We start from the raw sequence: 144,179 nt of genomic DNA, 5'->3' as shown, positions 1-144,179 counted from the left end.
CCTAGCTCCCCTTCAGAAGCAGGACAGCAGTCTTCAGCCTGAAGGAGACAAAGTCGCCTTCAATATATCAGTCTCTAACTATCGCCTTTCACCTTCCATGGCAAATGGGAAACCAGCTTGCTCTATGGAATTATTCCCTGTATTAAATATTGGAGCAGCGGTAACAGTTCCATGAATCAGAATTGGAGAATTCCCAAACAAATACACCATCCTGAACTCAGGGAAAAAGTACTGACCGTTGGTTTATAAATAGGGTGGATGCACTTTCCAATATTTTACCCCTGTGCTGTGACCTGTGAAAAAGGCTCACACCTACTGTCTCTCCAAATTTTACCAGCTGTCTCAGGAACAAGCTGACATCAAGGCCACCTCATTCACTATATTGCTTCAAACCGAAAGGGGGCACTCTTTTAAGGGGAGGCTGTGGCATATGGTGTTGTCAATGGACTTATAACCTAGGGCAAGACTCTGGGGACACCGATTCGAATCCCATCATTGCAAATATGAAATTTGAATTTTATAAAAATCTATAATTAAAAGTTGAAATGGTTCTCATGAAGCTATTGCTGTAAAACCCCTCCTAGTTCACAAATGCTCCTTAGCAAAATCAACCTGCTGTCTTTATCTGGCCTGGCATGCATGTGACTCCAGATTCACAGCAACGTGAGTGACACTTCAGTGCCCTCGGGTTTGGGAAATAAACGCATATCTCAGGAAGGGATAACAAAAAATTGTTTTTCTGATGAAATTCTGAATGAGATATTGTCCTAATGCAGCAAACTACATGACAATAACTTACAAGTTATTCTATGCTTCGTACCAACTTTAATAGATCCCTAATTCTGATTAACATCAGAATGATATATGTTGTCCTCTGTTTGAGTCTCTTACCCTGAGATGCGCTGATGTCCAGACTCTGAGTGTGTCCTTGATGAGTGACCTGGCAGGTATAGACCGCTTTGCTGAGCCATTCCCCAGCGGAGACTGTCAGCCGACTGCTGGCCGAGAAGTTCCCGTTCACTTCACAGGGGGGAGAGGTGACAATTCCTGAATGCGTGGGTTCCCCATTCTTCAGCCAACTCACTTCCATTGACCCTGGCTGGAAATCGATGATTCAACAGACGATGATTGCGAATTTCCTGTGTGAGATTTCTTTACTGGAACTCACGGTGAGGATAACAGTTGGAGGGATCACAGGCGGAGGGCCTTCAGGGAAAAAAAAACAGATCAGTCATTTCCTGCAGAAGATGTGGATCAATTAAACTTTTGTCAACAGAGGGTAGAGAGGGCGTGGAATGCCCTGCCTGCAGCAGTTGTGGACTTGCCAACTTTCAGGGCGTTCAAATGGTCAGTGGATAGGCATATGGATAACATTGGAATAGTTTACGTTAGAGGGTCATTAGATTGGTTCCACTGGTCGGCGCAACATCGAGGGCCGAAGGGCCTGTACTGCGCTGGAATGTTCTATGTTCTATGTTCTAACTCATTTGCAGTCAATAGACACTAACTGGACCAATCCAGAGGGCCGGATTATGCACATCTATTTAAATGAGTTATAACCAAGGCCCGACATGTTAACCACAGTATTTCTGTTTTACACAAGCTCCACAACACTTACCTTTTATTTCAATGCTCTTGACTGTGCTGATGTGTCGAACCTCACAATCAATTCTGGGACTTTCTCCCGCTGAGTCGCTGATGGTCAACTGGCTGCTCAGGGTGTAGCTTCCCTTCGTGTTTCTCACTGATGGATAAGTCTTAAACCCACTGGGGACCGTTTGCCCATTTTTCTTCCAGGTCACTTTGGCGACATCTGGAAGGTAATCCATCGCCAAACATCCGAAGATGATGGAGCCGTCGGAGTTTTGTTGCTGACAGGAGGAGACCATGCCGTAGAGAGTGGGCGCAGATGGAGTTGCTGGGAAAGAATAGCCAATTGAACAAGTTAGGCTCTTACTTGCATTTACTAATTCATCAAACATATTGTTACAAATAAGTTTCTATATTAGATATAGCTCTTGGTGTTAAAGGGATGAAGGGATATGGGTAGTAGGTGTGATCAGGATAGTGATGAGCTCTGACCAAAGTGAATGGCGGAGTAGGCTCCAAGGGCCGAATGGCCTACTCCAGCTTCTATTTTCTATGTTTCTATCTCAAACATTGATTAGAATTATGAGCTTATCCCTAATATTTCCCGAATAAATCTTTCATCCGCCTTTGAGATGATGTTACTTCTATCATTTGGGAATTGTCATCTCTGTAGAAACTCATATCCCTGTCTCCACTTCTATCAAATTAGGAAGAAAAAACACATTCTGTTAGTCTCACAATGACATGTCATTCATTGGATTAACAGAGAACAGCAAAGATTTTCTCCATTATTGCAGCAACTATTTATTTCTCAACAACAGCAGTGTGTGATAAACCGCTGTTTATTTCTCAAATAACAACACTTTGTGATGAAGAAGTTCTCCCTTCATTCAGACTATCCACTCACCTGATGAGGGAGCTCCAACAGCTTGTGATTCCAAATAAACCTGTTGGACTTTAACCTGGTGTTGTGAGAATCCTTACTGTGTCCACACCAACCTCACTCCGGCATCTCCACACTAGTTTTGGAAATTGCCTGTGTTCAAACTGATTGGTGCCCCTTCCTCTCTCCAACTCACTGCCTCTCACTCCACTAAACGGAGATTGGTGACTTTGCTTCAAAAATACCTCTGGAATGAATACTTACTGAATGATCAGGAAACTCTAAATGTGATTAGAAATTCAAATAAATCCAACATTGACTAATTGAAGGATCATACATTAATAGCAAGAATTTCCCATTCGGCCCCTGAAGTTTCCTCCATCATTCACTGAGATTACAGATGAGCTGATTGTGGTGCTAGCTCTATTCTGAACCTCCTCACTCCGCCCATCCATCACCCGCTCTCTGCCCATTTTCCCCAGCTCTTTGCCCTTTCCCCTGGCTCTCTGCCTTTCACGGTGGCTCTTTTCCCCTTTTATCCAGCTCTCTGTATTTCCAACTGGTTCTCTACACTTCCCTCCAGCTCTGTGCCCTCTCTCCCGGCTCTCTGCTCTTTCCCTCAACTCCCTACGCTGTCCCTAAGCTCTCTGCCCTCCGCCCCTGCTCCCTACCCTCTTTCTCCTTTCCCCCAGCTCTCTGGCCTTTCCCCCTGACTCTCCTGCCCTTTCCCCTTGGCTCTCTGCCCTTCCCCTCGGCTCCCTGCCCTTTCTCCTGCCTCCCTGCCCTTTTCCGTGCCTCCCTGCCCTTTTTCCTGGTTCTCTCCCCTTTCCCTGGTCTTTCTGCCCTTTCCCCCATCTCTCTGCCCTTTCTTTCAGCTCTCTCCCCTTTCACTGGTCTCTCTGCCCTTTCCCCCTGCTCCCTGTCCTTTCCCCTCTCTCTACCCTTTCCCCTGGCTTTCCGCCCTGTTCCCCGGCTGTGTGCCCTGTTCCCCGCCTCTCTGCCCTTCCCCCAGCTCTCTGCTGTTTCCCCGGCTCTCTGCCCTCCCCCCACCCCGGCTCTCTGCCCTTTCCCCCGCCTCCTGTTCTCCCCTGACTCTTTGTCATTGCCCCTGGCACCGAGCCCCCAGCGATTCCCTCCAGCTCTCTGCACTCCCAGGGCAGCTCCCACCCTTGAACACCAAACTGACGCTTGAGATCTTTCTTCTCTCTCGTTGCAGACCTTCCCCACACAGATTCAGTGAGTGTGAGTGAGAGAATGTGAGTGTGTGAGGGTGAGTGATTAAATGAGTCAGAGTGGATGAGTGATGTGTGAAGGAAGGTGGGTAAGTGAGGGTGAGTGAGTGAAGTTCTCTGAGTGAGGATGAGTGACTGAGGGTGAGTAAGTGTGGGTGAGGGTGAAAGAGCGTGAGTAAATGAGGGTGTGTGAGTGAAGGAGGCTGAATGTGAGTGAAGGTGGCTGGATGAGTGTAGGTAAGCGAGATTGAAAGAATAAGGGAAGGTGAGTGAGGATGTGTGAAGGTTAGTGGAGGTGGTGAGTGAAAGTGAGTGAGATTGAGTGAATGAGGGTGAGGGAGTGAATGTAACTGAGTAAGTGAGGGGTGAGAGTGAGTGAGTCAGGATCTGTTACTGAGGGTGGTGTGTGACAGTGTGTGAGGGAGAATGTGGATGGGTGGGAGAGTGAGGGTGAGTGAGTGAAGGTGTTTGATGAGGACGAGTGATTGAGGATCTGTGAGTTTGGGTGCGTGATGTTGAGTGATGATGAGGATGTGAGGGTGTGTGAGTGAATGTAAGTGCGTGAGTCTGAGTGAGTTTGAATGGATGAGGTGGGGCAAGTGAGAGAGACAGAGAGAGGGTCATTGAGCTTGAGTCTGTGGGGTGAGTCTGGTTGACTGAGTGTGGGTAGGTGACTGAGTGAGTGCGAGTGAGACTGGATGAGTGAGGGTGGGTAAGTGGGGTGAGTGAGTAAGGGTGAGAGAATGAGGGAGAGTGAGTGAGAAAGTGTTTCAGCAAGGGAAGGTTGGTAAGTGAGGGTGAGTGAGTGAAGTTCTTTGAGTGAGGATGAGAGATTGAGGGTGAGTGATTGAGGGTTAGTGAGTGAGAGTGTGTCAGTGAGGGAAGGTGGGTAAGTGAGGGTGAGTGAGTGAAGTTGTTTGAGTGAGGATGAGAGATTGAGGGTGAGTGAGTAAGTGTGGGTGAGGGTGAGAGAGTCAGTGAGCCACCTCCTCCTCTCCCTCTCCATCGATCTTTTCCCGATTCTCTCCATTGATCAGCTTTCAGTAACAGGGCTGTGTAAAGTCAGGAATCAGTGTAGATCACCGGGCAGCTGCTTTAATGTCGGGGCCTTTCTTTCAGAAACACGGATCAGTGAACAAATAGACAGACTGAGGGAGGTGGAAGGGAAGCTTCCAGCAAAACTAGGGTCACACAGGAATCAAACACCAGGTTTACACCAGTATTGGGGAGCCAGGCGGACTTAGTCTCAGCCAGATCCCTCCTTATTGATTGTGTCTTTGTGTCCGGTGTAACACATGGAAATCCCTACTTCTGACCTCATGTTGGATGGAATGTGTCATTGATGAAGCAATAGAAGATTGTTGGTCCCAGAACAGTCCCCTGCCGAACTCCTGCAGTGATTTCTCAACTTAGATGTTTGACCTCCAACAACCAAGACCATCTTGCTTTGTGCTAAATATGACTCCAAACAGAGAAGAATTTCCTGCTAAAACTTATTCACATGAGTTTTACTCGGGCTCCTCGATCCCACCCTCATTCAAATGTTAGTGGGGGAGGGGGAGGGGGTGGCCGAGGTGGCACAGTGATTAGCGCTGCTGCCTCACAGTTCAATTCCCGATATGGGTCATTGTGTATGGAGTTAGTAAGTTCACCCCGTGTCTGCTTGGGTTTCCTTCGGATGCTCCTCTTTCCTCCCACAGTCCAAAGAAGTTTGGGTTCAGGGGACTGGTCGTGCTAAATTGCCCCTTAGTTTCAGGAGGTCTAGTTAGAGTAAACACATGTAGTTATGGGGATAGGGCTTTGGTGGGATTCCTGTTGATGCAGACTCGATGGGCTGAATGGCCTCCTTCTGTACTGTAGGATCTCGTGATTCTACTCTATGATGTGAATAACAGTCTCTCTGACGTATGTGAGATGGAAAGTGTGTGACAGGGTGTTTGGGTGTGTGTGCGGGAGAGAGAGAGTGTGAATGTGTGTGTGAAGGTGCCTGTGTGTGATAGACTGTGTATGCACATGTGTGAGGCAGTGGGCTGCGTTTGCAAGAGGGGACAGTGTGCCTACTGGAAAGCAAAATAAACTGTTCATGAGAGTGTGGAAATGTGCATGGGATTGTGTGTGAGTGAGAAAGATGTGTGCAATGTGTGTGGGTGACAGAAGCAAAGTGTGTGTGTGTGTGTGTGTGAGAGAGAGAGAATGTTTGCGCGAGACTGTGCTTATGTGAGAGACTGTGTCTGTGTATAAGTTAGAGCGTGTGCATAGGTCTATGTTTGTGAGAGAGTGTGAGAGAGCTGGTGTGTGAGAGCAAGAATGTACAGGTGTGAGATAGTGTGTGCAAAAGGGATAGGAATATATGTGTGTGTGTGTGTGAGAGACAGAGACAGATGTGTGTGCAAGAGGAATTGTGAGAAAGTGTGTGTGAATAAATGTGAGACAACTTGAGCGTGTGTGACAGAGTTTGGGAGAGAGAGTGCGTGTGCGAGTGCGTGAGACTATGCTTATGTGTGTGTATGTGTCTGCGTGTAAGGGAAAATGTGTGTGGAGGTGTGTGCGTGTGAGTGTTTTTGTGTATGCGATGAGAGAGACTGATTGAGAGAGCGAGAGGATGTCTGTATTTGTATTTGAGACAGTCTGTAGACCGTGAGAGAAAGAATGTGTGTGAGAGATCGTATGAGAAAGTAAGTGTGCGTGTGTATGTGTGAGAGAATATAAGCGTCTGTATGTGTGTATTTATGTGTGTGAGAGTGTGTGATGTGTGTAAGTCTCTATCTGACTGATTCAGCCTGGAAAAGCACCCTCACTCCACACATACTCACCCACTCACACAGTCAGTGGGAGTGACAAGCGAGCACAACACGGACTGTGGGGCAAGTGTTGGAAAAATATTTAAATCTTCAACAAGTCAGTCACAATTCAATAATTTCCTCTTTCCTCAATGAGAGAAACTTGTAAAACCTCACGCAATTTGACACAATCCAGGGCAAAGCCACCCACAAGATTACCCACCACCTCATTCACCCTATTCACTCTCTCCATCACTAACAAGCAGTGCCAGCACTGTGTGTATTATATACAACATGCACTGCAGCAACTCACCAAGGCTCCATAGAATACACTGTCCAAACCCGCTGCCTTTACATCCTAACAGGACAAGGGCAGCATCCACATCTGAAACACTATAACCTGTAAGCTTCCCTCCAAAACACACACCATCCTGACCTGAAACAATATCTCAATTCATTCATAATCGCTGGGTCAAAATCCTGGAACTCCCTGCCTAACAGCAGGGCGGATGCCTGCAGCATATGGACTGCAGTTGTTCAAGGATGCTTTATATCAAGACTTCGTGAAGGAGCAATTAGATTAAAAATTCGAGCCGAGCAAATGTCTCTAAAATGCCTTCAGAAGATTAAAAATAATATGCAAGCGAATTTGACCCTTCAACTGTCACACTCAACAGTTCAGGGGCTGCTGTAGTAAGGAGCACAATATAGTAAATCTCACTTTGTATTTGTTCATCGAACATTCCCAAGGCCGGTACATCACTGCTTAAAATTCACCCAATTCTCCCTCTACAGTCTGATGTTTCTGCTTCTCTGATGAACACAATATGCTTTAGGGATTTAATTTCTGAGACGCCGAGTCAAACAGTCAGATTTCTCACAGATACAAGTGCATTGAAGAAATAAATCAAATTTCACTTCCTGCAGTACAGGAGAAGGAACCAGAAGATTTATAACCAGTCAGGGAGATTCCTGGTCCCAACACAGTGACCACACGCCCCGAAACAGAACAGACACAAACAGTTCAACAGTCGATTTCCCAGCAGAAAGATCTGTTCAATCTGTCAATTTCAAACTGTTGGATTCTCATTGATCAATAGTCAACTTACAACAGAAACATCAATAACCTATTTTAAATTAAACTGATATTCATTTCAGAACTCCTCTCGACTTTTAATTATTTCTCTCTGCCTGTCTCACTTCTCGAAAACTGTGTAAAAATGTAATTTCGCTGAAAATGATCAAAAATAACAGATTCAGGACAGTTCAATGTCCCTAACAGAGATAAAGTGACATAGTAACAGTTCAATGTCCCTAAAAGAGATACAGTGACACAGTAACAGTCCAATGCCCCTAACAGAGATACAGTGACACAGTAACAGTTCAATGCCCCTAACAGAGATGCAGTGACACAGTAACAGTTCAATGTCCCTAACAGAGATACAGAGAAACAGTAACAGTTGAATTTCCCCCAACAGAGATGCAGTGACATAGTAACAGTTCAATTCCCTAACAGAGATGCAGTGACACAGTAACAGTTCAATGTCCCTAACAGAGATACAGTGACATAGTAACAGTTCAATGTCCCTAAAAGAGATACAGTGACACAGTAACAGTTCAATGTCCCTAACAGAGATACAGTGACATAGTAACAGTTCAATGCCCCTAAAAGAGATACAGTGACACAGTAACAGTCCAATGCCCCTAACAGAGATGCAGTGACACAGTAACAGTTCAATGTCCCTAACAGAGATACAGAGAAACAGTAACAATTGAATTTCCCCCAACAGAGATGCAGTGACACAGTAACAGTTCAATGCCCCTAACAGAGATACAGTGACACAGTAACAGTTCAATGTCTTTAACAGAGATTCAGTGACACAGTAACAGTTCAATGTCCCTAAGAGATACAGTGACACAGTAACAGTCCAATGCCCCTAACAGAGATACAGTGACACAGTAACAGTTCAATGTCTCTAACAGAGATGCAGTGACACAGTAACAGTTCAATTTTCCCCTACAGAGATACAGTGACACAGTAACAGTTCAATATCCCTAAAAGAGATACAGTGATACAGTAACAGTTCAATTTCCCCCAACAGAGATACAGTGACACAGTAAGAATTAAACAAACCGGGAAACATTTACACTGAAAATCGTTACCTGATTCGATGTAATTTCTTAATTAAATGGAATCAACAAAATAAATCAAGGTAAAACACTTTATCGAGCCGAGCACAGCTGAGTAAAGAAATGTTTTGTTTTTGAATTCATTTTGATTCAATTAAATATTCTCTAAAACTGATGATATTTTTCACGCTAATGCAATATTCAAGGTCTTTTGTTTTGAATTAATCAGCGTCAATATTACATTTTAAGTTATTGTTAATTGTCAGTTAGTTCTCCTGCCAGCTGATTTGTACTCTGTAATAAAGTGAGTTTTCAATCATTCAAAACGTGCTTCTGCCCCCAGCATTGTTAAATAATTAGGTTACAATTAAATCTCAATGTTAAACTATAATTTCAAATTACTGAATGGAAACATTCAAACATCTGTCATTCATTTGCTGAGATCTAATCACATTGTAATATTTTACTTTTTCACTTTTACTACAAATGTCTTATTATAACCGACAACCGTGTTAAAAATGCAGATTTCTGAGTTTGTCCAGACTGTAACGGCTTGGTCGTTTGAAATCAATAATACTGCTTCCGAGATTTAATAATTTAGACCACCCATATAACAACTTCATTACTGAACACATTGTTTAATTCAAATCTTCTTTAATTAAACAGTGCAAACAGAGAGACGACAATTGATTCAAATCCTCTGTAACGCTAAAAACACGATGCAGAACATAAGTCTCAACCTTTTCTTCATTATAATATTTAGTAAGAATTAAACATAAGCTCCAGTTAGTATGAATTCTTCCATTCTGTCATTTATTCTTCCTATAATTCTATTCTGTGTTTAGCATTAATGGGAGACGTGATGTTATTAAGTGTTGAGCTAATATTATTTTTATAATATTTATAATATCATACTATTTTTATATAAAGTAATCTTTTTGAATTTCAAGCATTTAATTGTCAATCTGTAGCCAGTTTCTGTTGACACTTTACTATAATTCAAACAATCAGTTGAACAATTTTGTTTGAGTGTCAGCGAATTCCATCCGTCAGAAAACTGTGTTCACTCTGTCAAATTTTTATGAACTGTTTGATTCTAATTGATCAAAGGTCAAATTGCAACAGTCAAAAAAAATCAATAAACATGTTAAATTAACCTGATGTTCATTTTAAAACTCCCTTTGCCTTTTAACTATCTCTCCCTGACTGTCTCGAATCCCCAAAACTGGGCAATTGTTCTTCTGAAAATGAGAACTTCGAATATAACAGATCCAGGGCAGTGTAATGTCCCTATCAGAGATACAGTGAATTGTAATTCATGTTTTATTTTAATATGTAACCATTAGTTAACATGAATAAAATGCCCTAACAGATATTTATTTTATTTTCCGAAACTTTTCTGCTTTATCACTACAAGAATATTCAAACGCAATTTTATTTTCAGATAGCCAGAACTGCTCAGTATCACTGAGTTGAAACAATGTAAAAACAATTGAGGAACACCAAACAATTTCACAAATTTTGAGATGAGATAAGTAATTAATTATCTCTGTATCTAATTAAAAAAATACTTAGAACGAATAATCTGGTTCCAATTGCATAGAAAAAAAATTAATAATCGGATACAAATTTTCCAAAAAGGAAATTATTCTGCAAAACTCGTATTCTAGTAAATGCGAACTTAATCTGGGATATACCGATTAATGCATTGTATCTTGTTCAACTGAGCGCTGCTGTGAAAATAGCATGTTATCATTGAAATAGCTTCTGGAATTGTCACAAAATATTTCCAGTCTGGAAAATGTTCTGGTCATGTTAATTGTGTGAAAAACACAACAGAACTATTAAAGGGGATTATTGCTAAATTATTAATAGAAAATAATCTGTGGTGAATATGGAGTTAAATTTCCAATTAATGATTCGTTGATTTATATTAATTTTACTATTAAACTGTTCATGAGAAGTTTGTGATTGCAGCAAAGACTAAGTGTCCGAATGAGCGTTGTAAGTCATGACTTACTTGAATTTGTAAGTGTCAGTTAAAATTTATAAAAATGCTGTGATATCTTTTCGGTTTTTTTTTCCCGCAACCAGCTTGTTTTCTCCCTACAAGGATTTTCAAACTCAAAGATTGTTTGCATTCAACCAGAAAACATCTAAACTCTCAACGGCACCGTTGAAACACTACTTAAACAACACAGAAATAATGACACAAAGCCAAACCATTGCACAACCTTGAAACATACAGTGACTGCACCACAGGATCTCCTCAGGAGAAACACAACAAAACACATCAATGAGGGAATGAATCCGTTTCACAGAAAAAACAGCTCAATTATCCATTCAACAGAATCAAATGTAACATTGCAAAAAAAATCTCAATATCGAATCCAGCAAACCAGTTCTTAACCAATAATTAAACGAAACAGAAATCTGGAAGAATAGCAATAACATTGCGAGGAGGTGGAATTTGTCCAACAAATTAGTATTCAAACTTTATCATATCTTATTCATATTGGGTCATATTTCAAACATATCTAAACATTTGGATGGTAAAAGTTCCAGCCATCAAATGCCACCGAGATTAAATATCGCAGGTACCCCAAAATCTGAATGCAGTGACAAACTATGTTCTGAACGAGCGGCTTAAGCCGTTATCACTAAAGATTTTAAACATGCAAATACAATAAAGCCTGCTTTATTTCTCCCTGCAGTCATGCATCAAGCAGTTGCGACCCGCAGAATGTTCATGTTCAATCACAAAACGTGTAACAGCTCAGTGACACTGAGTTCAAACAATGCAGAAACACCAAATTAATTCACAAATTATACGTGTTTAGAGACACCCAGATACATAATCTCCTCACCAGAGAAAAGAAACGCATCACTGAGAGACTGAACCCCGCTTCATGCAGAAGCAGCACAATTCTACAAACACTTTCAACAGAATCAATTATAACATTTACAGAAATGTTTAATATAAATTCCAGCCAATTCGCCCAACACTAAACTAATTAATGTTTAGAATAAGCAGAAAGTATTGCACAGCAGCACCAGCATTGTGAGTGAGTGGAACATTGTCACTGGATAAATACAGACATTTTAGATTTTTTACTATTTTTGGTTTAAATTTCAAACACTTGTGCAGTAGATGGTTCAACCCGCAGCCAGTAGATGTCGCCGAGATTAAACGCTGCAGAAACGCTCAGTTGTTGAACAGACATTCGGATTTTAAAGTAACCCAACCACACAGTAACCTCAACAGATAAAGACGAAATCCCAACAATTTGGGATTGAATCCCTCAGCAGCACCTATTGTCCAGAAAGAGCGGAATTCTAAAACCCCTTTGCAGCAGAATCACAGGAAACATTGTAACAATTCTCAACCGACAATCCACCAAACTCACATTCATGTTACCAAATGGATTATTAGCACAGATAAAATTATAAAACAAAGACACATGTAAACCAGTTACTCAATAAGTGGATGGTTCTTACCTGTAGTCACCGTCACCATGGTCCCTTGTCCCCAGTAAACAAAGTAGTCACAGTGTCACATTTTGTAGGCTGTGTCATACAATAACCGTCCCTGCACAAAATAGAGACAAAATCACCATTATTTTAAATATTCACAAACCCAAGGAAAAGCAAAATCAATTAATGTTCATTAAATTATCATTGGATTCCTGGATATCATTTGACATTCATAAATGACCCTAATGTTTTATATTTCACAGAGTTACACGTGAACATGTTGTTGAAAACACACATCGATATTTGAGTAATTATCAAGATTTTCCATGTTTATTCTTGTCATGTGGTCAGTGCTGGACATAAATAATACTGTACTGTGATTACAGTTGGGATTTAAAAGTGACACTGATCCAATTTCAGTCAATCAGTGCTGAGGGGTTTTTGTATTGACAGTAACTGCTGTGCCATCCAGGTATCACAGTGAGACAAAGCATGACAAATACTGCGTCGGACTGTTAACTGTAAAGTACAGACAGTTAATTTCAGTGCTATTTCAAAAGCCTGTTACAAGTTCGTTAAAGGTGAGTCAGTGAGATATTTCAATTTTTACTGGTCATTGTATTGATAAAGGGGGTTAGAAACTTTTACACTCTCTGTGCACATTCAGCTTGTAAATCAATAACAATAAAGTTGAAGCATTTTACATCTTTAAAAAAATGCTGTTTCTAAGTATTATTTTGTTGAACCTTCATTTACTTTGGCATTCGGCAATGGCATTGGTCACAAATTTAAGCAGCGTCCTTTTCTGAGGTTTTTGTATGAGGATGGCGCTTTTCTCAGCACTGTGACCCGCTGCTGTATATCACAGTGACACACACCCATACAAAAACTGCACTCCCACTGTTCAGTCCTGCAGTTCAATATTCACTTTAAATGGACCATTAGTTTTGTTCGACTGTAAAATGTAGGCAACTGTTTATATAACACAATCTATCAGAAATATTAAAATGAGTAATATATCGTGCGTCGTACTTGCTGAAACTACAATGAATAGAAAGTCAGTGAAAAGCTCACCAGTTATATGGGTGAGTTTGGGAAGTTTTACTGTTAAATGCTTTCTGTGTTACTTTTTTTTAACACCATTATAGTTTATTTCTGACCACCCTCGATCATATTGCATTTAAAACAGATACTGACCTTCAGGTTATGATGGAAGTTGCGGAATCCCCTCTCAGGCTGTTCTTGTCCGGATGCAGCCCTGGATTCTCTCGCTGTGGTCTCTGGCACAGTAATAGATGGCCGTGTCTTCAATCTTTAGGCTCGTCATGTCCAGAGAGAAGATGTTGTTTGAAGTGTCTTTGGACGCAGTAAATCGACCCTGAATTGATGGTGCGTAGTAGCTGTTCCCTGAATAAGCAGAGGAGCTCGCCAGCCACTCCAGGCCCTGTCCGGGAACCTGCCGGATCCAACCCATGTCGTAGCTGCTAAGATCGAACCCGCTGGCTTTACAGGTCAGTTTCAGGGAGCCTCCGGGACGCCTGGTCTCTGCCTCTGGCTGGGTCAACACAACATCCGACTGGACACCTGTAAAAATAGATCAAAAACATCAGGGATTAATCTTAGTGAAATGATTGCTGAGTCTGGAACATTCCAGAGAGAGACTAACATTGAGACGGTAACAGTGAGAGACTTGAACAATGATAAAAAAAACACTCACCGGATAAGAAAGTCAGCAACAAACTGAGAGAAATGGCCGACCTCATCTTTCTGGTGATGTGGGGGAAATGGTTGTGTCAGGAACTCAGTGAACAAACCAGCTCCCGGACTGTTGGATTCCGGTCCCAGTGAGCGGTATTTAAATACCCGGCAGAAGGGGGCGGCTTTCCAGGCGCCGCCTATTGATTCCCTGCTGGAGGCGGCGCCTGGATCCACGTCCCACCTTCCACACCCCCAACAGAATGGACTCGGAGATTTACAATAGATTAATATTAAAATGGACATTTTATCTGTATCGGGATATTTGTTTGGCTGAAATGTTCATTGTATTGTCCCCATTATTTCTGATGGTGATATTACAGTTCATTATCTCTTTACTTTTAAAATAACTCATTCCATTGTAAATATGGTGATTTTATTACCACACCCCCAACAAGAAAAGAAATCTAAAAATGATGAAATAACATTTTGGAACATTAGACAATTTTGCAACAATTCCGGGTCTCTGCCACATTACAATAATAAAGCACAATTTATCAGAAGAAATGCCATCGATTTCTGTAATTAAATGTGTAGAATATACAAAGTGATTCTATTTACAGTGTGGATGGCTAACACTGTACAATTTGGGTTTGGAGATGAGAAGAAACTCTCACACAGTACAATGTTATTCCTTATATTTTCAGACTGTCTCAATCTCAAAGACAGACCTTTGAAAATAATGAGAATCCCAACCTCCTGATAATTAAATAGTGAGTTGATAGAGAAACATAAAATTAAATTGATTTTTGACAGAGAAGTTAATGAATCGGAACAGACACTGAGATCATTAAAGTTTTCCTTCAGCATCCAGGTCATTGCAACTCACTCTATTGGCCACCGGCTGTCTAACATACACTGTTCTTGGGAACACAGGATATCAGGACTTTGCGGCACATTGCACAATATCACAAGAATAAATGTTTTATCTTCCACTGAATCAGGTTATGAACTGATCATTTCTCCACTCATTGGCAGCTATGAGAGGAACTCTTCAATAACAGAAATCAGATTATTCTGTACAATAGAACACGGTGCTAATCAGGTACAAGAGACGCTGCTGTTGCAATGACATACAGAAATTTCAGAATTTTTCAGTAATCCCCGTTGTTCATGACAGTTTTATGATGTTTTAATATTATTTCATGTCATTGCACCGATTTTACTTCACTGGGGAACTGTTCCCATCAACATCTCTCTCTCTCATTTCATGAAGTGATTAATAAACAGACTTTAATTATTGGAATGAAACTTACTCGGAAACTATACATATGAAAAAAAAAATCATCCGGTCACTTTATTGTTTTTCGATACTATTTACTCAGGTAATGAACAGGACACTGAATGAAAATATTTGATTAGAATGATTACGATTTAAAATGTGTCTTTCTTGTGGGGATGAAACATTTGCTGTTTAAATGTTTGAATCCCATGTTGTCCATTCAGCTTCACGCTAATCTGTCCCACACAGTATTTGGCAGCAATCCAGGCTGGTGTCAAATGCTCAAAGTTATTGACAGGAAACATCTGGGGCTGTTTGTGCAGTAGATCAAAGATCAGTTTCAACAGCACTGACCGCCTGGCTACAAGCCAACTTAAAACCCTGCATGTTGTCAGTAAGGTCTATTTATAAACAAATCTACCCAGCAACAGTACTGGAGGCACTTGAATTTTTAGAAGTTATAAATCCAGATGATGTTTTCCCATCTCTAAAGAAAGGATTATTTTCCACCTTCTCTGGCACCCTATTAACAACAATGATGATTTTTCCAACACATCAGGATATTGTGATGGACGGACAGAAATAATCACAGGCTGACTGAAAAATGGCTCAGAGAGACGATACATGTTGTTATATTTGAGCAGGCACATTTATATTTTATTTCCTTTTATCTTTCCATGGGATGTTTGTTTGGAAAGACCAACGCTCTTTGCCTGTCCCAAATTCCCTTAAATTGACTGGTTTTCTAGAACACTTCTGAAGATATTAAAGAGTCAGCTATTTTGCTTTCAGTCTGCAGTTATATTCTTGTGCGACAATATAGCGATGGCAGATTTCCACCATTGGGGAATCAGAGCGGTTCCAACGATCGCAATTAGTATCCATTCCAGATTTATCACTAGAATTCAAAATCTACCTGCGGGAACGGCCCGACTTAAATCCCTGTCCTCACATCATTGCCCTGGGCCTCTGGATCACTGGATCAATTAAAATAATTGATGTCACCATCTACACAAACAATAAATGTATGACTGTGTTGACACAGGAATGAATGACATTTGAATGCCTGATGGATGAATGACTGTTGGATGCCTGAATATTTTGATTGAGGAATTAGTGAATGGATTGGTGGATTCATTGATAAATGGTACTGAATGATGCTGTTCTACATTTCCATATTTGTGTTTGACTACTTCATAAATTGAAACAACTCCTTTCTTCAATGTGTGTCCATCTAATAGCTTCAATCCTTCCAGAGTGTCTGGGTGAAATACATTCCGAGTTTCTCGGGAGTTAGCAAGCTGATCCTCTTGAAGAGTAGGGGGAGATTTTCCTGTAGTTCGGAACGGTTCATTTCTCTGCTGATGCTGAATCTTCACATCCAGGACAGAAAGAGAGAGCATGATATGGTTGAGGAGGAATGATTGTACTATATAAAATACTGGTTCTTTCATATACAACAAATCAATCAATATACCCTCACCCAAATTAGTGAAGGCAACAGGGTGAAACGTAAATAAGACAGCAACAGAAATATTTGTGAAACTCACTGGAAAACTACAAGTGTCACATTTTTTTCCCAAAACAGTGTAATAATGAATCGGAATTTAAAGATTCAGTAACTTCACATGAAGTACAGGTAGTTCCATTTATATCATCACTTTGAAAACCATCACACACTCCAGCTATGTACCAGGACTTTCTGTGTGATGAGGAGGTGATGACTTGTCAATGAAGCGCAGAGGCTGCTGGGTAGCTCTTCATTCTCCTCGGTCTGAATTCATTCCATTCCCCACTGAATTCTGGGACAGATTTCATTTATTCGTGTCTAAAAAGCCAGTATATTGTCAATAAAGTTTAATATCAATAAATTATACGATCCAAAGTACAGTTATATATTAAATAGAATGAAATGCCGAAAATAAACAGAAAATACTGGAGAATCTCAGTAACATCTGTGGAGACAGAATACAGCCTTTGTTTCACATCTGGATGACCCTCCGGCAGAGTATTCCTGCTGCTTTGGAGAGATCATCATTGTTTCCTACAACGTGTCAGGAAAGCTACATAAATTTCCTGTGAGATGGGAATAACAGAAATAATAGATACTATTTCGAGACACACATAAACTGCATCAATCCACAGAGTGATCCCAAATCTCATAACAAACTTCTTCATCCTAAACTAATCAACATCCCAATCACGAACTATATCCTAAAAAAAACCTAATCCCTATCCACCCACATCATTTCTCAATGTCATCACCCTCTTCAATTTCCTCCAAAAAAAAATCACACTGACTCGAAACGTTGGCTCTATTCTCTCTCCACACATGCTATCAGACCCGTTGAGATTTTCCAGCATTCATAATTTTTGTTTCAGTTTCCAGAATCTGCAGTGTTTTGCTTTTGTCAAACTGATGAACATAATTGGTGAACTAATTGTTTATCTGTATGAATTGATGATAACTGGGGAATTCGAACAACCCCGCCTGGAAATTCCTCTCTAAGGCACTCACAAACCTCTCTTGGACCACTCCTTTACTGATGCTGAGTCGGAGTCCAGGAGCACCCTCCCTAAGGGCACTGTCGGTGTACCTACACTGCAGGTTCTGCAGCAATTGAATAAGGCGGCTCACCACCAGCTTACCAAATGCAATCAGCAATGGGAAATAAATGGGGGCCTAGACAACGTCGCCTTCCTACCATAGAGTAATTTTAAATACGCTCCTCATCATGTATGAATGAGATCTGGTGAATGGAATTATTAAATTGCAAATGGATAGTAATTGGTGAAAATATTTACTACCTTTCTGAACTTATTTTTAACATTCTCCTTATTTGGTCCAGTATCATTAATTAATCAGCACTGTTTCAGCTCATGTCTAAGAAGTTCCAATATCAGTAAAACTGTGCGAGATACTGCCTCAGTTTTATTTTCCTTGACAATGTTATTTTTTAAAATGTTTCTTTCACGGGATATGGGTCTCATTGGAATTTGGCATTTGACCAACCCTACATGGCACTCGGCACTAACTCATTACTATAAACTGTTACATGTGTTGATGTTTTTTGCTATTTTACTCCGCAAGCGCGTCGGTTCACCTTGTTGTCTAACGAGGGGCATGCACACGGTGGGTCGTGCGTGGGCTGTTCTTGGATGTTTCGAGAGTGGCCTAGCACTTCGCGTCGTTTGTGTATGCTTAAAACTGGACCAGTAGATGGGCACCGCGACAGCTCAGTGACTATCACTGTTTGCTGTGCAGATACATGGATTTGGGCCAGTGTCTGTGGGAGTTTGCACATTCTGCCTGTGGTTGCGTGGGTTTCCTCCGGGTGCTCCGGTTTCCTCCACATCCCAAAGATGTGCTCTTAGTCTGATCGGTGTAACAAATTGTCCCTAAATTATTCGCCCCTTAATCTGGTTTCCAATGGGGGTACCATAAGCATATACATGGGTCAAGGGTGGAGGAGGAAAAACACGTAGTTAAGATTGCGGCGCGGGCTCGTTGGGCCGAAGGGGCAGTTTCCCGTGCTGTGTTGTTCTTTGTTCTTTATTTTCTTGAATCAGGCCCCTGTTTATATTAAAATACAGCCTGGTTCTGTTAATACTCTGCTCGACCAGAGCTCAGTTTACGTTGCACAGGACATTCTCTCTGGTTATGTAATATTTGATACTCACTCTGTATATATTTCACTGTGGCAAGTTTGTTCCTACACTTAACTATGCCTCTCTTTGAATTATGTTTGTTTTACTCTACGGTTTTGTGAGAAGAAGAGATAATATGTTCGGATAAAAAAGATTGCTATCAGGCAAGATCCAGAAACGGGCAGTATTGGATCACCAGTATTTTATTGCGCAGTAATTGTCTTTGTTTTTTTTGTTCTTCATTGACATTACATGCTACACAGGACTTGATATCCACTTTCAATGCAGCCAGCAGAACAAGATTTCAGATACCGCTCCTTCTTTTCCACTGTCCAAAACCTCAGAGTTTGCCCTTGCAGAAGGATGCAGAGAATTGGGTTCTCCCAACCACTTACATCATTACTGGCATTGACCAGTGCAGTAAAAACTGAGACCATGTCCGATGCAAAATAAACGTGGACACGGACAATTGCAGAAATAAGATTGCATCTACTTTGATACAAACAGAGAGAGATCTAAATTAATATAATCAGAATCAACGTCTAGTTTAATATAAACAGAAACATGGTGACATATAATATAAGTAGGGACAGCGTCTAATTTGCTGCAGACAGATGTTATATCCAATTTACTATGTGTAGAGGCAGACAACATAAAATTCTACATGCAAGATAAAAAGAGTTAGGATCTAGTGGAAAATAAACAAAGGCATGGCTCCTCATATAAGCTGACACAGGGTAAATTTACTGTAATATAAAGAGAACAGTTGAATCCCCATGAAATTTGTAGAGACAGCCGACTCTCCCATCGAAATTTTACAGGATCGGAGTAACACGGGGTTAGCTGCAGAATGCAAAGTCCCCTCTGTACTGGCAAATTAATAACTCCCAAAGCAGGAATAACACGAGTGAGATGCAGAGTGAATCTCCCTCTAAACTATTCAATTCAAACATTCTCAGAACAGTATACTGTCTATAAACAGAGGGAAACTCCGTCTACAAATCTGTTCAAACAAAATTAAGGCAGAAAGAGCATGGACACTCTTCTATGTAAAAACTCTCCTGCACTCTTCCTTCAGAGATCCAGGAGGCAGGTTTAAATTAGCGTTAGGTATAGGGGAAAGAGCCGTCTACACAGTTCCACAAAACACACCCAGGCCAGGTACAGCAGAGATTAGATACGGATTAAATCTTCCCTGACAAAGATATATCAAACATTCATAAACCAGGTGCAATGAGTTTAGACGCAGAGTAAATATTCCGCCACACTGTCAAGTCAAATACTCCAAGGACAGGGATAACACCGGCTAAATATAGGGAAAGATTCCACATTGAATCCTTATCACCAGGTGTAACCGAGGTTAGGTGCAGAAGAAAATGTTTCAAGCATTTCAAAACTATAGATTTCTGAAGAGATCTTTTAGAGTGAATCTCAGTCATTTATTCCAATTTATTGAATTATATTCTTTTAGAAACCTGTAACTGTGGCTGAGAGAACACATTGGGCAGACATTGACTTTGTGCTGTGGAGTGAAGACGATGAACCATCATGGAGAGACAAGACAGAGAACCAGACAGGAGAAAGATAGAGAAAGGGATGAAACACAGGAAATTTCCATGAACACATTTGCAGTGTCATTACATTTCGGGATCAGAGGCATTATTTCCTAATTTTAGTAAGGCGTTCGATAAGGTTCACCATGGTAGGCTTCTGCAGAAAATGCAGATGTATGGGATTGTGGGTAATCTAGGAAGTTGGATCAGGAATTGGCTATCAGATAGGAGACAGAGGGTGGTGGTGGATGGTAAATATTCATCATGGAGTGCAGTTACGAGTGGTGTGCCTCAGGGATCTGTTTTGGGGCCACTGTTGTTTGTAATTTTTATTAATGATCTGGATGAGGGTATAGTTGGGTGGATTAGTAAATTTGCTGATGACACCAAAGTTGGAGGTGTGGTAGATTGTGAGGAAGGGTGTCATAGTCTGCAGGGAGACTTAGATAGGTTGCAGAGCTGGGCCGAGAGGTGGCGGATGGAATTTAATGCGGAGAAGTGTGAGGTAATTCACTTTGGTAGGAGCAACAGATGTGTCGAGTATAGGGCTAACGGGAGGACTTTGAATAGTGTGGATGAACAGAGGGATCTAGGTGTGTGTGTACATAGATCCCTGAAAGTTGGGAATCAAGTAGATAAGGTTGTCAAGAAGGCGTACGGTGTCTTGGCGTTTATTGGTAGGGGGATTGAATTTAGGAGTCGCAGTGTAATGTTGCAACTGTACACTACTCTAGTGCGGCCGCACTTGGAGTACTGTGTGCAGTTCTGGTCCCCGCATTACAAGAAGGATGTGGAGGCGTTGGAGAGGGTGCAGAGGAGGTTTACTAGGATGTTGCCTGGTATGGTGGGGAGGTCCTATGAGGAGAGACTGAGGGATCTAGGGTTGTTTTCGTTGGGAAGAAGGCGGCTAAGAGGGGATCTTATTGAAACATATAAGATGATTAGGGGTTTAGATAGGGTGGATAGTGATAGCCTTTTTCCTCGGATGGAGAAAGCTAGCACGAGGGGGCATGACTTTAAATTAAGGGGGGGTAGCTACAGGACGGATGTCAGGGGTAGGTTCTTTACCCAGCGGGTGGTGAGGGATTGGAATGCCCTGCCTGCTGCAGTTGTAGATGCGTCTAGTTTGGGGGCGTTTAAGAGATCTCTGGATAGGTTTATGGACGAAAAGGGATTGGTATAGGCTAGTGGGTCATTGTTTTTGTAACTGGTCGGCGCAACATCGTGGGCCGAAGGGCCTGTTCTGCGCTGTAATGTTCTATGTTCTATGTTCTAATTCTGAGCTTAGATATCATCATGATGTTTTTCCTCACATAACTGATGAATAAATAATGTTGAAAAACAACCATTACTGGAATCCGTTGATTGATTTGCATGGTTGTCTCTATTTCTGTGCTGTGTTGGTGGGGAAATATTTGTTGTTTTTTTGTCAGTCAACAATCTAATTTGGAATTTCTATTTTTGTGTTCATTTACATAAATAGTCACTGTTTACAATGAAATGTTCATGGCAGCAAAACCACATAAACCATCACTTATTGATCCGTTTCAACTGAAAATAGCGGTTTATTTTAAGAATATTAACAGTTGGTTCAAAATGAATCGAAACTTTTTGAACATTCATAACACCAGTTGTATTTAATTAAAAGAAAATGACACATTCCATTTCAGAATTAGTTCTCAAAGTTCTGAAGTCACAATTAAGAAAACATCTGTGAACAGGCTGATATTCCACTGAATGTTAATTTGATTGAGGATTTAATTTGTTTAAACTAGACAAATTCAATTTAAAAAAATCTGATGTCTCAATATTCCTGTCACAAATAGTGATCACACTCACACGACAGGAGGATAAAAAAAAACAAATATGGTTATCACTAAGAGATACAATTAATTTTGCTGCCTCACAGGCGACAGGGAAACGGGTTCGATTTCAACCCTGGGTGAATGTGAGTGGTTTTCATATCCATGTGAGTTCTCTCCGAATGCGCCAGTTCCCTTCCACAGTCCAAGGATATGCAGATTAGGTGGATTGGCTGTGGTAAGTTGCCCCTTAGCTTCCAAAGATGTGCAACGTAGAATCACGGAATCCCTACAGTGCAGAAGGTGACCATTCTGTTCATCAAGTCTGCACCAGCTATCCAGCAGAGCATTCTTCACAAGGTGGATTGTCTATGTTAAATTTCCTGTTAGTGTTCAGCGATGTGCAAGTTCGGGGGATTAGCCTGTGAATATGTGTCGCTTTCGGGATAGGGTGAAGGCTGGGCCCAGGTAGGATGCTCTGCTGGAGAGCCGCTGCAGACATTTTGGACAGAATGGCCTCCATTTGAACTGTAGGGATTCTATGATTTGATGCCGCTATGATCAGGCAGAAGAATGAATATATCCGCAGTAATCTCAGCACTTCCAGAAAATTACAACTTTCATTTTGGTGGAACTTGCATTTATAGAACATTTTACCCGACCTCATGCCGTCCCAACGTTCTTACAACTCACTAATGTACCTTTGCTGAATTTATTCACTGCTATAATGTTGGAAATACAGCAGGTAATGTGTGTGTAACTTGCTCTAACAAACCAAGATATGGTAAATGACCATCACAATGCGATTTTATTTGAAAAATGAGGATTTGTGTCTCATATTGGGCATAACAGCCTTGCTCTTTGTAGTTGTATCAAGAGATTTTGCATCCTGGCATCGACCTTAAATGTGAATCTGCTTCTCTCTCTGCTGATGCCCATTGAGCTGCTGAGTAGCGTTTTTAAAGATTTCTGGGACCTGCAGCACTTTGCGCTGTTTTCATTGATCCTCTGGATGTGAGCATCACCGACAAAGCCAACATTAGTTATCCCTGCTGAAAAGGCGGATGTGATCCACCTTGGTGAAACTTGCCCTCGAGATGATTTTATTGTTTGAATCTCCATAAAAGCTTTGATACAACTGGGTGGCTTGCTCGGAAATTTCAGTGGTGGTGAAGGTTCATTTTCCTCACAGTGGAACTGGAGTCTATCTGGGTCAGACAAGGTAAAGATGGGAATCTTTGGTTCTTGTGTTATTTCCAAAGAACGGTGTTGTTTGAAGTATAAAAGTAAATTACTGTGCATTTCTGGAATTGAAACCAAAAGAAAAAAAATGCTGGGAAATCTCAGCAGGCCTGGTAATATCTGTAAGGGGAGAAAAGAGCTGACGTTTCCAGTCCAGATGACCTTTTGACAAAGCGTTGATGAAGGGTCATTGGACTCGAAAAGTCAGCTCTTCTCTCTCCTTACAGATGCTGCCAGACTTGCTGAGATTTTCCACCGTTTTCTCTTGACGTTTTTTTACGTGTCTTTGGGCGGAGTGAATTGATTCTGAATCCCTGGGGCGAAGGAATTGTAAGTTGATCCAAGACTGTTGTACGGAAGAAGACACTATAAACATTGTCCAGGGACCTGTGGGACCCAGGCCAAGCTTTTCTTGAAAGCTTGGGATGAAACTTGTGGCGTTCTTTTGTTCAAAAGTGATTGAAGAACATAATAAATGTATGTCACGTTGCACCTTAAATGGACACTAAAGGGCAACTGAGCATGGCCATTCCAACAACCCTGTACATCTTTGGACTGTAGAGGGAAAGCGGTAAACCTGGAGGAAACCCACGCACACACGGGGTGATTTTTCAAACACCATACAGTTACACAAGGCCGAAATGGAATCTGTGTCCGTAACAGTGTGAGGTTCCAGTGCTAACCACTGTGTAAATAGTTCTTACTAACTTTAAAAATGATATGAGTAACATATTCAGTATTTACTTGCACATTCTATGTCTCAGTCAATACCTAAATGTAATGATTTGCCCGGGGCGTCCTTGAATGTGATGTACAGCTAGCCATTCCGCTGCCAGTGCAATGCACCTTTCAAATGACTCACTGAACTTCTCTCCTATCTTTCTCTGCCTCAGACTGCACCTAAATCAGATAAATTTTATTCTCTCCCTCAGTCTCCATTAACTCACTTACACGGGTACCCAGGAAACGGATCTGGCTACTCATTGCAAAAAAAAAGTTTTTTTTTGGCTACGACATCTTTTGACTAAAAAGATGAAACACAAATGTCTCATTAGTGGAAAATTCAGTGTCGGAAACAAACCAGTTCATTCGCTTAAACCCCTCTCCTCGATTTCTCTCACACAACAAGTAACACACTTAAACGTCCTATTTTAAAACACCTCGGCGGGAAAGAAATGTTGCTTTAATTTTTCCTCCTTTCTCTCAGTGATAATCTTTAGTCCATTTTCCCTTCAATTCATCTATTTAAACCCCCCAATATGATCATTTTCTTGTTTCATTAAAATAGGAATGGAGGTCAATGTAAGGCTGAGACCGGCAGCAATCTGTGTGACTGTTCTTGATGCTTTCAGAGTGAGTTCACCCTCACAGGCCGGAAGACTGTTCACGGTGATAACATAAAACTGGCCCCGGCTGTTTCATTCTCAGGTAACACAACTTCCTGTTTCTCTGCTGCCGGTTCCAAACCGCAAATCTCATTTCTGAGCAGAAAATAAATCCAGAGACCACAATCTGGTGAGAACATCTGTCAGTGCGGCTTATATCTGCCCACAGAGTCAGGGCAGAGTCACACAGATCACATTGCGGTGACATTTACAAATGAGTCTGTTGCGATGTGTTCAGTGTTTCCATTCCCGGACATTATCGGAATGGTCAGTGGATCAGTCACTGAGCTCCCCTGGATTCCGTGAAGGAAGGGAATAATAGTTGTCATCTTTCCTTGTTTGATCATTTTCTGTCCATCTGTTCTTTATTTTTGTTCCTCAGCTTTTATCTGTCAGCACCCTGTTCTTTCTCCCAAATCTCCCGTTGTCTCTCTCCATTTCCTTGTCAATCAAATGAACATTTTAATTCGAGTTCAAAATCGTGAAGTTGTGAGTGGGGTAGTTAAAGAGAGAATATTTCTACTCGAAGGACCGTCGGTAACCAATGGGCAAAGATTTATTTTATTGAACAGGGCGATAGAAATTTAATTGTTCACCTTAACGCAACAGTTGTTATGAACTGGAATAAAGGGCTTGAAAGGCTGTTGGAGTGAGATTTCACGGTAACTTTGGAAAATAAATTAGATATATCCTTCATAGAGCTAAAATTTGAAGGATTTTCGAGAATAGGTCCATTTAATGGCCCTTAGATATCGTTGTCCAAACATCGTTTCTGCGTCCCCCCTGCCCTTCATTGGGGCTGCATAAAATGCAATATTTATACAGCTGTCGTCGTGTGCTAATCTTACCTTTTCACGACATTTGTGTGTGTGTGTGTGTGTGTGTGTGTGTGTGTGTGTGTGTGTGTGTGCAGGAGGGGTTGTGGTGGTGGCGGGGGGCGGGGGGAGGGGGGCGTGGGGGGCGGTGAGGTTGGCTATTCCGAAATTCAATTATTGAATTCAAGCCTTCACTTTGAACAAATTAGCATTGGATCGAATTTGTTTAGGAAAAGCACAACAATCCTTAACATTTTATTGCACTGTTCTTCTTCCCTCCGGAGAGCTTTTCATACTTCGTCTTTTCAGTCCTCACATGTCCTAATTCTACCTGTAAATGTGGAACTGTTTGTAATATTTAGAGAGAACACATGATTTTCTGTTCCTCTGATAGATTCATTATTGTTACTTCAGATAACAGAAATTTATGGATTCCGCCTTGACTGTCACCCCGTTGGGAATAACAGCTCTTAGTCAGGTGGAGTCAGTCACTCCTGCGGTTGTCGTAGGGTTTCCAATCCGTGTTTGCCACACAAATCCCTGCGTCACTCGTCATGACAAAGAAACCTGCGCTAAGGCCCGAGAATGATTGCTTCTTTATATCAGGTCTCAGTCTGACTCCAGGCTCAGTTGCCTCTGTTAGTGATACATTGGAGCCAGTCATTCAAATTATAATGCTCTATTTCTCTATGATTATTTTGGACACCGTGAAACAAGCAGTTGCGAATTAGAACCTGTATCTGATTTTACTTCATTGGACACCTGCCGGTTGTTATTGGACAAATTGTTGTTTTTCCTAGAATAATCACACGCACAAAAAATGTTTATTTAAATGTTGATTCATGCTTTGTCTCTGTTAATCTCGAGATCCCATACATTGCTTCACATGACTGTCTTGGCCAGTTTATGTCATCATTGCGCCGACATATCTGTCTTTATTAGATTCGATTCTGTCTCTGTTGTTACTGCATAATTGTTAATCATTTATAGGGTGTGGACAGCACTGACATATGTTGCCCCTCTCTAATCGCCCCTAACAAAGTGATGATGAGCTGCTGTCTTGAATCGCTGCAGTCAATGTTCACCACGCAATATCACTGTTTATATCACATAAGGTCTGTTCACCCTTATGATACACCTGATCCTGATTCATCGTATTACAGAGACTGTACAACCTATACACAGTAGAAGAAGTTTAGGGTGGTTACTATGGAATTGGTGAAGGTAACGGTTAAACAGGAATATTGCTCCTTCTCTGGAGAGTAGCAGATGTTTCAATCCTTTGCATCAATAGGAATAAGTAGTCTGAGAATTCCAGGTGTAATTATTTCCTGTCCGCTATATATCCAGGGTCATTTTCACCATCATTTTCACTGATCAGTACACAATCGAGTCGTATATCAGGAAGTTTAGTGAGACACTGAGAAGTTCAATTTCCGTAATCTTCTCCTCATTCGAGATGTGATTTATCCATTTTTCAACAGATCTCTAAAGACAGATAAGTCAACGCGGGGAGCAAAATAGTGAGGCTGCAATCATTGTGTACGCGAGAGCACACGACAGAATTGTTGTCAATAAATATTTACATATTAAATGTTCTTCAGTTGAAACACATGAACTGTTTGGTGTTTTCATGCATTCATAGAAGGCAGTGATGGGCTGCAGGTTATTACTGGGATAACTGAAGGGGAATTGCTAAAAGAGATCATTTCTCCAAAGGGGGTTATTAGAAAATACAATATATAAATTAAACAAGCACACAAAAGTTTATGGTATTTCTTAGACATAGAACTATAGAATTCCTACAGTTTAGGAAAAAAAGGCCATCTGGCCCACCCAGACTGCGTCTCACCCAGGACCTCCCCTCTGCCCTATCCCCGATAGCCCCACACATTTACCATGGCTAATCCACATACTCTAAGGGAAAATAACAGACAATTTTGCGTGGCCAATCCAACTAATGCTATCTGTTGCAATATAAACGAGGGATGGGTTTTCCGCAGTAATAGAGAGACGGAGCCGAATGCACCAGATATCGATACAGCACCTGTACTAATATGAATGCAGGCTGGGTCCAGTTCAGTCATTACTGAGAGGTGTATACAGTATATTACTGACCAGTGTGGTGTTTTCTGATATAATCAGAGACATGCCTTACTCAGTTTTGACAAAGACATGGTCTATTCTAATATATGCAGAGACAATGTGCGCTGCAATTTAAACTGAGACTGGTTCCAGCGTATCAGCGCTATCAGAAAATAGAGACATGATCTAGTGTGATATAAACAGAGATGTGACCCAGTGGAATAAAAAGTGAGGCAATGTAGAATAAAACAATAATTGAGAAAGGATAATGTGTAAAGTGAACAGAGGTTTGGTTTGACGCCTTAATAAAGGAGACAGCAGCCAGCGCAATAAAACTGTCACCCCGTGTAATTTTGTCTGATTCTGGACATTGTATCATATACACTGAGACAAAACCGATGCAGTAATTTCAAACCAAGCCTTCAGATTGATATAAGCTTTGACAGGGGGAATTGCAGCAATAAATAAATCTTGAAATGGAATAATAATTAGAGACAGGTTATTATTCGGTATAAACAGGAAGGTGGACGAGTGCAGCAGTGATTGAGATATTGTCAGTGTTTCTTTATACCTGGCAGGTTCCAGCAATGTAATAACTGAGACAGAGCCTCGTGTAATGGAAACAGTAACATGTCCTGGTGCATTATCAGGAGAGAGAGAGTCTAGTGAAGTAACAGCGGAGATATGGAGTTTCAAGACATTAGACGAGAATTAATTCCGCGCTGTCATAACTGTCAGAATGAACGGTGTAATGTCAAATGAGGCTTGGTGCAGTATAGTAACAACTGGGATTTTGTTGAATACAGAATCAACTGAGAATTAGTGTCATATAATCAGAAACATGATTTTGTGTCACATAAACTGTGTCACGTTTAGGATGGACAAAGACAGGGTCTATTATAGAAATAACTGAGATGATCATCTGTATCGTGTTGTGCCAAAAAGTACTGTTTCACTGCCATCTCCTGGACTAGCTTTGCTATTGCAGGTATTGTGAAATGCTGATTTCAGTTGCTGTTTCTTATTCTTTGATGGGCTGTATACCCAGCTGGTAAGGCCTGCATATATTGGCAAACGCTAATACACTGAATTTACTGGTTTTCTCGACCATCAAAGAAGGTACATTATCGCCAAACACGTGTCTCAATCTGTCTTGCACCATGAATGATTTATGCACATATTCAATCAAGTTCCTCGGCGTCTATATTCACTTTCACAGAGTTTTCATCATTTCCATTTGTCTCTTCACATTTTGCTTAACAAAACTAATCATGTAACTCTTCTCTGCAATAAGTTGACTATGCAAATTACTCGTCCATTCCACCAATTAGTTCTCTTTGCCTTCTGAAGTTCTGCATGATGGTTGGCAATGTTTCCAAGTTTTGGTTCCTTTACAGATTTTGAAAGCCTGGCCTCTATATCAAGCTCTCGGTCATTACTATGTCGTGAAGATCAAGGCTCATCTAACCGATTCCTGGCAACATGACTGCAAGCTTTGTTCCAGTCCGAAAAAACAGCTACGAATTGTTTCCTGGCACTCAGGCAATTTCCTATCCATGTTGCTCCTATCCATTTTATTCTCTGATCTCCAGAGTTACCCACAAGGCTGTGGTGCAGCACCGTATCACATGACTTTTGGAAGCCCGTTAAGAGAAATACCCTCACAAACCACCTCCGTCACACAGCATAAACCGCAAACAAGTTAATTAAACCCCATTTGACCTGAACAAATGCATTCTTGCTGAATTTGTCAAGAAACATATAAGTGGGATGATTTCTGCAGTGATGAAGAGAGTGAAGATATAAATGCTAAATGTGCTGACGGCACAAAGATAGATCGAAAATTTGGGCATTGGCGAGGGCATTGGGCATATCTCGAATATTGTGCACACTTCTTGTCTCCTTATCTTAAAAAAAGGTTAATGTGTTAAAAAAAGTAAAAATTCATACAACACCAGGTTTAAATCCAACCGATTTATTCGATAGTACACTGACTAGCTTTCGGGTTAGTCCTTTCGTCAGGTGAATGGAGAGTTCTGGCCTCAGACAGAGCATATAAAGCGCAGACGGTTTTCAAATTACTGATAAACTGTCTGTGCTTTTTTTAAGCTCTGTCTGAGGCCAGAACTCTCCATTCATCTGACGAAGGGACTAACCCGAAAGCGAGTGACTGTACAATCGAATAAATCGGTTGGACTTAAAACTGATGTTGTCAGACTTTTTACTGTGTTTACCCCAGTCCAACGCCAGCACATCCACATCTTAAAAAAACAAGTTCAGAGGAGTTTCACTAAACTATTGCCAGCTACGAGTGGGTTATCTTACGAGAAAAGGTTAGTGACGTCAGGTTTGTACCCACAGAGTTCAGAAGAGTAGAACATAGAACATAGAACATAGAACATTACAGCGCAGAACAGGCCCTTCGGCCCACGATGTTGCGCCGACCAGTTAAAAAAAAAACAACAACAACAATGACCCACTAACCTAAACCAATCCCTTTTCGTCCATAAACCTAGGCGCATTTACAACTGCAAATAAGAGGCAAATTGACTGAAACCTTCAAAACTCTAAGTGGTGCTAACAGTGTGGATGTTGAACGGAAGTTTTATCCCGTCTGGTGTGTGGCTGTATTGGATGTGTTTCTGAGTGCAGATATCTTGGGTCTTGTTTCTGTGCCTGCTTCCAATGCTATACTGTCCACGGGAGGGCGCTCTCTGATCACTTTTCCAACACCATACTCTCATTTTGCAGAAAGTGACTATTTGCCGATACAAAAATGAGCAGAGAAAATAAATCTTATCAAATCAAATTGAATTGTCACCGTTCTTTTGATTCAACCTTTAACTTCAACACATTTATTTAACACCACCATCTTCAATCTGTATGAATATCTCTGAAAGAGACAACATTGAAATGCAAGTATGACTGACCAACAAAAGAACGCGAGTCACTGGAGCTATAGCTCCTGTTTTCAATCAGAAAGCAATTTCAGGTTCTCTTCGTCCATTTTCTACACGCAATCAACAAATTGTCATTCCCTGACCCGAATCAAACCCAGGCCGCGATAGTGAGAGGGCTGATTCCAAACAGATGGGCCATTAGGGAAGATAGCGATGGAATATTTAGCCCGCCTTTCCACTTCAGAATTTACAAAAAAAAAGACAACGAATGTCTGTTGGACAAAAATCATATCCAGAAAGAATATGAATGACTCTTTCAGCCAATGAAACACTAATTGTTGTTACCTGGAACAAGAAATCGACAGTGAGGTGAAATAGTCCCACAGGTTTTTCATGTGTATCTTTCAATTTCCAAAACTAGACCAATCTCGTCATTGTTGATACTGTGAAACTTACGAGCTAACACACAACAGATATTCGCCACTTTAAATTATCTGCTTTCCACCTCAGCATTTTGCAGATTTAAAAGCACCGTTCTTTAAAAGTTTTAGCCTATCCTCATTCTACTGATTATTACCGACTTGCTGTGTATTTTATATGGTGATAAAACCTATATTTGTTATATAAACAGCAAATCGTAGACATTCTCTGCTGGTTTGACAGCTTTGTGCACGCACACAATTCTAAACACTTCCATGCTTTCGCTGTTTCTGATTTATAGCGATTATTGCGTTTGCAAACTTGGGATATATTTTCAAATCACCTGACTCATTTCAAATTGATTTTGTTGTATGTTAATGCATTGCATAATCTCACAGCCATAGGACTTTTCCAGACCGCCATGTCTTTAATGATAGTATTCAACTGCAGTTATAGAGAAATGGACAAAAATTGGGGCAAATGCTATTTTCTGAATCTTATGTTCGATCAATGAATATTCCACATGGCTAAGGTTTCCAGCCGAATTGAAATTCGATAAATTGCAATCACATGGCACAGCTTGATCGTGAGCAGAGTTTCTATAATTTGAGGGTTAACATATAGGATAGGCTCCTTGATTCGGAATGGGGTCGAACGTGATCGAAATTTACTGCTTGAAAGTTCCCAGATTCTAATTCGTTGTTGAGTATGAACCGAATATGGCTCCAACAAAGTATTAATTTGTTTGTCACCAATTATTAAGAAAAATGCGCTCAGTAAAATTGGCACTGTCCTATTGATGCATCTCTGCTTCCAGTGTCTCACTCACGGTGCAGTTGATGTAGGTTAGATGCAGTAGCCATGGCAAATGTGTGAGAGTAAGTGGGTTAGGATGGCCAAAAGTGTGTTCAGTGCAGACTAGAATCACCTCAGCCTTCACTGAAGGTGATATTCCCTATGATATTAAGACAGGTGTGGCTCAGATTGAGAAAACTGATCCACCTTGACCCAAAGACAAGACATTGCAGATACTGCAAATGCCATTTAACAGCTAAAAGTTTTGTAAAACTGAGGGACATGGACAGTGCGTCAGGTCGCTGGTCTTTTATCGGGAAGAGTCCAGGTATTTAGTTCTTTTCTAACCAGTGCAGAGTCAGGGAAAAGATAGAGGAAGAGGAATAAAGAACAAGTGGTTTCCTGATAGGAGGGAAGGCTGGAGTTATTATTTGACAAAGAGAATGATGCTAAGAGACAACAGGAAATCTCACAACACCTGGTTAAAGTCCAACAATCTATTTGGAGTCACTAACTTTCGGAGTGCGGCTGCTCCCTCAGATGTGTGCAAACTGACATCACAAACACACAGAAGCAATTGCAAGAAAGTAGTCGGAATGTGAGTCTTTCCTGGTAATTAAGTGTTTACAGATACAGATAATGCGGGTGTAGAGGGGGAGAATCACAGGTTAAAGAAGTATCAATTGTCTCAAGGCAGGATAGTTAGCAGGATTTTGCAAGTCCAGGCCAAATATTGGGGATGACATACAGTATAGCATCAACTCAAGATCCCTTTTGAGGCCGTCCTCATGCAGAACTTGGCTATCAGTTCCTGCTCGGAGATTATACATTGTCGTGTGTCTTGAAACCCACTTTGCAGAACGCTGACCCAAAGACCGGAGGCTGAGTGCTCTTGACTGCTGACGTTTTCTCCGACCGGAATTGCACCAACATCCTCAGAAGTCAAACACGGGACATGACCGGCAGATTATCCGTCGTTGTCCAGTACTTTCGTGGAGCAGAAAAAAAAAACTATGAGATCTTCTTTGGAGCCTTCGACATACCATTGATGCCTCCCCACTACTTGCCTTCAGACAACAGCGCAACCGCAAACAGACCATCGTTTGCAGCAAACTACCCAGCCTTAAAGAGAGCAGCGACCTCGTTTCCACACAACACTGCCATATCAACCTCTGCAGGATGTGCCGGATCATCGACATGGACAACACCATCCCCAGTGAGGACGCCACCCACCAGAATGCACGGTATATGCCCATGCGACTCGCCCAACCTTCTCTGTTTCACACACAGTAATAAGTGTCACAATACCAGGTTCAAGTCCAAAAGGTTGCTTTGGTAGTAAAAACCACATTTGTGCTACCAAATAAACCTGTTGAACTTTAACCTGATGTTATGCAACTTCTTACTGTGCTTACTCCATTGTAATGCCAACATTTCCACCTCAAACCTTATGCACTGCAGAAAAGGATGTCATGAGGTGTGGTACATTGGTGGAACCATGCAGATGCTATGACGGTGTTTGAATAGGCACCACATGACAATCACCAGGCGGGAGTGTTCCCTTCTTGTCGGGGAACAGGTCAGCAGTCAAGGGCATTCAGCCTCCGAACATTGGGTCAGCATTCTCCAAGGCAGCTTTCAAGACACACCACAGCACTAAATCACGGGACAGAAACCAACATAACACATGAGGACGGTTTCAACCCGGATCTTGGGTTCATGTCACACTACATGTAAACCCCAACGTTTGGCCTGAGCTTGCAAATTTCTACTACCTGTCATGGCTTGAGACAATTCATATTTCTCTAATCTGTGATTATCTCTCTCTCCACTCACATCATCTGTAACTGTAAAAATTTCATTACCTGTAAAGACTTGAATTGCAACCATTATATTCCAACTGTGTCTCTGTCTATATAGGCCTGTTAGTGAACTCTCCAGTCACTGGATGAAGCTCTGAAAATTCGTTCGAACAAATATACCTGTTGGACTTTAACCTGGTGTTGTGAGACTTCTTACTGTGCCCACCCTAGTCCAATGCCGGCATCTCCACATCCTGGCTATTACCAACAGCACAAACCGTCGGCTCAAAGAGGAAAGGATCTTCAAGGATATCATCCACATCGACACAGACAGCAAGTTCCTACAACGATGCAAGAAAGCAGACAAGTTCCCGGTAGGACAACTGATCACGAATCCACTCAACTCGACCTGCAACACAGATTAACCTGAGAGACTTTGCTGTTGCACCTCTCTCACACTGCTCAAGCACCTTGTGCACCAGCTCTACAGCGGACACCACAACCTGGAAACTAAGATAGAGTCCATATTCTGAACTTGCACTTGGGATGCAGCAGACCAGGAACGAGACATCACCAGGCAGATACAACAACGAGACTACACCACCTACATGAACAACAAGAACAGGAAATTTGAGAAACTAAGTATTCCCAACAGCACCACCAATAAAGCCTCCCCTGGTACCACAGCAGAAAACAGTACCGCTGCAGGGAAGTCCATTGTCAACTTGTCGGACAATGGACATTCAGCCAGACAAAATCGAAGATTTCAGTGAAGGGCTCAATTTCTGCTTCACCACCAAAATGGACTTCATTGATGTTGCGGCAGACATAGGTGGAATCATCAGGTGAGGTCTTCGACAAACCCCATGCTGCCAAGAGCTAACCCAATCGGACAACAAAATTAACTCAGCTGATGAAGGAGAAGCACTTCGAAAGTTCATGATTCCAAATAAAACTGTTGGACTTTAAACAGGTTTAGCAATCAGGTATCTGATTGGCGAATTCTGTTGTTTTGCAATCCCACATCTGATTGGCTGAGGAGGTCAGTTCGGGAATTAGTCTTTGATTGGCTGAGGTGGTCGTTTAGCCATCTAGCCCCTAATTGGCCGAGACAATCATTTAGCATCTACCCTCTGATTGGCTGAGGTTATCATTTAGAGATCCCCTCTCTGATTCTCTATGGCAGTTGTTCAAAATTTTGTCTTTGATTGTCTGAGATGTTCAGTTATTGACCCAGTCTGTTGTTGGCTGGGGAGGTCAGTTAATCATCCCAGGCTTATTGGTTGTCACCCCATTTTCTTTACTAATTTCTTCATTACATTATTAACTGATGTCACTGGAAATTTCACCGCAATTTTGATCTGCTCCCTGAATTTGGATTGAGTCACCACATAAATAAATGTGTTTGTGCAGCAATTTAAATCCCGCAGCATAAATCCGACTGTTCGAAATGTGTATTCGGGAATAGTGAGGTAAAATAGTCCTCTCACATCTGCATAGAAAAATTTTACAACGTAAACCGACCAGAGCAGAATGAAAGCTCCAGATATGCTGAACAGTAAAATCATTGACTTCCTTCTGCTCTCCATTTCGGGATCCCTGCGATTATCTCCCTTAGTCTGAGCCTTCAGTCCCTTCCGCACTCGACTAGTCACTAAAATGTGACTGACTGTTAGAGCATTAATCAACAGGATTAAACTGAACGGGAGCAGTGGGGTTAAAACCTGATTAAACCAGTTAAAACCAATCCACCCGGGATCAGTCCAAGCGCTTGACTTGGCATTACAGCCCCACTCGGCATTGTTGATTATCAATTGAGGTTCATATATAAAGTAGAAGGGAATGTTTTTCACAAAGAGCAGGACACTGGTTATTGCCAGAACCACAGCTGCAGTTTTCCCTGTGCAATATTTAGCTTTCAGTTTCTGGCAGCGAATGGCCACAAATCGATCAAAGGAGAAAGTGACAGTGAACCAGACAGAACAGTCTGCAGCTGCAGTCTCCAGGACAGCTTTAACCCGACATACAGATGTGAGGGACAAAAAATTCAGAGGGAAATAATAATTATTTATGTAGTTGAGAATGGGGTTTATGATGATGAACAGTAGATCCGCCGCTGCCATGGCCACCAGGTAGCGAGTGGTGCAGATGGAGAGGCCACACTTTCCCCGACTCAGGGTCACAATTCCCAGTAAATTAACTGCCAGAAAAAAAAAACAATAAGAGCCTAAAAATTAGTGAGTACATTTTCTGCATGTCTGAACCGAAAGAAAGGGGAAGATTTCAACATCAATCCTATGGGCAGGACTTCCTTATGTGGCGCTGTTGCTGGAGGAGTTCAGTTAGAGATTAGCATTACAGATTGGAAATTCGTCAGTGTAACACTGCAGGTTAAGCGGGGCTGGGGGTCAGAAGGCTGTGAATTACGCATCTCTAAATTTGATGGAACAAATCTGCTGATTCTGATCATATCAATATTGCTGAGAGCTTGGAATTCTCATGTGATCCGTTTTACAGGATTAACTGTGACTGGACCAGTTTCCTAATAAGACCCAAAATGCACAGAAACATGCCAGAGATTGGTAATGTAATCGGTACTGTCACTGGGCTGCGAATTCAGCCATCCAACCTGAAATAATCCACCATCCCTTCCTGCACTCAATTATAAAAGGCCACACCGGACTGAACATTTCTCTGCACTGGTCAGTTGATGGATTTTGATGTAACTTCAGGATTATTCATCCCCTTTCCAAATCTCTTCCTCATTCTGTCTTTTTATCCCAGCTTTTCTGTTTCTAGTTTCCAGATTCCTTGTTCTGTTTGTCTCTCTTTCCATTCCCTCTCCCTGTCTCTGCATTTCCCCCGCTTTTTCTCTAATCTGACCCTTGCCATCCTCTTCCTCTCCTTCTGTCGTTTTCTTCCCCAATCTCCAGATTTCTCTCCCATTCACTCTCTTTCCATTTCAAACACTCATTCTAACTTTCTCTCTTCAGTTATCAATCTTTCTTCAAATATTTCTCTCTCACTCTCCCCATATCTATTCTGGCTCTCTGCAACATCTCTCTTCCTTGCTGTTTAACATAGAATCATAAAAAAAAGCAGCAGGAGGAGGCCATGTGGGTCTTCGAGCCTGCACTGTCATTTATCACAGTCATGGTCGATCATCCAACTCAATAACCTAATGCTGCTTTCTCCTCATAACGTATGATCCCATTCACCCCGACTGTTATATCTAGTCGCCTTTTTAATACACTCCATACTTCTACATCAACTTCCTGCGGTAATGAATTTCACAACTTCACCATTTTTTGGTTCCTCATCTCTACCTTAAATGTTCTACCCAGTATCCTGAGACTGTTATCCCTGGTTCTGGACTCACTCTCCATCGGGAACATCTGTTCTCGCCCTGTTGGAATTTTATGAGTCTGTTTGAGATACCCCCTCATTCATCTGAACTCCAGCGAAGACAATCCTAATCTATCTAACTTCTCCTCACACATCAGTTCCACCATCCCTGGCATCAGCCTGGGGAGCCTGCACTCCCTTGAGAGCAAGGACATCCTTCCTCCGAGCAGGAGACAACAACTGCACTCAGTACTCTCGGAGTGGCCTCACCAATCTCCTGTATAATTGTAAGCCACATTCCTGCTCTTGTACTCAAAACTTCTTACCATGAAGGCCCACACACAATTTGCCTTCCGTGTTGTTTGAGGAACCTGCATTCTTACGTTCCGCAGCCTGTGCACATGGACATCCAGGATCCATTGCACACTCCTCTATCCCAATTTACAATCATTCAAGTAGTGATCTCCCTTATTGTTTTGCTCCCAAAGTAAATAACCTCACATTTATCCAAATTATACTGCATCTGTCATTGATTTAATCACTCCATCAACCTATCCAGGTCATGCTGATGGATCTCTGCATCCTTGTCACAGTTCTGTACCCCACCCAAGTTGGTACCAATTGCAAAATTTGAGACCTTACATTTTGTTCACTCGTCAAATCATTAATAGATGTTTTGAATAGCTAGAACCTCAGCACCGATCCCTGTAGCACGACACGACCTACTGCCTACCAATTTGCTTCATCATTGTCATCTAGTTGTCTAAACATCTCAATACACCTCCCCCAATCCCATATGCTTTAATTGTGCAAAATAATCTCAGATACGGGATTTTGGCAAACACTAACTGAAACTCCATATGTATCATTTTGACTGGCTCCCCCTTGTCAATTCTACTCGCGATATTTTTAAAGATGTTTCTCCCCATCTCTCTCTATCTGTCTCCAGCATTTCTCTCTCGCGCGTGTGTATTCTTCCCGTTCCTATTTATCTCCCCAAAATCTCTCCCTCCTCACTCTCTCTCTCTCTCTCTCTCTCCAGTACTATTTGTGTGACTTTTAAGCACAGCAGAATGCCATGGGCAGCAATGTGACTATTTCCGGACAGGGCAAACGGAGAGGCATTTCATTCCAACAGCCTTACAACTGCTGTAGTCACAATCTAGCCACTGAACTCCATGTGTCTTCCGAATTCGAACGCATACCCCCTCAGTGTTGGAAATACATAAACAACCATGCTGAAAGTGGGAACATACTGTGCCAATTCCTTTGGTACTCTTTTTTTTAAATACGACTTCCTGTGCCTATTTACGCATTAATCTGTTTATTTATTTATACATTGATTGATGTCTGTAAATCAGCAATCTCAGAGGGCCGTTGCTGATGCTTTTCTGCAGAGACTGGGAACTCTGAATAACCTCAACCTGGAGACTCCAGGTACTGTGTCTTTTCACAGACCCTCAGAACAATATGGTTTGCGATTATTGGCAAAGGTCGTCAGGAATATTGCATCTCTCCTTTAAACACAGTGCATGAGAGACGGGGAAAGTTGCAGAGATACGGACAGCAGGAAGTACGTAGAAGGAGGGTAGAATTACACTGGTGGGCGGGTTGGTGCGGAGATAAGGACATCTACCTTTACAATCGAGGTAACAGTGTCAGAAGGAGAAAAAAGAAGGATGTAGGTGAAATGGAGACAGGTGGAAGCCGAATATCAAAACAGAGATGGTGATGGAGGAAAAAGTTTTGAGAAAGAGAGACAAGATGTGAAGGTGTCCAGCGTATAGTGACTGGATGCAGCTCCAGCCACATCCTCTCAGATAGTCTGAACTTGTGGAGACAAATCCTGGGAGGGTGATTTTAAAAAGTGTTGGGAAGGAATCTGCTGCCCCATCCCAACCTGAAAGAGGGAGTTGGGTAGCTTCAGGATACTGAGAGCGGGGCAGGGGATGGGCAGGGTGGAGGAGAACTAACATTTTCATTCAGTTTTAGAAGATTTTGTTTGTGGATCTCTACCTTTATCCATTTCAAATTTCTGCCCGATTTGAAGAAATGGAGGAAGGTGAGGGGGGAAAGTGAGAATGAGGAGACCAAAGAGAGAGAGAGATAGAATGATGAAATTATACAGCGCAGAAGCCCTTTGGCCAATTGTCTCTGAGTCTGCATGCGATAAACAGTTGAAATCACATCTAACCTCATCTCCCACCCCTGGCCCATAACACTGAAGTGCCAAGTGCTCATCGAAATTATTTTTAAAGTATACGAAACAATTGGCTTCTACCAGATTCCCGCGCAGTGTATTCCAGACCGTCTCTACCTGCTGGGGTTAAAAACATTTTTTTCCCCCACAACGGCCACCCCCACCCTCCAAACATTCTTATCTTCACCTAGAAACCATGTACCTTGTGATTGACAATTCAACTAAAGGGAACAACTGTTCCTTCTCTACTCCACCCACCTCTCTCCTAATCGTGTACAACACGATCAGATTGCACCTCAGTTGTTCTGCTCCAAAGAAACCAAACCAATCCTATCCAACCACTTTTCATAACATTGATGTTCCATACCAGACAGCATCCTGGTGAATCTCATCTGCTCCCCTCCAAAACAAAAAGCGACCAGACTTCCACATGACTCTCTAGTTGTGGCCCCACGAATGTTCTATAAAACAACAACATGACTTCCCCTCTTTGGTAATCTATGTCTCGAATGTCATCTATGTGTCACCGCTCTACTCACATGTCCTTCTGCTGTCAGAGATCTGTGGGCAACCACGTCAATGTCCCTTTGTTCCACAGAGCTTTCTCGTGTCTTACCGTACATTGAGTATTTCCTTTCAAATTACTCCTTCCTAACTGTATCATCTCACACCTTTCAGGATAAATATCATCTGCCACTTGTCTGCACATTCGAATATTCCGTCTATATCTTTTTTTTTTGCAGCCATTACACGCTCGTTAATATATTATGCATTCCATTAGGCACCTTCCATTGTTCGTGTTATCAGCAAAATTACTTATCATTGCCCCGACACATCATCAATGTGTCATTTGCATTAATTAGGAATAATTGGGGCCCAAGACAGATCCCTGTGGTACGCCACTGGGCAGTGCCTTCCAGTTACTAAAGCAACTTTTTTCCATCATCCTGTGCTTCGACAACTTAGCCAGTTTTGAATCAATTTTGTCAATTTACCCTGTATCCTATGTGAATTAGCCTTCTTTGCAAGTCCCCCATTGGAACCTTGCCAATGCTTTGCTGAAATCCATATAAACCTGTTAGTTTCTTCTGTCACCTTGCTGAACATACAAACTGCCCTCCAATGCAACACTGATCACACATGAATAAATAATTATTTAATAGATTGTAAACACATGGACATATAATGTCATAACTCGATGGATACTTAGATCAGGTAGTCCACCCTGCTGAAAGAATCACAGCCAGTACAATTCGACACTGACAAATAGACCCTGTAATATTTATTCACTATTGTCAGATATTCCACTCTGGTTAGTGATCCACGTGTAAAGTTTGAATTTATTCTTACTCCTTTAAAATTCAGAGAGATCAACTTCACTGAGATCCAATCTCTCAATGTGCAAAATAAAATTAAATACAATAATTTCATTGGTCAGTGAGCCTGTGAGATTTATCTGTTCATGACAATAATTAAACTCAGAGATAATGCAAGAAAGTTTATTTAAATTAATTTCATCGTTCACCTAGTGTTTGTATATTAGATCAGCAGGGGTATTTTCAGTCAGCGTTTAAAATCAGAAAGCTATTCAAACACGCATTGAAACGACTTGACTAGTTATAGACACTTACCAGGAACGCCAATAATGGCAATGATTGGGTAGATTATTTTCGCAGCTTTCTCAACTGGATACAACATTCTCTGTGTGAAGTTATGAGTCTCTTCGTGCTGCTCACAGTCTGTCTTAAACTGTGAGGTTATATATTCCCAGAGCCTTTAATTTCTACACTGTAGAATCACCTGAGGGACACTGAGGGAGAACAATGTTTTGAAGTTTTTTTTTAACACATGAACAAACAGATTGCAACATTGAGTTCAGTGACGGAAAATATTTATTTTTAAATTGACTGGCCTCTTTCGAAACACTGGATTCTGTTGATCACATTTATCACTCAATAATAAGTGGAAAGATACTGTCCACTCAGACGACATCAATCCCATCTCTCGATCTCAGTTTGTTACAATGATATCTGGACTGAGACCATTCAGTTACTAAGTTCCAACAGTTACCGCGTCTCTCTCTGTGTTGTTTAACTGTGGATATTTATTTCAGTGACTTTATTGGGTTATGGGTTACTATAAGTTCCAAAATTCTGCTAATCAATAATCTGGAAGTACTAACGTGCAATGAGAATTATTTTACCCCTATATCAAAAGCAGCTGCGCAAACTGCGAAAAAATTTAGAACAATGGGATATCAGAAAAAAGTCAGAAACTGCAACACATACAAACACTTCACCTCATAGTAAAAAAAAGTAACAAGTAATGCATAGGGTCCAGCTTATACTTGCCCCACATCTGATTCACATCCTTACACTGGGAGAGAATCGGGAAAGGATAATGAATGGATAGGAGTGAGAGAAGACTATGGGAAATGAAACTGAAAAAGAAATAAAAACAGAGAGAAATATAATGAGAAAGGGAGTGTGGAAGAGGTTATGGGGGAGCAGGTAGTGTGAGTGGAATGGTGTTTATGTAAGTAACTTAAACGTGAGGGAATTCAGCTCCATTTTAAAGGAATCGGTGCAGTGCTCACGTTAAATACCTGAGTATTGTGTCCTGTACTGGGATGCACAAATAGACATGACGTGAAGACGTTGGCGAGAGAAGTGGAGGAGAGAGTCTGGCAGGAAATGACACCTGGGAAGAGAGAGAGGGAGAGACATTGAGAGAGAATTCAAGCAAATTTACCTCACACCACATGGGAAAGCTTAACGAATGTTTCTGCCCGGTTTCAAACCGGGGACCTTTCACGTGTGTTGTGATAGTGTTAGCCACGACTGAGTAGAAACATCTGATAGCATCTTGCAGCAAATCTGCCTGTCTGCAATATTCAACTGCGCTGTGTTGCTGCAGGTTCCGATGGTTAGACTGAGAGCCCATGTCACTGAATTCAGGAAGATAACCGTTACTTTCAAGCTGATTTCTCGACTTATCCCGAACATCAAAATTTAGAAGTATTCGTCTCGCAAATATCTAATGGAGCAATGCTTTCTGCCCGGTCATTATTTCATTATTCTCATCTTCATTCGAATAATCTCAATCAATTGTACTCAGTGATAAAAGCAAATTACTGCGGATGAGAAAAGAGAAAATGCTGCAAAATCTCCCAAAGTCTGAAAGCACCTGTAAGGAGTGAACATAAGAACATAAGAAATAGGAGCAGGAGTAGGCCATCTAGCCCTTCGAGCCAGCCTCGCCATTCAATAAGATCATGGCTGATCTGTCGCGTCTCAGTTCCACATTCCCGCCCTCTCCCCATAACCCTTAATCTCCTCTCTTATCAAAAACCCATCAACCCGCGTCTTAAATATATTTAGCGAGGCAGCCTCCACCACTTCAACGGGCAGAGAATTCCAGAGATTCACCACCCTTTGAGTAAAGAAGTTCCTCCTCAACTCCGTTCTAACCCCCCCCCCCCCCCTTTACCTTAAGGCTGTGCCCCCTAGTCCTACTGTCCTTTCTGAGCGGGAAGAGCCTCTCCACCTCTATCCTATCCATCCCATTCATCATCTTGTACGTCTCAATGAGATCTCCCCTTATTCTTCTAAACTCTAACGAGTACAAGCCTAGGTTGATGCTTCTCCTCAAACTATGAACCTTAGTCCTCAACTTCCTGAGAATCAGGAACATCCTTTCTGAATCTCCCCTGTCTAAACCTGTTCCAATATTGTATGTTTCACCCCAATAAACTCCAATGAATAACACCCTAACAGACTATCTCTTTATATCACAGATTGTCATCCCAGGAATTGGCCTGGGAAACAGTCACTGTACTCCTTCTAATGCAAGGACATCCTTCCTCAGATAAGGACATCAAAATTGCACACAATACTCGAAGTGTGGCCTCAGCAATGTTCTGTACAACTGCAGTAACACATCTCTCTTCCTGCACTTAGATTTTCTCCCTTTGAAGGCCAGCATGCCAGTGGCCTTCTTTACTGCCTGTTGTACATGCGCGCTTACTTTCAGTTCCTGATGCATGCGGACACCAAGGTCTCCCTGAGTATCCACCTCTCTGAATTTACACCCACTCAAATAATAATCTGTCTTCCTATTATTGCTGCAAAGAGGCAACCTCACATTTACCCACATTCTACTGCAACTGCTTTGCACATGCCCACACATTGAGACAGTTCAAATCACACTGAACCTTGTCTGTATGTTTCTCAGAGCTCACCCTCACCCACCTTCTATCATCTGCAAATTTGGGAATAACACATTTAATTCCATTTTTAGATGAATAAATATATAATGTGAACAGTTGGGTCCGTGCGCAGATTCCTGCTGCACCCCACTAGACACTGACTGCCAACTCTCTGTTTTCTATCTGTTAACCAGCTTTCTATACATCTCAAAACATTGTCTGCAATCCCAAACGCTTTCACTTTACATGGCAGTCTGATATGTGAGACCTTGTCAAAATCCTTCTGAAAGCTTCAATAATCCCATCTGCTCACCTCACTTCCTGAACTGTAATGTCTGGGAGACACTGCCCGCACTGGACCGGGCAGTACGGGACCCAACACACTGAAACACCATTCCATCCACTTCCCTAAACTTACCCCAAATCTCAGTGTTTCGCTCTTTGCAGCTTGGAGCTCCCTGTGGAGCTCACTGAGTGGACAGATGACACAGGCCTCAGTTCGGTAGTTTGTATTTATGTACGTCAGACTGTGAACCTATTGGAATTCATTGCACCCCTCTCCCTCTGGGTCTAAGTAACCACCGAGAGATCACTGCTTTGTAACCCTTTTTGGCGTTTCAAAGGTGGGTGTGGTTCCTCCAGCTCAGCCTGGGCAGTGAGGGGGGTGTTCAGCAGACCGGAGCTGCTCTCTCCCACCATGAACGCTGTGGCCCGAGTTCCCTTTATTGGGAGACAAAGTTGTCGAGAGGCTAAACCCGCTGTGTCCATTTCAGACTCCGAGGTCCCCACTGGCGGAGATGAAGAGCAGGAACTGGAGTGCCCTGAATCCTTTCCGAAGTTCCCAGTGTGCTGGGAATTGATTTGTCCTGCATGGCTTGGGGCTTCGTGGCTTGTAGACGATTGAAGCAGGATGTTGCCCTGTAATTGAAGATGAATCTGGATGGTTTGGTGTCCAAGGAGGTTGTGGGACGGTTTTTTGAACCTGCTTTTACTGTTCGGGCCGCTCTTTCTGCCAGGCCGTTGAATGATGGGTAATATGGGCACTGTCCTAATGTATCAAATTCTGTTCTACTTCATGCAATGCACAAATTCCTGGCTGATGAAGGGTGGTCCATTTTCAGAAACCAACACCTGCGGGAGTCAAAAGAGGTGTCCTTGTCCTTGTGCTTGATTAACTGACTATGCCTTTGAAGCAGCACCTACCATTATCAGGAACACTGACCCCATGAAGGGTCCGGCACTGTCCAAGTGCAGCTACGCCTACAACCATCCCAGCCATTCCCAAGAGTGGAGAGTAGTGACTGGTCATAGTTCTGCCCTTGTTGATGTTGCCAACAATGACCCTCGAGCAAATATCTGTATCCATACCTGGCCAACAGACATGGCAATTTGGAGGACATTCAGTCTGTCACTCCTGGGTGACTAAGATAAATTTCAGCCAGGATGTGATGGTGATACTGATTCAAGACAACACACTTGAACCATATAGGCCCGTGCCATCTTCCACAGTCAGCTCCTCTCTGCCACTCCAATATGGGTGCAATTCAGGCTGTCACAGCTTTTTGGATTCCCCATAAGAACATAAGAAATAGGAGCAGGAGTAGGCCATCTAGCCCTTCGAGCCTGCCCCGCCATTCAATAAGATCATGGCTGATCTGAAGTGGATCAGTTCCACTTTCGCGCTTTCTCCCCTTAATTCCCTTGCCTACCAAAAACCTATCTACCCGTGACTTAAATATATTTAGCAAGGTAACCTCCACCACTTCAACGGGCAGAGAATTCCAGAGATTCACCACCCTTTGAGTGAAGAAGTTCCTCCTCAACTCCGTTCTAAACTGCCCCCCCAACTTATATTGAGGGTGCGCCCTCTAGTCCTGCTGTCCTTTCTGAGAGGAAAGAATCTCTCTACCTCTACCCTATCCATCCTTTCATTATCTTACACGTCTCTATAAGATCCCCCCTCATCCTTCTAAACTCCAACGAGTACAGAACCAGTCTATTTAGTCTCTCTTCATAGTCCAACCCCCTCATCTCCAGTATCAGCCTAGTGAACCTCCTCTGCACTCCCTCTGAGGCCAAAATATCCTTGCGCAACTGTGGCGACCAATACTGCACACAGTACTCCAGCTGCAGCCTCATCAGTACCCTGTATGTTGCAGCAAGACCTCCCTGCTTTTATATACTATCCCCCTCGCTATAAAGGCCAGCATCCCATTAGCCTTCTTGATCACCTGCTGCACCTGCAGACTGGGTTTTTGTGACTCGTGCACAAGGACCCCCAGGTCCCTCTGCACCGTAGCATGCTGCAGCTTTTCGCCTTTTAAATAGTAATACCAACTCTCTGCCTCCTATTAGACAGCCAATCCTCCATCAACACTCGCTTTTTCAGTTTATTCAGGAATGGGTAAATTTGCATCCACAACTGAATATTATTGACTGCCACTGGGAGAGTTTTGAAAGAAGTTCATGATAACCCTCTCTTCCATTGGGAATACGACCAGTGTCTGTCAATTATAACCAACTCAAGGCATCTGCCTTCGCGACTCGGCCTCCCAGTTGCCCATGTTCAGAGGGCAATTAAGTGTCAACCTCATTGCTGTGGCCCTGGGGTCACGATTATGCCTGACAACAGTAGGGCGACAGATTACCCTCCCTGGGACATTGGTGAACCAGATGTTTATTTTTTTCAGAAAACCGTCAATTTTAATGGTCACCAGCGGATTCTAAACTCCAAATATATTTATTCAAGCTTTACCATATGCCGTGAAAAGATCGGAACCCTGGTGTCCAGAACATTAGCTGAGTTTCTGCATTAATAGCCCAGTGATAAAACCACCAGTCCATCACGTACACATCCTGAGTGTAAACATCCTGAGTTCCTGTAACCTCGAGATACCATATTATGTAGATCTGTAGACCTCCCGGATTGGACAGCATTAACTGTCTCAATCAGGAAGGGCATATTCCAATAACTCCACCTGATGGGTATCGTTAAGCTCATTAAATGTGTCTCTCTGCCTCTTTTTGTGTTTGTGCCTTTCTCTTTCTCTCTGTCACTCTTTCTCTGTTCCTCTCTGTGCCTCTTTCTCTCTCCCTCTCGATGTTACTCTCTGTCTTTTTCTGTCTCTCCGCCTCTCCCCCACTGTCCCTCTCTCAACCTTTCTCTCTCTCTCTCCTGTCCCCTATCAGTCCCACTCTCTTCCCCCTTTTGAGTCTCCCTCTCCTTCTGTTTACCTCAATCTGCCTCTTTTTCTTGTTGTTTCCACTGTGCTCATTAAGTCTCACTCTTTCCCATTTGCACCCGCTGTCTGTCTCTATATCTGTGTTTCTCTTTGTCGCTGGCTATTTCCCTCTGCCTCACGTTCTGCCCCCCCATTTCCCCTTCATCTTCCTTTCACTCTCTTATTACAACCTCCAAACTGTCTTCCTCTGTCTCCCTTTCTCATTCCCTGTATATCACCCTCGCCGTTTTCTCTACTCCCTATCCCTGTCTCTCTCACTCTGTGAGAGTCTCTCTCTGCCTCTGTTCTTTCTCTCTGTCTGCACCTATTCGAACATCTTTCAAATCTTGTTGTTATCCATGCCTTTGTGCCTTTCCCTCTCTCTGTCAATCTCTATCACTCTCATTGTTGCTAACACTGCCCCCCCACGTCTCCCTCTCACTTTTTCTCTCTGTGTGCATGTGTGTGTGTAATTATTTCTGTCTCTATGATGCTGTTTTGTTGTTTACTATGTGAATGCTTAACAGGAAGAATCATCGACCTTGTGGTTGTAGTTTCCTGTCAGGGTGTATTGAGATGAAGAATTGCAGTAAAGGGGTATTTCAGAAGATCTTTTAGCTGCTGTCTAAAGTGAGTCTGTGTCACAGCATAAATGGCGGTGTTTGTGCAGCAACTTGTGAGTTGTAGCATAAAACCCAATTCCATAACAAAAAGATGTAACCTCATCGACTGATAGCCCAAGCCATACATCCGACTCCATGTTGAATAAAACATTAATGTCGACCATAAGACGATGAAATTCGCTGAGATAACAAACAGTAAAATGATGGATTTCCTTCGACTCTCCATCTCTGGGTCACTAGGATTCTCCCCACTGCTGTGAGCCCGGAGTCTCCTGCGGGCTCTGCTGCTCACTAAAATGTGTCTGACAGTGAGAGCATTGAGCAGCAGAATCAGGGCGAATGGGACACACGGGGTTAGAATGTTGTGGAGAAACTCAATTGTTGTCCAGACCAGAGAATCCACAACATCCCATGAGAAGCGACAAAACCAGGGATTGTTCGCCAGCCCATATCCATTTAATGACATAAAATACCAGAAAATGTTCTTTAAAAAGTTCAGCACTGTCACTGTTCCCAGAACCACAGCAGCCGATTTCTCAGTGCAATATTTACTTTTCAGCTTGGGGCAGCAAATGGCCACAAATCGATCAAAGGTGAAAGTGACGGTGAACCAGACAGAACAGTCAGTGGCTGCATAAAGCAGGACGGCGTGGATGTTACACACGGGGACTGATAGCAGGAAATAAAACTGTTCCCAATAAACAATGGGAATGTGTCTCAATATCAGGTCGAGGATAATGACCAGCAGATCCCCCGCTGACATGGCCACCAGGTAACGAGTGACACATTTGGACAGACCACAGTTTCTGCTCGTCAACGTCACAATTGTGATTATGTTCACTGTCAGGAAGGAAATACAGAATAAAATTAGCCATGATTCAGGGGAATACGTTACCATTTAGACTGCAGATGGAACTTGTTTTAAAAAAATGTGCACACACACTGAACCAGTTAAATCTTTCTTTTCATATGATCCAGCACATCTTTTGGAGAGTGAGACGAAAGTGGGACATCTGGAGGAAATCCAGGCAGACACGGGGAGAAGATCCAAACTCGACACAGACAGTGACCCGAGCCTGGAATTGAACCCAGGTTCCTGATGCTGAGTCAGCAGTGCTAACCAGTGTGCCACTATGATGCTCCATGGTAGGTACAAAATGCTATTCATTTTTGAAAGTGTTTTCCGGGCGTCCTCAACATTTACCCTCACTTAGCTGCAGGTAAATAGTTTTGGTACCTTGTGGGGGATTTGGAGAGTGAGAAGGCTGTGTGGGTAATCCTGACAGATAATTCAGCGTGGAGTCCTGTATGTACTAATCTGTCTTCTTTCAAACAGCTTACTGACAACTCGTGCAGCAGAGCTGGTACCAAACAGTGCTGGTTTCACCCTTTCCTCTAACACTACCAGCAGTTGGCAGAGAGAGATCCCAATGCCTCGGCAGCTCAGAATCTCTATTATGTTTACACAGGACTGTATCCTGGAGAGGAGACCACAGCATTGTGTCCGCTGTTTGTACAACACGGGAAGAAATCATAATCTCACACTCGAATGGCACAGAACACAACTACCAGGGTTTGATTTCAAAGCTTCCTGGTTCAGTGTATAGCTACTGTCCATAGTGCCCAGTGTATTTGCTGCTGCCCCACTATGGTCTACTGGACCAGTGAAGCTCAGTGATTCCTCTCTCAGTGGGATAGTTGCTGGTCTATGCACCGTAAGAAAAGCTCAAACCAAGGCCGCTATCAAACAAAAACCAAGCAACCTGCCTCAGTGACTATTGTCCAGTGACACTTATATCCAATATTATATGATGCAGCAAAAGATTTGCTTTGGCATGAATCAATTCCAGCCTCCCAAATTGCTTGGATCTGTTACAATTCACCTATCTCTGCAATAGGTCCACAGATGACATCGCCCTGGCCCTACATTCAACATTGTAACAATGACCCCTGTTTATTGGCTACAGCTCAGCCTTTAACACCATTATTCCAATGAAACTCATCGACAAAGTCTGTGGCCTGGGGCTAGGCCTCTACCTCTGCAATTTGATCCTGTGAGACAGCAATAAATAAGGACAGTCAAAACACCTCCTCCAAAATCACTCCCATCAGCGGTGCCCCACAAAACTGTGTCCTCAGTCCCTTACTATACTCCTTATACAGCAATGACTGTGTGGACAAATTCCTCTCCAACTTGATATCCAGGTTTGCTGATGACACCACTGCAGTGGGTCAGATCTCAAACAACGATGACACCAAGAACAGGGAAGATTCGGAGAATCTGGTGAACTGGTGGGATCACAGTAACTGGGAAGTGTCTCGGAAGTAGGAATGGAGGGTCTTAATGACATTACTGTTACTAGAGAGGTGGTGCTCGACAGACTGGAGGGGCTGATTGTGGACAAGTCCCCAGGACCGGATGGAATGCATCCGAGGGTTCTGAAAGAAATGGCGGAGGTTATAGTGGATGCCTTGGTGGTTATTTTCCAGACGTCGCTGGATTCTGGGGAAGTGCCGGAAGATTGGAAAACGGCTAATGTTACGCCATTGTTTAAGAAGGGTGCCAGGCAAAAGGCGGGGAATTATAGGCCGGTTAGTTTAACGTCTGTGGTAGGTAAGATGTTAGAATCCGTCATTAAGGAGGAAATTGCGAGGCATCTTGAAGGGAATTGCTTGATAGGGCGGACGCAACACGGTTTCATTAAAGGGAAGTCGTGTCTGACAAATTTACTGGAGTTCTATCAGGATGTGTCTAGGGCAGTGGATAGAGGAGAGCCGGTGGATGTGGTCTTTCTGGATTTTCAGAAGGCGTTTGACACGGTACCTCACAAGAGGTTATTGCAGAAGGTCAGGGGACATGGAGTTGGGGGTAGGGTGTTAGCGTGGACAGAGGATTGGTTGTCAAATAGGAGGCAGAGAGTAGGGGTCAATGGGTGCTATTCGGATTGGCGGCTGGTGACTAGTGGGGTGCCCCAGGGGTCGGTGCTGGGGCCTCAGCTATTTACCATTTATATAGATGATCTGGAGGAGGGAACCGAGTGCAGGGTGTCGAAATTTGCTGATGACACCAAGATTGGGGGAAAGGCAAATTGTGCAGAGGGTGTGGAGAGTCTGTAGAAGGATCTAGATAGGCTGGGCGAATGGGCCAGGAAATGGCAAATGGAATTTAATGTTGGCAAGTGTGAGGTGGTCCACTTTGGTAGGAAGAATGGTAGGAAGGACTATTACTTACGGGGCGAAAAACTGCAGCAGGCGACGGTGCAGAGGGACCTCGGGGTCCTTGTGCATGAGTCGCAAAAACCCAGCTTGCAGGTGCAGCAGGTGGTCAGGAAGGCGAATGGGATGCTGGCCTTCATAGCGAGGGGGATTGAATATAAAAGTAGGGAGGTCTTGCTGCAGCTGTATAGGGCATTGGTGAGGCCGCAGCTGGAGTACTGTGTGCAGTTTTGGGCGCCGCACCTGCGCAAGGATATTTTGGCCCTGGAGGGAGTGCAGAGGAGGTTTACTAGGCTGATACCGGAGTTGAGGGGATTGAGCTATGAGGAGAGGCTGAATAAACTAGGCTTGTACTCGTTAGAGTTTAGAAGAATGAGGGGAGATCTCATTGAGACGTATAAGATGATGAATGGGATGGATAGGGTAGAGGTGGAGAGACTCTTCCCGCTCAAAAAAGACAGTAGGACTAGGGGGCACAGCCTCAAGATAAAGGGGAGGCGGTTTAGAACGGAGTTGAGGAGGAACTTCTTCACTCAAAGGGTGGTGAATCTCTGGAATTCTCTGCCCGTTGAAGTGGTGGAGGCTGCCTCGCTAAATATTTTTAAGAAGCGGGTTGATGGGTTCTTGATAAGAGAGGGGATTAAGGGTTATGGGGAGAGGGCGGGAAAGTGGAACTGAGCCACAACAGATCAGCCATGATCTTATTGAATGGCGGGGCAGGCTCGAAGGGCTAGATGGCCTACTCCTGCTCCTATTTCTTATGTTCTTATGTTCTTATGAAGTGATGGGTTTGAGTTGGTTGGGTTGGCAGGGATCAGGTCGTGGGAGAGGCGGGTTTGAGTGGAATGTTAGAATGGAACCAATATAACAACCAACAGACTCACATTGGATCTGTTATAGTGATCAATGGGAACAAGCTGAAAGTTATCTAACCAATGAGAAAATGATGTGGTGGTCAGCTGACCAACCGACTCAGTATAAGTAACATGCTGCTGGGGTTTGAGGGAGCTTGGAATGGCCTAGGGTGAGGCCTCGAGTGTTCGAGTTATCAAGTTTCCTTATTAAACCTTTTTGTTTGCTTTACAAGTTGGAGTAAGTTTTGTTTCATTTTATTGCCAGGAACTGAAGAATCCCTTCTGCTGGATGCACATGGAATATGTGGGGTGGGGGCGGGGTGTGGGGGTGGGGGTGTGGTGAACTGTCCCATATGGAGCACTGTCTGCACTTTTAAAATAAAATCCAAAGTTACAAGAGTTTTCCCCCCGCCCCCTATTTTTTTTCCAGTGTAACTCTGATCTGATGTAAGCGATTGAAATCAGTTTGCCAGATGGTAGCAGGGACAGCACAATTCTCCAGTGGAATAGGCCTTTTGGGCTATTGCCAGATAAATACCTAACTATCAGGGGCGCAACAATCCGATATTAACCTCCCACCCCCCTCACTATCCACCCCCCAGCCCATGCTCGAATCCATTACTATTTAAAACTCTGTCTCCTCAAATTTAAGAAATCCCAGCATCCACCACACTGAGGTAATGAATTCAACAGATTCACCACCCATTGAGAGAATTAATTTCTCTCCATGTTTGTCTTAATCCTGATTATTTCAGGTGATCGGGCCCCGCTTGTGGTTGTACTCCTGGCTCAGCACTGGTGGATCTGCCCTGAAGGCAGTTGTGTTTTTTATATACATATAATACTAATGACCTATCAGCAACCCTGGACGCAGATTGGCTTGAAGTTGGCAACAATACTAGCTTCAAATAGGTCCCTTATAGCTGTGTTTTTTTTAATTTAAATTCATTGGCTGGCACAATGCAAAACCATGATGTGGAGATGCCAGCGTTGGACAGGTGTAAGCACAGTAAGAAGTCTCACAACACCAGGTTAAAATCCAACAGGTTTATTTGGCAGCACAAGCTTTTGGAGCGCTGCCCCTTCATCAGGTGAGTGGAAGTTCTGTTCACAAACAGGGCATATAAAGACACAAACTCAATTTACAAAATAATGGTTGGAATATGAGTCTTTAGAGATAATCAAGTCTTAAAGGTACAGACAATGTGAGTGGAGAGATGGCCAAACACAGGTTAAAGAGATGTGTATTGTCTCCAGTCAGGGCAGGTAGTGAGATTTCTCAAACCCAGGTTGTCGATCACCAGGTGTGTTTTCTTCCAGTTGGGGCATTCTTCTGCAGTCATGGACATCCGGCCTCTGATCTTCAGGTAAGCATTCTCCAAGGCGACCTTCATGACACACGACAGTGCAGGTTCGCTGAACAGAGACTGATAGCCAAGTCCCGCACACCAGAGGACGGCCTCAACTGGGCTCTTGTGTTGATGTCACACTATCTGTAACCCCCACGACTTGCCTGGACTTGCAAAATCTCACTAACTGTCCTGGCTGGAGACAGTACACACCCCTTTAACCTGTGCTTAACCCTCTCTCCACTCACATTGTCCGTATCTTTCAGACTTGTTTACCCGTAAAGACTCACATTCCATGCATTATTTTGTTAATTGAGTTTGTGTCTTTACATGTCCTATTTTTGAACACAGCTCCTCACTCGCCTGAAGAAAGAACAACATTCCAAAAGCCAATGGTGCCAAATAAACCTGTTGGATTTTAACCTGGTGTTGTGAGACTTCGGACTGTGCTGACCATAATGCAAAACCTGCCGTGCCAATTACCAAGGCAACACCTATGTTTTTCGCCTCTGGAATAATTGTTACAACTTAAAGTTTTTGTGTATTCAGCAATTTAAACATCTTAGCGTCAAACAAAAACACATTTTTAAGGAGTTTGCACACTTTTCCCCCCTCCTACCGGTTTTCACAATTCTTTTTCATCTTCCTAAACATCTTTTACATCTTTACAAACTAAACTCCACAACACAGGCAGCATTGTCATAGTGATCCGCGCTTTGTAGATGTGATAACTCAATAAGGACGCAGACCACAAGCATCAGTTGCAAAAAGGGTAGAGCAGATGGCAAGAATGACAGAGTTAAACACGGGTTACATCATTCATAATCAGTGAAGAAACTTACCAGGGACACCAACAATAGCTAGGATTGGATAGTAAAAGTATCGAATCAGTTTCAGTACATATTCAACACGCTCAGTTGTATACAGCCAATCTTGAGAAAGTGTGTAAAGTATCGAGTATAAACTCCTCTCAACTGTTGTAACATTCAGATCTGTGCCCCTCAGATGCTGAACCATTGTGGGAACGTCCAAATCCACCTTTCCTGGATTCAGGTCCATTGCAGAAAGCTTGCAATTTCTTTCCCCCAATGTTGATACCTCGACTCCCTCTCTGTGGAGCCGCTTATCACTGTGACACTCCCAATGACACCGTGCATAACTCCTTTATGAAGCATGGATGGGAATGCTCCAGAGACACGATTAGTACTGGTTGAATTAATTCCGACGTTAATTACAGTCACTGAACAAACAGGTTAATATTTTCCATTCAAAATATTTTTTGTAAATGCATCACAAAATAAGTCTGGGTCTGTGTGAGCGTTCCTGACAGAAGGAATTTTGGAAATATCGGAAGGGTTGACCAGTATCTTTCAATCGTGCTGGGAGATGGGATTGTAACAAAAAAAGGAACACATTATGCAAAAGTCCCCCCAACTTGTCCGTAAAGGGAGAACATTTTAAAGCTGGAAATGTAGAGCTGTCAGCATCGCATCAGTGAAAGAAATGGGGAAAGTCTGAACCCAAAATCTTGGAGAAAATAACTTGTGACATCTAACACCATGGGTGGGTCCATTGTGATTTGTCATTTATATTAATGATTTGGATGAGAATTCAGGAGGAATGATTAGTCAGTTTGCAGGCGACACCAAGATTGGTGGCATAGTGGATCGTGAAAAAAAAGGTTATCTCGGATTGTAACGGGATCTTGATCAATTGGACCAGTGGGTTGATGAATGACAGATGGAGTTTAATTTAGATGAATGCGAGGTGATGCATTTGATAGATCGAACCAGGACAGCTATTAGTTAATGCTGAGGTACTGGGGACAGTTAGAGAACCAAGAAATCTGGGACGGTACAGGTTCATAGCTCCTTGAAAGTGGAGTCACCGTTGTGCAGAGCTGTGAAGAATGAATTTGGCGTACTTGGTTTCCTTGGTCAGAACAGCGAATAAAGGAGTTGGGACACCTTGTTGAAGTTGTACAAGACGTTGGTAAGGCCACACTTGGAATAATCTGTACAGTTCTGGTCACTCTGTTATAGGAAGGATATTATTAAGTCCGAAGAGACCAGAAAAGATTTACGAAGAGGGTATCGGGGCTTGATTGTTTGTGTTTTAAGGAGAAACTTGACAGACTAGAACTTTTTCCCTGGGGTGTAGGAAGCCTAGGGTTAATCTTATGGAGGTCAAGAAAATAATGGGGAACTGATCAGCTAGATATTCAATATATTTTCCCAAAGGCAGGAGATACAAAAACTAGGGGGAATAAGTTGAAGGCGAGGTGAGAAGATACGTAAGGGTCTGGGTGAACAATTGTTTCACATAGAGAGTAGTAAGTTTCTGGAACAAGCTGCCAGAGGGAGTAGAGGTGGGTACATTTTTGAGTTTTCAAAAAGCACTAAGACAGTTAAGTGGATAAGATAGACAAAAATGGGTCAAATGCCGGCAATTGGAGAGCTTAGCGGTCTATAAAAAAGGCAGCACGGACAAGTTGGGCCGAAGGGCGTGTTTCAATGCTGTAAACCTCAATGTCTGTATGATTTTCCAGCCATGTTTGTTCCAATGCCAAAAAAGCCCACCTGAGGTCACCGGACTTTTATATGATCCGTGTCTCGCCTGTCATGGGAATCGTAATGGGCGGGATAGGACATTCCATCCTTTGTTATTCAGCAGCAACACGTGTTTATCTCATAGAATCATAGAATTCAAGCGTGCAGGAGGAAGTTATTCGGCCCAACAAGCCAACACCTACCCAGCCAGGCCCTAACCCATAATCTTCTCAGTCTTCTTCCCCCTCAGACACCCACTCAGCCTCTTTCACCTTCAGACACCTTAATCAGCCCTGCCCACCCTCAGCACCCCACCCGAACCCATCCCCCTCAGACTCCTCACTGACCCTCCCCATCCTCAAAAACCCCACTCAACCCTGTCCTCCTCAGATCCCCACTCAGCCACCTCCTTGTCGAGTTTCTCACACAGCCACCCCCGCCCTCAGAACCCCACTCAATCCCCTCACCACTTGAACAGCCCACTCAGTTCCATTCCCACCTCACCCACTCCTGTCAGCCCCCTCCCCCTACAAACCCCTCATTACTCAGCTCCACTTCAGGCCTGAGTCCTGGCAGTGTCCATGACACTGTCCACTTGTACTGACACCTGTATTTCACGCCTTGTTCCTGCACGGAGAGTTGTGGAGGTTTATCTGCCTCGTGAGTTTGATATTGTCTGTAGTTAAAGACAGTATTGGACACTTCAGATTATAACATAACATCAGTCACAATTTGGAAATTTGTCACCGATAATGTGCTTATGTGAGACACCTCAGTCTCTTTGTTTCACCTCATGGTTTGCACCACTGCTCTGTATGTGTTCTCTATCTAGCTTGTGAAATGCCTGAAATTGTTTCATCGGAAAATGTACAAAAAGATTTGTTCTCTCAATCCACGTTGTAGCGACTCTGACAGTGTTTTTAAGGGGCAGTGTAAAGGGAACTATTTCCTGCCTAGCACTGTCCTGCATCGGCCTCTGATGAAGCTCAGCCTTTGCTGTTTAGAATTATCTGAAACTCGTCAGTGACGGACTAGTTTGTGAATGAAATCACCGATGTCTCCTCATTGTTCACTCATTCTGTTTCTGGCTTTTATCTGAAAAAGGCAGAGATCAATGTGTTTTTACACCGGTGGATCACTAGGTGGCGCAGTGACTCTTTCATGGAAGAGCCTTGAGTTCAACCAGTTCCAAGACACGACTGGAGGGATATGCCTGTCTGGGAAAGTGGGGGAGACCCTATAATAGGGAAATGGAGCGGAGTTGGTGGGTTTTAGAGAACGGAATTAAGCCAAGCCAGAGATGGTTAAATTTTTATTCAATGTTTATTTTAAAACGTCAGAGAATATTTTACAACCAATTTTTTTTTAAAGTTAGAGAAGTGAATATAACGATTGAACATTACATTGAAAATAGAAGACATGCACAGGGAATCCGTCAACGTTTAGACATCTGTTACACACACCAAAAATAGAAAACAGGACATTAATAGGAAGAGGAATTAACAAATGTGAATACGAAATAAAACAAGTTTCTTACTTATGCATCAAATTTGAACTACGGGGAAACTATTAACCATAATTACATTATAACAAAAAATGCCTCATACATTTTACACTGAAAACGGAAGTAAAATCTATGGTAGCCTCAGTTACAGATTCAGAATGATAATCTGGGAGAATTTTACTGATACAGTCACCGAGAGCTGATATTGAAGTTGAGCCGTACCCAGATCTTGATAATCAGCTGAGGGAAATTTGCAGAGTCCAAAGTTCAACCCATCATTTGATCTGTAAAAGAAAGAGACAGTATTGAAGCACATGTTTCTGATGTGGGGCATTAATGTTAGATTTTTTAATCAGTGAAACATTGAGAGATTTTTCAAATCCATTCTGCCAGTTTGAAATGTGAGTGAATTGAATCATCTCACCTTCATCAGAGTGACGGCAGTGCTGTAGAAAATGCTCAGGAAGAACAGGACGATGAATGTGGAAGCGGTTGTCCAGATGTTGCTGTTATCATCCTCATTGCCTTCAATCCAGATGCGGTCGGTGGGGTCTGGGGGCGGAGACCAGGAAATGAAATTAGATTACTTTATTTATCCAGGGAATTTAATTGTTATTTTTCTTTTCCCTTCATAAACTGTTAAACCATTTTCTTGTATAACTTTCAGTGTATATCTACTGTTAAGTTCAGGACACTCAGTAACTGACCTCTGCAACTATTTTCACACTTGATCTTTATGTACATTCCTTGGACAGTCCACATCAGAAAGCACTGAAGGTGGTTTCTTGAGAATCAGTTCATTTTCGAACTGTTTGTCAGTATCGCTTATTGAAGAACATTATGACTGATATGGAGGAACGTTCACTGATCAATGATTGTTTTCACAGATGGTGACTGATCTGCAAACTGTGAATACTGCTGTTTAAGAACTGGGATGTAATTTCCGATCTTTTCTTATTCATGATGGAAATGGATAGTTGATCACTAGCTTAATTTAGTTTCTCAACGTGTTTTTGTTGCAATGTACATTGGGCGAGTTGTCAGTCGATATGTCCATTAAAATTCATGTTTAAATTTTACTTTCATCATTTATCTACCATTTGTATTTAAGATATTTAATTTGCGTGCGTGTACATTAGCATCTTGTGCTCTGCATTAATCTTTGGCTCTCAGTTAATATATGTACACGAGCGTTAATGTACACGTTCATTTCCCTGTGTTTGTTGATTTGCGTAGTTGTGTGCCTGCATCGGTGGATGTGTTTTATTCTAACATTGTGTATGTATGACTCTATTATTGTGTTAAGTCTATGTATATTTATTAATGCCACTCTGAATGGGTGCACTTGTGTTTCTGTTTTTTTGCTATGTGTTCATTTTTGTCATTCTAGTAATGTTTGTTTCCCTTTCTGTGTGTGTCTGTTTCCCCATTTGTCTGTGTGTGAACCTGTTAACATGTGTGTGCGTGTGTATATATACATACGTGTTGATAATTCTTCATAACGATATCTTGATATGTTTGTGTTTTGTTATGTAGTAATGTGTGCTATGGTATTCGGTTCTGTAGGAGAATTTTAGTTTTTCTGTCTATATGTTTGCGTGCAAATGTTTTGCTCTCCGTTCATCTATATGCAGTCTGCTTATTTGTTTATATGCATTTCCATATATATCCGTTAATGTGTATAACATTGTGTGTCTCTGTATCTATATTCCTGTCAGAGTGAATGTGTGCTAATATATATACTTATTTGAGTATATGTATGTGTCTGTGCATTTATGTGGATCTGCATGAATGTGTATCTGTCTGTGTTGTGTCTATACATGTATGTGTTTGTGTCTGGGTCTGTGTACCGACTCACATAAGTGTATGCACTTGTGTGTTTTATGTATTTATGTGTGCGTGCTTTTGTATATAATTGATTGTGTGCATATGCTGTTGTTTTAGTGACTGTTTGTACAAGTGTGAGTCTACATATTCGTGTGTGTGTGCGTGTGTGTGTGTGTGGCTGCACGTGTATTTCTAATTGTGACAGCTCTGTGTAGTATTGTCAGTGTGTGATTTTTTTAACTGTTGCTTCAAGTTTCACCGGCAATTGTTAACTGAACGTGATCCAAACAATCCGAATAATGGAGCATATTTTCAGAGTCTGCTATTTAATTTTCTTTTCTGTGAGTGGCCTGGGTATATCAGGAGAGTGAATGAAATAATTCATTGATGCATCTGAGAAACCACAGAAACAGAACAGTGAAAACCGGGGAGGATTATATTACTTGTTTAAATTTGTATTATGGGAAATCAATGTCACCACATGATTACCAGGAACAAGAGTGTTGAAATATTTTTGAATTATGTTGCATAAATACATATGCATATATTAGTTTATGTGTATTATATACTTCAATGATACTTTGATAATGAGAATGATACTTCAAAATCTGTAGAAAAAAAAAGGAGGCTAATTTGTACTGTTGACAACTGTCTCCTTATTATGGAGCCGTTCCCTTCCAAACACAATACTTAGGGAGAGGGAGGAGAGTGAGCTCATAGTGTCCCTCTCTCTATCCTGTGAAGCAATGTTCCTGATGGTTCTAACCACCGAGGAAGTGGAGGTGAGTGGATTAAATAATGACATTCCTCCTCTTTTCATTGAGGAAGTTGTGGTATATGGGTTAGTTATTGATCCTCCCCTCTCTTTGTTGGGTGAGTAGGAATCCAGGATGTTAACAATTTCATTCTCCCTCAATCTGATGGGGGATTATTTCTCTATGTTTATGTGTGACCCTTACTTCTGTTCAGTGGGTGTGATGCAGCAGCTTAAAGCTGTCATGAAAGGGTAAAGGCATGGACAATGAGAGAAACAGAAACACCGAGATCTAAATATTGAGAATGTTTGACGCAAATGTTGAAATTGTCGGATTTTTCCTCAGGGAGGAAAGTCGGTGAAGACATTTTGGAGAATCCTGTAATAAATGTGCTCTACTCTGTCTCTAAGACAGGATGGATCTGAGCTGGGCGCATTGGTTCAACAAGACTTCGATCTGAGGCCTGAAAATACCTGACTCAAACCAAAAAATATCAACTGTAAGGAAAACTGAAAAGCAATCAATGAAGCGATTGGGTATTTCATTTATCGTTAGAGGAAAATGATTTTATTCTTTTTATTGTAGTTTTTAATGTAACCGAGTGATTCTCATTGACATGAATTAACAGTGTCCATCAGTGCAAGAGAAATGTTCACAAAAGTGGGTTTACCGCTGGATTTGTCAACTGTTCTGTTGATGATCTTCAAGGGGATGGCTTCATGTCCCACCACACAGGAGTAAGAAGCGCCGCTGGACCATTCCTTTGCTGCAATGGATAACAGGCTGTACATGAAGAAGGAGCTATTGCCGTTCTCCGCCACCACCTCGGTGTTCCTGTAATTGCCGGGATTCACCGGCTTGTCGTTGACGGTCCACTTGACGAAGATCTCTCGGGGGGAGAAACCTCTCACTAAGCAGCTGAGGGAAACGAAACTCTGAGCGGAGACTTCTTCCGCCGAGGGCAGGAGGACAGAGACGACCGGTTCCCGCGGATTTAGATCTGCAGAACATGTACAATAAATATCAATAAACTGGAGAATTCTGGAGACAATGAAACCGCTGGTTCGATATCAGGAAAATGTGCTTCGCTTTTGATTTTAAATGTTTCCATTTTTGATTTGCAGCTTGGAGGAGAGGTGAACACAATTGTTTTCTCAAATAACTCAGGGGGGCGGAGTGGAAAGATTCAGAAAGTTTACAGCACAGAATCAGGCCATTCGGCTCAACTGATCTACTTTCCTTTTTGATTTCCTAGTTTTGATGTACCACATCAGACTCGCCCCTTCTTCTTCGATCTAAACCCAGTAACATCGCCTTCAGTTCACTTTTCACTCATCAACACATCAAACTCCCCATAAAAATATCAATCGGCTCATAGTCGTTTAGTTCAGGGGAGAACATTAATGCACTGAATACTAAATATTGACGAGTACACTTTCACTGGAGATAGACACAGTGATGCATTTACATGGAAACATAGAACATTACAGCACAGTACAGGCCCTTCAGCCCTCAATGTTGTGCCGAGCAATGTCCGAACCCACAATCAAGCTATCCCACTCCCTATCATTCTGGAGTGCTCCATGTGCCTATCCAATAACCGCTTGAAAGTTCCTAAAGTGTCCAACTCCTCTATCATGGCAGGCAGTGTATTCCTCACCCCAACCACTCTCTGAATGAAGAATTTACCTCGGACATCCCTCCTATATCTCCCACCATGAACCTTATAGTAATGCCTCCTAGTAACAGCTACATCCACCCGATGAAATAGTCTCCGCACGTCCACTCTATCAATCCCCCTCATCATCTTATAAACCTCTATTAAGTCGCCTCCCATCCCCCTCCGCTCTAAGCAGAAAAGCCCCAGCTCCCTCAACCTTTCCTCATAAGACCTACCCTCCAAACCAGGCAGCATCCTGGTAAGTCTCCTCTGCACTCTCTCCAATGCTTCCACATCCTTCTTATAGTGAGGTGACCTGAACTGAACACAATATTCCAAATGTGGTCTCACCAAGGTCCGATATAGTTGCAGATAACTACACGGCTTTTAAACTCAAACTCCCTGTCAAAACACCCTGACACACTGTAAGCCTTCACTGTTCTATCCATTTGAGAGGCAACTTTCAGAGATCTGGGGATATGAACTCCAAGATCTTCCGGGTCCTCCACATTCCTCAGAACCCTGCCTACATTTTGACCCCACATTTATTGCTTCAATCTCTCAGCTCACCTGTTTCCTTGTGGATAGATGTTCTTAGAGGAGTCGGCAGATCCTGATGGCTCACCACGCACTCAAACACAGCCGCACTCAGCCAGGCTTGTGTGGAGATGCTTAATTTGCTGATCACACTGTCAGGATCCGCTCCGGGCTTTTCAGGAATCTCTGATTTCAAATACTTCCTGTCTCGGATCCAGGACACGTTAACTCCATCAGGAGGATGAGAAATGATGCAGGTTAAGGTCACGGTCGCCTCCAATAAGACCTGTTCTATTGGTGGTGGCTGGATCTTCACTGTGGTATCAAGGCACTGGAGAGGACCTGTGAATGAGAAATGGAAATCAACCCTAGTTCCCCTTCAGAAGCAGGACAGCAGTCTTCAGCCTGAAGGAGATGAAGTCACCTCCAATACATCAATCTCTAACTGCTGCCTTTCAACATCAATGGGCGATGAAAAACCAGCTTGTTCTATGAACTTATTCCCTTTATTAAAGTATTGGAGCAGCGGTACCATTTTCATTAATCAACATTGCAGGATTCCCAAACAATACACCATCCTGAACTCAGGGAAACCAGTACTGGGCGTTAGTTTATAAATAGGGTGGATGCACTTTCTGAAATTTTACCCCTGTGCTGTGACCTGTGAAATAGTCCGATCCCCGCTGTCTCTCTGAATCTTACCAGCTGCCTCAGGGAAAAAAAAAGTTGACATCAAGGCCATCTCTCTCACTATATTACTTCAAAATGGAAGGGGGCACTCTTTCAGGGGAGGCAGTGGCGTATGGTGTTGTCAATGGGCTTGTAACCTACTATAAGGTTCTGGGGACACAGAATCGAATCCCATCATTGCAAATATTAAATCTGAATTCTATAAAAATGTATAATTAAAAGTTGAAATGATTGTCATGAAGCCATTGTTGTAAAACCTCTTCTAGTTCACAAATCCTCTTTAACAAGTAAATCCGCTGTCTTTATCTGGCCTGCTATGCATGTGACTCCAGATTCACAGCAACGTGGTTGACATTGAAGTGCCCCTGGGTTTGGGAAATAAATGCGCCTCTCATGAAGGGATAACAAACAATTGCTTTTGTGATGAAATTCTGAACGAGGCCTTGTCCAAATGCAGCAAATTACATGAAAATAACTTAGAAGATATTCTATGCGTTGTACCAACATTAATAGATCCCTAATTCTGATTAACATCAGAATTATGTATGTTGCCCTCTGTTTGATTCTCTTACCCTGAGATGCGCTGATGTTCAGACTCTGAGTGTTTCCTTGGTGAGTGACCTGGCAGGTATAGACCGCTTTGCTGAACCATTCCCCAGCGGAGACTGTCAGCCGGCTGCTGGCCGAGAAGTTCCCGTTCACTTGACAGGCGGGAGAGGTGACAATTCCTGAATCCACGGGTTCCCCATTCTTCAGCCACCTCACCGTCAGTGACTTTGGCTGGAAATCGATGATTGAACAGACGATGGTTGCAAATTTCCTGCTTGTGATTTCTTCACTGGAACTCACGGTGAGGATTACGGTTGGGGGGATGACACCTTCAACAAACATATGATTAGACATCACTTGAAAATTCAATTGACAACAATTAAAATTAGTTCTTTTATTTTAGCACCAGAGCTGCCGATTTGAGAATTGTGTCCATGGTTTTGTTGAACTGGCAGGGAAATGGCAAATAGAATTCAACTGTCAAAAGTGTCACGCAATGCATTTGCGGAGGGCAAACAGAACAAGGGAATAGTCAATAAAACAGAAGGTTGATAGAGATTGAGGAAATGCAAGACCTTGTACTGAATGTCCACTTTTTTTTTAGATGGTGGGGCAACTGGACAAGCTGATCAAGAAAGCATTTCGGATTAATTCCCCCAATGTGTGAGGTATTGAAAACAAAATCAGTGATGTAATGATGGGGCTGTGTAACACACAAGTTAGGCCACGTTTGGAGTTTGCTCCATAGTCCTGGCCTTCACGTTGCAGGAACGACGGAATGACTCTGGAGAGAGATGAGGTTTTCAAAAATGTTGCCAGGGCCTGAACATTGCAGCCATGAGGCGAGATTGAATAGGCCCTTTTTTCCTTCGAAAAAAGGGAGACTGAGGTGTGACGTAATTGTGGTTCACAAAATTATACGGGACGTAGGTAGAAATAATCCATTCCCCAAGTGGAGGGCTCAATTACCAGGGGGCATGATCATTTAAAATGTCTCTGTATCTGTATCTCAAGTGCTTTAACCTACAAGGCTACGAAGCAAGGACTAGAAAGTGGGCTTAAAATGAATGGCTAGTTTCTTTGTTGTCACTTTTGGACAGCACAGACATGATGGCCTAAATGGTCTCCTTCTGCACCGTAACATTTCGATGGTTCTCTCGTTCTGAGTAAGTTATCAGTCAGTAGATATTTACCTGGAGTTTGCACAATTTACATTTTTCAAATTGCTACAAATCAGTTATGACTAAGGCCTTATACAGTTCAATCACAGCGCCCCTCTCTTACCCAGGTTTCACAACACTTACATGGCATTTCAACTCTCTTGACTGAATCACGGTGTTGAACCTCACAGTCAATTCTGGGACATTCTCCCGCTGAGTCGGTGATGGTTAACTGGCTGCTCAGTGTGTAGGTCCCCTTCGTGTTTCTCACTGACGGGTAAGTCTTAAACCCACTGGTGATCTCCTGCCCATGTTTCTTCCAGGTCAGTTTGGCGACATCTGGAAGGTAATCCATCGCCAAACAGCCGTAGGTGACGGAGCCGTCGGAGTTGTGTTGCTGACAGGAGGAGACCAGGCCGTAGAGAGTGGGCGGAGACGGTGTCGCTGGGAAAGAATAGCCGATTGAACAAGTTAGACTCTCATTTGCGTTTATTAAGTCATCAAACATGTTGTTACAAATATGTTTCTATATTAGATATAGCTCTTGGTGTTATATGGGTTCTAGGTATGATCAGGATATTGATGAGGGATATCGGCAATAGATATGATCAGGAAATTGATGAGATCTGACCAAAGTGAATGGCGGAGTAGGCTCAGAGGTCTAAATGACCACTCCTGCTTCTATTTTTGTGCTTCTATCCCGAACATTGATTAGAATTATGAACTTATCCTAATATTTCCAGATTTAATCCTATATCTACCTTTCAGATTGTGTTATTTCTATCAATTGGGAAAAGTCATCTCTGAAGAAACTGACATCCTTGTCTCCACCTCTAGCAAATTAAGAAGAAAAATACATTCATAGAGTGTCAAAATGGCATATCACTCATTGGATTAACAGAGAAGAGCAAAGATTGTCTCAATTGTTGCAGCAACTATTTATTTCTCAAACACCAACACTTTGTGATGAAGAAGTTGTCTCTTCATTCAAATCATCCACTCACCTGATGAGGGAGTTCCAACAGCTTGTGATTCCAAATAAACCTGTTGGACTTTAACCCGGTGTTGTGAGAATCCTTACTGTGCCCACACCAACCTCACTCCGGCATCTCCACACTAGTTTTGGAAATTGCCTGTGTTCAAACTGATTGGTGCCCCTTCCTCTCTCCAACTCACTGCCTCTCACTCCACAAAACGGAGATTAGTGACTTTGCTTCAAAAATACCTCCGGAATGAATACTTACTGAATGATCAGGAAACTCTAAATGTGATTATAAATTCAAATAAATGCAACATTGTCTAATTGAAGGATCATACATTAATAGCAGGAGTTGGCCATTCGGGCCCTGAAGTCTCCTCCATCATTCACTGAGATTACAGACCAGCTGATTGTGGTGCTAGCTCTATTCTGAACCCCCTCACTCCGCCCGTCCATCACCCGCTCTCTGCCCATTTTCCCCAGCTCCTTGCCCTTTCCACTGGCTCTCTGACTTTCATGGTGGCTCGTTTTCTCATTTATCCGGCTCTCTGTATTTCCACCTGACTCTCTACACTTCCCTCCAGCTCTGTGCCCTGTCGCCCGGCTCTCTGCTCTTTCCCTCAGTCCCCTACACTTTCCCTCAGCTCTCCGCCCTCTGTCTCTGCTCCCTAACCTCTTTCTCCTTTCCCCCGGCTCTCTGACCTCCCCCCGACTCTCCTGCCCATTCCCCTGGGCTGTCTGCCCTTTCTCTCGGCTCTCTGGCCTTTCTCCTGCCTCCGTGCCCTTTTTCGTGCCTCCCTGCCTTTCTCCTAGTTCTCTTCCCTCTCCCTGGTCTTTCTACCCTTTTCCCCATCTCTCTGTCCTTCCTTTCGGCTCTCCCCCCTTTCACTGGTCTCTCTGCCCTTTCCCCCTGCTCCCTGTCCTTTCTCCTCTCTCTCTACCCTTTCCATTGGCTTTCCGCCCTGTTCCCCGGCTGTGTGCCCTTTCCCCGGCCTCTCTGCCCTTCCCCCAGCTCTCTGCTGTTTCCCCCGGCTCTCTGCCCTACCCCCACCCACGGCTCTCTGCCATTTCCCACGCCTCCTGTTCTCCCCTGACTCTTTGCCATTGCCCCTGGCCCCGAGCCCCGAGCGATTCCCTCCAGCTCTCTGCACTCCCAGGGCAGCTCCCACCTTTGAACACCAAACGGCCGCTTGAGATCTTTCTTCTCTCCCATTGCAGACCTTCCCCACACAGTTTTAGTGAGTGTGAGTGAGAGAATGTGAGTGTGAGTGATTAGATGAGTGAGAGTGGATGAGTGATGGTGTACGTGTGACGGAAGGTGAGTGAGTGAAGTTCTTTGAGTGATGATGAGTGACTGAGGGTGAGTAATTGTGGGTGAGGGTGAGAGAGCGCGAGTAAATGAGGGTGTGTGAGAGAGGGTATGGAGTGAAGGTGGCTGAATGTGAGTGAAGATGGCTAGATGATTGAAGGTAAGCAAGATTGAAAGAATGAGGGAGAGTGAGTGAGGATGTGTGATGGTTAGTGGAGGTGGGTGAGTGAAAGTGAGTGAGATTGAGTGAATGAGGGTGAGGGAGTGAATGTAACTGTGTAAGTGAGGGGTGAGAGTGAGTGAGTCAGGGTGTTGTGTGAGAGTGTGTGAGGGAGAATGAATGTGGATGGGTGGGACAGTGAGGGTGAGTGAGTGAAGGTGTTTGATGAGGATGAGTGATTGAGGATTTGTGAGTTAGGGTAGTGAAGTTGAGTGATGATGAGTATGTGAGGGTGTGTGAGTGAATGTATGTGCGTGTGTCTGAGTGAGTTTGAATGGGTGACCGGGCGTAATTCAGAGCAAGACAGAGAGACGGTCATTGAGCTTGAGTCTGTGGGGGTGAGTGAGTGTGAGTGAGACTGGATGAGTGAGGGTGGGTAAGTGAAGTGAGTGAGTGAGTGATAGTGAATGGGGTGAGTGAGTGAGAGTGAGTGAGACTGGGTGAATGAGGGTGGATTAGTGGGATCAGTGAATGAAGGTGAGTATGAATGTTAGTGACTGACTGAGGGTCGAAGTCAGTGAGTGAGGTTTAGTGAGTGAGGTTGAGTGAGTGATGGTGTATGAGTGTAGGTGGCTGAGTGGCAGTGAGTTAATGAAGGTGCATGAGGGTGAGTGCGTGAGGGTGAGTGAATGTGGGTGCGTGACTGAGGGTGAGAGAGTGAGTGAATGTGAGTGAGTCAGTGAGGGTGTGAGAATGAGAGAGTTAGGATGTGAGATTGAGGGTGAACGAGTGAGGTTGAATGCGTGTTTGTGGGTGAGTGTGGGTGAGTGAGTGAGGATAGATGAGAGTGAGTGAACGAAGATGAGTGAGTGATTGTGAGTGAGTGAGGGTGCGAGGATGAGTGAGTCAGGGCGTGTGTTTGAGTGAATGTGCGAAGTTGAATGAGGGTGTGTGAGTGCTTGTGGGTGAGTGACTGAGAATGGATGAGAGTGAATGAGCGAATATGAGTGAGTGATTGTGAGTGAGTGTGTGAGGGTGACTGACTCAGGGTGAATCAGGATCAGTGAGTTTCTGAGGGCGAGTGCGTGAGGGCGAGTGCGTGAGGGCGAGTGCGTGAGGCCGAGAGAGTCAGGGTGAGTGAGTCAGGGTGAGTGTGTGAGGGTGAGTGCGTGAGGGTGAGTGCGTGAGGGTGAGTGCGTGTGAGGGTGAGGGTGTGTGAGGGTGAGGGTGTGTGAGGGTGAGTGTGTGAGGGTGAGTGTGTGTGAGGGTGAGGGTGTGTGAGGGTGAGGGTGTGTGAGGGTGAGTGTGTGAGGGTGAGTGTGTGTGAGGGTAAATGTGTGTGAGGGTGTGTGTGTGAGGGTGAGTGTGTGTGAGGGTGGATGAGTGAGCAAGGGTGAGTGGGTGAGGACGAATGAGTAAGCGTGAATGAGAGAGTGAGGGTGAGTGATTGTGGTTGAGTGAGTGAGGTTGAGTGAGTGAGGGTGAGTGAATGAGAGTGTGTCAGCGAGAGAAGGTAGGTAAGATAAGGTGAGTGAGTGAAGTTATTTGAGTGAGGATGAGAGATTGAGGGTGAGTGAGTCAGTGTGGGTGAGGGTGAGAGAGTCAGTGAGCCACCTCCTCCTCTCCCTCTCCATCGATCTTTTCCCGATTCTCTCCATTGATCAGCTTTCAGTAACAGGGCTGTGTAAAGTCAGGAATCAGTGTAGATCACCGGGCAGCTGCTTTAATGTCGGGGCCTTTCTTTCAGAAACACGGATCAGTGAACAAATAGACAGACTGAGGGAGCTGGAAGGGAAGCTTCCAGCAAAACTAGGGTCACACAGGAATCAAACACCAAGTTTACACCAGTATTGGGGAGCCAGGCGGACTTAGTCTCAGCCAGATCCCTTCTTATTGATTGTGTCTTTCTGTCCGGTGTAACACATGGAAATACCTACTTCTGACCTCATGTTGGATGGAATGTGTCATTGATGAAGCAATAGAAGATTGTTGGACCCAGAACAGTCCCCTGCCGAACTCCTTCAGTGATATCTCAACTTAGATGTTTGACCTCCAACAACCATTACCACCTTGCTTTGTGCTAAATATGACTCCAAACAGAGAAGAATTTCCCTCTGTAACTGATTCACTTGTGTTTTACTCGGGCTCCTCGATCCCACCCTCATTCAAATGTTACAGGGGAGGGGAAGGGGGCGGCGGGGAGTAACGTGGATGGGCGCTGTGGCACAGTGATTAGCGCCGCCGCCTCACAGTTCAATTCCCGATATGGGTCATTGTGTGTGGAGTTAGCAAGTCCACCCCGTGTCTGCTTGGGTTTCATTGGGTGCTCCTGTTTCCTCCCACAGACCAAAGATGTGCGGGGTCAGTGGATTGGCGTGCTAAATTGTCCCTTAGTTTCAGGGGGACTAGTTAGGGTAAATACATGTGGTTATGAGGATGGGGCATTGGTGGGACTGCTGCTAGTGCAGACTCGATGGACTGAATGGCCTCCTTCTCTACTGCAGGATCCTATGATTCTGTTCTTTGGTATCAATGACAGTCTCTCTTACGTATGTGAGATGGAAAGTGTGTGAGAGTGTGCTTGGTTCTGTGTGCCAGGGAGGGAGGGTGAGAGTGTTTGTGTGTATGACTGTGTGTGTGTGTGTGTGTGTGTGTGTGTATGTGTGTGTGTGTGTGAAGGTGCCTATCTGTGATATACTGTGTTTGCACGCGTGCGAGCCAGTGAGCTGCGTTTGCAAGAGGGGACAGTGTGTCTATTGGAAAGCAAAATAAACTGCTCATGAGTGTGTGAAAGTTTGCATGGGATCGTGTGTGAGTGAGAATGATGAGTGCAATGTGTGTGGGTGATAGAAGCGATATGTGTGTGTGTGTGTGTGTGTGTGTGTGTGGAGGGGAGGGCAAAGTTTGTGTGAGTGAGAAAAAAGTGTAAAAAATAGACAGGGTGTATGCTTGAGTGCGTATGAGTGAAATAATTATTGAGAGAACATGTGTCTGTGATAGGTGGAGAGTTTAAGAGAGATACATTGTCTATACATGTGTGTTCGTGTGTAAGAGATGGAGACACTGTGTGCGTGTGAGAGAGGTGATGTTTGAGAGAAAGAACGATTGAGAGAGCGAGTGTATGTATTTATTTGTAAGTGAGAGAGAGTATGTAGAACATGAGAGAAAGAGAATGTGTTTGAGAAATGTCATATGAGAGAGCAAGTAAGTGTGTGTATATATGTGTGCATGTGAGAGAGAATATGAGAGTGTGTATGTGTGTATTTGTGTGTGTGATGTGTGTAAGCCTCTATCTGGCTGATTCAGTCTGGAAAAGCACAATCACTCCACACATACTCACCCACTCACACAGTAAGTGGGAGTGACAAGTGAGCACAATACGGACTGTGGGCCAATGGCTGGAAAAAACATTTAAATCTTTCACAAGTCACTCACAATTAAATAATTTCCTCTTTCCTCAATGAGTGAAACTTGCAAAATTTCACGAAATTTGAGACAATCCAGGGTAAATTCACCCACAAAGTTATCCGCCCCCTCATTCACCTTATTCATTCTCTCCATCACTAACAAGCAGTGTCAGCACTGTGTGTATTATATACAACATGCACTGCAGCAACTCACCAAGGCTCCATAGATTACACTGTCCAAACCCGCTGCATTTACATCCTAACAGGACAAGGGCAGCAGCCACAATGAACGCTATCACCTGCAAGCTCCCCTCCAAAACACACACCATCCTGACTTGAAACAACATCTCAATTCATTCATAGTCGCTTGGTCAAAATCCTGGAACTTTCTGCCTAAACAGCAGAGTGGATGTTTGCAGCATATGGACTGCAGTTATTCAAGGATGTTTCAAATCAACACTTTCTCAAGGAACAATTAGGGAAGATTAAAAATTCTGGCCGAGCAAATGACTCTAAAATGCCTTTAGAAGATTTAAAAAAAGATGCAAATGAATTAGGCGCTTCAACTGTCATACTAAACAGTTCAGGGATTGCTGTAATATGGAACACAATATAGTAAATCTCACTTTGTACTTGTTCACCGAACATTCCCAAGGCCGGTACATCACTGCTTAAAAATCACCCAATTCTCCCCTCTACAGTGTGAAGTTTCTGCTCTCTGATGGTGGCAATATGCTTCAGGGATCTCCTTTCTGAGACGCCGAGTCAAATATCAAGTCAAACTGTCACAAATCTCAGAGTTACAAGTTTCTTGAAGAAATAAATCAAATTTCAGTCCCCGAAATACAGCAGAAGGGGCCAGAAGGTTTATAACCAGTCAGACAGATTCCTGGTCCCAACACAGTGACCACACGCTGAGACACAAACGGTGCAACAGCCGAGTTCCCAGCAGAAAGATCTGTTCAATCTGTCAATTTCATTCAAACTGTTGGATTCTCATTGATCAATGGTCAACGTACAACAACAGAAAACCAATGACCTATTTTAAATGAAACTGATATTCATTTGAAAATTAAAAAAAAATCCTTGACTTTTAATTATTTCTCTCTATCTGTGTCACCTCTCGTAAAGATGTAATTTCGCTGAAAATGAGCAATCAAAAATATTAGTTTCAGGGCAGTTCAATGTCCCTCACAGAGATGCCGTAACATTATAAGAATTAAACAAACATGGAAATGTTAACATTGAAAATCATTGCATGATTCGAACTAATTTCTTAATTAAATGTAGTCAACGCAATAATCAAGGCAAAATACTTTATCGAGCTGAGCAGAGCTGAGTAAAGACATGTTATGTTTCTGAATTCATTTTCGATACAATTAAATATTCTCTAAAACGGATTGTATTTTGTACACCAGCGCTATATTCAAGGTCTTTTGTTTTGAATTAATTAGCACCAATATTATATTTTGTTATTGTTAATTGGCAGTTAGTTCTCCTGTTACTGATTTGCACTCAGTAATTAAATCAGTTTTCAATCATTCAAAACTTGCCTTTGCCTCGAACATTGTGAAGTAATTAGGTTCCAATTAAATCATAAACAATAAACTTCAAATTACTGAATGGAAATATTCAGACATCTGAAATTCATTTGCTAAAATCGAATCACGTTGTAATGTTTTTCATTTCCACTTTTACTCACAACGCCTTATTATAACCTGCAAACGTGTTAAAATGCGTGCTTCTGTATTTGTATTTACTGTAACGACCTGGCGGTTTGAGATCGATGAAACTGCTTCTTAGATTGAATAATTTGGATCATCCAGATAATTTACTGACTGAAAATATTGATTAATTTAAAAGATCTGAATTGAACAGTGAAAAATTCAATGAGGACAATTGATTCGAATCCTCTGCAACATTGAAACATGATGCACAAAATAAGTCTAGACTTTTTCTTCAGTATAATAATTAATAAGAATTAAACATAATGTTCCAATAGAGTCGATTCTTCTATCCTGTCATTTATTCATCTTTATTCAACATTTATTCTGTTTTCAGTGGTAATGGAGCCATGATGCTATGATTAAGCGTAGAACAAATATTACTATTATGATATTATTGTGATATTTGTATATAAATTAATCTTTTTGAATTTCATGTACTAACTTGTCAATCTCTATCCAGTTTCTATTGACACTTACAGCAATTCAAACACCATTAATTGAACGATTGTTTAGTGTTAACGAATTCCACCTGTCAGAAAACTGTGTTCACTCTGTCAAGTTTATTCAAAATGTGGGATTCTAAGTGGTCAATTGTCAAATTACAACAAAGAATTAATAACTTACTTTAAATTAAACTGATAAAAATTTCAAAATTCCCTTGGACTTTTAACTACCTGTACCTCTCTCTTAAATCTAGAAAATTGGGCATAAAATATTTTTTTTTCTGAAAATGAGCACATCTAATGTAACAGATTCAGGGTAGTGTAATGTCCCCAGCAGAGATATAGTGATGCAGTAAGAATTAGAATTCATGTTTTATTTTAATCTGCAACAATTAGTTAACATGAATAAAATGCTCTGGCATGCATTTATTTTTGATACTTGTTTGTTTTATCCTGAAAATAATTTTTAAACGGAGTTTGTTTTTTTTTGTTCATTTAGCTGGAAAAAGTGTAATCGCTCAGGATCACGGTGCTCAAAAAATACAGAAGCAGTTGAGAAACACCAAACCATTCCAAAAATTTTGAGATGACATTAATGATTAATTACCTTGACATCCAACTACAAATCAATTGGAAGAAATGCTGCGCCTCCACAGATAAAATGTAATAATCGGACACAAAAATACCAAATAGTCACGTTTTAGTCTCTAAAATTCGTATTTAAGTGAAAGCGAACTTCATTGGGATATATCAATTAATGCAAAGTATCTTGATGAACTGAGCACTGCTGTGGAAACAGATTGTTATCATTGAAACAGTTTCCGGAATTATCACAAAATATTTCCAGCCTAAAAACGTTTCTGGTCATGTTAGTTGTGTGCAAAGCACAGCAGAACTATTAGGAGGGATTAATGGATAATGATATTAATACAAAAAAATCTTTGGTGAACATGGAGTTATATTACCGATTTAAAAATATTTAATTTATATTAATTTTACGATTGAATTTGTTAATGAGAAGTCTGTAGTTGCAGCAACGATTTAGAGTCCCAATGAACGTTGTATGTTATGATTTGTTTTAATTTGTAAACGTTAGTTTAACTTTTATTAAAAATGCTGTAATATGTTTATTTTTTTCCCAAAACCTGCCTGTTTTCTCCCTGCAACGATTTTCAAACTCAAAGATTGTTTGCATTCAACCAGAAAACATGTAACTGCTCAGTGCCACCGAGTTTAAACAATGCTGAAACACCAAACCATTTCACGAATTTTAACATTCATAGTGACCGAACCACGGAACCTCCTCAACAGAAACACACCAAAACACATCGCTGAGGGAATGAATCTGTTGAATGTATCCATTCAATAAAATCAGAAATATCATTGAAAGGAAATCTCAACATCCAATCCGGCAAACCATCTCGTCAACAAATATATGAATGTCTAAACTAAACAAAAATCTGGAATAACAGCAGCAGCATAGCGAGGAGGTGAAATATATCCAACAAATTAACATTGACACTTTACCACATTCTATTCATATCGGGTCATATTTCAAAAAGATTTCAAACAAATTTAAACATTTAGCTGCAGCCATCAGGTAAAACATTGCACGTACCCCAAATTGGGAATGCAGTGGCAAACAGTGTTTTGGACGAGTGGCGTAAAGCGTGGTTTGATTTAACCAGCAACTACCAGTTCCAATTAAAAAAAAATACAAATACAATAAAGCCTGCCTGAATTCTCTGTGCAGGCACACGTCAAATAGTTTAAAACCCACAGAATTTGTATTCAGTCACAAAGTGTATAACAGCACTGTATTACGGAGTGTGAACAATGCAGAATTGCCAAACCATTTCACAAATTTCACTTCTTCAAAGTCACCCAGACAGACAATCTCCTCACCAGAAAAATGCATCACTGAGGGACTGAACCCCGGTTCATGCAGAAACAGCTCAATTCTACAAACTGTTTCAACAGAATCAAGTTTCACCTTGGCGGAAAACCTCAATTTAAAATCCAGCCAATCCACCCATCACTGAAGTAACTAATAATTAAACTGAGCACAGCAATAACATAACAAAACCTGCATTGTGATTAAGCCGAACATGTTCATAGCATTAATGCAGAAACATTAACATATTTTGTTAAGATTGGGTTAGATTTCAAACACATGCGCAGCAGATGGTGCAACTCGCAGCCAATAGATATCGCCGAGATTAAACATTGCAGAAACGCCGAAACTGTTTAACAAAAGGAAAGCATTTAATGTAACCCGGACGCACCATGTCCTCAGCAGATAAACACAAAATCACAACAAGAGACTGAATTCACCTTTTATCAATTAACCCCAATTTAAGCAGGGTCACATGAAACATTGTAAAGATTTTCAGCACGGAATCCACCAAACCACATTTCAGTGAACAAGTGGATTAATAAAATCGAGAAAAATATAACATAAAAACTCAAATAAAACACTGACTAAATAAATGCAAGGATCTTACCTGCAGTCACGGTCACCATGGTCCCTTGTCCCCAGTAGCCCACAGCGTCACAGTGTCACATTCTCTAAGCTGGGCCATACAATAAACATCCCTGCACAAAAGAGACAGAAATCCATCAGTATTTAAACAAAATCTCAAGCCAGAGGGAATGTAAATCATTGCATTTTTCAAATTATTACTATCCTGGTGGATACCGTTCGCTCAACATAAATAACCTTAATGTTTTGTATTTCACAGAGGATTACATGATCAAGTTATTGAAAACAGCAACTGATCATCAAATCGTTATCATAAATTTTTCATATTAATTCTCGCTATTTGTGTAGTGCTGGGATATAAATTATACAACACTGTAAATAATGTTGAATTGTAAAACAAAGCACTGACCCAGACTCGGTCAATTAGCGCTGAAGGGTTTTTGCATTGACAGTAACTGTCGTGCCGTCCAGGTATCACAGTGAGACACAGCATGCCAAATACTGCGCCCGCCTGCTCTGTGAAAAATCTGATTCTGCTTCATCCAAGTGCGAATCAGTGAGTTATTTCAGCTTGACCTGGTCATTATTTTTATAAAGGGTATCGGATTGCTTTTAAGCTCTCCGTGTAGATTGAGCATGTCGGTCAATATCGATTTTATGGAAACAGTTTTATACCTAATCACAAACTAATATTACGTCCGCACATTATTTCTTTGAAGCCTCGTTTACTTTGGAAATCCTGCTGTGGTACTGATTACCGACTTGAGCAATCTCTTTCCACGAGGTTTTTGTATGAGGATGTCGCTGTGCTCAGCACTGTGACCCCACTGCTGTATCACAGTGACACACACCCGCACAAAAACTGCACTCACTCTCTGTTCAGCACTGCCGCTCAATATTTACTTCAAATAGTATTCCGAATGTAATTTACAATTTATGCAGCTGTTTACAAAAAAGACAATCTAGAAACGCCTCATCCAAGCATCAGAAATAGTAAAACGAGCATTATATCCAGCTGAAACAGTAAATATAAACAGAGTGAAAATCTCAGCTAATTATGTCTGTGTGTTTTCCTGATTTAATGTTTAATTTTCACTACATTACGTTTGTCAGAAGTGGTTTGTGTCTTGGTTTTGATCACTGGCGCTATTATTATATTTAAAACAGATACTGACCTTCAGGTTATGATGGAAGTTGCTGAATTCCCTCTCAGGCTGTTCTTGTTCGGGTCCATCCCTCGTTCCTCTCGCTGTGTTTTCCTGCACAGTAATAGATGGCGGTGTCTTCGGTCTTCAGCCTCGTCATCTCCAAAGAGAAGATGTTGTTTGAAGTGTCTTTGGACGCAGTAAATCGATCCTTAATCCCTGGGGCGTAGTAGTTGTTGGATGAACTCCTGTACCACACCAGCCTCTCCAACCCCTGCCCGGGAACTTGCCGGACCCAATTCATGTCATAGCTGCCAAGATCAAATCCGGTGGTTTTACAGGTCAGTTTCAGGGAGCCTCCGGGACGCCCGGTCTCTGCCTCTGGCTGGGTCAACACAATCTCCGACTGGACTCCTGTAAAAATAGATCAAAAACGCAGACGGTTAATCTTAGTGAAATGATTGCTGACTCTGGAACATTCCAGAGAGAGACTAACACTGAGACAGTAACAGTGAGAGACTTGAACAATAGTAATAATAAATACTCACCAGATAAGAAAGTCAGCAACAAACTGAGAGAAATGGCAGACCTCATCTTTCTGGTGATTTGGGGGAAATGGTTGTGAACAAACCAGCTCCCGGACTGTTGGGTTCCGGTCCCAGTGAGCGGTATTTAAATACACGGCAGAAGGGGGCGGCTTTCCAGGCGCCGCCTGTTGATTCCCTGCTGGAGGCGGCGCCTGGATCCACGTCCCACCTTCCACACCCCCAACAGAATGGACTCGGAGATTTACAATAGATTAATATTAAAATGGGCATTTCATCTGTATCGGGATATTTGTTTGACTAAAATGTTCATTGTATTGTCCCCATTATTTCTGATGGTGATATTGCAATTCATCATTTATTTATTTAAATAACTAACTCCATTGTAAATATGGTGATTTTATTACCACGCCCCCAACAAGAAAATAAATCTAAAAACGATGAAATAACATTTTGGAAAATTAGACAACTTTGCAACAATTCCGTGTCTCTGCCACATTACAATAATAAAGCACAATTTATCAGAAGGAATACCATCGATTTGTGTCATTAAATGTGTAGAACATACAAAGTGATTCTATTTACAGTATGGATGGCTATCACTGTACAATTTGGGGTTGGCGATGAGAAACAACTCACACACAACCCAAAATTATTCCTTGTTTTGTTTTCAAACTGCCCGAATCTCGAAGGCAGCCCTTTTGACAGAGAAACATAAAATTAAATCGACTTTTGACGGAGAAGTCAATGAATCGGAACAGACATGGAGATCATTAAAGTTCTCCTTCAGTATCCAGTTCATTGCAGCTCATTCTAATGGCCACGGGCTGTCTAACATTTGCTGGTATTGGGAACACATATTACACATTGCACAGTGCCACAAGAATAAATGTTTTATCTTCCACTGAATCAGGTTACGAACTGCTCATTTCTCCACTCATTGGCAGCTATGAGAGGAACAGTTCAATAACAGAAATCAGATTATACTGTACAACAGAGCACGGTGCAAATCTGGTACAAGAGACGCTGCTGTTTCAATAGCGTGCAGAACTTTCAGAATATTCCAGGAATCCCCGGTGTTCATGTCAGTTTTAAGACGTTGTTTTAATATTATTTCATGCCATTGCATCGATTTCACTTCACTGGGGAATTGGTCCCATCAACATCTCTCTCTCTCTCATTTCATGAAGTGGTTAAAAAACATTAATTATTGGAATGAAATTTACTTGGAAACTGAACAAATAATAAAAAAGGTCACTTTATTGTTTTGTGATTCTATTTACTCAGATAATGAACAGGACATTGAATGAAACTATTTGATTACAATGATTACGACTTCAAATGTATCTTTCTTGTGGGAATGAAACGTTTATTGTTTAAAGGACTGAATCCCATTTTGTCCATTCAGGTTCACGCTAATCTGTCCCACACAGTATTTGGCAGCAATCCAGGCTGCTGTCAAATGCTCAAAGTTATTGACAGGAAACATCTGGGGTTGTTTGTGCAGTAGATCAAAGATCTGTTTCCTCAGTACTGACCGCTTGGCTGCAAGCCAACTTAAAACCCTTCATGTTGTCAATGCGGACTATTTATATACAAATCTACCCAGCAACAGTATTGGAGGCACTTTAGTTTTTAAAAGTTGTAAATCTAGATGATTTTTCCCACATTAAAGAAAGGAAAGTCACCCAGCTTCTTTGGCACCCCGTTAGCAACAAAAAAGATTTTATTTTTTTCCCAATGCATCAGGATATTGTGATAGGTGGATGGATATAAAGAATCACAGGCAAACTGAGAGATGTCTCAGAGAGATAATACATGAACATGTATGGTTGTGTTTTATTTCCCTTACTTTTTCCATGGAATATTTGAGTTGGTAAGAAGACCAGCAGTTTCTCCTGTCCCAAATTCCCTTGGACTGATTCCTTCTCGAGGCCACTTCTGAAGGTATTAAAACACCCATCATTTTGCTCTCCGTCTGGAGTCACATCCTTGTGAGACCAGGTAGTGATGTCAGATTGTCTCTATTGGGGAATCTGAGAGATCCCTGTGGTCACTATTAGTATCTATTCCAGATTTATTAATTGAATTCAGATTCTACCTTCTGCAATGGCCCGATTTATATTCTTGACTTCACAACATTGCCCTGGGCCTCTGGATCACTGGATCAATTAAATGAATATTATGTCACAATCTACACAAACAATATATGTCTTACTGTGTTGATGCAGGAATGAATGACAATTGGGTGAATAATAGTTTGATGCTTGAATATTTGGAATATATGCCTGGATACATTGATAGATGGCATTGAAATATGCTATTCTGCATTCCCCTATTTGTACTTGATTATTTCATAATTTGGATCAGCTCCTTTATTCCATTTGTGTCAGTCTAATCCCTCCAATTCTTCCAAAGTGTCGGGGTGAATCCATCTCGAGTTTATTGGAGTTTGCAAGCTGATCCTCACGAAGAGAAGGAGGAAACATTCCTGCGGCTCGGTTGGTTCATTTCTCTGCTGATGCTGAATCTTCATATCCAATATAAAAAGAGTGAAGATGATTAGTTTGAGGAGGGAGGATTGTAATATTTGAAACATGTGGCTCTTTGACGTACAAATGTCACCAAACATGTCCTCAACCAAATTAGTGAAGGTAACAGGGTGAGAAATAAATAAAGTAACAACAGAAATATCGGGAGACTCACTGGACAACTGCAAGTGTGACATTGCTTCCCAAAACATGATAATAATAGATCGTGATTTAAAGATTCAGTAACTTCATATGAGGTACAGCTGGTTTCATTCGTATCATTATTTTGAAAACCATCACACACTCCAGCTATGTACCAGGACTTTCTGTGTGATGATGAGGTGATTACATGTTAATGAAGCACAGAGGCTGCTGGGTAGCTGTTCATTATCCTCGGGCTGAATTAATTCCATTCCCCACTGAATTCTGGGACAGATTTTATTCCTTGGTCACAAAAAGGTCAATATATTGTCAATAAATGTTCATATCAATAAATCATTCGAAACAAATTGCAATTGTATGATGTATAGAATGAAATAATGAAAACAAACTAAAAAAGCTGCAAAATCTCAGCAGGTCTGACAACATCTGTGCAGACAGAATAGAGTCAACGTCTCCAGTCTGGAAGACGCTTCGGCAGAGTATTCCTAATGCGTTGTAGAGAACGTCGTTGTTTTTAACAAGGTGTCAGAAATGCTGCATAACTTTCCTGTGAGATGGGAATAGTGTAAGTAGTCACTCTTTGATGATATACAGTATTTCGAGCCAGACACAACTTACATCCATTCAAATACTGATACCAAATGACATAATCAATTTCTCCATCCTAACTAACCAAATCAAACCTTAATCACTAACTATAACCTCAAACAAAAACTTCCTAATCCTTATCCATTCTCATTATTTCCCAATTTAACCATCCTCTTCAAATTTCTCGAAATATAAAAAAAACGGTTTTCCTGACTCAAAATGTTGGCTTTATTCTCTCTCAACAGGTACTGTCAGATCTGTTGAGATTTTTTCAGAACTTATTGCTTTTGTTTCAGTTTCCAGAATCCGCAGTAGTTTGTTTTTTTTTCCCCCAAAGTGCTGGATATAATTGGTGAAAGAATTGTTTATCTGTATTAATTGATGATGATCAGTGGATTGGAACAACCCTGCCTGAAAATTCCACTCCAAGACTCTCATCAACCTGATTTGAACATATATTACCATTCCTATACTGTCGCTGTGTTGGAGTCCATGAGTACCCTCCCTAACAGCACCATGGGAGTACCTACACTGCAGGTTTTGCAGCGGTTCAAGAAGGCAGTTCACCACCACTGCAGTTAATGGGAATCAGAGGGAACACAGTCCACTGGCTGGAACACAAAGGAAGATGGTTGTGGATGTTAATGGTCAATCATCTCAGTCACAGAGCTTTGCAGGAATTTTTCAGCTTAGTGACGTAGCCCCAAGCTTCAGCCATCATCAACATTCATGTGTGGGATGTTCGTTGAGGACACAACAAAGTTCAACACCAGTTCCAACTCCTCAGGTATTGACACAGTCTGCGTCCATATGAAGCAAGGCTGAGAAAACATTCAGTCTTGGGCTAATGAGTGGCAAGTAACATTGATGCCACACAAGTGGCAGGCAATGATCTTCTCCAGTAAGGGAGATTCCAACGATTTCTCCTTGACACTAAGTATCATTTTTTCTCGCAGAATCCCTCACTGTCAACATCCTGGGCAATATAATTCATGAATATCTGAACTGGAACAAGCATTTAAACCAAGTGGCTGCAAGAGCAGTTCAGATGCCAGGACTTCTGTTGTAAACAGCTGACTTCCTGAATTCCCAAACTCTATCCGTCATCTACAAGGCAAAAGTGAGGAGTATGAACAAAGAACAAAGGACAATATCGCACATGAACCGGCCTCTGTTGCAACATAAACGATTAAATATTCTCTACTTGCCCGACTTGTGCCACTCAAAAATATCAATACCATTCTGGAAAAAGTAGCTGTGTCGAAGAACACCCCACTCACCAGCTTTCCAAAGCCTGTCACCACATTCTCAAAGGAAATTAGGATGTAGCAACAAAAGTTGACTTTACCAGTGACGGCAAAATCTCATGAAATAAGGAGGCTAGGGAAAAAAAAACAGAGGGCATGGGTTAAGGGTGAAAGGAGAAAAGCTTAAAGGGAATATTGGGGGTGGGGGGGCGGTTTCTTCACGCACAGAGTGGTGGGAGTGTGGAATGAGCTGCCGAATAAAGTGGTAAATGCAGGGTCACATTTAACATTTGAGAAAAACTTGGACGGGTTCATGGATGAGAGGGGTGTGGAGGGATATGGTCCAAGTGCAGGTCAGTGGGACTAGGCAAAAAAATGGTTCGGCACAGACAAGAAGGGCCAAAAGGCCTGATTCTGAGCTGTAATTTTCTATGTGTGTTTTTCTAATTTTAAACTATTATATTTCTGTCTATACTCAACTCGCCTCTGACTCTGTCTGTGTTACACTAGGCTCTGCCTGGATCACATTCCAGGAGCTCCTATCTAAATTTTCTTTTCCTGCACTCGGCTCAATTTCAGGTACTCATATATGAGGTAGCGCCCCTGTTAATATTATGATTTCTAAGTTATGATCACACTTAGCCATATCTCTTCTAATCTGACAAGAGGCTGTATCTTAATTCTTACTGCCTCACAACATTTGCCACTGTATACTAAACTGGAAATACAGTCTTCATCCGTTATACATGGTTCTGCCACAGTTACTATGCTAATAGTTCATTAGTCACGTCTAAGTCATGTCTAAGTTAACGCTGCACCATCAATGTGTTTGATTATTTAAGACTACGCCATATCTCAGTTTTATTGCACTGTGCAATACCTTCTCTATGCTGCATTGTACAAATCTCAGTGTGTACCAGTCTCGGTTCTGTATCAACAATTATTACGAATAAAGTAGGCTCTGTCTTAGTTTATATCAGTCAGGGTTCTGTATCAGTAGTTATCACTAACACTCTGGATTCTGTTTCAGATTAAACATGTCTTAATCCTGTACCAGTCATTATTACCATCTCAGCTCATATAAATCTCGGTCCAGTATCATTAATAAGTCGGCACTGTCTCAGTCCATGTCACACAAGCTCCTATATCAGTAAAACTGCAGAATACACTGTTTCAGTTTTCTTTTCATTGACAATGCCATTTTTTAAAAATGTTTCGTTCATGGGATGTGGGTGTCATTGGAATCTGGCATTTGACCACCCCCACATGGCACTCGGCACTCACTCATTTCTATTTTGTTGGATCAGGTCCCTGTTTATATTAAAATACAGTCTGGCTCTGTTAATACTCTGCTAGATCAGAACTCAGTTTACGTTTCACTACACATTCTCTCTGGATATGTAATGTTCGATACTGACCCTGTACATATTTCAGTAGAATGTGTCAGTGTTATTCCTGCACTTAAGTAAACCTCTATTTGAATTATGCCTGTGTTAGTACACCGTTCTTCGAGAAGAAGAGATAATATGTCGGGATAAAATTATTGCTATCAGGCAGCATCCAGAAACGGGCAGTATTGGGTCGACAGTATTTGGTTGGTGCAGTCTTGGAGGGCCGAAGGGCCTTTTCTTGTGCTGTAATTGTCTTTGATTTTTGTTCTCTGTTGACAGTGCATTCTACACAGGAATTGGTATCCATTTTGAATGCAGTCAGCAGAATTAGAATTCAGAAATCGCTTCTTCTTTTCCAAATCCCAAAATCTCATAGAGTTTGCAGTTGCAGAAGGATGCGGAGAATTGTGTTCTTCCAGCCAGTTTTATCAATACTGGCCTTGACCAGTGCAATAAAAACTGAGACCATGTCTCATGCAATATATACATGGACACGGTCAATTTCAGAAACAAGGCTGAATCTGGTTTGATAAAAACCGTGAAATATCTAAATTAATATAAACAGAGACAACATCTCGCTTTATATAAAGAGCAAAATTACGGACAACATAAACAGGGAAAACGTCTAACTTAGTACAAACAGATAAAAGGTTCAGTCTGATATGAGTAGAGACAGGCAATATAAAATTCGACATGCAATATAAAATGATTTCGGCTCTAGTGAAAAATAAAGAAATACATAGCCTCATAATATAAGCTGACACAGGGTAAATTTGCTGTAATATAAAAAGACAAATTTAATCCCCATGAAATTTTCAGAGATGGCGATTTCATCATTACAAATTGGAAGGACAGGAGGAACATGGGCTTAGCTGCAGAATGCAAAATTCCCTCTGCATTGCCAAATTAAACACTCCCAAGTCAGGAATAGCATGAATCAGTACAAAGTGAATCTCCCTATACACTATTCAATTCAAACATTCCCGGAACAGTATCGCGTATAGAAACAGAGTGAACCTCCTTGTACAAAGTCAGCTCAAACAAAATGAAGGCAGAAGGAGAACGGACTCTCTTCGGCGTAAAACCTCTCCTGTATGTTTCCTTTAGAGATTCGGGACGCAAATGCTAGGTACAGGGAAAAATCGGCTACACACCAATAAAACACATCCAGGTCAGGTACAACAGAGATTACATACGGATTAAATTTTGATATTGACAAAGTCATATCAAACATTGAAGAGGCAGCTATAGTGAGTTGAGATGCAGAGTAAATGTTCCTCCACACTGTCCAGTCAAACACTCCAAGGACAGGGATCACACCGGCTAAATCTAGGGAAATGTCCCTTGGTGCTGCCACATCGAATTTTTACCATTAGCTACACCCGAGGTTAGATGCAAAAGAAAATGTAGCAAGCATTTCAAGATCATGGAACGTTCAAGAGATCTTTTAGAGTACATTTAACTCACAGCTTCAAATTAATTTAATTACATGTTTTAGTAGCCTGTAACTCTGGCTGAGAGAATACATTGGACAGATGTTGACTTTATCTGTGGAGTGAAGACGATGAACCATCGTGGAGAGACAAGACACAGAACCAGACAAGAGAAAGACAGAGAAAGAGATGGAACACAGGAGATGTTCTGTGTTTTCTGTGTCATTTTATTTCGGGGTCAGAGGGATTATTTCCTAATTTCGAACATAGATTTCATCATGATATTTTTCCTCACATAACTGATGAATAAATAATGGTGAAAAACAATCATTACTGGAATCCGTTGATTGATTTGCATGGTTGTCTCTATTTCTGTGCTGTGTTGGTGGGGAAATATTTGTTGTGTTTTTGTCAGTCAACAATCTAATTTGGAATTGTTATTTTTATATTTATTTACATAAATACCTCACTGTTTACAATGAAATGTTCATGACAGCAAAACCAGATAAACCGTCACTTGTTGATCAGTTTCAACTCAAAATAGCGATTTATTTTAAGAATTTTAACAGTTGGTTCAAAATGAATAGAAACTTTTGAACATTCATAACACCAGTTGTATTTAATTAAAAGAAAATGGTACATTTCATTTCAGAATTAGTTCTGAAAGTTCGGATGTCACAATTAATAAAACATCTGTGAACAGACAGATATTCCACTGAATGTTAATTTGACTGGAGGTTTAGTCTGTTTAAACTAGACAAGTTAATTTTAAAAAAAACATCTGATGTCTCAATATTCCTGTCACAAATCGAGATCACGTTCACACGACAGAAGAATAAAAAAAACAATATGGTATCACTAAGAGATACAATTAGTTTTTCTGCTTCACAGGGAACGGGTTCGCTTCCAACCCTGGGTGAATGTGAGTGGTTTTCACATTCGACCCATGTCCATGTGTGTTTGCTCCTCGTGCTCCAGTTTCCTTCCACAGTCCCAGGATGTGCAGGTTAGGTGGATTGGCTATGATAAATTGCCCCTTATCGTCCAATGATGTGCAACGTAGAATCATAGAATCCCTACAGTGCAGAAGGAGGCCATTCGGTTCATCAAGTCTGCACCAGCTATCCAGCAAATCATCCTTCCCAGGTCCAAGGTGGTTTGCCTACGCTAAATTTCTTATTAGTGTTCGACGATGTTTAGGTTCGGGGGATTAGCCTGTGATTATGCGTCGTTGTCAGGATAGGGTGAAGGCTGGACCCAGGTAGGATGCTCTGCTGGAGAGCCACTGCAGAGTTGTTAGACCGAATGGCCTCCTTTTGAACTGCAGGGATTCTATGATGTTATGATCAGGCACAAGCTTGACTATGTTCGCTTTAATCTCAACGCTTCCAAAGAATTACAACGTTCATTTTGGTGGAATTTGCATTTATAGAACACTTTACCGGACCTCATACCGTCCTAAAGTTTGAGTGGCGCAGGCGTGGAAGGCTGAAGGGCCTGTCTCCTGTGCTGTATTGTTCTTTGCTCTTTGTTTGTTCTTAAAACTCACAGATGTCCTTTTGCTGAATTTTGTCACTGCTGTAATGTTGCAAATACAGCAGGTAATTTGCGTACAACATGTTACCACAAACCGAGACGTGGCAACTTGACCGTATATGTGTGATTTTGTTTGAAAAATCGGGATTAATGTCGAATATTGGAGAGAACAGTTTTGTTCTTTAGAATTATATCAATGAGATTTTGCATCCTGGCATCGATCATTAATATGAATCTAGTTTTCTCTCAAATGATACACATTGACCTGTTGAGTAACATTTGTGTTGTTGTCGTTTTAGATTTCCAGAATCTGCAGCACTTTACCCTGTTGTTATTGATCCCCTGGATGTGAGCATCACTGATAAAGCCAACATTTAGTTGTCCCTTCTGAGAAGGCGATTGTGAACCACCTTGTTGAAACCTGCCCTCTGGATGATTTTATTATTTGATTTTCTATAGCAGCTTTGATACAAATGACTGGCCTATCCGGCAATTTCAGTAGTGGCTAAGAGTCATTTTCATCACAATGGAACTGGAGTCTCTGTAGGACAGACAGGATAAATATAGGGATCTTCCATTTCCAGTTATTTCTAAAGAGAAAATGTCATTTGAAATATAAAAGCAAATTACAGCAAATTGAAACCAAAAGACAAAATACTGGAAACTCTCAGCAGGTCTGGCAATATTTGTGAGGAGAGAAAAGAGCTGACGTTTCGAGTCCAAGTGACCTTTTGAGAAAGCTTCTCTCTCCTTACTGATGCTGCCAGAGTTGCTGAGATTTTCCAGGATTTCCTCTTTACGTTGTTTGAAGTGTCTTTGTGCGGAGCAAATTGATTCTGAATCCATGGGGCAGAGAAATTGTAGGTTGTTCCATGACTATCATACTGAAGAAGACACTGTGAACACTGGCCAGGGACTGGTCAGACCCAGACCATCCTGTTGCTGCCAATTTTGAACGCTATGTCTTTACAGATCAGTTTCAGGGAGCCTGAGGGACGCCCGGTTTCTGCCTCGAGCTGAGTCAATACAACCTCCGATTCGACATTTTATAAAATATGAAAAATGAACTATGAAAATAAAATGTCAGGCACCCCGGGCATACTGAATCATCTTTTGCCATCGGGGACAGGTACAAAATCTGAGGACACGTACAAACTGATTCAAAAACAACTTCTTTACTGTTGCAATCAGATTACTGAATGGATCCACTTCGCATTAAATTGATTCTTTTTTTCTAGACCCTAGCTATGACTGCAACATAACATTCTTCACTCTCTCCCGTCCTTCCCTATGTACGGTATGCTCCGTCTGTATAGTGTGCAAGAATGAATAATTTTCACTGTGTACTTACATATATGATAATAATAAATCAAATGAAATCAAACAAAATACAGAGAATTATTCCCAGTTAATTGATTGCTGGCGCTGGAACATTCAAGAGACAGACTAACACTCAGGCAGTAACAGTGAAATCCATTGTAACGTCTTCGATAGTCCAAGAGGTGAAATTGCATTTGAGCATCTGTATTAGAGAGAAAAAAAAATTGTAAATTAAGTCCCTTCATTTCTGCACCCCTTCACAATGGAATAAACATAAAGAAGATGACATTACCTTATCAGGATAAATACGTCTGTCTGATTTTCAATAATTTTGAGTCTAATACATTGCAGCAAAAATATAATTAATTAGAGGAATTATTATCGATTTATGTAACTAAATACTGGGGTGATTGTATTTCCGGTGTGGATAGCTATCACTGTAATTTGAGACCAGGTATATTAAGAAGAGAAGCAATGGTCGACTGTTAGTGTCACTGACAATTCATCCACCAGCTGAACTAATGCATTCAGGACCTGGCTTCGAATCCCAGAACAGCAGACGGTAGAATTTAAGTTCAGTGAAAACATCTGGAAATAAGAACCTACTTATGATCATGATATCATTGTCGATTGTGTAACAAAAAATCCATTCGCTTCACTAATGTATTTTAGAGAAGGGAATCTGCCATCCTTAACTGGTCTGGCCTATCTGCAATTCCAGAGCCACGGCAATGTGGTTGGCTCTCCATTGTCTTTGGCAAGAGGTGGCCAATAAATTCTGGTCATCCAGCCGTGCCCATGTTCATAGAATCTGTACAGAGCATAAGGAGGCCATTTGGCCTATCGGGCCCGCACCAATGCCATTTCTATTCAGGCCCTATCATCAACACCCAACTACATTCCCAGCTAAATCCCTTGACATTATGGGTCAATTTATCATCGCCAATCAACCTAAGCGACACATTATTTGACAGTGTGAGTAAATAGGCTGACAATTGGAGAATGTGCAGACTCCACACAGGTAGTGATTCCACTTAGACCAAAATCTGGAATTGAAACTGTGTCCCTGGCGCTATAAAGCAGAAGTGCTAACAAAGATGTCACCGTACAACTCACAAATACATTCAAAAATGAAAATCCTCATATGATGCAATGTTACACCTCATATTTCCCCAATAGCTACTTAACCCTGTGAAAATTAACGGTGAAAGAAAACTGGTTGACTTATGATTACTTGACAGAGAAACATGAAATTAAAATCGACTTTGGACAGAGAATTTAATGAGTCAGAACGGACACAGGGATCAGGAAAGTTCTCCCTCAGCATCCAGATCATTGCAGCTCATTTTATCAGCCACCGGCTGTCTAACATTCACTGGTAGTGTGAAAACAGGACATCAGGACTTCGCGGCATATTACACAATATCACAAGAATAAATGTTTTATCTTCCACTGAACCAGGTTATGAACGGGTCATTTCTTCACAGATTGGCAGCTACGAGAGGGACTGGTAAATGGTCGAAATCAGATTCTGCTGCACAACAGAACATGGATCTAATCAAATGTAAGAGACGGGCAGAGCACTGAGAATATTCCAAGAATCCGCGCTGTTCAAGGCAGTTGTATGGTTTTCTTCTACTTTTAATTATTTCCATTTTGGGGCCATTACACTGATCTCATTGGACTGAGGGGTTGGGAACATTAAAATCTCCTCCATGCAGATCTTGCAGTAGCTCACAACATGGCTTTAATTGTTGAAAGGGCATTTATTTGGAAGTTACAAAAATGAAATAGCACCTGGCCATTTTACTAGTTTCTGATATTGTTTAATCACATAGTAAACAGTGCATTCATTTAAAATATTTGCTGAGAAAGAATACAAATCAAAACGTTCCTTTCTTGTGGGAAATAAACAATGATTATATTACTGACTTAAGTTCCATTCTATCCTTACAGATTCACGTTAATCTGTCCGACGCAGTATTTGGCAGCAGTCCAACCTGCTGACAAACACCCGAAAATATTTACAGGAAACATCTGACGGTGTTTGTTCAGTAACTCAAAGATCTGTTTACTCAGTACTGAGCGCTTGGCTGCAAGCCAACTTCAAACTCTTAGCATTGTCAATGGGGCCTATTTATAAACAAATCTGCCCAGCAACACTGCTGCAGGCAACTTACTTATTTTTAAATTTGTAAATCTATACCAATACTTCCCATTTCTTCGGAAAAGAAAGTTTCCAGCTTCTCCGGCACCTTGGTAGCAACAATCATGATCTCTCCAACACAACCAAACACTGTGATCGTTGGATAGAAATAAATACAGGCAGATTGCGAGAGCTGATTCAGAGAGATGATATATTTTATACTACATAAACATTTATGCTTGTGTTTTATTTCAGTTATTCTTCTATGGGACGCGGGGGTCGCTGGAAAGACCAACTTTTGTTTCTTGTGCTTAACTTATTTTCAGCAGAGTGGTATTCCAGGGCATCTCAGAAGGCATTGCCCAGTTAAACATACTGCTGTCCGTCTAGAGTCACATCCTGCTGATGGTGGGTCTTCAAATCGAAGCTGGAAAGAGTGAAAATGATGAGGTTGATGAGAGTGGATTGTTATATTTGGTACATTGTGAAATTGATTTGTGCACAACTTGACATTTTCCAGACAAAGCACACAGCCCAAACACACACCCACACATTCTCTCTTGTTCTCACTCTGTCTCATATATTGTCTTCTTTTTATATACATATACACGTAGACACACACACACACACACACACACACATTTGAATACACACATTTTCCTTCAACTTATGACTCCACCTTGCCTTCCTGGGAGGATTCAGAGATAATGACCCCAACTATCTTTCAGGTGGAATGATGAAGGAATAAACGTTCCCCAACGCCATGATTGCCGATGTGGACGTTAAAGGTGCCATGGTCTCCAACAGAGCCTTGGTCAACATTCTTCCTTCTAACCAGGATCAACAGAAATACATTAACATGAATTGAGGTATTTTACTCTGAGGCTGGATTGGCAATATAGGAACAGGAGTGGGCCATTCAACTCCACAGACTCGCCCCGCCATTCGTTAAGATCTTGGCTGATCTGTAACCAAATTCCATGCACCTGCCCACGATCCATATTCCTTGATACCCCTGCTCAATTAAAAAAAAATCTTAGACTTAAATTTAACAATTGAACCAGCATCCACTGGCGTTTGAGTAAGAGGGTTCCGAACGTCGCCACTCTCCGTGTGTAGAAATGCTTTGTATCAACTCTCCTGCATGGCTTGGCCTTTTTTTAAAATATGGTCCTTCATTCTCGAGCCTTCAACTGGTGGAAACATTTTATCCTTGTCAACTCTGTCCTTCCCTGGAAATATTTTGTTGATTCCTGTGAGCGCACCCTCCAAACTTCTGAATTCGAGCGAAAATCTCTTGATTTGACTAAATTCTCCTCGCAACCTAACCCCTTAAAATCAAGTATAATTCTTGTAAACCTGCATTGAGCTCCTTCCAGGGTGAACACGCTTCCAAAATGTGTTGCCCATACCTGCTCAGAGTACTGTAATTGGGATCTAACAAAGATTTTGCACAATTGCAGCACAACATCTGCATCCCTACACTCCTACCCTTTAGATATGAAGACCAGCATTCCTTTGGCCTTCTTGACTGGTTTCTGCAACAGTTCGTGGCATTTTAAGAAGCTCTGCACCGGAACTCCAAATCTCGCTGGACATTAACTGAATTTAACTTTGTGCTTTCTAAAAAAAATCTTAATCAATATCAGTTGGATATTTGGCTATTTTTGTAACTATTTAAGTCGCTGATGAATATTGTAAATAATTGAGGCCCCTAGATAGATTCCGGTGGGAAACACCTAACCTACATTATTCAACAGCGTACATATACAATTCTTTGCACCTTTAATTTTGGCACCTTCCAAAGAAGGGGATGTGGTATTATATCTATGGGTATGAATTCTTGATACATTAGTATCATTGATCATACCTGATAATGATATTGTCGCAGTTAACTGTAATTGCAGAGTTCTGCCATCAGATGGAACTGCAATCTTGATCAGTTACTTTAGATGATTCAGGCACTGCTTCAATAAACACTACACTGGACACAGTGTCCGTTCATTTTGAATTGGCCTCCATATGTACATATGTGGAATGGGCCCTGTCTCTGATTATAATATAATGTATCATATGGCACCTTGTTTCAACTAATTTGCACCGGTACGTGTCAATGTATACATCACACCTTCACTCTGATCTGAATTTTTGTAGGCAGGATGTAACGTTGCAGTTCTCCAGCACACAGCCCTGAATGGTAGTTTAAAATAAACACAGCAGAAGTCTCAAATAAAATCCCAATTTTTAAGATGGGGGAGCTCAGCACGAAGGAAAAATAACAAGACTGAAACAATTGCTAATATCTTCAGCCAGAAGTGCCAAGAGGATGTTCCATCGCGGCCTCCTCCTGAGGTCCCCAGCATGACAGATGCCAGTCTCCGAGCAGTTCAACTCATTTCACTGGATAACATAGGAAGAGAGGGACAGGATAGGGACAGGAGTTGGTCACTCATCTCCTGGAGCCCGCTCAGTCATGCAATATGATCATGAATGATATGTGGCCTAGCCCCATGCTAAAAGCATTGGACACTGTAAAGATTGTTCGTCCTGACAATAATTCAGCAACAATAATAACGGTTTTTGTTCTGGGACTAGTTGTGCCCCAGCCAATCTATTCAAGTACAGCTATGACACTGTCAAAGACACAACATGGTGGAATTTTGGCAGACACGCCTGATCGCAAAAGGCAGGACAAATTCAACTCGACCAAATGCCACCCAATGAACGGAACTCCATCAACGTAGTAGAAAGTATCAAGGATTATTGAATAAGCAATAATAATAATGGGAATAATAATAATTTGGTCAGTGATGCTCTGTTGGGTTCCCACGAGGAACACTCATTTCCAGAAATCGTTTAAACTTACTCCAAATATAGTGGAAATAGTTGATTTAATAAAGAGAGAGCCTGCCCTCGACATCAGCGCAGCACTTGACCGACTGTCACAGCAAGGACCCTGAGCAAAGCTTCAATCAATGTGGATCCGGGGGTAAATATTTCACTGACCGCAGTCATACCGAGCACAGAGTAAGATGGTTGTGGTTGTTTAAAGCCAATCATCTCAGTCACAGCGGTTTACAGCATGGAACCAGGTCTTTTGGACCAACTTGCCGATGCCGCCCTTTTTTTAAATACCGAAACTAATCCCTATTGCCTGCATTTGGCCCATATCCTTTTATACCCAAGTAACTGGCTAAACGTTTTTTAAGAGACAAAATTGTAACAACGTCTATTACTATCTGCGGTAGCTTGTTCTAGACACTCACCACCCTCTCTTTGGAAACAAATGCCCCTCTGGAGACTTTTGTATCTCTCCCCTCTCACCTTAAACCTGTTCCCTCTAGTTTTAGACTCCCCTATCTTTGGAACAAGATTTTGACAATCTTGCTGATCTGTATCCCTCATCATTTTATAGAAGATCACCCCTCAGCCTTCTACGCCGCAGAGCCAAAAAAGGCCCAGTCTGTCCAACCTCTCCTTATAAATCAAACCATCAAGTCCCAATAGCATCTTAGTAAATCCCTTCTGCACTCTTTCTAGGCCCGGCGTAACTGCAGTAAGACTTCCCTAATTCTGAATTCATGTCTTCTTGCAACAAAAGCCTTCCTAATTGCTTGTTGTACTTGCCTCTAAAATTTCATTGAGTGGTGCAAAAGGATACCCAGATCCATTTTTACATCACACTTCCTAACATATGTTGCTTTTGAATATACACACCAGTATATAACTATACATTTATCCCCGTTGCAAGGCATCTGCTACGCGTTCACCCATTCACTCAAATTGTCCAGATCACATTGAAGCCCCCCTCCCTGCCGCACCCCCCCCACCCCGAGCCCCTCGCGCTATGCCCAGAACCCTTCTCACAGTTGACAAATTTGTCAAACTTTGTATCGCCAGCCATTTTGGACATGGTACAATGGATTCCTTCATCTAGATCCCACTGGCCACAGGGCCAGGGACTTCGGTTCATTTCCCGGTTCGGGTCATTGCTGCACGGTGTCTGCACGTTCTCTCCGTGTCTATGTGGGTTTCATCCAGGTACTCAGGTTTCCTCCCACAGTCCCACAGTCATTCTGCTGAGGTGCATTGGCATAAATTCTCCCTCAGGTGTGTGTACCCGAAAGTGAGCTGGAGTTTGGTGTCTCAGGAATTTTCATTGTAACCTCCTTGCAGTGTTACTGTAGTGTACTTGTGAAGAATAAATAAATAAAATAAATTCAGACCCTGTGGTACCCCACTTGGAGCTGAAAACTGCTCGGGAAAAATCCCCATCTATTTCCACTCTCACTTTCTTATCTGCCCACACTTTATATACCTATATCAGCACGTTACTCCCTATCCCACGTGCTTTAATTTGGCCTTCTAATATTTTATGAGAAACCTTCCCAAATGTCTGGGGGAAGTGAAAATACGCCATGTACGGTGGTCCACCCCCCTCCCCCTTGCCTATTCTATTATTTACATTAGCCAAAAAAAAACGCAAGTAGGTTTGTTAAGAATAGCATGGCTTTCTTAAGATGGCTGTCTTCATCCAACTCCGTTGATGCCTGTCAAATATGTTGCTATTATATCTTTGATAACAGTCTCTGACATCTTTACTGATAGAAAAATCAGGCTGTAATTCAACATCGTCACTCCCCCTTCCATTGTGTACATTGGAGTTACTATCTGTAGGAACTGCTACAGAGTTATCGAATTTTAGAAGATGACTACCAATGCATCCAATGTTCTCCGGGGCCATTTCCCTTCATATTTTGGGATGTAGATTATCAGGCCCCAGTGATTTCTCAGCCTTTAACCGTATCAATTTCCCCAACATGATTTTTCTACTAATACTAGTCTTCTTCAATGCCGTCTTCCAACTATTCCCTTGGTTCCATAACATTTTTTGAAGGATACTTGTGTCCTCTTTTGCGAAGATGAAGTCAAACTTTGTTGTCTATTCCACCAACATTTCTTCCTTCCCCACTATAATTTCTCTGGATTCTGAATGCAAGTTTCGAACATTTGTGTTTATTAATCTTCGTCCATTCAGATATTTATAGACGTTTTTGGAATTAGTTTATTAAAAAAAAATCACTGATAAGACTTACATTAGCATTGCAATGAAGTCACCGCAGTCTGGCGCCTATCCGGGTGAATTCTTCTGACCAAAACAGAATGTGCATGGAAATTGGAGCACTCAGAGGAAACCCACGTAGACACAGGGAGAACGTGCAGGACCACCCAGGCAGTCTCCCAAGAGGGCAATCGAATCCGGGCCGCTGTGAAGCAGGAATGCTCACTACTGTACTACAGTGCCAGCATTATATCTCTAATGTTCCCTGCTGTTTTATTCTCATAATGTATTTCCGCCCTCAATCATGTTGCCTTCATTCGTTTAATTCACAATCCTCAGGCCTGTTGCTTCTTCTGACAATTGTCTATACTTTATAAGTAAGAAGTAAAATTTCCTCTCCTTAAAGCCAATAGAGAAGAAGATGAGCTTTGATGAAATATGATTGTTACTCATTGCAGAAGGATGTATATTTCAGTTGTGACAAATTAATTGAATTGAAATTCCCCAGCTGTCGGGTTGGAATTTAAACTCCTGTCCCCAGAGCATTATTTCAAAATTCTGTATTACTAGTTGAATAATAATATTGTTGCAATTAAGTATGATCACATCTAATAATGAAATAATTGAACATTCATCACTGGGTCACAGGTTGGATCATGAGTTCAGGGATCTGTTGTGGGAATTGAACATATTACCATCCGTTTCAAAAATGATGTTGATTCCTGTGAGATAAGACTGTTAACTGATCACATGTTGTGTTTTGATATTATGCCATTTAATTCACTGTGTCTAAAGTCTGAGGTCAGTGTCCAATATTACATGGATGTACTTAATTGTCAGAGGCAAGTTTTCTCCTCGTCTTCAATCTTATTCTGACTGAATGGCAATGATTAATGGGAATCCATGTGAAACTTCCATCAATTCTTAAAATAACATCTGGAAACACGCGAGGCACAAGTTCTGAGAGTTTGGCGTTAATGATGCATGAGTTCCACTATCATAACAGCTGAACACTGAGTTTGTTTCTCTTAGAACTGAGCAGTCTATGGGAGATTTAGTACAAAATTTGGGAATGTTTTACTCATTTGGAAGAAACTGTTACCCACTGACAAAAGGGCCAGTTTACAGAAGACACTGCTTTATTAGTTATGAATTAACGGAACCATCTCTGATTACATCACACCTGTCCATACTCCTATTTATTTTGTACCAGATCCAATCTTTAATTATACGTCGGTAGATCCTGACCCTCTTTATATTACATTCGCTCGATACTCTCGTTAATCTACACTGGACCATCCCTCTATTTATGTGACATTAGGTCCTCTTAATTAGTACTAATGTCCACCACGGATCTGATCATATTAAATGAGATCCAATCTATTTTTATATTACACAAGGCTCGTCTCTTTACATGACGGAAGGACCTCTCTCTGTTAATTCAATACAGGGCAATGAATATGTTTCCTGTCAAGATATTGTCAATCACGATGTACATCGGATGTGCCTGTCCGATACCAGTCATTCTTGTTTGGAAACGTAGGTTTCTTGTTTGCTAATATCTATAAGTAGCTGTGAGAAACGCCGAATTGCTCTGTTATTGTATTTAGCTTGAACGTTCTAACAATTTCTAAGTGACTAAATGGCACTGGGGGACAGGTCAGTATCTGAACAATAGTGCAACATTTGTTGTAACACCGTTAGGCAATCTCTGTTGAGATACATTTTACTAGTTGAATATTGTGTTGCATTGCGTCAATTTACCACAGATTTTACCGAAAAATGTTTCGTCTGTCTCATTTTATTAAAAAACATTCACTGATACGCTGACAGTGTGAGACTGAATTGTGGACTTACAATATCTCAGATGGATCCAACCGGCTGAATATCTATCCAATCATTAATTGCTTACCTCCTTCGTAAAAAAAAAGCCACAGAACACGTCTTGACAGTTACGTTACGATAGAATATAATTCAAAGTGTATACTTTCTGCAGTTTGTTTTGTTATATTTTAAATTATTGTTTTTTTCTCAACTTGAAATGTGTCCAACTGCTCAGGCCCGAACCTCTGGTATTCCCTCCGAAATCTACTTATCTCAGTTTCCTCGTCTAAATCAATCCATAAAGCTTTCCCTTCACTGACAATCTTTTTACTAATCTGATCAAATAACTGTGGTTCATAAAAAAAATGCAGATGCATGGGGTCTGAAAACATGCCAAAGGCACTCAGCAGATCATTCACCATATGTGGAATGGCATGAGTGTTCATCTCTCCCTTTCTCTCACTCTCTCTCCCTGCCTCTTTCTCCCTCTCCCCTACTCCCCGCCATTCCTGCTTCTCTCCCTCCCACTCCCTGTCTCTCTTTGTCTCTCCTTGTCCCCCTCTCTCTTCCTGGCTCCTTCTCTCTCTGTTTTTCTCTGTCTCTCTGTCTCCCTCTCTCCCTCTCTCTCTCTCTGTCTCACTCTCTGTCTCCCTCTGTCTCTCCTTGTCCCCCCTCTCTCTCCCTGGCTCCTTCTCTCTCTTTGTTTTCCCCTCTGTCTCTCTCTCCCTCCCTCTGTCTGTCTCAGATTGTGCCGAAATCGGATGACTTCTCTTTCACTCAATCTCCAACACTTCAATTTTACAGGTACCCAAGAGACGGATCCAGCTATTAGTTGAAAAAAAATGTTTTTTTTTGCTGACGGCACCTTGTGACTGAAAAGATGAAGCACAAAAATTCCATCAAGGGAAATTCAGTGACGGAAACAGACCTGTTCACTCACTTAACCTCTCTCTTCTATTTCTCTTACAAGGCGCCTAACACACTTAAAGTGTTTCTTTTATTTCAGAACTTCTCTGCAGGACAAAATGTTCCCTCTTTTAATTTTCCCTCGTTTCTCTCAGTGATAATTTCCAGTCCGCCTTCCTTTCAATTAACCTATTTAACGACCAAATACGACAATTATCTTGCTTCACTAAAATGGGAGTCGACCTGATTGTAATACTGAGACCAGCAGCAATCTGTCTGGTTGTTTTTGATGCTGTAAGCGTGAGTTCACCTTCACAGGCAGGAAGACTGTTCACTGTGATAACATCAGTCTGCCCCGGTTGTTTCATTCTCAGGTAACACAACTTCCCGATTCTTGCTGCCGGTTCCAAACCGCATATCTCACTTCTGAGCAGAAAATAAATCCAGGGACCACAATCTGGTGAGAACATCTGTCAGTGCGGCCTATATCTGCCCACAGAGTCAGGGCAAAGTCACACAGATCACATTGCGGTGACATTTACAAATGATTCTGTTGTGATCTGTTCAGAGTTTCCAGACACAACTGATGGTCACTGGATCAGTCACTGAACTCCCGGTTTTCATGAAGGAAGGAAATTATAACTGTTATCTTTCATTGTTGAATCATTTTCTCTCCATCTGCTATTTATTTTTTGTTCCTCAGTTTTAATCCGACAGTACCCGGTTTTTCTTTCTCCCAAATCTCCAAGTCTCTGTCTCTCTGTGTCTCTATTTCCTTGTCAATCTTTTGAACACTTTTATTCGTACTCAAAATCATGAAGTTTTGATTGGGACAATTAAAGAGAGAGTATTTCAACTGGGAGGGCGGTCAGCAACCATTCGGCAAAAGTTTATTTTATTGAGCTGAGAGACAGGAATGAAATTATTTATTTTTACGCAAGATTTGTTATGAACTGGAATGAACAGCTTGAAAGGGTGATCGAATCAGATTTCACAGTAATTTTGGAACATAAATAAGACATGTCCTTCATGTGTTTAAAATTTCAAGGATTTTCGAGAATGGGAGCATTTTAATCTAGATCTATTTAATCTGTATCATTGCCCCAGCATCCTTTTTTGTGTCTCTCCCTGTCCTTCACTGAGACTGAATAAAATGCAATATTTATACCACTGTCGTCTTGTGTAAATCTCACCTTTTCACAAAACGTATGTGTGTGTGTGTGTGTGTGTGTGTGTGTGTGTAATTGCCAGGAACCAATCCGAAATTCTATTTACAAACCATCATTTTGAACAACTTTTTACTGGATCGAACTTGATTAGGAAAAGCACAATAACACTTAACATTTATCACACTGTTCTTTCTTCCTTCCGGAGAGGTTTTCATACTTAGCCTTTTCAATCTTTACATGTCCTAATTCTGAGTATCAATGTGGAACTGTTTGTAAGAATGAAAAGGAACAGATGATTTTCTGTTCCCCTGATAGATTCACCATTGTTATCTCAGATAACAGAAATCTATGGAGTCAGCCATGACTGTCACCCCGTTGGGAATACCAGCTCTTAGTCAGGTGGAGTCAGTCACTCCTGCGGTTGTCATAGGGTTCCCAATCCGTGTTTGTCACACAAATCCCTGTGTCACTCGTCCTGACAAAGAAACCTGTGCTAAGGCCCTAGAAATGATTGTTTCCTTATGTCAGGTCCCAGTCTGACTCCGGGCCCAGCTGTCTCTGTTAGTGATACACTGGGGCCAGTCATTCACATTGTAATGTTCTAATTCTCAGGTTCCAGTCTGACTCCGGGCCCAGCTGTCTCTGTCAGTGATACACTGGGGCCAGTCATTCACATTGTAATGTTCTCATTCTCAGGTCCCAGTCTGACTCCGGGCCCAGCTGTCTCTGTCAGTGATACACTGGGGCCAGTCATTCACATTGTAATGTCCTAATTTTCAGGTCCCAGTCTGACTCCGGGCCCAGCTGTCTCTGTCAGTGATACACTGGGGCCAGTCATTCACATTGTAATGTCCTAATTTTCAGGTCCCAGTCTGACTCCGGGCCCAGCTGTCTCTGTGAGTGATACACTGGGGCCAGTCATTCAACCTATAATGTTCTAATTCTCTATGATTATTTTTGGAAATCGTTACCCAATCCGTTGTGAATTAGAACCTGCATCTGATTTTACTTCATCTGACCCCTGTCTGTCATTATTGGACAAATCACTTTTTCTAGAATGATCACACGCACAAAAAATGTTTACTTAAATGTTATATCATGTTCTGTCTCTCTTACTTTAGAGAACCCATACGTTGGTTCACGTGATTCTCCTGGTCAGTTTATGTCATCATTGCGCTAGCATATCTGTCTATATTAGATTAGATTCTTCTTCTGTTGTTAGAGCATTATGTTTAATCATTTATAGGGTGTGGGCAGCGCTGACATCTGTTGCCCTTCTCTGATTGCCCCTGACAATGTGGTGATGAGCTGCTCTCTTGAACCGCTGAAGTCCATGTTCACCAGGTGATATCACTGTTTATATCACATAAGGTCTGGCCACTCTTATGATACACCTGATCCTGATTCATTGTTTTACCGAGATTGTACAACCGATACACAGTAGAAGATGTTTAGGGTGGTTACCATGGAATTGGAGAAGGTAACGGTTAAACAGAAATATTGCTCCTTCTCTGGAGAGTAGCAGATGTTTCAATCCTTTGCATCAATAGAAATAAGAAGTCTGAGAATTACAGGTGTAATTATCTCCTGTCGGCTATATATCCAGGGTCATTTTTATTATCATTTTCACAAATCAGCACACAATTGAGTCGTACATCAGGAAGTTTAATGAGACGCTGAGAAGAACAATTTTCATAACCTCCCCGTCATTCGAGACGTGATTTATCCGTTTTCCAACAGATCTCTAAAGACAGATAAGTCATCACCGGGAACAAAATAGTGAGGCTGCAATAATTTTATATGCAAGAGCACACAACAGAAGGGTTGTCAGTAAATAATTACATATTAACCGTTCTTCAGTTGAAACACATTTTTTCATGCACTCATGGAAGGCAGTGATGGGCTGAAGGTTATCACTGGGAAAACTGAAGGGGAAGTGCTAAAAGAGATCATTTCTCCAAAGGGGGTTATTAGAAAATAAAATATTTAAAATAAGTAAGCACGCAAATGTTTATGATGTTTGTTAGAAATAGAACCGGAAAATTCCTACAGTTCAGAAGAAAGGCCATCTGGCCCACCGAGTCTGCATCCCACCCCAGGTCCTCCGCTCTGCCATATCCCCGTTAGCCCCACACATTTACCATGGTTATTCCACATACTCTGAGGGAAAATAACGGGCAATTTTGCATGGCGAATCCAACCAATACTATCTGTTGCAATATAATCGAGAGACTGGTTTCGTGCAGTAATATTGAGACAGGGCCGAATACACCAGATATCAATATAGCACCTGTACTAATATAAATGCAGACTGGGTCCAGTTCAGTCATTACTGAGAGGGTGTATACAGTATCTAACACTCTCTAACCAGCGTGGTGTTTTCTCATATAAACAGAGACATGCCATACTCAAACAACTGAGATTTTGCTGAGTACAGAATCAACTGAGATTATTGTCATATAATCAGAAATATGATTTCGTGTCATATAAACTGGGTCACGTTTAGGATGGACAAAGACTGAGTCTATTACAGAAATAACTGAGACGATCATCTGTATCGTGGCGTGCCAAAAAATGCAGTTTCACTGCCATCTCCTGGACAAGCTTTGCTATTGCAGGTGTTGTGATATGTTGATTTCAGTTGTTGTTTCTCAATCTTTCATGGGCTGTAGATCCAGCTGGCAAGGCCAGCATATATTGGCAATCGCTAATACATTGAATTTACTGGTTTTCTAGACCATCATAAAAGGCACGTAATGGCCAAGCACGTGTGCGCCTAGAGTCACCTCTGGGCTAAACTGGGAAATGATGGAAAGTTTTCTTTTCTGCAGGGCATTAGAGAATCTGATATATTTCAGGTCATGGCCGCAATCACGGAAATGACCTTTACATTCAAAATTGTAATTGCATTTTGAAGCCTGTTGTAGTTGGACTTGAATATTTATCTTGAGAAATTGGCCTACCCTCACAGAGATATTACCACTCTGTCACTGTCACCCTTTCAACATTGATAAAGTACTTACAGCAGAGAAGAAAGCCATTTTGAAGCGTCATGTGTGTGTTGGCCCTCGAAAGGAGCAATTCATCCAATAACACTCTGTACCCCACAGTCCAGCATTTTGTTCATTTTCAGACAATTATCCAATCCCATTTTGAACCCATTAATTGGCGCTGCCTGCACCACACTCTCAAACAGCACATTCCAGATCTGGATCACTCACTGTCTGAAAATGTTTTTCCTGATGCCTCCATGTTTCTTCCACCAATTTACTTCAACCCGCGCCCTCTGTGTCAAGATCCTTCTGCCATTGAACAGTTTCTCTCTATCTACTCTATCAAGACCCCTCAGGATTTTGAATGCCTCGTTAAAGTTACATCAGCAACTTCCTGTCAAGGAAATTAGTCCGAACCTCTCCAAAATATTTTCGTCACTGAAGTTTCTGATCTCTGGACTTATTCTCGTGTTTTCCGTTACATCCAGCCTATTGACTTTAGATTCTGCCTGAGTTTGGTGCCGAAAATTGGACCGAATTTTTCGGTTGACGATTTTCCAAGTGTTTTCTACAAATTTAGCACAACTTGCTTGCTTCTGTATTCTTTTCCCCAATAGAGAAAAACTATTCACTTTTTTTTGTTTGCAGCTGTCTCAACCTGTCTTGCATCATAAATGATTTATACACATATTCACTCAAGTCCCTCGGCGTCTATATTCACTTTCATAACTTTTCATCATTTCCATTTTTTTCTCCACATTCTGTTGAACAAAACTGATCATGTAACTTTTCTCTGCACTATATTAAATATGCAAATTACTCGTCCATTCAACCAATTAGTTCTTTTTGCCCTGTCACCATTTACCTTAAATAACCATCCTCTGCTTTCCAAGCTTTCCCCCAACGTGTCGATTATCTCCAAGCTGATTCCCCAATTACCTTCTAATCATTTATATATCCATGACAAACAGCAAAGGTACCAGAACTGATCCCTGAGCCACAACACTCCATTCAGAAACGCACACTTGCACAGCTACACTCTGTTTTCTATGACTGAGCCAGCTCTCCATCCACCTAGTCATCTCACCTCTGATCTCATTTTACTGCAAATTCTGTACCACTCTGCCATGAGGGACCTTGTCAGAGGCTTTACTGGTGTCCATGTAGATAATATCCACTGCTCTACCATCATCAATCATCTTCGTCACTTCCTCAAAAAATAAACTTGATCATGTTAGTCAGACATGATCAGGTCTTCAAAAACAAAACATGTTGCCTTTCACTAATACATCCACTTATTTCAAAGAGGGATTAAATCCTGTCTCGAAGAATTTTCTTCAATAATTTCCTGACAACTGACATACGGCTCATTGGCTTGTGCTTATCTGGATTATGGTTGCTATTCTCCCTAAACAAAAACCGGCTATTCTCCAATCCTCGTACTTCCACTATAGCCAGTGATGATACAAAGATTTCTCTCGAGGCCCCAGCAATTTCCTCCTGGCCTCTCGCACTATTCTGCGGTATATCACATCAGGCCCTGGGGACTTGTCTACCGTAATGTTTCTCAAGAACCCCAATATCTCCTCTTTTTTGTTCTCAACATGACCCAAACTATCTGCGCATCCTTTCCCAGACTCATCATGCACTAAGTACTTCTCTTTAGTGAATACTAACATAAAGTATTCAATACCTCGTCATTTCCCTGGCTCCTTGCATAGAATCCCTCACCTGTCCTCGGGTGTGCCAACCCCCTCCCTGGCTAAACTTTTGCCCTTTATATATGTGTAAAACGCCTTCGGATATTCTTCCATCCTGCGGCCAAATAATTCTCGTGACCCCTTTTCGCCCTCTTTACTCTTTGCTTAAGTTTCGTTTTACTTTCCTTGTATTTCATAATTGTTTTGTGCCTTCCTAGGCTAGAAAAAATCCTTTTTTTTCCACTTTGACGAGGCTCATAATTTCTCTCGTTTTACAATGTTCCCGAAATTTGCCATACCTACCCTTCATCCTCATTGGAATGCGCCAGTCCGGAATTCCTATCAACTTGTACTTGAAAGCCTCCCATGTACCAGATGTTGATTTGCCCTCAAACATCTGCCCTAATCTACATTCTTCAGTTTCTGCCTAATATTGTTATAATTAGTCATCCCCCAGTTTAGAGTCTTCACTTGCGTATTACACTTACCATTCTCTGTCCGTACCTTAACGCTTACTGAGTTGTGATCTCTGTTCCCCAACTGCTCCCTTACTGAAATGTCGACCACCTGTCCAGGCTGGTTCCTTATTTCCAGGTCCAGTTCAGCAGCTTCCCTAGTTGGATTACCTATATAATGTTTCGGCAAACCCTCCTGGATGCTCCTTACAAACTCTGCCCCATCCACACGCTCAGCACAAAATGAGTCCCCGTCAATTTTGAGGAAGTTAACTCTCCCACCACAACAACCCTGTTACTTTTACATTTTGCCAAGTTCTCATTCACATCTCTTTGTCAATCTCCTGCTGGTTGTTGGGAGGCCAATAGAAAATGCCGAATCTTGCCAGTACACCCTTTCTATTCCTGCACTCTACCCATACTGCCTCGCTGTATAAGCCATGCGAAGTACATTGGGTGCAGTCCTCCTGCAGTACTGCTGCAATATTCTCCTTACCAGTCTTGAAAATGTCCCTCCCCTGTTACATCACTCTCTATCCTGCTTGAATCATTTGTATCCTTGTACGTTAAGCTGTCATTCCTCTCCTTTCCTTAACCAAGTCTTTGTAATAGCAGCAACATCACAGTTCCAAGAACAAATCCAAGCTCCAAGTCCAACAGCCTGACCTGTTACACTTCTTGTATTGAAACAAATGCAGTTCAGCCTGCCGGACCCGCTTTAATTAGGAGCCACACTATTTCTGCTCTTTCTCTGAGACTTACTGGCCCTGTTCTCTAGTTCCACTTCAGCTAATTCACCTTTGCTTTATTCCCCTCTCCCTGGTAGATTTCCTTCCCTAAAGGACATTAGTGAAAGAAATTGGTCCTTTCGACAATCAAATATGGTTTTATGGTCATCAGTAGATTTTTATTTCCAGACAATTTTTATTTAATTCAAGTTCCATCAGCTGCATTGAGCGGATTCGTACCTAGAACATTAACAACATGAGGAATCCTTCCTGAAGTTATGACATCAGTAGGAGCTACTCAGAAAATTTCCTCAGTTTTCCTTCCAAGAACTTACTCACGAATCAGCTGCTTCTGTTGGTTCCAAGTCACTTTCTGAACTGTAATGTCTGATAGACACCTACCCAACTGGACATGGCAGTATGGACCGGGGAGTAAGGGACACAAGACACAGCAACACCTCTCCACCCACTTCCCTAAACTCCCACACTTTCCCCAACTCTCAGCGTTTCACTCTCTGCAACTTACAGTCTGTGGAGATCCCTCAATAGGCAGATTTCACAGGCCTCAGTTCCGAAGTTCATACTTGGTTATGCCCAAATCATTAATCAATTTTAAGTTATTACACCCCTCCCCCTCTAGGCCTGAGTAACCGCCGAGGGCTGACCGGCTTGGAAGCCTTTCTTTGAAATTTCAATGCTGGGTCTGGTTCCTCCAGCTCAGCCTCGGAAGTGAGTGGGGTTTAGCAGACCGGAGCTCTCCCGTTCCACCATGAGTGTTGTGGCCCGAGTTACCTTTATCGGGAGACAATGTGGCCGAGAGGCTAAACCCTCCGTGTCCATTTCAGACTCCGAGTTTCTCACTGGTGGAGATGGAGAGCAGGAGCCGGAGTATCTGGAATTCTTTCCAAAGTTCCGGGTGTGCCGGGAATTGATTTTCCCTGCATGTCTTGGGGTTTCATAGTTCAGAAGAATGAGGGGAGACCTCATTGAGACAAATAAGAATGGTTTAGAAGAATGAGGGGAGATCTCATTGAGACATATAAGATGATGAATGGGATGGATAGGATAGAGTTGGAGAGACTCTTCCCGCTCAGAAAGGACAGTAGGACTAGATGGAACATCCTCAAGACAAACGGGGGGCGGTTTAGAACGGAGTTGAGGAGGAACTTCTTCACTCAAAGGGTGGTGAATCTCTGGAATTCCCTGCCCGTTGAAGTGGTGGAGGCTGAGTCGCTAAATATATTTAAGACGCGGGTTGATGGGTTTTTGATAAGAGAGGGGATTAAGGGTTATGGGGAGAGGGCGGGAATGTGGAACTGAGACACGACAGATTAACCATGATCTTATTGAATGGCGGGGCAGGCTCGAAGGGCTAGATGGCCTAGTCCTGCTTCTATTTCTTATGTTCTTATGGTTTGTAGATGTTTGAAACATTCCCATCGATGGTATCTCCCAAGCGGACTTGATAGGAAACTGGCCCTGTTCCTGACCTGAACGTGCCTCATAACCAGCATATCCATTGCCATGATTCTTAACTAATAGCCTAACAACTGCCTTTAAGTGCCGGTCCCAGTTGATGGAAACGGCACTGGGTGTCAGCTCCCACCCTCGGAAAATTAGACTTTGGGAAGAGTGATCATGAGCAACTCTACTTGGGCTATTCCATTTGTTGAAGAGGGGAGGGGATTGGTGATTGGGGGGATGTTGTCCTGTAATTGAAGAGCAATCTGGATAGTTTGGTGTCAAAGGAGGCAGTGGGATGGATTTTTGAACCTCTTTTTACTGTTTGGGCCGCTCTTTCTGCCAGACCGTTGGATGATGGGGAATATGGGCACTTTCCTAACGTGTCAAATTCTGTTCAATTTGTTGCAATGCACAAAGTCCTGGCAGTTGAAGGGTGGTCCATGTTCAGAAACCAACGCCTGTGGGATCCTGGGTGTCAAGAAAGAGGAGTGAGGTTTCTCCACTCTTGTCCTTGTGTTTGATGATCTCACCCTCTGTATGGCCATCCATTGTGAATCAGCATCTACCATTTTCAGGAACATAGTCCCCATGAACGTTCCGGCACTGACCATGTGCAGTCACGTCTATGGCCGTTCCAGCCATTCCCAAGTGTGAAGAGTAGTGACTGGTGACATTTGTCCCTTGTTGACATTGCCAACACTGACCCACGACCAAATACCTGTATTCATACCTGGCCACAGACGTGGCAATTTGGAGGTTATTCAGTTTGTCACTCCTGGGTGGCCACGAGTACCGTGAGGATGAGATGGTGAACCTTGGCTCAGGATGACACTCTTGAACCCCATCGGCGTGTGCCATCTTCCACAGTCAGCTGTCCTCTGCCACTCCAATATGGGTGCAATTCAGGCTGTAACGGCCTTTTGGTTTCCCCCATCAGCGCTCGCTGCTTCAGTTTATTCAGGACTGGGTAATTTTGTATCCAAAGCCAAATATTATTGGCTGCCACTGGGAGAGTTTTGAAAAAGTTCATGATTACCGTCTCTTCCACTGGGGATATGATCAGTGTCTGTTAATTGGAGCCAACTCAAGGCATCTTCCTTTGCAAATCTGATGCCTAGTTGCCCATGTTCAGAGGGCAATGAAGTGTCAACCACATTGCTGTGGCCCTTCCCTGGGACATTGATAAACACAGTAAAAAGTCTGACAACACCAGGTTTAAGTCCAACCGATTTATTTGATCGTAAATTCACTAAATTTCGAGGTTACCCTCTTTGTCAGGTGAATGGAGAGTTCTGGTGACAAACATTCACCTGACGAAGAGGGTAACCTCGAAAGCTAGTGAATTTACTATCAAATAAATCGATTGGACTTAAAGCTGGTGTTGTCAGACTTTTTACTGTGTTTACCCCAGTCCAACGCCGGCATATCCACATCATGACATTGATAAACCAGATGGGTCTTTCTGAAAATGGACAATGTTTTTATGGTCACTAACGAATTCTAAACTCCAGATATATTTACTCAAGTTCCACCATCTGCGGTGGCATGATCAGAATCCATGTGCCCAGAACATTAACTGAGTTCTTGCATTAATGCTTAAGTGATAAAACCTACAGTCCATCACATCCACACCTGAGTGTAGACATGGGGCTCCCGGATTGGACAGCATTAACTGCCTCAATCAGGGAGCTCATATTCCAAAGCTCCACCTGATGGTTATCGTTGAATTCCTTAGATATATCTCTCTACCTCTTTCTATGTTTCTTGTGGCTCTCTCTCTGTCACTCTTTCTCTATGTCTCTCTGTGCCTCTGTCTCTCTCGATGTTTCACTCTGTCTTTTGCTGTCTCTCCGCCTCTCCCCCACTCTCCCTCTGTCTCTCCTGCCCCCCCCCCTCAGTGTCACTCTCCCACTTCCACTCCCTGTCCCTCTTTAATTTATTTGTCTCTCTGCCCCCCCACCCACCTCACTCTGACTTTTGCTCTTGCTTTGTCCATTGTGCTTTTTCAGTCCCACTCTTTCCCATTCACTCCTGCTCTGTGTCTCGATATCTCTGTTTCTATCTGTCTCTGGCTATTTCCTTCTGCATCACTTTTTGCCTCCCGTTCCCCCACCCCCCTTGTCTCCCTCTCCCTCTCGCATTACAAACTCCAATCTGTCTTCCTCTATCTCCCTTTCTCATTCCCTGTATATCTCTCTCGCCATTTTCCTCATTATTTCTGTCTTTCTCATTCCCTGTTTATCTCTCTCGCCACTTTCCTCACTATTTCTGTCTTTCACATTCTGTGAGGCTCTGTCTTTGTCTCTCTTCTATCTCTCTGTCTCCCTGTTTATTTTCCTGTACCTGTTAGAAACTCTTTCAAATTCTTTGCTCTCCAAGTCTTCGTGCCTTTCCCTCTCTTTGCCACTCTCTGTCTAATAATCTCACTGTTGCTAACATTGTCCTCTCTATCTATCTGTCAGTCTTTCTATCCCTGTGAGGCTGTTTGGTGATTTACAGTTTGAATGCCCAATAGGAAGAGTCAGAGGTCTTGTTGTTGTCATTTCCTCTCAGGCTGTATTGAGTTGAAAAATTGCAGTAAGGGGATATTTCAGTAGATTTTTTAGCTGCTGCCTGAACTGAGTTTGTGTCACAGCATAAATGGCAGTATTTGTACAGCAACTTGTGAGTTGCAGCATGAAGCCCAATTCCAGAACATAAAAATCTAATCGCAAATGATAGCCCAAATCATACATGCGATTCCATACTGAATAAGCCATGAATGCTGACCATAAGATAATGAAATTGGCTGAGATAACAAATAGGAAAATGATGGATTTCCTTCGGCTCTCCAACTCTGGGTCTCTGGGCTTCTCACCGCTGCGGTGAGCCCGGAGTCTCCTCCGGGCTCTGCTGCTCACTAAAATGTGTCTGACGGTGAGAGCATTCAGCAGCAGAATCAGGACGAATGGGGCACACGGGGTTAGAATGTAATGGAGGAACTCGATTGTTCCCCAGGCCAGAGAGTACATAACACCAGTTGTGAAGTGACAAAACCAGGGGAGGTTCTGCAGCCGATATGTATTTAATAACATAAAATACCAGATAATGTTCTTTAAACAGCTCAGCACTGTCACTGTTCCTAGAACCACAGCCGCCGATTTCTCACTACAATATTTACTTGTCAGCTTGGGGCAGCAAATGGCCACAAATCGATCAAAGGTGAAAGTGACGGTGAACCAGACAGAACAGTCAGTGGCTGCATAAAGCAGGACGGCGTGGATGTTACACACGGGGAGTGACAGCAGGAAATAGAAGTGTTTTCCATAAACAATGGGAATGTGTCTCAATATCAGGTCGAGGATAATGACCAGCAGATCCCCCACTGACATGGCCACCAGGTAACGAGTGACACATTTGGACAGACCACAGTTTCTGCTCATCAACGTCACAATTGTGATTATGTTCACTGTCAGGAAGGAAGTAAAGAATAAAATTAGACATGATTCAGGGGAAGGAATTACCATTTAGACTTACGATGGGTTAATTTTTTTAAAAAAGTACAAAAACACAACAATTGGAATATATATTTTTAAGCCAGCATGTCTTTCGGAGTGTGAGAGGAAAGTAGAGCATCTGGAGTAAACCTGTACAGACACAGAGAGAATGTACAAACTCAACACAGACAATGACCCAAAACTGGAACTGAACCCACGTCCCTGATGCTGTGAGTCAGCAGTACTAACCACTATACCACCGTACTGCTCCTTGGCAGAGACACAAAGTTAACATTTGGGCGAGAGCTTTCCAGGGAGTCCTCAACATTATCCCTCACTCAGCTACAGGTAAATATCCCCTCTGCCTGTGAAGGATTTGGAGGGTAAGAAGGATGAGGCAGTAAACCCGAACAGAAGATGCGGAGTGGAGTCCTGTAGGTGGTAATCTGTTGTCTCTCAGACAGCTCCCTGACAACTCCCACAACAGAGCTGGTACCAAACAGTGTTGGTTTGACCCTTTCCTCTGGACAATACTAACAGTTGGCAGAGGGAGATCCTGATGCCCTGAAGCACAGAATCTCTATTATATTTACATCTCCATGAGCCCTCCCTTGGCAGGAATGTTGTCAATATATGCACCAGGTAAAAACTCAAACAAAGGCCAGTAGCAAAGGAAAAGCCAAGCAAACTGCCTAATGACTCTTATCCTGTGACTCCGACATCCAATATTATGAAATGCATGAAAAGGTTAGTCATGGCATGAATCAGTTCTGGCTTCCCAGGCACCCTAGATCCACTACAGTTCACTACATCCACAACAGGTCCAAAATGCCATCTCTCTGACACTACAGTCAACCCTGTAACACCGACTCATGTTTATCAACGACAGCTCAGCCATTAACACCATTATTCCTGTGCATGTGTGTGTGTGTGTGTGTGTGTGTGTGTGTGGGTGGGTGGGTGTGTGTGGGTGGGTGTGTGTGGGTGTGTTGTGTGTGACCACCAGACTACCTGATGAGTGTTCTTAAGTGTATGTTATTCCGGAGCCTTACAACAATTTTGGCTTCTGAATTTGTGTGTGAGTGGGAGTAAGTGCCTAAATCTGATTGCTTCTATCAGTAAATGTTTCTATTAATGTATGTACGTTTGTGTTTCTGTGACTCCAGGAAAGTTTGTGGTGGTACAGGGGACAATGTTGCCTCATAGCACTAGGCTCCCTGGTTCAATTTCAGGCTTGGCTACTCTCTGTGCAGAGTCTACTCGTTCTCACTGTGTCTGCGTGGGTTTCCTCCAGGTGCTCCGGTTTCCTCCCAAAATCTGAAAGTTGTGCTGGTTTGATGCATTGGCCGTGCTAAATTCTCCCTCAGTGTACCTGAACAGGCGCCGGAGTGTGGCAACTCGGGGATTTTTATAGCAACTTCATTGCAGTGTTAATGTTTGCATACTTGTGACATTGATGAATGAATTTCAATACGAAACATGTTTTCTCTTGAGATCCTGCTGTGCAAACATGATCAATAAAATGCATTCTGCAGCGTGGTGACTGGGTGGGCAATTGGCAGTGAGCTGGCGTTACATGTAGATGGTAAAAAATGATTCTGCTTTATATTTTTCTCACAAAGGATTAGTGTTAGGTCACATGTCTATGGATAGTCACAGCGCACAGAAGACACCCTAGCCCATAGGCCCTGAGACAATTGTCAGCGGCTGAAAGAATTAATAACAGGATATAGGGATTCAACAGAAACAACAAGAGCAGCAAACCCAGTACAGTAAATGACAAGGAAATCAATACAGTTAAACAGCCTTTCTAGAATTAGGAACTGGGGACAGAACTTTACAGCCTCACTTTTCCGAAAACTGCAAAATCCTACCCGTGTTCAACAGACCTTCCCATGCTCTGACCCTTGCTTGCTCCGATTCCAGTGGCAGTCGGACTGGTACAATTCCAGACAGGGACTTACCCGGAACTCCAACAATCGCCAAGATGGGATAGTAAACGTGCTGAATCACCTTCAGTAGACTTTCAATCCGAAAAGCTAATGGCATCCTCCAGTTATCTAAGGTAAACAAATAAATCCAAAAGTCTAAACTGTTGTCCATGGCTGGAAACTTCCAATCCATTGTTTCCAGATTCTGATCAATTGTTGGAACTTTCTGGGTCATTGTCCCCAGATTCTGATCCACTGTTGGAACATTCTGGGCCATTGCTCCCAGATTCTGATCTCTCCTCTCACTCCCTCTCTCTCCACAGCCGCTGATCGCTGTTAGTGTTGGAGTTGTCGCTCCCGCTGACTCAATGGGACAACACATTGAACGGAATCCCTTATTATTAGAAGGGGGAAATCCCTCCAGGCACACTAATCAGATCCATGCAGACTCACATCAATTACAGTCACTAAACAAACACCTTCACCTCAACCTGTTCAATCCAACACTTTTTACAGCCAAAGAAGAGAATTTACAGCCTAGATGGGGTGTTGAGGTTCAGGGAAGTATGGGAAGTTGTAAATAATGGAGAGGCAGACATGACTGTGCAGAAGGAGGCCATATGGCCCATTGAGTCTGCACCGAGTCTCCGACAGACCACCCTACCCGCATTGGAATGATCATAGTATATGTTTTCTTTTAAGATCAATGTAAAGGTTTAAGTGTGGAGGCCTGAACGCTCCTCTCAATGCACACATATTATTGGTTTCGAGATAATTTACTTTAGCATTAACATAAACCCATTTATATTATATCAGGATATGCCCGTAAATATTACCGTAAGGATAATATACATCATTGAACTTTTTGCCATTCATCGCCTCCAATAAATTTGTGACTTGATTCATTAAGCGCTAAAATCATTCATCATTTTTTTTCAGGCTTTAGAGTAAGAACAAAGAAAATTACAGCACAGGAACAGGCCCGTTTGGCCCTCCAAGCCTGCACTGACCATGCTGCGTCAACTGAACTAAAATCTTTCCCCTTCCAGGGTCCATATTCCTCTGTTCCCATCCTATTCATGTACTTGTCAAGACGCCTCTTAAAAGTCACTACCGTATACGCTTCCACTACTTCCCCCGGCAATGAGTTACAGGCTCCCACCACCACTTTTGTAGAAAAAAAAATCTGCCTCGTAATCTCCTTTAAACCTTGACCGTCGCACCTTGAACATGTGCCACCGAGTAAATGACTCTTCCACTCTGGGAAAAAAAAAGCTTCTGACTACCCACTCTGTCCACCCCTCTCATAATCGTGTAGACTTCTATCAGGTCACCCCTCAACCTCTGCCATTCCAGTGAGGTCAAATTACGTTTTTCCACCTCTCCGCCCAAGTCTCCAATTGATCCATATCTTGCTGCATCCTCTTATGGTCCTCACCGCTATCTGCAAATCCATCAACTTTTGTATCATCCACAAACTTGCAACCGTTGTGTCATACACAATGTTGCAAAAAGGGAAGTTCTCAGCTCTGATCCTGAGGAATGCCACTTGTCATAACCATCATTCAGAAAAAGACAACCTCCCACTGCTACACTCTATCTTTTTTGACCAAGCCAGTTTTGTATCGACCTTGCCAGCTCACCTCTGATCCCATGTGATTTCATGTTCTGCATTAGTCTGCTAAGAGGGATCTTGTCAAAGGCCTTACTGAAGTCCATGTAGATAACATCCACTACCTTCTCCTCGTTAATCATCTTCCTCGAAAACACTCGATCAAGTTAGTGAGGCACAATTTCCCCTTCACAAAACCATGTTGCCTCTCACTAACACGTCCACTTACTTCCAAATGGGAACAGATCCTTCTCGAAGAATCCTCTTCAATAACTTTCCTACCGTTGATGTAGGGCTCATGGCCTGCAATTAACTGGATTGTTCTTGCCACTTGAAGCATAGACAGCAAAGTCACTAGCGGCTGCATTGTGGTGGCACAGTAGTTAATAGTGTTGCCTCACAGTGCCAGGGACCAGATTTTGAGTGCTGGCCTTGTTCACTGTGTGGAGTTTATGTGTCCTCCCCTGTGTCATCATGGGTTTCCTCCAGGTGTTCCGGTTTCCTCCCACAGTCCAAAAGACCTGCTCGTTAGGGTGCATTTGCCATGCTAAATTCTCCATCAGTTTTGCCCGAACAGGCGCCAGAGTGTGGCGACACTTGGATTTCCACGTGTTGATATAAGCAGACTTGTGACATTACTAAATAAACTAAACTCCTCGTCTCCATCCAAACCAAAGATATATTCCAATAACCTCAACATAATTTAGGGGGGAAATGGCCTAGTGGTATTATCACTAGACAATTAATTGAAAAAGTCACCTCATGTCTGGTGGATCATTGGGTCGAATCCCACTACAGCAGATGGTGGAATTCGAACTGAAGGAACGTGACAGTCTATTGCTCTCAGAATCTGAGGCATTGCTGTCTATTGTTCTCAGGTTTTTATCCAGTATTGGAACATTGTAGCCTATTGTTCTCAGATTCTGATCCAGAATTGTAACATTGCAGCCTATTGTTCTCCAGTGCTGCGGAATTTTTGTTATGAAGTGAAGTTGAATAGACTGGGGAATCCGCCGCCCTTTCCTATTCTGGCCTACACATCACTCTAAATCCTCATCACTATGCTTATTTCATAACTATCCTGTAAAAGGGTTAAGCGAGCCATTGAGTTGATTGGTAACTAGACACAACCTACAAATGCTGGCCCAGCCAGCGACATCACGTCCATGAATGAATGAAAATAAAAATAGTCATTCACATTGTGTTTGCTTTCTTATGGAAAATGGTGACACATCTGGTGTATTATCATTATTTAAAATGGGTTTCCTTTACTTATTAACCTTACCTAACCAGTGGTTTTGTGTGATGTCTCACAGCACCAGGGACCTGGGCTCGATTCCTGGCTTGGGTCACTATCTGTTCAGAGACGACATGTTCTTTCCGCGTCTGGGTGGGCTTCCCCCGGCTGTTACGATTTCCTCTCAAATTCCAAAGATGTGCGGGTTAGGTGGATTGGTCGTGCAAAGTTACCCCTTAGTGTCAGGGGGATTAGCGAGGGTAAATGCGTGGGGTTATGGAGGTAGGGCATGGGTTGGTTTGTGTTCAGTGCAGACTAGAATCGCCTCCATCTTCACTGAAGGATTCTATGATATTCCCTATGTTATTAAGGCAGGTGTGGTTCAGAACGGGAAAACTGATCAACCTTTACCCAAAGACAAGACATCGCACATATTACAAATGCCATCTCACAACAGAACATTTTGTGAAACTGAGGGAAATGGAGTGCATGTTTCATTTCGGTGGTCTTTTATTAGGAAGAATGCAGATATTTAGCATTTTTTCTAACCAGTGCAGAGTCAGGGAAAAGACAGAGGGAGAGGAAGAAAGGACAAATGGTCTTGTGATAAGAGGGAAGGCTGGAGTTTTTTTTTATTTGACAAAGGGAATGATGCTAAGAGACAATCAGAAATCTCACAACACCTGGTTAATGTCCAAAAGGTTTATTCGGAATCACAAACTTTTGGAGCGTTGCTCCATCCTCAGGTGAGTGGAGAACTGGACTAACAAACACGGCATATATATACTATAAACAAACACTGATGCAAATGCAAGTAAATAGTTGGAATGCAAGTCTCTACAGGTAATTAAGCCTTTAGAGCTACAGAAAATGCAATTGTCGAGAGGATGACTCACAGGTTAAAGAAGTATGAATTGTCTCAAGGCAGGATAGTTAACAAGATTTCACAAGCTCAGGCCAAATACTGAGAACGATGTGCAGTACAGCAAGAACTCAACGTTGAGGCTGTCCTCGTGCAGAACTTGGCTATCAGTTTCTGCCCGGTGATTTTGCATTGCTGTGTGTCTTGGAGGCCACCTTTGCAGGACACTGACCCAAAGATCGGAAGATGAGCGGGATTGACTGCTGACATTTTCCCCGATCAGCATTGCATTGACCCCCTCAGAATTTAAACACAGGACATGACAGACACATTATCCTTCATCATCCAGTACTTTCACGGACCAGAAAAGCTATGAGATCTTCTTCGGAGCCTTCAACATGTCATCGATGAAGACAAACATCTGGTCAAGGCCTCCCCATGCTCCCAATACCTGCCTTCAGACAACCACACAACCTCAAACAGACAATTGTTGCAGCAAACGACCCAGCCTTCAGGAAAATAGCGATCTGGACACCAGACAACAACCTCTGTAGGGCGTGCCGGATCATCGACATGGATATCACCATCATAAATGAGGACACTATCCATCAGGCACACGATATATACTCATGTGACTCGGCCAATGTGGTCTACCTTATACACTGCAGGAAAGGATATCCCGAGATGTGGTCCGTTGGTGAAACAATGCAGACGCTACGACATTGTATAAATAGATACCGCAGGACAATCACCAGGCAGGAGTGTCCCCTTCCTGTCGGAGAACAGGTCAGCGGTCAGGGGCAATCAGCCTCTAATCATTGGGTCAGCGTTCTCCAAGGCAGCTTTCAAGACACATGACAACACCAAATCACTGAGCAGAGACTGATAGCCAAGTTCCACATGTGTGAGGATGGTTTCAACCCGGACCTTGGGTTCGTGTCACACTATATTTAAACACAAACATTTGGCCGGAGCTTGCAAAATTCTACTAATTGTCATGGTTTGAGACAATGCATACATCTTTAACCTGTGACCATCTCTCTCTCCATTCGCATTATCTGTAACTGTAAAGACTTGATTACTTGCAAAGACTTCAGTTGCAACCATTACCTTGCAATTCCGTCGATCTATATAGGCCCTGTTTGTGAACTCTCCATTCACCTGATGAAGGAACAGTGCTCCAAAAGTTGCTACCAAATACAGCTGTTGGACTTTAACTTGGTGTTGTGAGACTTCTTTCTGTGACGACTCCAGTCCAATGCCAGCACCTCTACATCATGGCTATCACCAACAGCAACAAACCATCGTTTCAAAGTGGAGAGGATCTTCAACGATACCACCCACATCAACACAAACATCAAATTCCTACAAAATGCAAGAAAGCAAACAAGGTCCCAAAAGGATACAGGTCACGAACTCAGTCAATGCGGCCGACAATACAGATTATGCCGAGAGACGTTGCTGTTGCATCTCTCTCACACTCCTCACCCACCTTGTACATTACTCTACAGCGGGTGTCACAGCCTGGAAACTAAGATGGAGACAATATTGAAGGTGGCAGTGCAAGTGGAGAGTGTGGTGAAGAAAGCCTATGGTATGTTAGCCTTTATAGGAAGGGGTATAGAATATAAGAGCTGGAGTCTAATGTTGCAGTTGTACAGAACGTTGGTTAGGCCGCATTTGGAGTACTGCGTCCAGTTCTGGTTGCCTTACTGCCGGAAGGACATGGAGAATCTGGAGAGAGTGCAGAGGAGGATTACCAGGTATGGAAGGACTGGGGTATGAGGAAAGATTGAAGAAATTGGGGCTCTTTTCCCTTGAACGACGCCGACTGAGGGGGGATCTTATAGAGGTATATAAGATTATGAAGGTTATAGATAGAGTAAACAGAGGTAAGCTATTTCGTATAATAGAGACACGTAGGGCAAGGGGCCATGGACTTAAGGTGAGGGGGGAGAGGTACAACACGGATATTAGAGGGAGGTTTTTCACACAGAGGGTAGTGGAGGTATGGAATGTTCTGCCATGTAAGGTGGTGGAGGCAAACACGCTAGAGTCCTTTAAGAGTAACTTATACAGGCACATGACTGAGTTGGAGATGGGTGGATATAGGAGACCCTTTTTAAATAAGGGTCATTAACATTGGGGCGTCCCTGGTAATGTAAATGGGTATAGTATGATAATAATGCTTTTTCTCTTTTCATTCACAGGTTTAAAACGGCCCACCTCGTGTCCAACGAGGGGCATACACGCGATGGGTCGTACTGGGGCTGCCCTTGGTTGTTCGAGATTGGCCTAGTGCTTCATGTCGTTAGTCTGTGCCTAAACTGGACCAGATACTGGGCAAGACGACAGCTCAGTGACTATCACTGATTGTTGTGCAGACACATGGATTTGGGCCGGTGTCTGTGGGAGTTTGCACATTCTCCCTGTGCTTGTGTGGGATTTCTCCGGGTGCTCCTGTTTCCTCCCACACCCCAAAGAGGTGCTGTTAGGCTGATTGGCAGAAATAAATTGTCCCTAAATCAGTTTCCCTCAATCTGGATGGCCAGAAAATATTAGACAGGGGTCGTGGGTAGAGAGGTGGACTGGTGGTGTTGAGATGGCGGCGTGGGCTCGTTGGGCCGAAGGGCCTGTTTCCCGGGCTGTTTTTGTTCTTTTTCTTTGTTCTTATTCTGAACTTGTGCTCAGGACACAGCAGACCAGAAAGTACAGGCCACCAAACAGACAAGACAACAAAACTACACCATCTGCATGGACAACAAGAAGATGAAACTTGAGAAACTCGACATTCCCACCAGCAGCAACCAAGCCTCCCCCATACCACAGTAGAAAACAGTACCAATACAGTGAAGTCCATTGTCAACTTGCCGGACTACACCCTTCAACCAGATGAAGTCGAAGTTCTCAGTCGAGGGCCCAATTTCTGCCCCACTAACAAAATGGACCCATTGGTCATGCGGCAGAAGGAGAGAAAAAACATCAGTCGAATGAGGCTCAGGCAGCCCTTCGACAAGCCTCTTGAGGCGAACAGCCAACCCAATGAGACAACCAGATTATCTCAGCTGATGAAGGAGCAGCCCTCCAAAAGTTCACAGTCACAAATAAAACTACTGGACTTTAAGCTGGTTTAGCAATCAAATATCTGTTTGACTGAAAAAGTCGTTTAGCAATCCTGACTCTGATTGGCTGAGGCGGTCGCTCTACATTCCAGTTCCTTACATGATGATGCGGTCAGTTATGGAATTAGTCTCTGATTGGCTGAGTTGGCTGTTTGGCCAACTAGTCCCTTATTGGCCGAAGCAGTCATTTAGCGATCTAACCTCTGATTGGCTGAGGTTGTCGGTCGCTACTTTATCGGAGGGAGGAGATTGCACGAGGTGGATGTACTGGCAAAGGATATACTGGCTCTGGAGAGGGTGCACAGGTGATTCACTGGGTTGATTGCGGAGTTGAGAGGTTTGGCTTATGAGGAGAGACTGGGCTATACTTACTGGAATTCAGAAGAATGAGAGGTGATCTTATCGAAACATATCGGAATATGAAGAGAATAGATAATATGGAAGCAAGGAAATTGTTTCCACTGGCGGATGAAACTAGAACTAGGGGGCATAACCTCAAAATAAGGTGAAGCAGACTTAAGAATGTGTTGAGGAGCAACTTCTCACACAAAGATTTGAGAATCTGCAGAATTCCTGCCCAGTGAAGCAGTTGAGGCCACCTCACTGAAAGTTTTTAAGGCAAGAATAGACACATTTTAGAAAGGTAAAGGAATTAAGGGTTGTGGTGAGCGGGCGGGTAAGTGGAGCTGAGTCCATGAAAAGATCAGCCATGATCTTATTGAATGGCGGAGCAGGCTCAAGGGTCCAGATGGCCTACCCCTGCTCCTTGTTCTCATGTTCTTATGTAGAGGAGATTCACTAGGATGCTGCCTGGTATGGAATATCAATGTTTTGAAAAAAAAATGGATAGGCTTGGGTTGTTTTTGTTGGAACAGAAATGACTGAGGTGCAATCTGATCGTGTTGTCCAACATTGTGGGACAGAGGGACAGAGTGGAGAAGAAAGAGTTGTTCCCCTCAGTTGGATGGCCAGTCACGGGATACAAGGTTTAAGGTGAGGGTAAGGAGGGTTGTGAAGTTTTTTTTTTAACCCAGTCGGCAGTGACAGTATCGAATGCCCTGTATTGCAGATTGGTAGGAGTGATTTGATTCGCAAACTTTAAAAGAAGTATCTGGATGAACACTTCACACTTCCGTGCTATGGGCCAAGTGCTGGCAGATGGGGTTAGATGTGATTTTAACTGTTTATCGCGTGCAGGTGCAGACACATTTGGCCAAAGTGCCCCTGCGCTGTATGATTCTATCGTTCTATACCTCTCTCTTTTTTGTCTCCTTACTGTCCCATTTCCTCCCTTTCTTCAAATCAGCCAGAAATTTGAAATGGAAAAAGACAGGGATCTCCAAACATAATCTTCGAAAACTCAATAAAATGTTCGTCCTCCCCCACCCCCTTCTCCTGTCCCAATCTCAGTGTCCAGAAGCTACTCAACTCCCTCTCTCAGTTTGGGATGGGGCTGCAGATTCCTTCCTGACACTTCTAAAATCATTCTCCCAGGATATTTCTCCACAAGTTCAGACTATCTGAAAGGGTATGATTGGAGTTGCATCTAGTGACTATACTCTGGAGGCTTTCACACATTGTCTCTTTCTCATGTTCTCTTCCTCCCTCACCATCTCTATTTTGACCTTTTATTCCACCTCTCTCTGTTTCACCGACATTCTTTTATTCACCTTCTGCTCACTCTCTGTAATTGTGAAGATGGATGATCTTATCTAGGTCGTGACCCCGCATCAACCCACCCACAACCTCTCCTTCTATCCTCCTTCTAAGTACTTCTAACTGTCCATATCTTTGCAACTTTCCCTGCCTCTCATGCACTCTGTTTTCAAAGGAGTGATGCAATATTTCTGACCATCTTTGCCAATAACCACAAATCAAATTGCTGCGAGGGGCTGAGAAGTGGCACAAGATCTGGGGTCTCCAGGTTGGGGTTATTGCCCAGCTGCCAGTCTCTGAAGAAAAGCATCAGCAACAACCCTCTGGGATTGCTGATTTATAGACATCAATCAATGTATAAATAAACAAACAAATTAATACATTAATAAGTACGGGGTGGGGGGGGGGCTTATTTTAAAACAAACTACCAAAGGAATTTACACAGTATGTTGTCATACTGTGTGCGAGTGTGTGTGTGTGTGTGTGTGTGTGTGTGTGTGTGTGTGTGTGTGAGAGAGAGAGAGAGAGAGAGAGAAAGCACGTGCATGCGTGTGTGTGTGTGTGTGTGTGTGTGTATGTGTGTGTGTGAGAGAGAGAGAGAGAGAAAGCACGTGCATGTGTGTGTGTGTGTGTGTGTGTGTGTGTGTGAGAGAGAGAGAGAGAGACAGAGAGAGATAGATGCTGGGGGAGATGAAAAGGAATAGAGACAAATAGAGAGAGATGGGGAGAAATGTCTTTAAATATATTGCGAGTAGGGTTGACAAGGGGGAGCCAGTCCAAGTGGTATACTTGGACTTTCAGAAAGCATTTGCCAAAGTCCCCTATAAGAAATTATCGTGCAAAGTTAAATCACATAGGATTGGGGGAGTTGGATTGAGATGGTTAGAAAACTCGTTGGCAATGATGAAACAAAGAGTAGGAATTAATTGGTTCTTTGGAAATTGGCAGGCAGTAGGTAGTGTGGTGCTAGAGGGATCAGTGCTGAGGCCCTAGCTATTCATAACATATGTCACTTATTTGACGAGTGAACAAAATATAAATACAAAATATAACATCTCAAATCTTGCAGTTGATACCAAATTGGGTGGAAGGGACAAGAGTGATGAGGATGCAGAGGTCCATCAGCATGATGTGGATAGGTTGGGTGAGTGGGTAAATTACTGACAGATGCAGTATAATTTGGATAAATGTAAGGTTATTCACTTCGGAAATAAAAAAAGACAAGAAGACAGATTACTGCCTGAATGGCTGTAAATTGGGACACAGGAATGTACAATGGATCCTGGGTATCCATGTGGACCAATCGCTGAATGTAACCATGCAGGTGCAGCAAACAGTATAGAAGGCAAATTGTATGAGGACCTTCATGGCGAGAAGCTTCAAAGTAGAGAAGCAGGAATGTGTGTTACAATGTGGCTTGGTGAGGCACAATTGCAATATTGTGTGCAGTTTTTGTCCGGTTTTCAGAGGAAAGATGTTCTTGCTCTCGAGGAAGTACAGCGACGTTTAATAGGCTAATTCCAGGGGTGGCAGAACTGATCCATAAGGAGAGATTGGTTAGCTTCGGATTGTTTTCGCTGAAATTCACGTGAATGAGTGGGATTTACAAAAGAACATAAGAAAAAGGAGCAGGAGTAGACCATCTAGCCCTTCGAGCCTGTCCCACCATTCAATAAGATCATGGCTGATCTGAAGTGCATCAGTTCCACTTTCCCGCTTTCTCCCCATAACCCTTAATTACCTTGTCTGTCAGAAACCTACCTACCCGTGACTTAAATATATTTAGCGAGGCAGCCTCCACCACTTCAACGGGCAGAGAATTCCAGAGATTCACCACCCTTTAAGTGAAGAAGTTCCTCCTCAACTCCGTTCTAGCAGCCCACCACCCTTATCTTGAGGCTGTGCCCTCTCGTCCTGCTATCCTTTCTAAGCGGGAAGAATCTCTCTACCTCTACCTTATCCATCCCTTTCATTATCTTATACGAGTCTATAAGATACCCCCTCATCCTTCTAAAATCCAACGAGTACAGACTCAGTCTATTTAGTCTCTCTTCATAGTCCAACCCCCTCATCTCCGGTATCAGCCTAGTGAACCTCCTCTGCACTCCCTCCAAGGCCAAAATATCCTTGCGCAGGTGCGATAACCAAAACTGCACACAGTACTCCAGCTGTGGCCAAACCAGTGCCTGTACAGTTGCAGCAAGACCTCCCTGCTTTTATATTATATCCCCCTTGCTATGAAGGCCAGCATCCCATTCGCCTTCCTGATCACCTGCTGCACCTGCAGACTGGGTTTTTGCGACTCATGCATGAGGACCCCCAGGTCCCTCTGCACCGTAGCATGCTGCAGCTTTTCGCCCTTTAAATAATAATCCCTCCTACTATTATTTCTGCCAAAGTGGATAACCTCACACTTGCTAACATTATACTCCATCTGCCAGGTCCTCACCCACTTGCTCAGCCTATCCAGATCCCTCTGCAGACTTTCCACACCCTCCACGCAATTTGCTTTACCACTCATCTTCGTATCATCAACAAATTTCATCATCCTACACTCAGCCCCCTCCTCCAGATCATCTATATAAATGGTAAATAGCTGAGGCCCCAGCACTGATCCTGGGGCACTCCACTAGTCACCAAGCGCCAATCAGAATAGCACCCAGAATATCACCCATTGATACCATTTCATACAGGCTCATAAAATTCTAACAGCGCGAGAACAGATGTTTCCGATGGTGAGAGTGTCCAGAACCAGGGGTAACAGTCTGAGGAAACAGGGTAAACCATTTAAGACAGGGATGTGGAGCCATTTCTTCACCCAAACAGTTGGGAGATTGTGAAATTCATTACTGCAGGAAGCACTTGATGTCAAAATGTGTAGTGTATTAAAAAGGCGACTAGATATAGCATTTGGGCTGAATGGGATGGAGATTTATGGGAAGAAAGCAGCATTAGGCTATTGAGTTGGATGATCAGCCATGATTGTGATGAATAGCGGAGCAGGCTCGAAGGGCCAAATGGCCTCCTCCTGTTACTATCTTCTTTGATTCTATTTTAAACAGTAGGAGAGAGAGACAGAATAGATATGGGGAAAGTGAGCGAGAAATGTTTGAAGATAGATGGATAAATACGGGGAAAAAGCTGAACTGCGAGTTAAGAATGGAAAGAGGTTGGATGGGACAGAAACCTGGAGATCGGGGAAGAAAACTGCAATGGGAGAAAGGGATAGGATGGCAAGAGTCAGATTAGGAAAGAAATAGGGGAGATGTAGAGACAGGGAGACAAGAATGGAAAGAAAGACAAACAGAACAAGGAATCTGGAAACCAGAACCAGAAAAAGCTGGGGAGAAATAACAGATTGAGGAAGAGATTTGAGAAGGGAATGAACAATCCTGAAGTGACATCAAAATCAATCAGCTGACCCATCTAAAGAAGTGTTCAATCTGCTGTGGTCTTTTACAATTGGGTGTAGGAACGGATGGCAGATTGTATTGCCAATCTCTGACATACTTCTGTCCATTTCGGGTCTAATTAGAAAACCCGCCCTGTGTCAGCTAATCCTGTAACACAGATCAGATGAGAAATCCAACCTCTCGGTAATATTTGTCTGATCATAATTTGCAGACACGCTCCATCAAATTGATAGAAGTGTAATTCACAGATTTCTGATCCCCTTCCCCGATTAACCAGGAATGGTGTATTGGCTGTTACCAGTCTGCAATGCGAATCTTGAACTGAACTCCTCTAACAACAGCACTACATAGGGAACTCCTGCCCGTTAGATTGATGCTGAAATCTTCTCCTTATTGTCGGTTCAGAGATGGAGAAATATTCAGATTTTTTGTCACTAATTTTCAGGGTCTTATCCCTTGTTTTTTTTTTCTCTGACAGTTAATGTACTGGGAATTGTGATCCTGAGTCGGGGAAAGTGTGGCCTCTCCACCTGCACAACTCGCTACCTGGTGGCCATGGCAGTGGTGGATCTACTGTTCATCATCATAAACCCCATTCTCAACTACATAAATAATTATTATTTCCCCCTGAATTTCCTGTCCCTCACATCTGTATGTCGGATGAAAGCTGTCCTGGAGACTTCAACTGCAGACTGTTCTGTCTGGTTCACTGTCACTTTCTCCTTTGATCGATTTGTGGCCATTCGCTGCCAAAAAATGAAAACTAAATATTGCACTGGGAAAACTGCAGCTGTCGTTCTGGCAACAACTGGCATCCTGCTCTCTGTGAAAAACATTCCCTTCTACTTTGTATCTGAACCTTAACTGATAATCGACAATGCCGAGTGGGGCTGTAATGCCAAGCCAAGTGTTTGGACTGATCCCGGGTGGATTGGTTTTAACTGGTTTAATCAGGTTTTAACCCCACTGCTCCCGTTCAGTTTAATCTTGTTGATTAATGCTCTAACAGTCAGTCACATTTTAATGACCAGTCGAGTGCGGAAGGGTCTGAGGGCTCGAAGTAAACGAGATAATCGCAGAGACCCCGAAATGGAAAGCAGAAGGAAGTCAATGATTTTACTCTTTAGCATATCCGGAGCTTTCATTCTGCTCTGGTCGGTTTATGTTGTGAAATTTTTCTATGTAGATGTGAGAAGATTAATGTATCTCACTATTCCTGAATATACATTCCAAATAGTTGGATTTATCCTGCGGGATTTAAATTGCTGCACAAACACATTTATTTATGCAGTGACTCAATCCAAATTCAGGGAGCAGATCAGAATCGCGGTGAAATATCCGGTTATAGCAATTACTAATTTAATGAAGAGACAAAACTGAGTGACATCCAATAAGCCCGGGATGATTAACTGACGTCCTCAGCCAATAATAGTCTGGGTCAATAACTTACCATCTCAGACAATCAAAGGCTTGATTTCTAACAACCGCCAGAGCCAATCAGAGACGGGATTGCTAAACGACAACCTCAACCAATCAGAGGTTAGATCGCTAAATGATTGCTTCGGCCAATAAGGGACTAGTTGGCTGAACAGACGCCTCAACCAATCAGAGACTAATTCCATAACTGACTGCATCATCATGTAAGATACTGGAATGTAGAGCGACCGCCTCAGCCAATCAGAGGCGGGATTACTAAACGACTGTTTCAGTCAAACAGATATTTGATTGCTAAACCAGCTTAAAGTCCAGTAGTTTTATTTGTGATCGTGGCATTTGGAGGGCTCCCCTTTCATCAGCTGAGATAATCTGGTTGCCCCATTGGGTTGGCTGTTATCCTCAAGAGGCTTGTCGAAGGGCTGCCTGACCCTCATTCGACTGATGATTTTCTCTCCTTCTGCCGCATGACCAATGGGTCCATTTTGTTAGTGGGGCAGAAATTGGGCCCTCGACTGAGAACTTCGACTTCATCTGGTTGAAGGGTGTAGTCCGGCAAGTTGACAATGGACTTCACTGTATTGGTACTGTTTTCTACTGTGGTACGGGGGAGGCTTGGTTGCTGCTGGTGGGAATGTCGAGTTTCTCAAGTTTCATCTTCTTGTTGTCCATGCAGATGGTGTAGTTTTGTTGTCTTGTCTGTTTGGTGGCCTGTACTTTCTGGTCTGCTGTGTCATGAGCACAAGTTCAGAATAAGAACAAAGATAAAGAACAAAATCAGCCCGGGAAACAGGCCCTTCGGCCCAACGAGCCCACGCCGCCATCTCAACACCACCAGTCCACCTCTCCACCCACGACCCCTGTCTAATGTTTTATGGCCATCCAGATTGAGGGAAACTGATTTAGGGACAATTTATTTCTGCCAATCAGTCTAACAGGATCTCTTTGGGGTGTGGGAGGAAACCGGAGCACCCGGAGAAAACCCACACAAGCACAGGGAGAATGCGCAAACTCCCACAGACACCGGCCCAAATCCATGTGTCTGCACAGCAATCAGCGATACTCACTGAGCTGTCGTCTTGCCCAGTATCTGGTCCAGTTTAGGCACACACTAACGACATGAAGCACTAGGCCAATCTCGAACAACCAAGAGCAGTCCCAGTACGACCCATCGCGTGTATGCCCCTCGTTGGACACGAGGTGGGCCGTTTTAAACCTGCGAATGAAAAGAGAAAAAACATTATTATCATACTATACCCATTTACATTACCACGGACGCCCCACTGTTAATGACCCTTATTTAAAAGGATCTCCTATATCCACCCATCTCCAACTCAGTCATGTGCCTGTCTAAGTTACTCTTAAAGGACTCTAGCGTGTTTGCCTCCACCACCTTACCTGGCAGAGCATTCCATACCCCCACTACCCTCTGTGTGAAAAACCTCCCTCTAATATCTGTGTTGTACCTCTCCCCCCTCACCTTAAGTCCATGGTCCCTTGCCCTACGTGTCTCTATTATAGGAAATAGCTTACCTCTGTTTACTCTATCTATACCCTTCATAATCTTATATACCTCTATAAGATCCCCCTCAGTCGGCTCGTTCAAGGGAAAAGAGCCCCAATTTCTTCAATCCTTCCTCATACCCCAGTCCTTCCATACCAGGCAACATCCTGGTAACCCTCCTCTGCACTCTCTCCGGATTCTCCATGTCCTTCCAGTAGTAAGGCAACCAGAACTGGACGCAGTACTCCAAATGCGGCCTAACTAACGTTCTGTACAACTGCAACATTAGACTCCAGCTCTTATATTCTATACCCCTTCCTATAAAGGCTAACATACCATAGGCTTTCTTCACCACACTCTCCACTTGCACTGCCACCTTCAATATTGTCTCTACCTTAGTTTCCAGGCTGTGACATCCGCTGTAGAGTAATGTACAAGGTGAGTGAGGAGTGTGAGAGAGATGCAACAGCAACGTCTCTCGGCATAATCTGTATTGTCGGCAGCATTGACTGAGTTCGTGACCTGTATCCTTTTGGGACCTTGTTTGCTTTCTTGCATTTTGTAGGAATTTGATGTTTGTGTTGATGTGGGTGGTATCGTTGAAGATCCTCTCCACTTTGAACCGATGGTTTGTTGCTGTTGGTGATAGCCATGATGTAGAGGTGCTGGCATTGGACTGGAGTCGTCATAGAAAGAAGTCTCACAACACCAAGTTAAAGTCCAACAGCTGCATTTGGTAGCAACTTTTGGACCACTGTTCCTTCATCAGGTGAATGGAGAGTTCACAAACAGGGCCTATATAGATCGACAGAATTGCAAGGTAATGGTTGCAACTGAAGACTTTGCAGGCAATCAAGTCTTTACAGTTACAGATAATGCGAATAGAGAGAGAGATAATCACATGTTAAAGAGGTATGCATTGTCTCAAACCATGACAATTAGTAGAATTTTGCAAGCTCCGGCCAAATGTTTGTGTTTACATATAGTGTGACATGAACCCAAGGTCCGGGTTGAAACCATCCTCACACAGGTGGAACTTGGCTATCGGTCTCTGCTCAGTGATTTGGTATTGTAATGTGTCTTGAAAGCTGCCTTGGAGAACGCTGACCCAATGATTAGAGGCTGATTGCCCCTGACTGCTAACCTGTTCTCCGACAGGAAGGGGACACTCCTGCCTGGTGACTGTCCTGCGGTATCTACTTATACAATTTGATAGAGTCTGCATTGTTTCACCAATGTACCACACCTCGGGGCATCCTTTCCTGCAGTGCATAAGTTAGACCACATTGGCCGAGTCACATGAGTATATATCGTGTGCCTGCTGGATAGTGTCCTCATTTGTGATGGTGATATCCATGTCGATGATCCGGCACGTCCTACAGAGGTCGTTGTGTGGTGTCCAGATCGCTATTTTCCTGAAGGCTGGGTCGTTTGCTGCAACAATTGTGTGTTTGAGGTTGTGTGGTTGTCTGAAGGCAGGTACTGGGGGTATGGGGAGGCCTTGACCAGATGTTCGTCTTCATCGATGACATGTTGAAGGCTCCGAAGAAAATCTCATAGCTTTTCTGGTCCGTGAAAGTACTGGATGATGAAGGATAATGAGTCGGTCATGTCCTGTGTTTAAATTCTGAGGAGGTCGATGCAATGCTGATCGGGGAAAATGTCAGCAGTCAATCCCGCTCAGCTTCCGATTTCCGGGTCAGTGTCCTGCAAAGGTGGCCTTCAAGACACAGGGCAATGCATAATCACCGGGCAGAAACTGATAGCCAAGTTCAGCACGAGTGCGGCCTCAACGTTGAGTTCTTGCTGTACTGCATATCGTTCTCAGTATTTGGCCTGAGCTTGTGAAATCTTGTTAACTACCCTGCCTTGAGACAATTCATACTTCTTTAACCTGTGAGTCATGCTCTCGACAATTGTATTTTCTGTAGCTCTAAAGACTTAATTACCTGTCGAGACTCGCATTCCAACTACTTGCTTGCATTTGCATCTGTGTATGTTTATAGTATATATATGCGATGTTTGTAAACCCAGTTCTCCACTCACCTGAGGATGGAGCAACGATTCAAAAGTTTGTGATTCCAAATAAACCTTTTGGACATTAACCAGGTGTTGTGAGATTTCTTATTGTCTCTTAACATCATTCCCTTTGTCAAATAATAAAAAAACTCCAGCCTTCCCTCTTATCACAAGACCATTTGTTCTTTCTTCCTCTCCCCCTGTCTTTTCCCTGACTCTGCACTGGTTAGAAAAATACTAAATATCTGAATTCTTCCTAATAAAAGACCACCAAACTGAAACATGCTCTCCATTTCCCTCAGTTTCACAAAATGTTCTGTTGTGAGATGGCATTTGTAATATGTGCAATGTCTTGTCTTTGGGTAAAGGTTGATCAGTTTTCCCGTTCTGAACCACACCTGCCTTAATAACATAGGGAATATCATAGAATCCTTCAGTGAAGATGGAGGCGATTCTAGTCTGCACTGAACACAAACCAACCCATGCCCTATCTCCATAACCCCACGCATTTACCCTCGCTAATCCCCGTGACAATAAGGGGCAACTTTGCATGACCAATCCACCTAACCCGCACATCTCTGGAATTTGGGAGGAAATCGTAACAGCCGGCGGAAGCCCACCCAGACGCGGAAAGAACATGTCGTCTCTGAACAGATAGTGACCCAAGCCAGGAATCGAGCCCAGGTCCCTGGTGCTGTGAGACATCACACCAATCCACTGGTTAGGTAAGGTTAATAAGGAAAGGAAACCCATTTTAAATAATAATAATACACCAGATGTGTCACCATTTTCCATAAGAAAGCAAACACAATGTGAATGACTATTTTTATTTTCATTCATTCATGGACGTGATGTCGCTGGCTGGGCTAGCATTTGTAGCTTGTGTCTAGTTACCAATCAAGTCAATGGCTTGCTTAACCCTTTTACAGGATAGTTATGAAATAAGCATCGTGATGAGGATTTGGAGTGATGTGTAGGCCAGAATAGGAAAGGGCGGCGGATTCCCCAGTCTATTCAACTTCACTTCATAACAAAAATTCCGCAGCACTGGAGAACAATAGACTGCAATGTTACAATTCTGGATCAGAATCTGAGAACAATACGCTACAATGTTCCAATACTGGATAAAAACCTGAGAACAATAGACAGCAATGCCTCAGATTCTGAGAGCAATAGACAGTAACGTTCCTTCAGTTCGAATTCCACCATCTGCTGTAGTGGGATTCGACCCAATGATCCACCAGACATTAGGTGAGTTTTTCAATTAATTGTCTAGTGATAATACCACTAGGCCATTTCCTCCCTAACTTATGTTGAGGTTATTGGAATATATCTTTGGTTTGGATGGAGACGAGGAGTTGAGTTTTTTTAGTAATGTCACAAGTCTGCTTATATTAACACTGTAATGAAGTTACTGTGGAAATCCACGTGTCGCCACACTTTGGCGCCTGTTCGGGCAAAACTGATGGCGAATTTAGCATGGCAAATGCACCCTAACGAGCAGGTCTTTTGGACTGAGGGAGGAAACCGGAGCACCTGGAGGAAACCCATGATGACACAGGGGAGGACACACAAACTCCACACAGTGAACAAGGCCAGCACTCAAAATCTGGTCCCTGGCACTGTGAGGCAACACTGTTAACTACTGTGCCACCACAATGCAGCCGCTAGTGACTTTGCTCTCTATGCTTCAAGTGGCAAGAACAATCCAGTTAATTGCAGGCCATGAGCCCTACATCAACGGTAGGAAAGTTATTGAAAAGGATTCTTCGAGAAGGATCTGTTCCCATTTGGAAGTAAGTGGACGCATTAGTGAGAGGCAACATGGTTTTGTGAAGGGGAGATCGTGTCTCACTAACTTGATCGAGTGTTTTTGAGGAAGATGATTAACGAGGAGAAGGTAGTGGATGTTATCTACATGGACTTCAGTAAGGTCTTTGACAAGATCCCTCTTAGCAGACTAATGCAGAACATGAAATCACATGGGATCAGAGGTGAGCTGGCAAGGTCGATACAAAACTGGCTTGGTCAAAAAAGACAGAGTGTAGCAGTGGGAGGTTGTCTTTTTCTGAATGATGGTTATGACAAGTGGCATTCCTCAGGGATCAGAGCTGAGAACTTCCCTTTTTGCAACATTGTGTATGACACAACGGTTGCAAGTTTGTGGATGATACAAAAGTTGATGGATTTGCAGATAGCGGTGAGGACCATAAGAGGATACAGCAAGATATGGATCGATTGGAGACTTGGGCGGAGAGGTGGAAAAACGTAATTTGACCTCACTGGAATGGCAGAGGTTGAGGGGTGACCTGATAGAAGTCTACACGATTATGAGAGGGGTGGACAGAGTGGGTAGTCAGAAGCTTTTTTTTCCCAGAGTGGAAGAGTCATTTACTCGGTGGCACAGGTTCAAGGTGCGACGGTCAAGGTTTAAAGGAGATTACGAGGCAGATCTTTTTTTCTACAAAAGTGGTGGCGGGTGCCTGTAACTCATTGCCGGGGGAAGTAGTGGAAGCGGATACGGTAGTGACTTTTAAGAGGCATCTTGACAAGTACATGAATAGGATGGGAACGGAGGAATATGGACCCTGGAAGGGGAAGGATTTTAGTTCAGTTGACGCAGCATGGTCAGTGCAGGCTTGGAGGGCCAAACGGGCCTATTCCTGTGCTGTAATTTTCTTTGTTCTTACTCTAAAGCCTGAAAAAAAAGGAATGATTTTAGCGTTTAATGAATCAAGTCACAAAGCTATTGGAGGCGATGAATGGCAAAAAGTTCAATGATGTATATTATCCTGACGGTAATATTTACGGGCATATCCTGATATAATATAAATGGGTTTATGTTAATGCTAAAGTAAATGATCTCGAAACCAATAATATTTGTGCATTGAGAGGTGCGTTCAGGTCTCCACACTTAAACCTTTACATTGATCTTAAAAGAAAACATATACTATGATCATTCCAATGCGGGTAGGGTGGTCTGTCGGAGACTCGGTGCAGACTCAATGGGCCATATGGCCTCCTTCTGCACTGTCATGTCTGCCTCTCCATTATTTCCAACTTCCCATACTTCCCTGAACCTCAACGCCGCATCTAGGCTGTAAGTTCTCTTCTTTGCGTGTAAAAAGTGTTGGATTGAACAGGGTGAGGTGAAACTGTTTGTTTAGTGACTGTAATTGATGTGAGTCTCCATGGACCTGATTAGTGTGCCTGGAGGGATTTCCCCCTTCGAATAATAAGGGATTCCGTTCAGTGTGTTGTCCCATTGAGTCAGCGGGAGCGACAACTCCAACACTAACAGCGATCAGCGGCTGTGGAGAGAGAGGGAGCGAGAGGAGAGATCAGAATCTGGGGACAATGACCCAGAATGTTCCAACAATTGATCAGAATCTGGGAACAATGGATTGGAAGTTTCCAGTCACCGACAACACTTTATACTATTGGATTTATTTGTTAACCTTAGATAATTGGAGGATGCCATTAGCTTTTCGGATTGAAAGTCTACTGAAGGTGATTCAGCACGTTTACTATCCCATCTTGGCGATTGTTGGAGTTCCGGGTAAGTCCCTGTCTGGAATTGTACCAGTCCGACTGCCACTGGAATCGAAGCAAGCAAGGGTCAGAGCATGGGAAGGTCTGTTGAACACGGGGAGGATTTTGCAGTTTTCGGAAAAGTGAGGCTGTAAAGTTCTGTCCCCAGTTCCTAATTCTAGAAAGGCTGTTTAACTGTATTGATTTCCTTGTCATTTACTGTACTGGGTTTGCTGCTCTTGTTGTTTCTGTTGAATCACTATATCCAGTTATTAATTCTTTCAGCCGCTGACAATTGTCTCAGTGCCTATGGGCTAGGGTGTCTTCTGTGTGCTGTGACTATCCATAGACATGTGACCTAACACTAATCCTTTGTGAGAAAAATATAAAGCAGAATCGTTTTTTACCATCTACATGTAATGCCAGCTCACTGCCAATTGCCCACCCAGTCACCACGCTGCAGAATGCATTTTATTGATCATGTTTGCACAGCAGGATCTCAAGAGAAAACATGTTTCGTATTGAAATTCATTCATCAATGTCACAAGTATGCAAACATTAACACTGCAATGAAGTTGCTATAAAAATCCCCGAGTTGCCACACTCCGGCGCCTGTTCAGGTACACTGAGGGAGAATTTAGCATGGCCAATGCATCAAACCAGCACAACTTTCAGATTTTTGGGGGAAACCGGAGCACCTGGAGGAAACCCACGCAGACACAGTGAGAACGAGTAGACTCTGCACAGTCAGTAGCCAAGCCTGAAATTGAACCAGGGAGCCTAGTGCTATGAGGCAACAACACTGTCCCCTGTACAACCACAAACTTTCCTGGAGTCACAGAAACACAAACATACATGTATTAATAGAAACATTTACTGATAGAAGCAATCAGATTTAGACACTTACTCCCACTCACACACAAATTCAGAAGCCAAAATTGTTGTAAGCCTCCGGAATAACACACACTTAGGAGCACTCATCAGGTACTCTGGTGCTCACACACAACACGCCCACACACACACACACACACACACACACATACACACAGACACATGCATAGGAATAATGGTGTTAATGGCTGAGCTGTCGTCGAAAAACATGCGTCGGTGTTACAGGGTTGACTGTAGTGTCAGAGAGATGGGATTTTGGACCGGTTGTGGATGTAGTGAACTGTAGTGGATCCAGGAAATCTGGGAAGCCGGAACTGATTCATGCCATGACTAACCTTTTCATGCATTTCATAATATTGGATGTCGGAGTCACAGGATGAGAGTCATTAGGCAGCTTGCTTGGCTTTTCCTTTGCTACTGGCCTTTGTTTGAGTTTTTACCTGGTGCATATATTGACAACATTCCTGCCATGAGAGGACTCATGGAGATGTAAATCTAATAGAGATTCTGTGCTTCAGGGCATCAGGATCTCCCTCTGCCAACTGTTAGTATTGCCCAGAGGAAAGGGTCAAACCAACACTGTTTGGTACCAGCTCTGTTGTGGGAGTTGTCAGTGAGCTGTCTGAGAGACAACAGATTACCACCTACAGGACTCCACTCCGCATCTTCTGTTAGGGTTTACTGTCTCATCCTTCTTACCCTCCAAATCCTTCACAGGCAGAGGTGATATGTACCTGTAGCTGAGTGAGGGATAATGTTGAGGACTCCCTGGAAAGCTCTCGCCCAAATGTTAACTTTGTGTCACTACCAAGGAGCAGTACGGTGGCATAGTGGTTAGTACTGCTGACTCACAGCATCAGGAACCTGGGTTCAGTTCCAGTTTTGGGTCATTGTCTGTGTTGAGTTTGTACATTCTCTCTGTGTCTGTACAGGTTTACTCCAGATGCTCTACTTTCCCCTCACACTTCGAAAGACGTGCTGGCTTAAAAAATGTATTCCAATTGTTGTGGTAATGTACTTTTTTAAAAGAAAGACCCATCGTAAGTCTAAATGGCAATTCCTTCCATTGAATCATATCTAATTTTATTCTGTATTTCCTTCCTGACAGTGAACATAATCACAATTGTGACGTTGACGAGCAGAAACTGTGGTCTGTCCAAATGTGTCACTCGTTACCTGGTTGCCATGTCAGCAGGGGATCTGCTTGTCATTATCTTTGACCTGATATTGAGACACATTCCCATTGTTTATTGGGAACACTTTTATTTCCTGCTGTCATTCCCCGTGTGTAACATCCACGCTGCCCTGCTTTATGCAGCCACTGACTGTTCTGTCTGGTTCACCGTCACTTTCACCTTTGATCGATTTGTGGCCATTTGCTGCCCCAAGCTGAGAAGTAAATATTGCACTGAGAAATCGGCGTCTGTGGTTCTGGGAACAGTGACAGTGCTGAGCTGTTTAAAGAACATTATCTGGTATTTTATGTTATTAAATACATATCTGCTGCAGAACCTCCCCTGGTTTTGTCACTTCACAACTGGTGTTATGTACTCTCTGGTCTGGGGAACAATCGAGTTCCTCCATTACATTCTAAACCCGTGTGCCCCATTCGTCCTGATTCTGCTGCTGAATGCTCTCACCGTCAGGCACATTTTAGTGAGCAGCAGAGTCCGCAGGAGACTCCGGGCTCACCGCAGCGGTGAGAATCCAAGAGACCCAGAGTTGGAGAGTCGGAGGAAATCCATCATTTTCCTATTTGTTATCTCAGCCAATTTCATTATCTTATGGTCAATATTCATGGTTTATTCAGCATGGAATCGCATGTATGATTTGGGGTTTAAATTTAGATTAGACTTTTATGTTATGGAATTGGGCTTCATGCTGCAACTCACAAGTTGCTGTACAAATACTGCTATTTACGCTGTGACACAAACTCAGTTCAGGCAGCAGCTAAAAAATCTACTGAAATATCCCCTTACTGCAATTTTTCAACTCAATAAAGCCTGAGAGGAAATGAGAACAACAAGACCTCTGACTCTTCCTATTGGGCATTCAAACTGTAAATCACCAAACAGCCTCACAGAGATAGAAAGACTGACAGATAGATAGAGAGGACAATGTTAGCAACAGTGAGATTATTAGACAGAGAGTAGCAAAGAGAGGGAAAGGCACGAAGACTTGGAGAGCAAAGAATTTGAAAGAGTTTCTAACAGGTTCAGGAAAATAAACAGGGAGACAATGAGATAGAAGAGAGACAAAGACAGAGCCTCACAGAATGTGAAAGACAGAAATAGTGAGGAAAATGGCGAGGGAGATAAACAGGGAATGAGAAAGACAGAAATAATGAGGAAAATGGCGAGAGAGATGTACAGGGAATGAGAAAGGGAGATAGAGGAAGACAGATTGGAGTTTGTAATACGAGAGGGAGAGGGAGACAAGGGGGGGTGGGGGAACGGGAGGCAAAAAGTGATGCAGAAGGAAATAGCCAGAGACAGATAGAAACAGAGATATCGAGACACAGAGCAGGAGTGAATGGGAAAGAGTGGGACTGAAAAAGCACAATGGACAAAGCAAGAGCAAAAGTCAGAGTGAGGTGGGTGGGGGGGGGGGGGCAGAGAGACAAATAAATTCAAGAGGGACAGGGAGTGGGAGTAGGAGAGTGACACTGGGGGGGGGGTGCAGGAGAGACAGAGGGAGAGTGGGGGAGAGGTGGAGAGACAGCAAAAGACAGAGTGAAACATCGAGAGAGACAGAGGCACAGAGAGACATAGAGAAAGAGTGACAGAGAGAGAGAGCCACAAGAAACATAGAAAGAGGTAGAGAGATATATCTAAGGACTTCAACGGTAACCATCAGGTGGAGCTTTGGAATATGAGCTCCCTGATTGAGGCAGTTAATGCTGTCCGATCCGGGAACCCTGAAGACATGCATAGTATGGTGTGTCTGGGTAACTGGAATTCAGGATGTGTACACTCAGGTGTGGATGTGATGGACTGTAGGTTTTATCACTTGAGCATTAATGCAAGAACTCAGCTAATGTTCTGGGCACACGGATTCTGATCACGTCACCGCAGATGGTGGAACTTGAGTAAATATATCTGGAGTTTAGAATTTGTTAGTGACCATAAAAACATTGTCCATTTTCAGAAAGACCCATCTGGTTTATCAATGTCATGATGTGGATGTGCCGGCGTTGGACTGGGGTAAACACAGTAAAAAGTCTGACAACACCAGGTTTAAGTCCAACCGATTTATTTGATAGTAAATTCATTAGCTTTCGAGGTTACCCTCTCTGTCAGGTGAACGTTCGTAACCAGAGCTCCATTCACCTGACGAAGAGGGTAACCTCGAAAGCTAGTGAATTTACTACCAAATAAATCGGTTGGACTTAAACCTGGTGTTGTCAGACTTTTTACTGTGTTTATCAATGTCCCAGGGAAGGGCCACAGCAATGTGGTTGGCACTTCATTGCCCTCAGAACATGGGCAACTAGGCATCAGATTTGCAAAGGAAGATGCCTTGAGTTGGCTCCAATTAACAGACACTGGTCATATCCCCAGTGGAAGAGACGGCAATCATGAACTTTTTCAAAACTCTCCCAGTGGCAGCCAATATTATTTGGCTTTGGATACAAAATTACCCAGTCCTGAATAAACTGAAGCAGTGAGTGCTTGTGAGGGAAACCAAAAGGCCGTTACGGCCTGAATTGTACCCATATTGGAGTGGCAGAGGACAGCTGACTGTGGAAGCTGGAACACGCCGATGGGGTTCAAGAGTATCATCCTGAGCCAAGGTTCACCATCTCATCCTCGCGGTATTCGTGGCCACCCAGGAGTGACAAACTGAATAACCTCCAAATTGCCACGTCTGTGGCCAGGTATGAATACAGATATTTGGTCGTGGGTCAGTGTTGGCAATGTCAACAAGGGACGAATGTCACCAGTCACTACTCTTCACACTTGGGAATGGCTGGAACGGCCGTAGATGTGGCTGCACATGGACAGTGCCGGACCGTTCATGGGGTCTATGTTCCTGATAATGGTAGATGCTGATTCACAATGGATGGCCATACAGAGGGTGAGATCATCAAACACAAGGACAAGAGTGGAGAAACCTCACTCCTCTTTCTTGACACTCGGGATCCCGCAGCTGTTGGTTTCTGAAAATGGTCCACCCTTCATGAGCCAGGAATTTGTGCATTGCATGAAGTTGAACAGGGTTTAACACTTTAGGACAGTGCCCATATTCCCCATCATCCAATGGTCTGGCAGAAAGAGCGGCACAAACAGTAAGAACAGGTTCAAAAAACCGTCCCACAGCCTCCTTTGACACCAAACTATCAAGATACAGCTTCAGTTACAGGACAACACCCCCCCACCCCCTCCCAATCACCAGTCCCCTCCCCTCGTCAACAAATGGAATAGCACAAGCAGAGTTGCGCATGATCACTCTTCCCAAAGTTAAGTCTGATCCTCCGAGGGCGGGAGCTGACACCCAGTGCCGTTTCCATCAACTGGGACCGGCCCTTAAAGGCAGTTGTTAGGCTATTAGTTAAGAATCATGGCAATGGATACGCTGGTTATAAGGCACGTTCAGGTCAGGAACAGGGCCAGATTCCTTTCAAGTCCGCTTGGGAGATACCATCGATGGGAATGTTTCAAACATCTACAAACCATAAGAACATAAGAAATAGAAGCAGGAGTAGGCCATCTAGCCCCTCGAGCCTGCCCCGCCATTCAATAAGATCATGGCTGATCTGTCGTGTCTCAGTTCCACATTCCCGCCCTCTCCCCATAACCCTTAATCCCCTTGCCTATCAAAAACCCATCAACCCGCGTCTTAAAAATATTTAGCGAGGCAGCCTCCACCACTTCAACGGGCAGAGAATTCCAGAGATTCACCACCCTTTGAGTGAAGAAGTTCCTCCTCAACTCTGTTCTAAACCGCCCCCCAGTTTGTCTTGAGGCTGTTCCATCTAGTCCTACTGTCCTTTCTGCGCGGGAAGAGCCTCTCCACCTCTATCCTATCCATCCCATTCATCATCTTATATGTCTCAATGAGATCTCCCCTCATTCTTCTAAACCATTCTTATTTGTCTCAATGAGGTCTCCCCTCATTCTTCTAAACCATGAAACCCCAAGACATGCAGGGAAAATCAATTCCCGGCACACCCGGAACTTTGGAAAGAATTCCAGATACTCCGGCTCCTGCTCTCCATCTCCACCAGTGAGAAACTCGGAGTCTGAAATGGACAGGGCGGGTTTAGCCTGTCGGCCACATTGTCTCCCGATAAAGGGAACTCGGGCCACAACGCTCATGGTGGAAGGGGCGAGCTCCGGTCTGCTGAAACCCAGTTACTTCCGAGGCTGAGCAGGAGGAACCAGACCCAGCATTGAAATTTCAGAAAAAAAAGGCTCCCAAGCCCGTCAGCCCTCGGCGGTTACTCAGACCGAGAGGGGGAGGGTTGGAATAACTTACAATTGATTAATGAGTTGGGCATGACCAAGTATGAGCTTCGGAGCTGAGGCCTGTGAAATCTGCCTATTGAAGGATCTCCACAGACTGTAAGTTGCAGAGAGTGAAACGCTGAGAGTTGGGGAAAGTGTGGGAGTTTAGGGAAGTGGATGGAGAGGTGTTGTTGTGTCTTGTGTCCCTTACTACCCGGTCCATACTGCCATGTCCAGTTCGGTAGGTGTCTATCAGATATTACAGTTCAGAAAGTGACGTGGGACAAACAGGAGTTGCTGATTGTTGAGTAAGTCCTCGGAAGGAAAACTGAGGAAATTTTCTGAGTAGCTCCTACTGATGTCATAACTTCAGGAAGGATTCCTCATGTTGTTAATGTTCTAGGTACGAATCCGCTCAATGCAGCTGATGGAATTTGAATTAAATAAAAATTGTCTGGAAATAAAAATCTACTGATGACCATAAAACCATATTTGATTGTCGAAAGGACTAATTTCTTTCACTGCTGTCCTTTAGGGAAGGAAATCTACCAGGGAGAGGGGAATAAAGCAAAGGTGAATTCGCTGAAGTGGAACTAGAGAACAGGGCCAGTAAGACTCAGAGAAAGAGCAGAAATAGAGTGGCTCCTAATTAAAGCGGGTCCGGCAGGCTGAACTGCATTTGTTTCAATACAAGAAGTGTAACAGGTAAGGCTGATGGACTTGGAGATTGGATTTGTTCTTGGAACTGTGATGTTGCTGCAATTACAGTGACTTGGTTAAGGAAAGGAGAGGAATGACAGCTTAACGTACAAGGATACCGATGATTCAAGCAGGATAGAGAGTGATGTAACAGGGGAGGGACATTTTCAAGACTGGTAAGGAGAATATTGCAGCAGTACTGCAGGAGGACTGCACCCAATGTACTTCGCATGGCTTATACAGCGAGGCAGTATGGGTAGAGTACAGGAATAGGAAGGGTGTACTCACAAGATTCAGCATTTTCTATTGGCCTCCCAACAACCAGCGGGAGATGGAGAAACAGATATGAGTGAGATTTTGGCATGATGTAAAAGTAACAGGGTTGTTTTGGTGGGAGAGTTAATTTCCTCAAAATTGACAGGGACTCATTTTGTGCTGAGTGTGTGGATGGGGCAGAGTTTGTAAGGAGCATCCAGAAGGGTTTGCCGAAACATTATATAGGTAATCCAACTAGGGAAGCTGCTGAACTGGACCTGGAAATAAGGAATCAGCCTGGACAGGTGGTCGACATTTCAGTAAGGGAGTATTTGGGGAACAGAGACCACAGCGTTAAGGTACGGACAGAAAAAGGTAAGTGTAATACTCAAGTGAAGACACTAAACTGGGGGATGACTAATTATATCAATATTAGGCAGAAACTTAAGAATATAGATTGGGGCAAATATTTGAGGGCAAATCAACATCTGGCACGTGGGAGGCTTTCAAGTGCAAGTTGATAGGAATTCCGGACTGGCACATTCCAATGAGAATGAAGGGTAGGTATGGAGAATTTCGGGAACATTGTAAAACGAGAGAAATTATGAGCCTCGTCAACGCGAAAAAAAAAGATTTTTTCTAGCCTAGGAAGACACAAAACAATTATGAATTACAAGGAAAGTAAAACAAAAGTTAAGCAAAGAATAAAGAGGGCGAAGAGGGGTCACGAGAATTATTTGGCCGCAGGATGGAAGAAAATCCGAAGGCGTTTTACACATATATAAAGGGCAAACGTTTAGCCAGGGAGGGGGTTGGCACACCCGAGGACAGGTGAGGGATTCTATGCGCGGAGCCAGGGAAATGACGAGGTATTGAATACTTTACATCAGTATTCACTAAAGAGAAGTACTTCGTGCATGATGAGTCTGGGAAAGGATGCACAGATAGTTTGAGTCATGTTGAGATCAAAAAGGAGGACATGTCGGGGTTCTTGAGAAACATTAAGGTAGTCAAGGCCCCAGGGCCTGATGTGATATACCGCAGAATACTGAGAGAGGCCAGGAGGAAATTGCTGGGGCCTTGAGAGAAATCTTTGTATCATCACTGGCTATAGTGGAATTACGAGGGTTGGAGAATAGCCTATTTTTGTTTTGGAAGAATAGCAACCATAATCCAGATAAGCACAGGCCAGTGAGCCTTACGTCAGTGGTAAGGAAATTATTGAAGAAAATTCTTCGAGACAGGATTTAATCCCACTTGGAAATAAGAACATAAGAACATAAGAAATAGGAGCAGGAGTAGGCCATCTGGCCCTTCGAGCCTGCCCCGCCATTCAATAAGATCATGGCTGATCTGTCGTGGCTCAGTTCCACTTCCCCGCCCTCTCCCCATAACCCTTAATCCCCTCTCTTATCAAAAACCCATCAACCCGCTTCTTTAAAATATTTAGCGAGGCAGCCTCCACCACTTCAACGGGCAGAGAATTCCAGATATTCACCACCCTTTGAGTGAAGAAGTTCCTCCTCAACTCCGTTCTAAACCGCCCCCCCTTTATCTTGAGGCTGTGCCCCCTAGTCCTACTGTCTTTTTTGAGCGGGAAGAGTCTCTCCACCTCTATCCTATCCATCCCATTCATCATCTTATACGTCTCAATGAGATCTCCCCTCATTCTCCTAAACTCTAACGAGTACAAGCCTAGTTTATTCAGCCTCTCCTCATAGCTCAACCCCCTCAACTCCGGTATCAGCCTAGTAAACCTCCTCTGCACTCCCTCCAAGGCCAAAATATCCTTGCGCAGGTGCGGCGCCCGAAACTGCACACAGTACTCCAGCTGCGGCCTCACCAATGCCCTATACAGCTGCAGCAAGACCTCCCTACTTTTATATTCAATCCCCCTCGCTATGAAGGCCAGCATCCCATTCGCCTTCCTGACCACCTGCTGCACCTGCAGGCTGGGTTTTTGCGACTCATGCACAAGGACCCCGAGGTCCCTCTTCACCGTCGCCTGCTGCAGTTTTTCGCCACGTAAGTAATAGTCCTTCCTACCATTCTTCCTACCAATGTGGACCACCTCACACTTGCCAACATTAAATTCCATTTGCCATTTCCTGGCCCATTCGCCCAGCCTATCTAGATCCTTCTGCAGACTCTCCACACCCTCCGCACAATTTGCCTTTCCCCCAATCTTGGTGTCATCAGCAAGTGGATGTATTAATAAGTGGATGTATAGTGGATGTATTAGTGAGAGGTAACTTTTTTTTGAAGGCCAGATCGTGTGCCAATAACGTGATCGAGTTTTTTCGAGGAAGTGACGAAGATGATTGATGAGGACAGAGCAGTGGATATTATCTACATGGACACCAGTAAACACTCTGCCAAGGTCCCTCATGGCAGACTGGTACAGAAGGTGCAGTAAAATGAGACCAGAGGTGACCTGGCTAGGTGGATGGAGAACTGGCTCGGCCATAGAAAACAGAGCGTAGCTGTGCTAGTGTGTGTTTCGGAATGCTGTGTTGTGACTCAGGGATCAGTTCTGAGACCTTTGCTGTTTGTCATACATATATAAATGAATTGAAGGAAATTGGGGAATCAGCTTGGAGATAATCGGCACATTGGGGGAAAGATTGGAAAGCAGAGGATGGTGATTTAAGGTAAATGGTGACAGGGCAAAAAGAACTAATTGGTTGAATGGACGAGTAATTTGCATATTTAATTTATTGCAGAGAAAAGTTACATGATCAGTTTTGTTCAACAGAATGTGAAGAGAAAAATGGAAATGATGAAAACGCTGTGAAAGTGAATATAGACGCTCAGGGACTTGATTGAATATGTGTATAAATCATTCATGATGCAAGACAGGTTGAGAAAGCTGCAAACAAAAAAGAAGTGAATAGTTTTTCTCTATTGGGGAAAAGAATACAGAAGCAAGGAAGTTGTGCTAAATTTGTAGAAAACAGTTGGAAAATTGTCAACCAAAAAATTCGGTCCAATTTTCGGCACCAAACTCAGGCAGAATGTAAAGTCAATAGGCTGGATGTAACGGAAAACACGAGAATAAGTCCAGAGATCAGAAACTTCAGTGACGAAAATATTTTGGAGAGGTTCGGACTAATTTCCTTGACAGGAAGTTGCTGATGTGACTTTAACGAGGCATTCAAAATCCTGAGGGGTCTTGATAGAGTAGATAGAGAGAAACTGTTCATTGGCAGAAGGATCTTGACACAGAGGGCGCGGGTTGAATTCAATTGGAGGAAGAAACGTGGAGGCATCAGGAAAAACATTTTCAGACAGTGAGTGATCCAGGTCTGGAATGTGCTGTTTGAGAGTGTGGTGCAGGCAGCGCCAATTAATGGGTTCAAAATGGGATTGGATAATTGTCTGAAAATGAACAAAATGCTAGACTGTGTGGTACAGAGTGTTATTGGATGAATTGCTCCTTTCGAGGGCCAACACACACATGACGCTTCAAAATGGCTTTCTTCTCTGCTGTAAGTACTTTATCAATGTTGAAAGGGTGACAGTGACAGAGTGGTAATATCTCTGTGAAGGTAGGCCAATTTCTCAAGATAAATGTTCAAGTCCAACTACAACAGGTTTCAAAATGCAATTACAATTTTGAATGTAAAGGTCATTTCCGTGATTGCGGCCATGACCTGAAATATATCAGATTGTATAATGCTCTGCAGAAAAGAAAACTTTCCATCATTTCCCAGTTTAGCCCAGAGGTGACTCTAGGCGCACACGTGCTTGGCTATTACGTGCCTTTTATGATGGTCTAGAAAACAAGTAAATTCAATGTATTAGCGATTGCCAATATATGCTGGCCTTACCAGCTGGATACACAGCCCATGAAAGAATGAGAAACAGCAACTAAAATCAGCATTTCACAACACCTGCAATAGTAAAGCTAATCCAGCAGATGGCGGTGAAACTGCAATTTTTGGCACGACAAGACACAGAAGATTGTCCCAGTTATTTCTGTAATAGACTCAGTCTTTGTCCACCCTAAACGTGACCCAGTTTATATGACACGAAATCATATTTCTGATTATATGATAATACTACAATAATTCTCAGTTGATTCTGTACTCAGCAAAATCCCAGTTGTTTGAGTCTGGCATGTCTCTGTTCATATGAGAAAATACCACGCTGGTTAGAGAGTGTTAGATACTGTATACACCCTCTCAGTAATGACTGAACTGGACCCAGTCTGCATTTATATTAGTACAGGTGCTATATTGATATCTGGTGTATTCGGCCCTGTCTCAACATTACTGCACGAAACCAGTCTCTCGATTATATTGCAACGGATAGTATTAGTTGGATTCGCCATGCAAAATTGCCTGTTATTTTCCCTCAGAGTATGCGGAATAACCATGGTAAATGTGTGGGGCTAACGGGGATATGGCAGAGGGGAGGACCTGGGGTGGGATGCAGACTCGGTGGGCCAGATGGCCTCTGAACTGTAGGAATTCTATGGTTCTATGTCTAACAAACATCATAAACATTTGCGTGCTTACTTATTTTAAATATTCTATTTTCTAATAACCCCCTTTGGAGAAATGATCTCTTTTAGCAATTCCCCTTCAGTTTTCCCAGTGATAACCTTCAGCCCATCTCTGCCTTCCACGAGTGCATGAAAACACCAAACAGTTCATGTGTTTCAACTGAAGAACATTTAATATGTAATTATTTACTGACAACCCTTCTGTTGTGCGCTCTTGCACATACAATTATTGCAGCCTCACTATTTTGTTCCCGGTGATGACTTATCTGTCTTAAGAGATCTGTTGGAAAATGGATAAATCCCTTCTCGAATGACGATGAGATTGTGGAAATTGATCTTCTCAATGTCTCATTAAACTTCCTGATATAGGACTCAATTGTGAGCTGATTTGTGAAAATGATGGTGAAAATGACCCTGGATATATAACCGACAGGAGATAATTACACCTGTAATTCTCAGGCTTCTTATTTCTATTGATGCAAAGGATTGAAACATCTGCTCCTCTCCAGAGAAGGAACAATATTTCTGTTTAACCGTTACCTTCTCCAATTCCATGGTAACCATCCTAAATATTTTCTCCTGTTTGTGGGTTGTACAATATCGGTAATACGATGAATCAGGATCAAGTGTATCATAAGGGTGGCCAGACCTTGTGTGATATAAACAGTGATATCACCTGGTGAACATGGACTGCAGCGATTCAAGATAGCAGGTCATCACCACACTGTCAGGGGCAATTAGAGAAGGGAAACAGATGTCAGTGCTGCCCGCACCCTATAAATGATTAACCATAATGCTCCAACAACAGAAGAAGAATCTAATCTAATATAGACAGATACGCTAGCGCAATGATGACATAAACTGACCAGGAGAATCACGTAAACCAACGTATGGGTTCTTTCGAGTAAGAGAGACAGAACATGATATAACATTTAAATAAACATTTTTTGTGCGTGTGATCATTCTAGAAAAAGTGATTTGTCCAATAATGACAGACAGGGGTCAAATGAAGCAAAATCAGATGCAGGTTCTAATTCACAACGGATTGGGTAACGGTTTCCAAAAATAACCATAGAGAATTAAAACATTACAATGTGAATGACTGGCCCCAGTGTATCACTGACAGAGACAGCTGGGCCCGGAGTCAGACTGGAACCTGAGAATTAGAACATTACAATGTGAATGACTGGCCCCAGTGTATCACTGACAGAGACAGCTGGGCCCGGAGTCAGACTGGAACCTGAGAATTAGAACATTACAATGTGAATGACTGGCCCCAGTGTATCACTGACAGAGACAGCTGGGCCCGGAGTCAGACTGGGACCTGCCATAAGGAAACAATCATTTCTAGGGCCTTAGCACAGATTTCTTTGTCAGGACGAGTGACACAGGGATTTGTGTGACAAACATGGATTGGGAACCCTATGACAACCGCAGGAGTGACTGACTCCACCTGACTAAGAGCTGGTATTCCCAAGGGTGGGGGACAGTCATGGCGGACTCGATAGATTTCTGTTATCTGAGGTAACAATGGTGAATCTATCAGAGGAACAGAAAATCATCTGTTCCTTTTCATTTTTACAAGCAGTTCCGCATTTACAGACAGAATTAGGACATGTGAAGATTGAAAAGACTAAGTATGAAAACCTCTCCGGAAGAAAAAGAACAGTGCAATAAATGTTAAGTGTTATTGTGCTTTTCCTAATCAAGTTCGATCCAGTGCTAAGTTGTTCAAAGTGATGGTTTGTAAATAGGATTTCGGATTGGTTCCTGGCAAACACACACACACACACACACACACACACACACACACACGTGCTGTAAAAAGGTAAGATTTACAAAAGACGACAGCTGTATAATTATTGCATTTTATTCAGTCTCAGCGAAGGACAGGGAGAAAAACAAAAAGGATGCTGGGACAATGATATCGATGAACCATTAAAATGTTCCCATTCTCGAAAATCCTTGAAAT

General features: G+C 42.7%; 3 protein-coding genes across 3 annotated transcripts; all 3 read right to left on the bottom strand.

Moving 5' to 3' along the window:
* Positions 1–1,114: 1,114 nt before the first annotated feature.
* Positions 1,115–13,852, bottom strand: LOC145362340 (Ig heavy chain Mem5-like). The gene is made up of 5 exons (XM_080218412.1): positions 13,807–13,852; positions 13,342–13,673; positions 12,114–12,165; positions 1,619–1,918; positions 1,115–1,206 (listed from the first exon to the last, which is right to left on the bottom strand). The coding sequence occupies exons 1-5, from the start codon at positions 13,850–13,852 to the stop codon at positions 1,115–1,117; spliced, it is 822 nt and encodes a 273-aa protein (XP_080074538.1).
* Positions 13,853–43,835: 29,983 nt separating this feature from the next.
* Positions 43,836–101,463, bottom strand: LOC145362339 (Ig heavy chain Mem5-like). Its single transcript, XM_080218411.1, has 6 exons — positions 101,418–101,463; positions 75,493–75,825; positions 74,289–74,324; positions 63,898–64,203; positions 62,753–62,928; positions 43,836–44,183 (listed from the first exon to the last, which is right to left on the bottom strand). Exons 1-6 carry the CDS (start codon positions 101,461–101,463, stop codon positions 43,836–43,838), a joined length of 1,245 nt encoding a protein of 414 aa, XP_080074537.1.
* Positions 101,464–107,160: 5,697 nt separating this feature from the next.
* On the bottom strand, positions 107,161–110,295 carry LOC145362338 (putative G-protein coupled receptor 139). The gene is made up of 2 exons (XM_080218410.1): positions 110,052–110,295; positions 107,161–108,059 (listed from the first exon to the last, which is right to left on the bottom strand). Exons 1-2 carry the CDS (start codon positions 110,293–110,295, stop codon positions 107,161–107,163), a joined length of 1,143 nt encoding a protein of 380 aa, XP_080074536.1.
* Positions 110,296–144,179: the final 33,884 nt, after the last annotated feature.

This window comes from Carcharhinus amblyrhynchos, unplaced genomic scaffold, assembly GCF_965287045.1.
Source record: "Carcharhinus amblyrhynchos unplaced genomic scaffold, sCarAmb.v2.hapA scaffold_38, whole genome shotgun sequence".
Taxonomy (NCBI): domain Eukaryota; kingdom Metazoa; phylum Chordata; class Chondrichthyes; order Carcharhiniformes; family Carcharhinidae; genus Carcharhinus; species Carcharhinus amblyrhynchos.
This window is presented reverse-complemented; position numbering and strand designations above follow the sequence as displayed.

What these genes read in the sequence shown, in the direction of transcription:
- LOC145362340 (XM_080218412.1), bottom strand. Translation starts at nt 13,852, where the DNA reads ATGAGGTCGGCCATTTCTCTCAGTTTGTTGCTGACTTTCTTATCCG. An exon ending in GCGAGAGAATCCAGGGCTGC is followed by an intron (nt 12,166 to 13,341) that starts ATCCGGACAAGA and finishes AAAATGTGACAC; the next exon opens with TGTGACTACTTTGTTTACTG. An exon ending in CATGGTGACGGTGACTACAG is followed by an intron (nt 1,919 to 12,113) that starts GTAAGAACCATC and finishes ATTCTTTCCCAG; the next exon opens with CAACTCCATCTGCGCCCACT.
- LOC145362339 (XM_080218411.1), bottom strand. Translation starts at nt 101,463, where the DNA reads ATGATTGATGATGGTAGAGCAGTGGATATTATCTACATGGACACCA. An exon ending in CATGGTGACCGTGACTGCAG is followed by an intron (nt 64,204 to 74,288) that starts GTAAGATCCTTG and finishes ATTCTTTCCCAG; the next exon opens with CGACACCGTCTCCGCCCACT. An exon ending in AGTTGAAATGCCATGTAAGT is followed by an intron (nt 62,929 to 63,897) that starts GTTGTGAAACCT and finishes TGTTTGTTGAAG; the next exon opens with GTGTCATCCCCCCAACCGTA.
- LOC145362338 (XM_080218410.1), bottom strand. Translation starts at nt 110,295, where the DNA reads ATGGCCCAGAATGTTCCAACAGTGGATCAGAATCTGGGGACAATGACC. An exon ending in GGCGATTGTTGGAGTTCCGG is followed by an intron (nt 108,060 to 110,051) that starts GTAAGTCCCTGT and finishes CCTTCCTGACAG; the next exon opens with TGAACATAATCACAATTGTG.